This window comes from Idiotropiscis lumnitzeri, chromosome 2, assembly GCF_059441095.1.
Source record: "Idiotropiscis lumnitzeri isolate Australia: NSW breed Sydney's pygmy pipehorse chromosome 2, RoL_Ilum_1.0, whole genome shotgun sequence".
Classification (NCBI taxonomy): domain Eukaryota; kingdom Metazoa; phylum Chordata; class Actinopteri; order Syngnathiformes; family Syngnathidae; genus Idiotropiscis; species Idiotropiscis lumnitzeri.
The window spans coordinates 15,981,020-16,124,818 of NC_142392.1; the positions used below are offsets into that span (position 1 = coordinate 15,981,020).

The 143,799-nt window shown below is 42.4% G+C and overlaps 5 protein-coding genes across 9 annotated transcripts; 3 read left to right on the plus strand and 2 right to left on the minus strand.

Annotated features, from left to right (window-relative positions):
- Positions 1-1,050: 1,050 nt before the first annotated feature.
- ptprz1b (protein tyrosine phosphatase receptor type Z1b) lies at positions 1,051-40,069 on the plus strand. Of its 2 annotated transcripts, XM_088282588.1 has the most exons (32): positions 1,051-1,434; positions 13,497-13,565; positions 25,818-25,997; positions 27,350-27,501; positions 27,577-27,672; positions 27,770-27,836; positions 27,908-28,065; positions 28,450-28,597; positions 29,931-30,115; positions 30,184-30,310; positions 30,379-30,428; positions 30,499-30,957; positions 31,035-31,215; positions 31,538-31,723; positions 32,899-33,043; positions 33,707-33,798; positions 33,863-33,948; positions 34,946-34,966; positions 35,130-35,226; positions 35,310-35,392; positions 35,871-36,005; positions 36,108-36,239; positions 36,314-36,471; positions 36,542-36,677; positions 36,944-37,090; positions 37,167-37,260; positions 37,338-37,411; positions 37,532-37,660; positions 37,731-37,883; positions 38,745-38,887; positions 38,968-39,103; positions 39,173-40,069. In XM_088282588.1, the coding sequence occupies exons 1-32, from the start codon at positions 1,377-1,379 to the stop codon at positions 39,314-39,316; spliced, it is 4,221 nt and encodes a 1,406-aa protein (XP_088138714.1). In that variant the 5' UTR covers positions 1,051-1,376; the 3' UTR covers positions 39,317-40,069. The 2 variants fall into 2 exon arrangements, with proteins under 2 accessions (XP_088138714.1, XP_088138723.1); XM_088282597.1 differs by lacking the exon at positions 34,946-34,966.
- Positions 39,945-44,491, minus strand: LOC148341804 (HMG box-containing protein 1-like). 2 transcript variants are annotated; one of them, XM_088282620.1, is made up of 13 exons: positions 44,443-44,491; positions 43,595-43,690; positions 43,422-43,502; positions 43,161-43,335; positions 42,981-43,050; positions 42,770-42,881; positions 42,251-42,345; positions 42,006-42,162; positions 41,782-41,926; positions 41,594-41,712; positions 41,319-41,499; positions 41,099-41,240; positions 39,945-41,018 (listed from the first exon to the last, which is right to left on the minus strand). In XM_088282620.1, the coding sequence occupies exons 1-13, from the start codon at positions 44,489-44,491 to the stop codon at positions 40,998-41,000; spliced, it is 1,443 nt and encodes a 480-aa protein (XP_088138746.1). In that variant the 3' UTR covers positions 39,945-40,997. The 2 variants fall into 2 exon arrangements, with proteins under 2 accessions (XP_088138746.1, XP_088138736.1); XM_088282610.1 differs by having other exon boundaries at positions 39,946-41,018; positions 41,094-41,240.
- Positions 44,492-44,948: 457 nt separating this feature from the next.
- On the plus strand, positions 44,949-54,206 carry pik3cg (phosphatidylinositol-4,5-bisphosphate 3-kinase, catalytic subunit gamma). Its single transcript, XM_088288767.1, has 24 exons — positions 44,949-45,132; positions 45,801-46,023; positions 46,090-46,261; positions 46,475-46,737; positions 47,092-47,178; positions 47,252-47,352; positions 47,426-47,595; positions 47,672-47,859; positions 48,015-48,122; positions 48,264-48,348; positions 48,419-48,851; positions 48,939-49,037; positions 49,107-49,242; positions 50,198-50,263; positions 50,355-50,498; positions 50,568-50,649; positions 51,395-51,498; positions 51,582-51,728; positions 51,851-51,941; positions 52,001-52,131; positions 52,611-52,722; positions 52,792-52,949; positions 53,025-53,106; positions 53,413-54,206. Exons 2-24 carry the CDS (start codon positions 45,808-45,810, stop codon positions 53,610-53,612), a joined length of 3,375 nt encoding a protein of 1,124 aa, XP_088144893.1. The 5' UTR covers positions 44,949-45,132; positions 45,801-45,807; the 3' UTR covers positions 53,613-54,206.
- A 2,438-nt stretch (positions 54,207-56,644) lies between these two features.
- ano2b (anoctamin 2b) lies at positions 56,645-85,033 on the plus strand. Of its 3 annotated transcripts, none has more exons than XM_088283841.1 (27): positions 56,645-56,775; positions 59,344-59,534; positions 60,346-60,378; positions 62,391-62,780; positions 67,247-67,345; positions 67,454-67,596; positions 67,784-67,838; positions 67,920-67,971; positions 69,856-69,911; positions 70,002-70,049; positions 70,127-70,191; positions 70,839-70,973; positions 71,085-71,245; positions 71,384-71,466; positions 71,539-71,628; positions 72,103-72,186; positions 74,302-74,376; positions 74,465-74,666; positions 75,073-75,184; positions 75,250-75,307; positions 75,393-75,493; positions 75,577-75,719; positions 76,485-76,637; positions 77,238-77,290; positions 78,035-78,213; positions 80,131-80,236; positions 83,235-85,033. In XM_088283841.1, exons 1-27 carry the CDS (start codon positions 56,739-56,741, stop codon positions 83,613-83,615), a joined length of 3,285 nt encoding a protein of 1,094 aa, XP_088139967.1. In that variant the 5' UTR covers positions 56,645-56,738; the 3' UTR covers positions 83,616-85,033. The 3 variants fall into 3 exon arrangements, with proteins under 3 accessions (XP_088139967.1, XP_088139986.1, XP_088139975.1); XM_088283860.1 differs by having other exon boundaries at positions 78,035-78,209; positions 83,235-83,386; XM_088283849.1 differs by lacking the exon at positions 72,103-72,186.
- Positions 85,034-99,086: 14,053 nt separating this feature from the next.
- On the minus strand, positions 99,087-113,365 carry ntf3 (neurotrophin 3). The gene is made up of 2 exons (XM_088283873.1): positions 113,221-113,365; positions 99,087-100,415 (listed from the first exon to the last, which is right to left on the minus strand). The coding sequence occupies exons 1-2, from the start codon at positions 113,236-113,238 to the stop codon at positions 99,540-99,542; spliced, it is 894 nt and encodes a 297-aa protein (XP_088139999.1). The 5' UTR covers positions 113,239-113,365; the 3' UTR covers positions 99,087-99,539.
- Between the last annotated feature and the right edge of the window lie 30,434 nt (positions 113,366-143,799).

A 143,799-nucleotide genomic window follows, 5' to 3' on the forward strand; every position in this document is an offset into this window, starting at 1 on the left:
GAGCACTTTGCGGGGACTTTATGGTCATCTGTAGACATGGCAACTATTTTGACACATGAGCTGCTGCAAATATGCTACAATATCCCTCCGCTCTGATTTTTGCTCTATTCATTTTTAAAATATTTGGATTGTGATTGATAATTCAGCAATACTGCTCTTTATTGTGCCTGTGCTTTGTGTGAGTCTTTTTTTTTTTTTTTACTTTTTGGTAGCCGCAAATTGGGCATTATATTTATATATATATATATATATATGTATCTATATATATATATATATATATATATATATATATATATATATATATATATATATATATATATATATATATATATATATATATATATATATATATATACATATATATACATATATACATATATATATATACATATATATACATATATACATATATATATATACATATATATGTATATATATGTATATATGTATATATATATATGTATATATGTATACAGATTTTACTATTACTTAACTCATATTCTACCTACGCATTATTCAGAATGACATGTTTCGATTTGTGAAGGTGCATGAAACGTATTCCAAAGAATGTTTTGAGGTTGACTTCCCCTTTAAGTGTCGAACTCATCATTGTTTGAGTGTAGGAACCGAACAAACCGGTTGAATGTTAGCTACGTATTGACAATGCAGTATTAGAACAACTGTTAATTGCATTATTGGTTCCTGCGGGTACCATGACGTGTAAGCGTGGAGTTTGAATGGCAAGTTTGCGCCCCCTTGTGGAGAAAACATGCTAGACGTGATGGTGGGTGGGTTGCCAAACGGGGGTTTGCACAAGGCGACATTCAAGCTAGGACCGGCGCTGGATAATAATAAACAATAATAAACACCTGATGGAAAAAATGTCTTTTGATAGCATTTGTATCCAATTTAATGCCATAAATGTAATTTGAGTTGATGTCATGAAGTGGAGTTTATGCAACAGGAGCTCCGCGCATGCAGAGATGAAAGACACTGATTGGATGTCAAGTGCACGCACACACACACATGCAAATCCCCGGAGTCAGATCACCAAGACGCCCCTCATTCATTTTCATTAAGGCAGTGGGTGGCGCTCACTTCATTCCCGTTTGCGTGTTCGCAAGTGCGCGGTCCACATCCGCGCTCCTCGAAACCAGACCCGAGCCGAACCGGAGCTTCGACTGGCGGCGTCAACGCGAACGCACCGGCGCGATGACCTGCTAACGCATCTTGTATCCCCCCCACCCCCTTTCTTTTCTTTTCTTTTTTATTTATTTTTTTTAAAAAAAAGATTTTACGCACGCGACGCGCGTTTCGCTCACCCTCGAAGCGACATTCAGCCGCTTTGCGTGGCATTTTCTCGCGGGGGGGGGACCATGGAGATGGTATGGGTCCACAGAGTCATCTCCCGATTTCTTCTCCTCAGCCTCGTGGGTAAGAAAATGTAATTTAAATCGTGTTTCTTATGGACACTAATTATGATAACGCGCATTTGATGAAACTTTTTTTTTTTTGGTTGTATTTTGTATTTTTTATTATTATATTTTATTATTATTTTATTATTGTATTTTCGAAACTGTGCTGTGCGATTGTGCCCAGATGCAGACACATGTTGAAGAGTGACTGTCGTGATGCTTGTGCAGCGAGCATGCAGTCTGCAGTTTGCTGCGGTGCATGTTGAGCTATTTTGCGCCATGCAGTCACTTTGAGCAGACCCAACTATTTTTTTTTTTTTTTTTTTTTTTAATGAGCATGTTAAGCGCTGAACTGGTAGCTGCGAAATGATTCACATGCAGCATTTGAGCTCACTGTCTGTCTTCTGCTTGGAAGCATCTGCATTGGCCATGTTATTTTTTTTGTTAATTTGACACTCATCTGGAAATGGAGCGAGAGACACTGCGGGTCGTCTCTTAACATGTATGTAGAACAGAACTTATGTGCTCCAAAAGGCCTTTTGGTGTCATAACCAAGCCCATACTCGCTTTTGTATGTGTTAGGGGTCTTCGGAAAAACATTTTCAATCGGAAAATTGGTTTTAATTTGAAACATGTGAGTGCACGTCTAATTGAAAATATACATTGTCTAATTTGAATGCGCTAATTTCATTATCGTTATTATTGTTCCCAGACCGTGAGTGCATATGCAGTGTTATCTGGGGATTGCTTTTATAAACTATGATGTATTAATTAGTGCTGGAGTCTTCAATATATTGTCTTCCTTTTGTAATCTCGGCTCAAGGGCAACATTTTGTCCTTCACTCTCGCTTTTTCAGAGTTATATTTTCCATTTTTGAATATCTAGACTTTCTTGACTCCACTTAACTCACTTACTGCCATTGACGGCTCAAGACGTCAAAGATCCATTTTTTTTTTTTTTTTTTTTTTTTTTTTTTTTTTTTTTACTCGGCTGGTAGTGAATGAGTTAACAGTCATGCATACGTATGCTTTTTTTTTTTTTTTTTTTTTTTTACTTGAATGACTAAATTCAACATTTCTTATGTACATTGTTGATATACAGGCTCCTGCGCTTACAAAATCAGGTGCGGCTTTCTCGTTAATGTTCAATTCAAACTGTGCTACAATGTTTCATGGTTTTTTTTTGTTTTTTTTTGGGATGTAGCGTTACTGAAGCTAGGTAACACTCAGTGGATAGCACAGATTGTGCAACAAACCTTGATATTTAGTTTTTAGCAGACACAAATTCAAAATAGTGACCGCGTTTCCATCTTGAAAATGTCAATCTCTCACTGTTTATGTCGTTATCGTATGGACACGTGATGAATCAAGTGTCCTCCTGTATTTTATGATTCATTACGCGAAAATGCACACATTTCTGAGTTAGTCACATGTTCAAGACGTCATTCCAGATTTGGTTTGGAGTAGTTCTAAACTGAGAGGCATCGGTCCCTGCAGCGATATGACTGCACTGTTGTCCGACCATCTGTCTCGCAGGATGCCAAGTCGGCGCTCCAAAACAGTTTCTTCGTTTCGCTCGCGCGCTTTCACACGTGCGGCAAACACGCACGCATTTAAATCTGTGTGATCTTGCGGATGCGCTGATTGTGACCTTATTTGTCCAAACACAGTCTGCCTCGCCTTCGGGGAGATTTGTTGTTGTCCGGTCATCCAAAAGAGCATTTGGGAGGACGAGGAGGTCACTGATGTTGGATGACAAGGCCTAGCTCGTGAACTCCACTCGGGTGTATCGCTGAATCATGATTTAAACACTTGCGGGGTCAGAATGAATGCGAATGTAAGAGATTGAATTGGATTGACCTGTCCAGGTTGTAACCTGCCTCTTACCTAAAGTCAGCGGAGCTGTGAGCCTCAACAGAATAAGCTAGTGAAATGGGACACAGGCTCCCTCTCGTGCAGGGGTGTGCAAACTTTTTGATTGGCGGGCCACAATGGGTTCTAAAATTTGACCGAGGGGGCCGGACCAGGAGCAGATGAGATGGAGTGTTTTGGTCACCTCACTTCATCGGAGAAAAAAAAAAAATCATTTAGTTTTAAATGAAAGTGAACAAAAGCATGACAAGAAAATGTCTTTGAAAAAAAAAACACAATATTTAGAAAATAAAACATTAACTAGGTTTATTCATTTAATTTTTTTAGAGTTCGGCGGGCCGGATTAAAACGTTTAATGTGGCCCCCGGGCCGTAGTTTGCCCACGCCTGCTGTAGTGGAACAAAAAATACAGTTCAGTTATATTTCACTTTGAACGTCTCTTTGAAGTGAAAATAAATGCCTTTGAAATCTGACGCGGCTTCATATCAGCTGTAAAATATGGATGAGTTTTTTTTTTCCGTTGCTTCGGAAATCACAGTCTTTAAAACCTTAATGATCCTTTCTGATATCAGCCGCCGATTTACTCACTGCGCCATACGCTTTGCGACCACATGTTCTCTCAGTTGTGACCACACCTGCTTGCTCGTTATTCCATATGTGCGATTCCCCAGTCTATCGCCAAGTAATTCCAACGCAATCAGATATCAGATATTCGTGCTTAATTCTGCTCAAAGACAAATCAACTAATCACAGCCTCAGTTTTTGGTTGTTGGAATGTTTTAGGACCACAAAGCCTCCCCCTCTACACCCCCTCACCCCCCCCCCCTTTCCACACGTGACACTGAATTATCGCATCGCGCTATTGATGGCTCGCTAGAGCGTGACAATTGGCGTGATGGACTCTCACGAAAACAGCCAGCATGTTATTGATCTTTTCACAACTCACAAGGCTTTCTGCCAGCCAGCCCGTGTGCGTCTTGGCGACTGTTAGCTCCCGATTGCGTCCAAATGAGATGAAAACAAATATCTAACTATGTTTATGGGAACATGCCACCACACTAGGAGCACTGGCACACTCACCAAGTGAAAGCATGAATCATTGATAGAAAGCGCCGATGACACGGGCCGGGTCATGAATAATCGTATGGATGAAATCTGTCTAGTTTGTCTGTGTTATTTACATCCAGACTATCAAAGTCATGCCAGGCTCTGTATGGATGACATGAAACACCGCTAACAGATTATTGATTAAAATTTTGATTAACTCATTTAATACCATTGACGGATAAATACGTCAAAATCCTTTTTTTTTTTACTGGCTGGTTGTGAATGAGTTAACTACCAGACGTCAGGGTGTTGCTTTCAGATGATGTCATCATTTTGGCCGACTTTTTAGTCAGAGCACATGATGACATATTATTTGTAATTTGCTTTTAAAGGGGAAGTCAACCCCCATTTTTTTTTTGCAATAAAGTGCCGTGCTTGAACTAGTCCAAACATGGCATTGTCATTAACTCATTTAATCCCGGAAACCCCTCAATCACAGTGTTTTTCTGGATTTTGACTGATTTTGCAAGAGCTGCAGAATATTGCGTTCCAATGCTATAAAAACCCAGAGCTATGGCGCAAAGAAAAAAAAAAAAAGTCTAAGACGTATAAATACGTCTTTGGGAGGCGGGGACTACATTTTTGACAATGTGTATGGATTGAATGAGTTAATATTTCCCATTTGCGCAATATGAGTTAGGCAGCAAAATCCACCCATTTTTATCCATTTCGGTGCGGCGATTTGGTCACTTCTGTCGAGTGAAAATGACATCACGATTGCTCAGGCTCAGCGCTCAGTTAACAGCCCATCATGGCTACGCTTCAGAAAACAGAGGAGCCGTGATTTGTCGTTACCTGAGCCCTGAGCAACTGTGATGTCATTTTCAGTCAACAGGCCGTGACAAAATGGCCGCCTCCCATGATGGCTAAATTCGGGTTGATTTTGCTGCTTTACTCATATTCTGCAAACGTAATATTAATCAGAATGTCATGTTTAGACTGGTGAAGGCTCATGGAATATTTTTTTTGCATTTTTTGGGGGGGGGTTGACTTCCCCTTTAATCTTGTGCGAAAAAGGAGATTACAGCCGCACTAACTTTGCTGCCCCCACCCTCCTCCAACTCTGCAAACCAGCCAAATAAAAACCTTAAGTGAGGGCAATCTTGTTTGAAAGATTTACTAAAGCCTTCTTAGCTGTCTGTTTTTTTGCAATTTTGATCATTTCCTTATATAGTTGCAAGATTTTGATGATGTTTCCCCCCCAACAGAAGTGGGTTACGCTATTATAGTAACCAATGCTGGAACTGAGACAAACCACAGATGTTGTGTAAATAATTGATTTACTTTCTGCCGGGCTATTTTGCCTTCCCTCCTTTTTTTTTTTTTTTTTGTCCTTTCATTTCACCATCCCAAACATTTTTATTCAGAAGTTTGTCTCTAATCCACTTTGCAACAGCCTCCTCTTGCCCCTGCGCAGTATGCTTTGAGTTTATTTGGAAAAAGTCAGGCCGGGTCATGAGGACAGCTGCTCGTCTCCGGAAGTAGCTCGGGCAACACGCATCAAAGTTTTCGAACAAACTGCGGGTCATATGAATTTAATACAGATGTGTCCCTTTTCTCTCCTTGTGTTTTTAAAAATAATTCTTATTCATATTGAACACGGCAACTTTGGTATTCCAGCAGCACTGCACTGACAGGATGTTTTTTTGAAAAAAAAAAAAAACTTTGGAAAGGATCCGGCGCTCCCAATATGCTCATTTAAAGTGTATTTCTGCGCTTTTATTTTGACAGATGCCTCGCGAACAGCCAGCGACAAAGTTCTAACGACTGTCGCGTAACCTGGGACGGCACGCTGAACATGGCAACCCTGATAAAGTCCCGCTTTGCAATTTGTTCTCTAAAATCGCATGCGAATTTGGGCTACGATTTTTTTTATTTTTTTTAATCCGGCATCCGCCGAGCTCGTCATCGTTGTGATAATCTGTCGAGATCAACTCGCGCGTTTGACTTTCAGTGGTTCTGTGGGAAACAGACGGCGTCATTGTTTGCCTTGTCAAAAGTGACGCGGGAACCAAAACCAATTGATTGAATGAATTGCAGTGTTTGGTAACGTGTCCGCCAGGGAGGAAAAAGGTCATCTGGGAACTGTGACCAAGTGTTGCGTTGATTAACGCTCAACCCGTCCAACTTTCAAGTCAACCCCTCCCCCTTCCAAAAGCACCCTTAAAAACATGCTCACATTCCGATAGTAATCCACGAGTAGGAGCTCCGAGAATGACAGTCTGGCTCGTTTCCAGTTCCCTCCCCCTCGGGCCTTGCTCCGAGTTTTCAAGTGCCCTCAACCGGGTGGTAGCCCTTGAGAAGCGGAACAGCAAGGGGTACACATCCTTACCTCAAAGGGACGCTTGTTCCCCCTTTTTAAAGCATTCCAACACCACCTGACCTCACGGAAACGGAATGACTCATCATGATTCGGAATGCACTAGAAGGCCTCAATCCATTTTTATCAAGGCTAAGCTTGTGGAATTGAGGACAGTGTCCTTGCGCTCTATTTTGGTTTTTGGGGGCAGTGGCAAAAAAAAAAAAAAAAAAAGAGAGTGAGCGCGGCAAACAAGTGAGGAATTAGGGGGCGTGACCCTCGGCTGAAAGAAGGCGAGGAGGGGGGATTGTCGCGTCTCCGTGGTGATGGAGCGGGTCGGTTCGGGAAGCCGACAGGAAGTCGGGGTGTTCCACGCGCCATCGGGGGCTTTTTGGTTGTCATGATGCGTTGTCATGGAAACACCACTCACTTCCGACCGAATGCTGATGGGCATGATGTGATTTTTTTTTATTTTTTTTTTTATGAAGAATTGCCGCTGGTAGACCATCACAAATCGTACTAAACCATCGAGAAAATCTTTTATTTTTTTTTTTTATGAAGATTTGCCGCTGGTAGACCATCACAAATCGTACTAAACCATCGAGAAAATCTTTTATTTTTTTTTTTTATGAAGATTTGCCGCTGGTAGACCATCACAAATCGTACTAAACCATCGAGAAAATCTTTTTTTTTTGTGAAGATTTGCCGCTGGTAGACCATCACAAATCGTACTAAACCATCGAGAAAATCTTTTTTTTTTTTTTTTTTTTATGAAGATTTGCCGCTGGTAGACCATCACAAATCGTACTAAACCATCGAGAAAATCTTTTTTTTTTTTTTTTTTTTATGAAGATTTGCCGCTGGTAGACCATCACAAATCGTACTAAACCATCGAGAAAATCTTTTTTTTATTTTATTTATTATTTTTTTTATGAAGATTTGCCGCTGGTAGACCATCACAAATCGTACTAAACCATCAAGAAAATCTTTTTTTAAATTTTTTTTTTTATGAAGATTTGCCGCTGGTAGACCATCACAAATCGTACTAAACCATCGAGAAAATCTTTTTTAAATTTTTTTTTTTTATGAAGATTTGCCGCTGGTAGACCGTCACAAATCGTACTAAACCATCGAGAAAATCTTTTTTTTTTTTTTTTTATGAAGATTTGCCGCTGGTAGACCATCACAGATCGTACTAAACCATCAAGAAAATCTTTTTTTTTTTTTTTCATGGCCAACGCCGACCGTATTAGGATGTAGGACCGCTCCGCTTAACGGATGCAGGATTACTAATCGCACACACGCACGCGCCCGCAGTTTTTTTCTCAGTTTGCGCCAGGCAGATGGGATTGGTGCATCTCACTGCTCAGACTCGGCGGGCAGATTAGTGAGGTGAACTAGAACACGCCAACTGCATGCACAGGAAACACGTCGATTTCATTTGATGAGGATTTTTACCATCGGTAATTCTTGTCTCACGCGTGTCTTAGCCCGAGGCTCCGATTTGCCGCACACTCCAAAAATGTCTTATCTGCAGAAAGAAAGCTTAATCATCATTTTACACCTGTCGGAGGTTAAAGGTTGTAATTGCATTTCGATTGCGCTTTTGGGGCTAATGATTGAAATTTAACTGTGGATTTAACGTGTAAGCGGGTCAAGCTTACTGCTAATGTCGACCAAATAATGATATTCAATGTTTTGCTCATTAACGTGCTTTTTTTTTTTTTTTTTATGCAAATGAGAAACATTTCATCAGCCCAAAGATGTGAATATATGTTCCACGTATAACCAGTCAACAAACATGGAGGAAAATAGGGCAGAGTAGAAAACATACAGTGGAAAAAAAAAATAAAAATCTACACACCCCTGTTTAAATGCAAGGTGCTAAGTGATGAATCGTAGTGAGTAAAAAATCATTTGAAATATTTTTCCCACCTCTGTGCAACTCAATTGAATATTTAAAAATCATTTTGAGAGGGGAGCAGAAATAACTGAAATACTGAAATGCTATGTTTCTGATGTTCTAGTTGGCTTTTCGTGACATTTTTTGGGCCTTGGCAAGGATTTGTTTTACAGACTAACATTATTCTACTTATCCTCCTCCAAATATTATTTCTGCAGGTTATTTTACCACTTCGTAAAGACCATGTCTGGTAGTTTGGCTGCAAATCTGAAGGATTAACGTGTGTCAATGTTAGTGTTTGTCTGGAGCGACTTTTTTTTTTTTTTTTTTTTTTTCTTCTTTTCATCCCGAACATGAAGAAAGGGTTGAACTTTAAAAGCGGCACTCAAGACGCTTCAACTCGACGAAATTGTGGAGTAAAAACTCCGCTTTCATCATGTCAGGCTGTCAGAGTATTTATTCATGTGAACCCTGCGCTTTTATTAATCCGGCTGTACTTCGCTATGCAGTAAGAGAGCGAACATAGATTTTTTTTTTCTTTTTTTTTTTTTCTTTCCTCCTTCGAAGGCATAATGACGATAAACGCATGCCATGAGTCGGTGTTTACGACTGCATGGTACGTATTACCACCAGCAATGACACAAATTTAAGCCTAAAAAGCAGGTGTGGGCAAACTACGGCCCGGGGGGCCACATGCGGCCCGTTAAATGTTTTAATCCGGCCCGCCAAACTTGAAAAAAAAAATTCAATCAATAAATATTGTTAATGTTTATATATATATATATATATATATATATATATATATATATATATATATATTTTGTTGTAATAATTTGGTTCACTTTCATTTAAAATGTATTTTTTTTCTCCGATGAGTTGAGGTGACCAAAACACTCCATCCATCTACTCCTGGTCCGGCCCCTCTGTCAAATTTTACAACCCACCAATCAAAAAGCTTGCCCACCCCTGCTACATATGTGCGAAGGACGCCTCAGGCCAATAAAATGAATGTATTTTTTTGGGCTTCCATTCCCGTCGATGGCAGTGAATGAGTTAATATTTCACGAAAGTGCGTGAAAATGCAAAATTGAAATATAAAACGGGTGAGACTGCCCTGTCGTTAACCGACAGACGGACAATATGTTGCACCACGTATGTCTGCATATAACGGGGGGTGTTACATTTCACTCTGTCTTTGGATGTATATGTTGTGTGCGCACATGTACAGCTGTCCAACATGGCCTCAAACTCACACAGCCATCTCACATACGCACACACACACAGTGATAAGCTTGTCTTCATGGGTTTCAAATTGCAGCTTTTAATACTGCCCAGGCCCGGTGGAACAATGTACGGTTTGTTTAAACCTCCACTGTCCTCCACTTAACATAAAGCCTGATCCCATTAACTGGTTCCTTCTGCTGCTGGACTTGAGTGTGAGAGAGATGAAGAGATGAACAGTGAACGTCTGCGCCGCCGCCCTATCAGCAGCACTCCGTAAATGGCCCTCAAAGTGCTCATCTGGCGTGAGGTGGTTAGTTATCAAACCGCACGTCTGTATGACTTCATCTCATCCGGAGAATATCTAGTTTTGGTGGTGGTTCCGACTTCATTTTCAGTATGTCAGTCGAAACTTAACGACGAGTCTCAAGAGATAAGATTGTACGGCAGAGAATTGTCACGACTAATCAAACACGTCGGATTTAATTAAATTTTCTGCTATTCCTTTGAATTAACGCTTCCATGCCTGCTTCGAAAGTGACTGCATGGTTTGCCTCCTCGCATTGTCGAAATAATTCTTATTATATAAATAAAAACAAGTATTGCCACAGTTACCTTGAAAAAGTAGCTTAATTACTTTGCTAATTGCTTGAATTAATTCTTTTTAATGTAATGTAATGTTGAGCAGATACAGACAACCCCGCTTAGCATAATTTTTTTTTTTTTTCACAGCGACGTTTTAGAATAAAGTTTGTTTTAATTAAAAATAAATTAATAAAAATATTTTTATATTATATTTTTTTTATTATTTTTTATTATAATTAATAATTAATTAATAATACTATATATATATATATATATATAATTAAAAATTATAATGATTCTTTTCTCGACTACAATTAACATAAATACCTTTTCAAATCAAATGTGAAGTAAAAATGTGATTTTTACTTGACAGAAAATGGATGGATGGATATTGATGATAGCAAAACTCGACAGTTATCATGCTCAGTGTTACAGCGGAACAATTATATTCAGGAACCTCCTGCAGTCACACAATCTTGACATATGTTATGGAAGCTAGATAACACTCGGTTGACAGCGCATAGATATCGGCATAAACTCTAAATATTTCCAGCTTGAAAAGCAAATACGGTCTCCTTTCTCCATTGCTGTTTATCTTATTCATTACCTTTTTAGTTTTGCGCAACGCGTGTGTCTTGTCGTTTCCCTTGACTGCTTTTTGGTGAGGAAACAAAATGCCGGATGTCACCATCAAGTTGAAGTCTCTAACCTAATATTTGAAGAGTAACGGATTCACAGAAGACACAGCTGAACGCCTTAAAAGTTAGATCTGGGCCCCAGAGACATGTGGTCCATGGATTAGCGTGAGAGCCTTTGGTGCAAAGGGGTTATACGATACACGGAAATTCTCGCAATGCCACTCGGTATGTTTCCAGAGCGATAGACACGTTTTGGAATGCGATGAAGAAGTTAAATCATGGGACAAAAATACAGATGATGTGATTGATTTTGCGTTCTATTTTTGTTAATGATTGAGAGAATAAGTACGGTGAACGATAAGGCTCTTGGAAAACTAAATAGGATGACTTGGTATTTAGGGTTCTTTTAATGGGACAACCCTAAATCAGTTTGCGGCGCTATAAAGGAAGCTGACGGCCGATTCCCTCATTGGGCGGATTTGGGCTAAATCAGCCCCCAGGATTCCGCTAATCCAATGCTGTTTTTTTTTCGTTAGATTTCGGCCGAGACAGGCTCGATGATCCCAAAATGATCAACAATCCTACTTGCAGCATCTTCGCACAGCTTGCGCTAGTAGGATTTTGCACACACAAAAAAAAAAAAGAAAAAAGGACTTTGTTGTAATTAGTGGAAAGCTGGCTGATTGTGTTTATTTGCGGTCGTAGGAATTAGTTTGCGGCACGACTTGATTGTGGTCAAATTCACGTAGAGCATCACTCAATTCCCGTTTTCGCTTTGTCCAAAATAATATCACCCAGAAAACTCCATTCTGTCCGAAGCGTTTACATTACCGGATGTGAATTTTCAATTCCAAGCTTTGAGGTTCCAAAAAAAAACAAAAAAAAAACTGCAGGACGCCGGCTTAAACCGCAAATTCCAATTGATTGAAAAGAGCCGCCACGCTTCCATCTGTTGAGAAGAAACCTGATTTTACTGAGAGAAAAAGAACTCATGTAAACCTCAGTTCTTACTCGGTGGACGTTGAAACTGTCTAAACCAGGTGTGGGCAAACTACGGCCCGGGGGCCACATGCGGCCCGTTAAACGTTTTAATCCGGCACGCCAAATTTGAGAAAAATTAAATGAATAAACCTTGCTAATAGTTGATTTTCTAATAATGTGGCGTGTCAAAGACGGACATTTTGTTGTAATCCTTTTGTTCATTTTCTTCTAAAATTAAATGGGGTTTTTTTTTCTCCAATGAGGTGAGGTGACCAAAACTCTCCATCCATCTGCTCCTGGTCCGGCCCCTCTGGCAAATTTTCGAAACCATTGTGGCCCACCAATCAAAAAGTTTGCCCACCCTTGGTTAAACCAACGACGAATTCCAGAAGACAAAAAAATGACAGCAAACATGATCCAAAGCGCCACAAGGGGAATCCTTAAAAAAAAATAAAACGGGTACATTTCAAAGGGGAATCCCCCAAGTTAAACAGTGACTTGCCTTTCATTGGCGTGTCACATGAGATAAGGCAACAAGACGATAACCACGAAACTTTAACGGGGAGGAATAACGGTGAGATAAGTGAATGAGGGCACATGAAAAGAGAAGAAGAAACCATGTAGCTGCAGCCTTGCAGCATCGCTAATTGCCTCATTAACATCCCACAGCCGTGTTTCATGTCATGTATTCCGCACACCGTCGAGGCCAATTATTACCCGTTGTTTCCGCTTTAGCCTCTAATACGATGGTAATTTAAAGGCGGAACGGCATTGGAATGATTCTATATTCAACGCACTCACTAGCTATTGTTGTTAGATATTAAAAACACGCCACACGCACGAATTTTTAAAAACACTTAACTCGTTTACTGCCATTGACGGCTAAAGACGTCAAATATCCATTTTTGTTTTTTTTTTTACTCGGCAGGCATTAAATGAGTTTTAATAAGCAGCTCAGAAGTGATTTGGGTGTTATAAGTGCACGTTATCTTTTTTTCACCCTGTCGCGGTAAACAATAGGATTATGCTGACTCCATGTTGTGGATGCGGCGGGAAGTTGCCTCTGACCTAAATTTGACTCTGTTGAGTGCTTGGAAGTTGGAAAGGAAGGTTTGTACACATTAAAAGCGAGTCTGTTTTATTTACCTTATTTTTGTTTTATTCATGTTGATGTGGCCTCCCGTTGCATTATTCAGGCATCCGTCATCATGAGCTTGTTTTGCTATTCTCTTGATGTCGACTCTTCCCTCCCCGCCATCGTTTTCATGCCATGACTCGCCTAATTTGCCTACTTCCTCATGCGCATCCCAACCATGACATAATGAAATTGCCTCAAGTATCGCGGCGGATGCATCAGTGCGTGGCGACTGAATTCAAAATGTCGCAGTTGGTCAGATATTCACATGAATTATTTGAAAAGCTCAATGACTCGTACAAAAACATCATTAACCGTCTTTTTTTTCTTTCCCGCGCAGTCGGAACAGTGGAACCTTTGGCGCGGAACTTGAAGAAACTCCAGGAAGATATCGACTGGTCGTACACGGGTATGTACCGCGTCGGGGGGGGAATAAAATAGACAGCGAGGCCTTCAGCCATTAATTTTGCACAACACAAGCTGCTGCACGAACCGCCACATTTTCCACCAAACTGTTCACTCATTCACGACCAGCCTAGTAAAAAAAATTGATTTTGACGTATTTATCCGTCAATGGTATTGAATGAGTTAAGAGTTCCTGACAGGCAAATAAAAACACATGACATTTAAAGGTGATCCGCTCCGACAATTGAAAACGTCCAACAGTGACAAAAAAAAGCCTCAGTGACAAGCCGAGCGGATGCCAGTCTCAGATCGGTTGATCTGTAGGAATTACCGTATCTGTCAACATCTCCCATAGGAGAGCCCTGATCTGCCTCGGGCCATATGCTCGGATGACTGCAGCTAACTCCGCACGGAGCCCTGCTGCGCTAAGCTGGCCAGAAACAAGAGTGGTCAGAAGCAGACGAATCATAGTCGCCGTTGCCGGTTGGGGGAGATTATGGCCTCTTACTGGTAAAGGAGAATCGGGTCTGAAGGGGTCATCACCGGGCTAATGGAGGGCTGTTAAACGTATTAAGCTTTTGTGAATTTCTACAGCATTCAGTTACAAACAACTTTGTGGAACTTATTTTGTGTCGCTATTGGCAATTATACTCGTCAATTTTTCAACAGGGGTGGATAGGGGGAAGCGTCTGATGCTGCTCCACTGAACATTTGAGTGTGCAACCAAAGTTCTACTGCTGATCAATTAAAAAAAAAAAAAAAATTGGAAAAAAGGCAGACTTTACATTTTGTGGACTGGCAAATACATTCGAACGTACTCGTGAATACGTTCCAACTTACATGTAGGCTAAAACGAAGGGTGGGCAAACTACGGCCCGGGGGCCACATGCGGCCCGTTAAATGTTTTAATCGGGCCCGCCGAATTTGAAAGAAATTAAATGAATAAACCTTGTTCATGTTTTATTTTCTAAATACTGTGTTTTGTTTTTTTTCAAAGTCATATATATTGTTGTAATGCTTTTGTTCACTTTCATTTAAAATTAAATATATATATTTTTTTCTCCGATGAGATGAGGTGACCAGAACACTCCCATCCATCTGCTCCTGGTCCGGCCCCTCGGTCAAATTTTAGAACCCATTGTGGCCCGCCAATCCCAAAGTTTGCCCATCCCCTGTGCTAAATGATACAAATGTAGCATTTTTCTCCGCATAATGCCATGAGATACGGACCTCCGCATTATGCAATTGCTCAAGTTAAAAAAAAAAAAAAAAGCTGTATTTTTAGCATTTAGCCTACATTATACCAAAATGTTCATAAAATAAGTACAATATGATTTTATGCCTGCAGTGCATGATTTACATTCTGCATTTTTTTCCCCATAATACACGTATGCAAATCAAATGCTACATTTGTAGCATTTAGCCTATAAGTACATCTAAACGTACGCATAAGTATGATCACGAGTACGTTCATACGTCTTTAAATACCTCCAAACGTACTTGAAAATATATTCAAACGTACGCACACGTGTCTATGCACTTATTTGCAAGCGAAACATTTTTACTCAAAATTACACGAGAGTGCAGTCTTTTATTTGGTCAATTTGGTGCATGTCTAATCATTGAACTCAATATCATGCGGTCCTTAAAAATGTCAAATTGCTCGACAATGGCTGTCAGTGAATGAGTATAATTATGGGATGGCATGTTGGCTTGGATTTGCAATGCAAAGATTACTTTGAAGCACAATGTTATCCAAGCTCAAGCTATTTTTATCACCCCCCCCCCCCCCCCCACACACACACTAAATGCACATCACAGGGATTAGAGATCAACAAGGTCACACAGCACAATAACGTAGAGACTTTTGAAGGAAAAATCTATTCCAATTTTTTTCCATTTACTTATTTCAACAAGTTCAACCGATTAGTCGACTAGTCGAATTTACTACTCCACTACTCCACATTGACATTTGAACCCTTTAAGACTTTTTATATATATAGAATTAGAATTAGAATTAGAATTAGAAATCCCTTTGTCATTGTACTCAAGTGTGCAACGAGATTAGAGGGCTCCCCTCTCCAGTGCAAAACAACAATAATACAGACAAATATATAAATTAGATAAATACAGCTCCATGCTGCAACAAAATACTCATATGTCCATGGCATATTTTCAATTGTTTGATTTTAATGTTTCTCCGCCTAAATAATCTTTATATACCTCTATTAAAACGACAACAAAATGTTCTTAACTCATTCAATCCATGAGACATGCAGTCCCCGCCTCCCAAAGACGTATTTATACGACATTTTTTTTTTTTTTTTTGGGCGTCATAGCTCCGTGTTTTTATAGCATTAGAACACAATATTCTGTTGGCCTCGCAAAATTAGTCAAAATCCAGAAAAACGCTGGAATTGAGGGTTTTCCTCCAGTGAAAATTTCTGGGATTAAATGAGTTAAATGGCATTGATTAATTTGCGACGTAGTTGCCGAGATTCCCGCATGTAAATTCGGTTGATGCCTTGCGAGATCACCCACCAGACTCGTTTTCCTCATTTCACAGATTGGTTTCTTCCCTCTGTCCAAATCTTTCCAATCAGCTCTCAGGCACACGCAGTCCATTTGTCAAAGAGTGACAATGTTTTTGGACCGCGCTGCGCCTCCTCTTCCTCACTTAGTTCGATTTGGATTCTTATTTTGGGGTGGCCGCTCGCTTGTTTATCACGCTACACTCGCCCGTCAGTCTGCCGGGCCATCATCATCACACGGGGGAGGCGGGCTGGTGCCGATTAGTGTTGCTTCACTGTAACTGGAGACACTCCCGCCATATGCATGAGTGTGTGTGCGTGGGTATTCTGGTCACAATCGGGTCTTTTTCTGAGCAGCTCTGTTCCCTTGCCCTGTGCTGTTCACTGAGCCGTGAGTAAAAAAACATTAACATGTGAAAGAGGCGCACTTCATTGTGAGGCAGCATGCGCTTCTTTTTGGAATGGCTGGGAGAGAGCTTCATGATAAAAAAAAAAAAAAAAAGGAAATATGCGGAAAAAGAGTCCCGAGGGGGCGTCATTGATAGTGAGAAAATACCAGTTAACATTTAGGCAGCAAACAACTTAAAGTGGAGCAACTTCCAAGTCGAAGTAAAGCATAAAATGTTCGTCCCTGACACCCACGGGGCTTATTTCATGTCTCACACTTGATGCTTGCTTCGCCAGACCGCACACCTCCTCCGGTCACCTTGGTGTGTGTGTATATCCCACCAGGGGGAATACGTGAGGATTCGCAGTTATCCATCCATTTATTTTATTTTATTTATTTTTTTTGACACACCTCTGTCAAGTCTGCTCACTTGGCCGGGAAACCAGCGTCAATTCAAGAGATAACCGCTTAATGTATTTAATTATCTATTTATTTATTTATTTTATTTAAAAAAAATGAGCTTTTCGGATCACATATCTGACAAGCTTGTAGGGTTGGGTTAAAAAAAAAAAAAATTGAATGGATTTTCCTTTTCATAGCCCGATATCGATTCATAAAACCATATGTTGATACTTTTCGTAACGTCTTTTTTCCCCATGAATTTTCATGACTCGGCAAAAGTAGCGTATCAAAACAACATGGCGGAAGCAGTGAAGTCAAATTGGTACGGCGGCAAATCTTTGATTGAATTGAAAATCAATCAAAGTTTATCGTGAATTTAAAAAAAAAACGGGCCCTTTTTTATCGAATCCAATTGATTTGGGAAATTTAAATCGATACCCGGCCCTACTAGCTAGCATTAGTTGCGATAAACGATCATATATAGTAATATGAAGCTACAGTAGAGATTTTTTTTTTTTTTTTTTTAGTCTGAAGCCGATTTTTGGCGGGAAAAAAATTCAGATTAATTAATTGGCCGATTAATTTAACAAGATATATTATTCAAAAAATGAATATAACCTTTACCCCCAATGAGGTCAATTGGATGCAGGTTATTACTATTCCCCGCGAATAGCGGGGGTCAACTGTAAATATATTGTTTGACAAAAATAACTTCCTTTTTGGTCCCCAACATATGCAACACCCTAAATGTACTACAATAAAAAAAAGAAAAAAAAACCCCAGAGAATTCCCAGTAGAATATGATCTTGTCTACAACCATTTGCAGTGCATACCAAATCTTATGATTTCGTATAATAATTTTAATTGGATTTGCCGGTAAGCCACGAGTAAGACTTTTTGAGCAAACTTCCACCTTCTTCATGTTGTACTCATCATTGTCCCTCGTGGCCCTGGGATCCTTCTGCCTGCAGGGTCCCCTCCGGGATCCCATCTGTTCCGTTTGCACGCAAGTTTGCAGTCTGATTATTTTATATCTCACCTATTTCCGAAACGACACAACAGCATTTTCTGTCATTCCCTGTGTGACTTTATTCCATTTAGAGACAATTATAAAAGCCTTAAAAAAAATGTTTTGTATTGCTAATATTTTTTTGGGTTTTGCCTCGTATTGCCGTGCTGTTTCTCTGGTCTTACTCAAGTTTTCTAGCCACTGGCAATGTAAGCTTCAAAACTCTGCCGTGCGCTTGATCCCGTGATCACATGGGAATGCACACAGATTTTGGATTTGTGGATTTCAGCAAGTCCTGCATTTTCCGCACACGCGTTAGAAAGAGAATTGGACTGTGGCAGGATACAGCCACAGGGTTTTTTTTCGCATATGATCTCATTTTAAGTTAACTCGCATTCTCTGCTGAAGTGTGCAGAAGCTTCCAAAAAAAAAAACAAAAAAAAAACATCCTGAATTTCCTTGGTTGATGCACATTTCACTAGGGTGAAATTATCAGACTAAAATAAACACAACGACTTGCCAAATATGTATCCTATTTTGTTTGATCTTATGTCAGTGAACATTGAGTCAGACGTCAACCACAACATGGCCATGCTCAACTTTTGTGAATTCTTAGGTTGTCTTGCAGCAGGGGTGGGCGAACATTTCGATTGGCGGTCCAAAATGGGTTCTAAAATTTGACAGACGGGCCGGACCAGGAGTGTTTTGGCAACCTCACCTCATCGGAGAAAAAAACCCAAAAACATTTAATTTTAAAATGAAAGTGAACAAAAGCATTACAACAAAATGTCCGTCTTTGACGCACCACAGTATTTAGAAAATAAAACTTTAACAATGTCTATTTATTGAATTTTTTTTAAATTCGTCGGGCCGGATTAAAACGTTTAACGGACCGCATGTGGCCCCCGGGCCGTAGTTTGCCCACGCCTGTTTTAGAGGGAAAAGCCTCAATCCAAAATGGTTGCACTAATACATCTTTGTTATATATTCACATCTGTTAGTCCCTTTGTTTCCCTTTCAGTAGGCACAGTCCCACAAACTTGGATGAAACTCTGCGCCAGGGTGCAAAACGGGCCAAGGAAGCGGCGAGCCAATTTGGGTCAGATCTGTTTAACGTAGTGAAAACAGTTTTTCTCCTCCCCTACATTGGTCGGAGTGTAGGAGTACTGATGCGATGTGATGTACTGACCTCGGACCAGCGTTCACAGCTGCAGCCTGCGGCGCTCCACTTTGCTCTGTTAATTTATTTCCAAATACAAGCTGCCACAACTGTTTGAAAGCCATTCCCCTGCGCTGGCTTCAGCTGTGGTATTCTTTCCAGTAGAATGAAAGCGAGTTGACATGGTGCGAGGATCTCATTCTGCCAGCATAAATGGGATCAATACGTCCGTTTCGTTTGACCAGAAATTACTGGAAGGCATTCATAATTGTAAGTCTTTGAGCGCCATTGACGTAAAATGCCGTCAATGGGAATCATAATGAGGAGTGCCGTCGACAGTCAATTGCTGTGAACAATTTTTTTTAAATGTATTTTTCATTTTGGAGGGGGGGGAATGTGCGAACAAAAGTCTTAGTCAACTCTAGTTTAATCATAAAAAAACAAAATAAATCAATAACTATGAAAATGGCAACCCTCTAGAAATTTGCCCGTTACAAGCAGCTTGTGATTGATCAAAGTGGTTGTCAGCTTAAATGTACTAAAAAGTGTCACAAAAGAGAGGAAAGATGACAGCCATTAAGCAATTTCATATTTGACATGCACGCACACTATAAAATACGACTACGACTACTAAATAGCTACAAATATTCAATACCTGCAGCCCTAGGTCCAGTATGATTCCAAAAAGGATTACATCCATTAAATTACTCCGCTCCACTCAGTCAGACAACAACAAAAAAAAAAAAAACGGAAGCACAAGTCAATACCTTCTGCATAAACTGAACCCCTACTAGAGTCAAGTCACAATCTCTGAATAGGTTGGCTGTAATTTATTTATTTATTTTTTTTTTTTTTCCATCCCGTCTTTTTAACGTCACGAAAAAAAAAAAAAGAGCTATGATGCCTTGCTTTGTTCGTTGCTTTTGACGCGACATAATTGGCTGGTTTGGCGATCTTTTCATGTCAGCGTTGGTTCCTTCTGTTACAATTTTAAGGACGTTCCCCGTCTTGTATTGGTCATAGATCCCACTTTGAATATTTAAACCGAAGAAGCCCGCGAGCCGTTTCGAGCCTGTGCGCTCCTGTCTGTTTGCCTGCACGCACATGTTCACGGCTCTCGACCGCTCTCCTAGTCACCGAATACTTGAGGCCGGCCTTTCTTCTGCTCCAGTTGTTAAGTATTCTGGTGAGGCTGCTCCGAGAGTTTCAGACAGGGGGGGGGGGTTAATGATGGTGAGGTGTGCACATACATGCGCCACTTCCTTGTGTTCTTGCTCTGCTTTCTTGTCTTGTACCAACAGATACAATTTGACAGATTTCAGCCTTCATTTGTACAAAATGAAATAGCGAGAAGGAGTTCAGTCACCTATAAAATCGAGGAATGTCGAATTAATTCTTACACACTGACGAATGGACCAACCTCAGCTCCAAACCACAAGCAAATTAGCAAGTAGCATGTAAGCTAGCCGTTAGCTTGAATAAGTATTGAACCCAATCGCTCATCTAATACTTATAAAATCGAGGAATGTCGAATTAATTCTTACACACTGACGAATGGACCAACCTCAGCTCCAAACCACAAGCAAATTAGCAAGTAGCATGTAAGCTAGCCGTTAGCTTGAATAAGTATTGAACCCAATCGCTCATCTAATACTTATAAAATCGAGGAATGTCGAATTAATTCTTACACACTGACTAATGGACCAACCTCAGCTCCAAACCACAAGCAAATTAGCAAGTAGCATGTAAGCTAGCCGTTAGCTTGAATAAGTATTGAACCCAATCGCTCATCTAATACTTATAAAATCGAGGAATGTCGAATTAATTCTTACACACTGACGAATGGACCAACCTCAGCTCCAAACCACAAGCAAATTAGCAAGTAGCATGTAAGCTAGCCGTTAGCTTGAATAAGTATTGAACCCAATCGCTCATCTAATACTTATAAAATCGAGGAATGTCGAATTAATTCTTACACACTGACGAATGGACCAACCTCAGCTCCAAACCACAAGCAAATTAGCAAGTAGCATGTAAGCTAGCCGTTAGCTTGAATAAGTATTGAACCCAATCGCTCATCTAATACTTATAAAATCGAGGAATGTCGAATTAATTCTTACACACTGACTAATGGACCAACCTCAGCTCCAAACCACAAGCAAATTAGCAAGTAGCATGTAAGCTAGCCGTTAGCTTGAATAAGTATTGAACCCAATTGCTCGTCTAATATTTAAATATGCGATCCACTGCGTCGCCTTGTGGTTGTTATTATTATTTTGTATTTTGCTTTCTCGGGACTTTGACATTTTTTTCATGTCTAGACGAAGCAGAGAAGAAACACTTCCTATAGGTTCCCGCCTTGCGTCTGCGTGGGTGCGTCGCTTCCATCTTGACAGCTTGAGGCTCACTCTTTTATGTCAAGCGACGGGAGTGTCTCCCCAATGAAGAGGCACTCGCATTCATTTTCATAAGCAAAAATAATTGTTCGATAAAGAAATACTATGATAGGCAAGGTGAGGCTCACCGATTTAGTCAACGGAAATCAATCGTGAATGAATTATATTTTGGAACAGTGAAATAAATACGAGGACATCGTTTGAAGTGCTAAATTGTCAGTCTCCCTGGTTAAAATTCTCATCCGTCTGATTTAACATTTGATTTTAATCGGAAATATGAAGCGTGGTTAAACGTCTTCTGATGTTTTCTCCCGCGATTGGATAATTCATATTCAAAAGTTGGAGTTAAACAGCTCCAACGGCGACGTTCCGGCTTTTAATATTTGATAAGGGTTCGGCTATTTTTTTGCCAGTGCTGAGGCAAACAGAAGCAGACCGTCTCCCCCAAAAGTCGAGCCTTACATTATTTAACTCAATAATCTTGCATGTATTTCTGAATGGTTCCCTGGCTCAGCGGGGTAGAACCTATTCACTGAGGGTGAAATGCTCACTTTTGCACCGTGCACGCGCGTGCGTACGTGTGCGCCATCCAAACGAGCCTAATTGCTTAAAGCGTGGGCAGGAGGCGAGAAACTACATTTCAGTATGTGCAGCGCGTTGTCTCTTATTAAGCATGAAAACACTTCTGTCGGAATTGTTTGCAATTAATTTGTCTTAAGGAAACCAAATCAACTGAGGTTTTTTTTTTCCTATTATCCATCCATCCGTTTGAGTCTTGGTGTCCAGGTTAGCAGTCGCCATGGGCCATCCTCAAAATAAGAAGCAACTTCCCCTTGTCAGGGTAACTCGGATGATACGTTTGGCACAGTTTTCAGACCACATTTCCTTCCAGACGCTAATATTTTTATCCATGATTTGGACTGGCAGTGTCTGGGAATATGTATAATGTTTAAAGGCGTTGAGAGGCGCCACATGAGGTGGGCCTCCTGGACACCTTCCTGGTGAGGTGTTCCGGGCATGTCCCACCGGCAGGAGGCCCCGAGGACGACCCGGGACATCTGGAGAGGGTATGTCTCCCGCCCGGCTTAGGAACGATCCCTCCGGAAGAGCTAGAAGACGTGGCTGGGGAGCGAGGAGTCTGGGCTTTCCTGCTGAAGCTGCTGCCTTTGCGACCCGTCCCTGGGTAAAGGGTAGATGAATTTAAAGGCCCTTGCCTCTAACATTTTCGAAGAATTTACATCCATCTATTCTCGACTCCTCATCCGGGGTTGCAGTTTAAGCAAGAAAGAACACATTTGCTTCGACCCCCAGCCACTTCTTCCATAGTTCCCGAAGCGTTCCCAGGCCAGCTGGTGGACATAGTCCCTCCAACGTGTCCTGGGTCATCCCCGGGGCCTTCTACGAATCAGACGTGTCCGGTAAACCTCACCAGGGAGGCGTCCAGGACGCATCCTAATCAGATCCCCGAGCCACCTCACCTCCTTACTCTCAATGTGGAGGAGCAGCATATCAACTCTGAATCCCTCCCGGATTACGGAGCATCTCACCCATCTCTACGGGAGACACCCTGAGGATAGTTTCGGCCGCTTGCATTCAGGATCTCGTTTTTGCAGTCACGACTCACAGCTCGGCACCATAGGTGAGGGTCAAAATCCACATATGCCCATTGAATTGGTTAGAAAAACAACCCAGTATTTTTTGGTGTGTAAATAGGGAACAATTCTTCAAAAAAAAAAAAGCTTTGAGCTATTTAGTAGCACCCCTGTTGAAGTTTACTATTGAACTAAATAAACATAAATAAAACCCAGCCTTAGGAAATCCTCCTTATCTCGATCTAAAAACGATACCAAAACACGGCGACTTCACTACTGACTGTCTCATCCTCTTCACCGTCACTTCACTACTACAGAGTGAGCAGAAATGATTCGAAATGTTTCAATCTTGACCACTTTAACTGCATGGGAGGGATAATTTTTTTCTTTTTTTTCCAAAGTTTTGAGGATTCTTCTTGAGAAAGTAGACGTCACGGTTATCGGATGTAAATTGCTTATTCATTCACTTTAATTTCAGTGAGCCTCCCGGGGGGGGATATTTTTTCAGCCAGTTTTCACGCTACCTAAGCTAGCCATACTTAATGCTTTCTTTCTTTTTTTTTTTCTTAAACTAACATTTCTGCCATCATTAAATCCATTGTTTCGACTGCAAAAACACCCTCACATGAAGCAGTAGTTCATAAACCGTCACCAAAATAAGGAGATTTGAATAACGTATACCCCGTGACACGCGCCGCACTCGTTGATAACTGTGAGTTCATGTTAACACGGTGCACCCCTTCAATCCGTGCACACACTCTGAAGCTCTGTATCCCCCACTGCGGTTGTGATGCAAGCTTCCCGAGATGTTACTTTTACCTCCCATGTAGCCACTTCTATTAGTCTCTGACTGACAGTGGTTCTTTTTTAATTTTGAAACTGGTGTGAAGTTTTTTTTTTTTTGGGGGGGGATATGAAATGTGTTGCTCGGCTTGCTCCGATTTACATCACTGGTCATCTTAATAAATGCAATATTTTGCCGCACTGAATGGTTCCAGCTGCAACACTTCAATCAATTTGAAGGGACATTTGATTGACGTTGTCACTTATAGAATGGATTTGCATGTAAAAATGACAACAGTACTAAAATACACCCCTTTGACTCATACAATCCATGAGACATACATATAAGTTTTCAAAAATGTAGTCCCCGCCTCCCAAAGACGTATTTATACGTCTTATCCTTTTTTTTTTTTTTTTTTTGCGTCATAGCTCCCTGTTTTTATAGCATTAGAACACAATATTCTGTTGGCCTCACAAAATCTGTCAAAATCCCGAAAAACGCTGGAATTGAGGGGTTTCCTCGAGTGAACATTTCTGGGATTAAATGAGTTAAAAGACTGTAGCGATTTAAGGGCTTTTTTTGGGCTGGGGTTATAAGATTTACGACAAATTGGCACGCCCCCTTTTAGAGCTCGGCTGGTTATTTTTTCCATCTCAGCTGTCTACATCACGGCAGCGTTGTAATATTGCGTGCATTGTCAATTGTGTCGTCTAAAACGGCGAGCGATCACCACCCAAATGCAAATGCACATTACTAGTCTTGTCCACTTCAACCCGTAAAAGTAGAAAAGCGTTCCGCACAACAGTTTGGAATTATCAAACGTGAACTTGTATGATCACCTCCACAAAATCAGAAATACCATGCCGATCGATTCTCCACTTATAGGCTAAAGCAGACAAGAGCATGAATGCGCACACGAACCCCGACTGGTTATTTTCGGGACATTTAGCTACGCTAAAGTTTTGGCACGTCTCAGGAGGCAACCGGCATGTGGCGGCGGCAGGCAGCAACATCCTGCAGACGGGCACGGATATTTATATATATTTTGGGGTCGGTTGGTCCCGTTATGTTGATGTTATTAGCGATATATGACTTTGAATGGATAAATTGTGACTCCCACCAAGACATGGAGGGAGGTGAGGGAGGCATGGCCCTTTTTTAAACTCTTTATTTTCTTATTGTTTTCTGCAAAACAAATTGATGAAATCGAAAATACAAGCCAATATAATTTTCCTGAAAAAAATCGACATAAATTGGTCTTATTGAAAAATGGATCAACCTGGTTGCAAATGTTTTGATTGGCGGGCCACAATGGGTTCTAAAATTTGACAGAGGGGCCGGACCAGGAGCAGATGGGATGGAGTGTTTTGGTAACCTCACCTCATCGGAGAAAAAAAAATACTTTTAATTTGAAATGAAAGTGAACAAAAGCATTAAAACAATATATATGTCTTTGAAAAAACAGTATTTAGAAAATAAAACATTAACAATGTTTATTAATTTTATTTTTTTCAAGTTTGGCGGGCCGGATTAAAACGTTTAACGGGCCACATGTGGCCCCCAGGCCGTAGTTTGCCCACACCTGCATTAAGACATTTCCATATTGTATCTCAAATGACGTGTTGTCTTTATAGTCGATGTTACATCTGCACTTTGCCATGAAGAAATGACTTAGGCGTGTGTCATGAGTTGGGCTGCAAATTTGCTTGTGCTGTTGGCTCTGTTCTATTATTCATAAGAAAAGCGCGTGTAACATCTGTGTAATTCAATCACTTGTACCGCGCGCTTGAAAATAAAGATTGACTTCCCCACACTTGTCGAACATCGATGCATATCTCACGCATACAAAAGTCCTGCCATCATGAATAAACAATTCTGCCCACACACATTTTAAACACGGCTTATATGCACCCCGAGGCCAAATGAGTTGGCCTCAATCTTGCCATATTTCACCTTTTTTTTTTTTTTTTCTTAAACACTTCAATATGCGTGCAGGTGCCTTGAACCAGCGTAACTGGGGTAAGAAGTACCCGTCCTGTACCAGCGCCAGACAGTCCCCCGTGGACATTGACGAGACGTTCACGCAAGTCCGACTTCAGTACCAGAACCTGCGACTGGAGGGCTGGGACAGAGTCATGGCGGAGTCCACCACCATCCACAACAACGGGAAAACAGGTCTGATCATGTTCTTCAATTCCTTTTTTTTTTAAAGACAACAATTGTATTGTAACCATGCAGGTTAGGCTTTTTTTTTTTTTTTTTTTTAATGTCCCTTATACACGTACTTTTGTGAGATTTAAGTAAACTAAGTGCCAAACAAGTAGGCCAGAATTCTTTTTATTCTTCCCCTCAAGAAAAAAAGGAGCATGTTTGCTGTCCATTACATTCAATAGAAATGAATCTGATATGATTCTACCGCTGTAAAACACAACATCTTAATCTCTGGATAAGGAAAGAAGCTTAACTTTCCAGAGGCAGCAAAAAAAAACAAAAAAAAAAACAACAACAACGTAGGGGTTAACGAAGGAGAGGAGCCGTGCGGATTTAAAGGAACAGAGAGAGAAGGAGTCATTGAGGGAGAGGCAGCCAGAGGCACAACACTACAGAGTGAGCGTGTGGAGAAGAAAAAAAAAAAAAAAAAGATCAATGTCAAGAGGCAGAGATGAAGCTGAGCAAAAGAAAAGAGTCAATAAGGAGCTGCGGGCTAGAACGTATAGACGAGCTGTCGCGCTCGTGAAAAATCCCGACGAGGGCTGTAAAGTGTAACGACTGATGTCTCGCCTGATCAACGCACGAATCCTGTCGGAGCAATCTGACTGTGCAGGCCCGATCAATACATTCCAGATCCTTCGAATTAATCTCTTTCTCTCGCTCTCGTTAAAGTCAGAGAGGAAATGACATATCAGGGCAGGTAGCGACGATGAGCTGCCGTGATGCGATGAGGAATAATGTATGAGCTGTAGAGTTGCACTTAACTCGATTTCATATCCTGTTAGGATTTAATATCCTAGAGGAGCTACTTGGAATTTATTAGGCACGCATACACAATTTAATAGAAAAACACGTGCACATGCAACATTTTTGATCAAATTCTTAGATGTGATCTCATTCGATTGTGCATCAGGACCTAATTAAAAAAAAATGAATTTACCGCCCCCTTAACTCATTGAATCCCAGCCGTTCTCACAGCGTTTTTTTTTTCTTCTGGATTTTGACTGATTTAGGCCTACATAATATTGTGTTCTAAACATAAAAACATGAAGCTCTGACGCAAAAGGCAAAGACGTATAAATACGTCTTTGGGAGGCAGGGACTACAACTTTCAAAACGTATATATACGTCTTATGGATGGAATGAGTTAAAATAACACGGACACAAATGTCTAAATTGCAGGCAACAAAAGTGAAAATCAGGCCCAATGAACTATTTTTTTCTCCACAGTGATTTGTTAATGTCCAAGGTCTCAAATGTGAATTGGAATCGCTTGTGTTAAATTTCTCTTCCTCGTCCTCGTCCTCGTCTTTTAGTGGCTATCAACGTGGATGGCGACTTCCATCTAAGCGGAGGTGGGCTGAGCTCCCGCTTCCGCGTCGATACCGTCACCTTCCACTGGGGGCGCTGCAATTCTACTTCCGATGGCTCCGAGCACAGCCTCAATGGGATGAAATACCCTCTTGAGGTACTCAAAACAAACTCTCGGCAGATATATTTGCCCTTATGCTTTCTTTGGGCTAACTTGCAGAATTTATTTCAGATGCAAATCTACGCTTATGATCCGGATGCCTTCCGAAGTCTCCAAGAAGCCATCAGGGAGGGAGGCAGGATTGCGGCATTAGCTGTGCTGTTTGAGGTAAGTCAACATGTTGATGTCTGCCTTGGCATTTGCATGGAGGGGATAAATAAATCAAATCAATCTGACATCTTACTGAAGAAGTGCATGTCTGCAGATCAGCTTGGATGACAATGAGAACCTCAATCCTGTCATCGATGCTGTCAACACCGTCGGTCGATTTGGTAAGTGACCTTCGACCTGTCATTTAGGAAATGTTTTCGGTGATTCCTGAGTGTTTCTTGTTGTTGGGTAGGTAAAAGTGGATCAATGGAAGCCTTGGCCTTGCAGTCCTTGCTGCCAAATAACACCGCCAAATATTACATATACAACGGCTCACTTACTTCTCCTCCTTGCACCGAGACGGTCGAGTGGGTCGTCTTTAAACACACCGTGGCCATATCGGAAACGCAGGTGAGTAGGCGCAAAACGGGATACGGCTACTGCATTTCACGAGAGCTGCGTTCAAAATCCTGCGATTTGCCCGTGCACGAAATAACAGCCAAAAACTGAAAGCGGTTGTCATCTGCTAATCGTCTCAAAGTGATAAATATAAAAAGACGTGGCGGTCATTGCAGTGGTTGCTTGTTTGTAGTACAAGCCATACGCGTGTGTTAGTGTGCATTTGCATGACGGAAATGAGAGCGACAAGGCATGACACGGCCACATAGGCGCCAACTAAAAATAGAGCAGGCCTCTCTAGTCGCCTGGCACTAACGCAAGTACTGTTTACTTTGGCATCGGTATCAAAATACGAGAGACATATTTGTTTTGTGGCGTTCACTCTTCTCCCTGCAGCTGGAGGTTTTCTGTGAGGTGATGACCATGGAGCAGGCTGGATACGTGATGCTGACCGATTACCTGCAAAATAACTTCAGAGAACAGCAGCAGTTCATGGGACAGGTGTTTGCCTCATACACGGGAGTAGAGGACGTACCCACGCCAAGTAAGTTAGAAGTGACCCCAAATATATTCTCAGGGCTTTTAGATTTACCATATTTTTATGGCCAAAAGACGCGCTGTGTCAATTTCTGTATTTAATACTTACACTGGGCGTGCCGCGCTCCAATTGCTAGCTTGCGCATGCTAGCTCGCACATGCTAGCTCAAGGTATCGATGTCAGCAGCAGCACCTCAGACCAATGAGAGATGTCATGGCGACACAGTTAATCGACAACATCAGGGGAGGGATTTCACTGGTCACCACACTCCTTAGAAACCCGGTTTCAAATCAAAACCAAACATAACTCAGCATACAAGCAACAAACAATGAAACAAAGAAATAGAATTAACACAAAACATGTATCTCTCATGCCATTAATATCCCAAAAAGAAATAAAAACAACACAAAAACTGTACTGATGCATTCTGGGAGCCTCAGCCAATCAGATGGCTGGTTAGAGAGAGGTGAGTGGTGTGCTTTGGGCAGTGTGTTTTTATTTATTTTTTTGTCTAAACCTGTGATGTATCTTGCTTGCAATAACATGAATGATAAGACAGACTACGACATCGTGGACAGCTGTCCTTTTGTCCAGCTTTCTCCTGCACCATCACCCAAAAAACTCATTCACATATTGTATATGTCACAGTTAATTCGAAGCATAGATGTCTCAGACTTTGGCTAGCAAGGTGTGCTAACATGGACTCTGAAATACCCCCAAGGGGAACAGGCTCAATGGTCGAGAGAGTTGCTCTGTCCTTATAATAGGCGTGTCGCATTACAAGGCGCCTGGTTTTTTGGGGTGAAAATTTGGGACTTTAAGGAGAAAATACGGTACGTGTTTTTTTCCACCAAATTTTACTTGTGCTTTGAAGAAAATATATTGACTGAGGCCACACAGGCACTAGACGGCAAAGTGAACACGGAGCACGTTGAGCTCGCATCTGCTTTCCGTATAATGCTGTCCTCCAAGGTCAGCCCGCAATGGCAGTCATCAAAAGCTGTAATTTGCTATCCTCTCCATCTGCATGAATTCAAATTCAGAAATATAAAGTAGCTCTTTTCGGTTGCCAGGGAGCTCGACTTTGTAGATCAGGGTCCCCTTTTCCCCTCTCAATTTATTCCGCAGCTCCTTTTGAATTTTAAATAAAGTATTTCCGAAAAAGATCTTTCTGCCTGTAACAACTTAATGCCAAGCTCTTTGCTACTCTTCTGTTATTCTTTAAATATATTAAATCAATGTCTATTAAGACTGAAAGGTCAAGAACAGCTTCAGTATTTTGATGCATCCGGAAAAAAAAAAAAACGACGTACATAATTGACATGCTCTTCGACTCTAGCCTGCAGTTCGGCGCCAGAAAATGTCCAAGCTGACGCCCAGAATGAAACGACCATCGTCGTGACGTGGGAGCGGCCCCGCGTGGTTTATGACACGACCATCGACTGGTACACTGTCACCTATGAGAGGCTGCAAGGCCAAAACCAGAGAAAGCAGGAGTACAGGACTGACGGGGATCAGGACGTGGTACGTGTGTATGTGTGTATATGTCCATCCGCTACTATTATATTTCAATTTAATTTTGCATTTGACAGGGGGCCATCATCACCAGCCTGCTGGCCAACAGCAGCTATGTGGTCCAGGTGGTGGCTGTTTGCACCAACGGCCTCAGAGGACGATGGAGTGACCAAATTATAGTGGACATGCCGTTAGAGGATCCAGGTACGAACGTGCCAAGAGCAAGTATTTGAATTGACTGCAACGCATTTACGTCTTTGTTTTCTTTCTAGAGAGTGATACCGTTCCTGATGTGTCCAAAGACTTAAAAATCAGCAAGGAGGTTAGAAACTGTCTGATAGAATTTTAAATGTCAACTTTTTCATTGAATAAAATAAAACTTTCATCCTTAGATGTCACCTAACATCAGATGGCAGAAGCCAGAGAATCCCAATCCAGTCGATAACAGTCCAGTGGAGGAGATTCCGGCGGAGCAGACCAAAGTTTACCAAAACCAACCCACCCACCACCCTCGGCTGCAAATAACCCCGAATCCCCCGGTCCAGGTCACCACTCAGTCCACCCCTAAGCCTCCTCCCCCTGAGTCCCCCGTACAGAAAACACGGCTCAACCCCAGTGTGAATAAGAAACCCAACAAATCTAAAAGTGACGATGTAAGCAAAAACCAAATTGATGACGGGCGAAGAACTCGAACGCAACGGATATTTACCCATGGCGCCATGGATGGCAATGGTGCCATCTGGGTAACTGGTATAACCCAGCAGCCGGGCTTCCTATTTCCTGTTTCTGCACCCAACACCCAGCCTACCGTCCGCCGCCAAATCACAGAAGAGGCCTCTCTGCCTCATCAGGTAACAACGATTCACCAAACTACTCAATCTCTCCACGACCAGTCCATTGATGTCATTGACGTCTCCTTCTGTTCCAGACACAAGATCTCAGCCCAACAGATCCAGAGAGTGAAAGTGCCCTCCCTTCTCCTGAGTCGGACCTCTTCTCCTCCTCTGTGGACGACATTCAAGTCACTGATGTTTTCTATAAAGACTCAGTCAACAGCTCATCCCAAATGGCCACATCCTCTTCACCGGGATCGACCGTTACGCTGCCAGGTCAGCTCAAAGAGTTTAGGGTTTAACAATAACTCCGCTACTCTAAATATTACATTTGTGGTCTTCTTCATTAACTCATTCAATCCATAAGACATACATATACGTTTTCAAAAACGTAGTCCCCGCCTCCCAAAGACGTATTTATACGTCTTAGCCTCTTTCTTTTTTTTTACGTGCTAGCTCCATGTATTTATAGCATTAGAACACAATCTTCTGTTGGCCTCGCAAAATTTGTCAAAATCCCCCCGAAAAATGCTGAAATTAAGGGGTTTCCTCTTGTGAAAATTTCTGGGATTAAATGTTAATATTTAATTTCCTATAGGCATCACAGAGTCCTCTCTGGACAGCGAATCACCCGTGAACAAACCTCCAGAATCCAGCACGTCCTTTTGGATTTCTGAGAGGACGGCGACAGGCAGCAACACCCTCGCCGATACGGTCTACAAGTCATTCACTTCCTCCTCTCTCCTCAGGGTGCTCATGCATACCACCCAACCCATGTTTAATGGTAAGACCCGAGGACCACCTCTCTGAGCTCGACCAAGGTTCCAGTGGCAGAGGCCTAAAATGGCATTAAACAATAATAAAAAGAATATCACATCCAGAAGCGTGATTTGAATTATAACACCATTGGTAGGTTTTCGGTTAGCAGTTAGCACCGAGCTGTGTTGCAACACTCTCAAAGGGGTCAGCACGGGTGCTCCCAGGCCCCTTCGAGAGTCGTATGTATGCCCGTCCGTGCTTGTCACTTGGTGTAACTCTGAGTATTTAATTTCAGTAACTCCTGAAGATAGCTCATGTAACATCATTGGTGTTATTTCTGTCTTATTTGCAGGAAAGCTGCATCACTAACCTAGCTAAAAAAATTTTTTAAAAAAGAGTTAGTACATTTTTCTTTTCAAATTACGAGCAAATTAATTGGAACATCAAGCAAATTCTATATTACTGTCCCTGTAAACATATTGACCAGTTTTAAGATCATAGTATGAAAAAATGTTAAAGATATGTAAAATGTGAGATTAATCGAGTGTTAACTATGGAAATCGTGCGATGAATTTTGATTAAAGTTTCAAATCGACTGACAGCCATATATATATGCTTGTATGCACATGTGTGCGCATGTGCGGTCGGACATGGACATTACGTTTGTTTTCAGTTGCATTGAAAATGACATTAAAAAGCGTTACATTTGATTTGCTTGTACCTGCAAAAATCCTGTCACACCTTTAAATAAATTCCCAGTTGCTTTCAATAGCATCCCTAAATTGACAATATTATGGGTTTGATTTCTTTCTTTATTTTGGGGGGGTTGAGTGAATACAGTTAGGGCTCTTCAGTTGCTGCGTGTCTTGTTGTCGAAATGATGGCAGCTTTGTTGGCAATAATAGCTGCTCCCTTCTGCTTGTCGCAAATTACTATAAATGTGTCTAATTTTCATCAGATCTTTTTGTCCGCATCAGGCTCTATTATCTGCTTGGATCCACTTAAGCTTCCTAAGTGGGATATTTTCTTTCAAAATGAGGTTTAGTAACTCAAGTGGTCTCTCTAGTGGATGTCTTTGGCCGGTAACTCTAATCACTAGAAGAACCGCACTTAACAGTCTTGTAGATGAAGTTCCTCTTTTTTAGCTTTTACTTTTACATTTAAAGCTGTGCATGATTTTGCTTGTCGTTTTTACTTCAGAGGGAAGCAACAGCAGTCACGAATCTCACGTCGGGTTGGTCGGCAGCGTGGAGAGGGAGAAGAGGACCATCATTCCTCTGGCTGTTGTCTCCACGCTCACCATCCTGTGTTTGTTGGTGCTGGTGGGAATTCTGGTATATTGGAGGTGCGCATTGCAACAAAGTTGACACCCGCAATTCTGCCCTTGCCACGTCCCCGTTACAGCTAGGCGGACAGACAACGCCTTCAATGACCACACTTGTTGATGAATCTTGCTATTTATTCACCGTAGAAGGAAGTCAGGAAGGTGTAAAGCTGTAACAATAAACGCATGAAATATTCAAGTGTTGTTTCATAATAAAACACAACAAAACAACGTACCACACCTTGTTGCTACGTGACGAACAGTTAGCCAAGTTAGCATGCTAACGTTCGCGGGCTAATGCGCTAATCGCTAGCTTAAATTCGCGAGCTAATGCGCTAATCGCTAGCTTAACGGCTAATCATAAGCACATATCATCCTATGCCGGAATGTAAATACTGACATATATCGCAGAATACTTAGAACATATACATACAGACTGTGTTTGGCTCAGAATACTAAGTATGCAGTCGATCTTCATAACATCACTGTACGTCGCGACACTGGAAGTGCATTACGCAACAACATCCGGTTTGCTTTTCACAATAACAAATATACCTTTATAAAATAACGCACCTCTGTAACGATGCAAACAGATAAACAATACACCCGCAATGACCAACATCACATTTGTTCCCCCATTCCATCCTTTTTTATTTATTTTTTTTGGACTCGCTCATGTCACAGAAACTGTTTCCAGACTGCAAACTTCTACCCCGATGACAGCACGTCACCCAAAGTCATATCAGCGCCGTCCACTCCTCTGCTGCTCGCCACAGGTAACTCTCAAAACATAGCTGTTATTATTTGGTATGGGAGTCCCATTCCCTCCTTGTTTGCCAGACGGTCACGAGCCGCTGACGGTGAAGCAGTTTGTGAAGAACGTCATGGAGCTCCACAACACCAACACGTTCTCCAAGGAGTTTGAGGTGTGCGCTGTCTCTGGCTGTTTGTTTTTTTTCTCTGTGTGGAGCTACTAGAGGCAGACTTTGCACTAGCTTGACAGTACGTCATCTGTCATAGCTTTTTAATAACACGCTTCCATATCTGCTAACATCATGCTGTTTAGGAAAAACATTTAACAACATCTTAGACTGCTTAAGTAGTTATGTAACAATTTTAAAGAAAAATGTGCTTCATGATCCCCGGAAAGTTACTCGTCATCCCTAGTATATGTCAATTTGAATATTGAGTCCTCGGATTGGTGTCAAAACGGGTGCATCTGCATGGCATCAGTCCCCTCTGTTTCCTAGCATGAACCTCCAGTGTAACACACACAGACAGGAAATTCACCGAATACAACCCCCTTGCAACTGTCACTGTTCTTTTTGGCCCTTTTGTAACAGCAAAACATGAAAATACGCAACTTTAAAGGGATCATCCGGCGGTACAAATATATCACAACGATTGGCCTTTCAATGACTGGCTTGAGAATGAGCAAATGAGTTGTGTTCATTTTCAAACACCACTGCACAACTACTGTTAGCCCGGAATGGATGTTACAACCATTCCTGTCTGCCTCCTGAGACTTAAAACTTTGTGCCGTAGATAGCTGAAACAGAAAAAAAATAACAAGCCGAGCTCCAAAAGGGGGCGTTCCAATTCGTCATAAATCCGCCTCCCATAAAAAGCCCTTAAATCACTTCAGATTCTTTTAGGGGATGAATGTTAGTGCTGATGTAATTTTTACACCCAAACCTATTATATAAGTGGCAACGTTCATCATGTGACACTTTAAGAGAGAAAAGCACCGTTTGAATGATACGTAAAACAGATGGGACCTCTCTGTGTGTTTCTGAGCCCCTTGTACCTGGACCTGCACTGACTCCCTGTCTGCCTGTGTGTCACCACCCCTCTACCCCCCGACTCTCCTTTCACCACCGCCATCGTTGCGCTTTCTGCATCCTCACTTCCACCCTCCATTAGATTGTGAAAGAATCCTACGAGGTAAGATGCTCGGCACCCCTTTGAAGTTGACTTGAAACTGATACGTTTGATTGTTTTTGAGAAACGCACATGAAGAGTTGACAAAAATCTGATGGTTCTGAGCACCGTCATTTTTTTACTGCTGATTTAAAATGGCTGTGTGTGTTTTTGCGTTGTGTTGTAGGAAGTGCAAGCATGCACCGTGGACATGGGCATCACTGCGGACAGCTCCAGTCAACCCGAGAACAAATCCAAGAACCGATACATCAACATACTGGCTTGTACGTCTCAATACAGCGTTGCTTTCACAGTGCCGGTCAAATCAAATGTGGTGTAACTTCATCAAACCATTCCGACATCCCAGATGACCACAGCAGAGTGAAGCTGACCAATAGTTTGGACAGAGACGGGAAATGCGATGACTACATCAACGCAAACTTTGTTGACGTGAGTGTGCTTTTTGGTCGGAGGCGATTGCAATTGAGGTTATTTCAAGGCGTATTCCGAATAGTTAGTAGTGACGCATCGGAATTGAATCGAGCCTCCTAAGCCGCCAAATCGGAATTGAATCGAATCGAATTGTGAGGTACCCATAGTTTCCCACCCCTAATCGTGATGGGACAACACTCCAATTTCAAATTTTAGATCAATCGACGCAAGGGTTTGGGAGTTACGGCCTGCTGGATTTGGACATTTTCGGCAAAAAGGGGCGTGGCCACCTTCCTTTGCATTATTATATCTCAAGAACTACTGCGTCAATCTTCACAAAACAGCTATTCTTGCAAACGGAATTCGACAAATTAAATTCACCTAAAATCTGAGATTTTGTGCTGTGCCATCACTCGCAATATGAAGCCGTAGAAATTATGTACAAAACACGAGCTGTGTATTGAAAAAAAACTCACCCTCGCTATTTTATCCGCAGGGTTATGAGCGTACGAGGGCCTACATCGCAGCCCAAGGCCCTCTCCGAGCAGGCAGGGAAGACTTCTGGAGAATGATCTGGCAGCAGAACATCGGCATCATCGTCATGATCACCAACCTGAAGGAGAAAGGACGGGTGAGAGCGCTTGTCGCCATGTTAACAGCATTTTCTGATTACGTCACTTGCTCACATCGGCATGAGTCAACCATTTGTGTTTTATTATGTGTGACGTAACAGACCAAGTGTGATCAGTACTGGCCGGAATCTGGTCAGGAGGACTATGGTTCTTACCAGGTGACTCTGAAGAGCAGCAAGACCCTCGCTTACTACACACTGCGGACGTTCATTGTCAGAGAAAACTCAAATAAGGTAAACCCTCATATGCATTTTTGCTGCTTTTTCTGAAGCTGAACACACAATCAGAACCTCTCGAAATCCTCCAGGCATCTCAGAGGAAATCAGAACACACAGTCCAGCATTACCACTACACGCAGTGGCCAGACATGGGCGTGCCAGAATACACTCTGCCTGTCCTGTCCTTTATCAGAACATCCTCTCGGGCCAGAACGCAGGAGATGGGACCTGTCTTGGTGCACTGCAGGTTTGCCTGTTTCTATTTGCGCCGTTAAAAAAATGCCAAGGATCATGATGGTTTTGCGTCTGCGTCACAGTGCTGGTGTAGGTAGAACGGGGACCTATATCGTCATCGACGGCATGCTGCAGCAGATCGAGGATCAGGGGACGGTGAATGTTCTCGGTTTCCTGAAACATGTGCGGACTCAGAGGAACTTCCTGGTTCAAACGGAGGTAAGGAAACGCACAGATTCTAGAGTACTCTCCACTTAAACCTATAACAAGAACTACATGTTGTTTATTTAAAACAACCAAATGACTTTGTGTACTTGTTTATTACAATATTATTACAGCGTAATTACCAGTAATTACTCGTCAACTAGCTCAATGCTAATAAACAATAAAAAACGCCATTGAGGGGCTAACGAATAGCATCTATGTGCCAAGGGTTCTTTTCCTAAATAAACTTGACTTATATTATAAGTTGGTCTTGCCTCTAGGAGCAGTACGTGTTCATCCACGACGTCTTAGTGGAGGCCATTTTGAGCCGCCACACCTCTGCCACTTGCGACCACCTCCACTCGTACGTCTCCGGCCTGCTGACGCCTGGAGCGTCAGGCCGGACGCGCATGGACAAGCAATTCAAGGTACGTGTACAAACCACTCGCTATGTAGCACATAGCTTATTGGTTTGATAAGAAATGCTTCTGGCGGATGTTTCAGTTGATCAGTCAGCGGCAAGCAAAACACGCCGACTACAGCACGGCTCTGCGAGACGGCAACGCTATGAGGAACAGAGCCAGAGCGCTGATGCCCGGTGAGCCTCAATTTCCCATAAACTACCCCAAGATGCTCTCAAGTCATGTTTAAACTCGTGTGTCTTGTGTTTTGCAGTGGAGAGATCAAGAGTTTGTCTAACCGCCACAGAAGCCAACGCCTCAGGCTACATCAACGCCTCCTACGTGCTGGTAAAACAACTTCAAACGTGTGGCTTTTAAGTTAAGAAAAATTGTCACGGATTCCCGTTGTTTTTATTTTTGTTTTTTCGATGGGGTCATCCTGCTGCTGTTTTTGCTTTTTAATCTCAGGGCCACCGCCACAGTAAAGAATTCATTGTGAGTCAGACGCCGCTGAGAAGCACGGTGGAGGATTTCTGGCGAATGATCTGGGAGCACAACACGCACGCCGTTGTCCAGCTGCCTGACCCACATTGTCAGGTTAGTGCATTATTATTTAAGATGTTTACAACTTCAAATGAATGTGTATACACACTGCGTGTGTTTGCAGAGTGAGGATTGGGACCCTCGTGCGTATCGGCCTTCTGAAGAGCAAATAATGAACTTTGAAGGATTCACTGTCTCGCATTCAGCGGAGAGGCACGTGTGTCTGTCCAATGACGACAAAGTGCTTGTGCAGGACGTCACGTTAGAATCCACGCAGGTATTTAGCACGATTTCAAATATACATTCATTTGCACTTCTAAGTGGTCCTTGGGCCCGACAGGATTAAAAAAAAAAAATGGTGTAAATCACGTTTCTCTTAGTCTGGGAATTTTCAACATAGGTTTTATTTGTCTTTTAAAATTTTTCTCGTTTTAATTGGTTTTCAGGGCGGCTTTGTTAGTTTGAGTTTTTTCAAGTTTTAGTTTAGTTTTAGCATCAGTTTTTGTTTTGAAAGAAATTGCTGTTTTACTTGTGTGCGAGATTAGAAAAACAAGTATTGTACAGTAAAAATAGAAAAAATCAATCCAAATATTATTTCAAAACACTTTGACAATACAGGGTAGAGTTTGAATTACAATAGGTGCCATGCATAATACCGCTGATAAAAGTTGGAACCAAACAAAAAAAAAAAAAACCTCATCATTTTTTACCTTCCGTTGCACTTCGGCCCGAGTTAAATGACAAAAGCCGATGAGCCATTGGCTGCTTCTTGATGACGTCGCTTCTGTGCGACACACATCAAGAGGACTACAACTCCCAGGTGACCGTTCGGCCTGCTCCTCTTGCACATTTATCTTATACATTTAAATCAAGCATAAAGCCTCAGGTATTACACAAATTGCCAAAGACAAAAACTAAGGACATTTTCTCACCAATCATAGTTAGTTTTGTGAATGTAAAATGTAGTTTCCTTTGGTTTTAGGTTCTTTTTTTTTTCTTTAAATCCTTTTCATTTTTATTTTATTTCGTAAACTAAAACGTTTATTTTATTTTTCTTTTATTTTAGTTTTAATTATTTATAATCATTTTCATCTACTAAAATAACTTTGGTGTTAATTTAAAACATTTTCCTTTCTAGAACAATTATGCTCTGGAGGTGCGTCTGTACAGCGCCGCCTGCTGGCCCAACCCTGACAGCCCCATTAGGAATTGTTTTGAACTCATCAACACGGTCAACGAGCACAGCAAACGCACACCTGGGCCTACTGTTGTGCACGACCCGTGAGTATGCAACTCATTTGTTGTATGATTGCTGGAGATCTAATTTTATGCTCTGCTTTCACTTGTGTGTGTGCGTGTAGGTTGGGAGGCGTTACATCGGGTCTGTTCTGCGCCCTCACCACTTTGTCCAATCAGCTTCAGGAGGAGGGGCAAGTCGACGTCTATCAGGTGGCACGGATGACCAATCTCATGAGACCAGGAGTGTTTAATGATATAGTAAGCGCTCAAACACGCACCTGCGCCTTTCAATAATCAATACTGACGACACCCTTGGACCCCTTTTAGGAGCAGTACCAATTTCTATACCGGGCCGTGCTGAGTCTGGTGAGCAGCCAGGAGGACCAGCGATCGCTCCAGAGTCCAGAGACCAATGGATCAGTACTGCTGGGGAAGACCAACATCGCTGAAAGCCTTGAGTCACTCATGTAGATGCCACACACACACACACACGTACACACCAACAGTACACGTCAGCGTACAGATCAATGTTAAAGCTCCTCCGCAAGCGTCCAAAAGCTGCGAGTACTGTCAAAAATTTTTAAAAAGTATTTTTAAGAAGTGTTCATGGGGAACTGCTGCGGAGGCTGTTGCTTTCCCTGGCGTTGGCTTTGTGGCCTTTTGGAGTAAGCAACGCTCTTGGACTTTCAAAGCTGTTTTGCTAACGCGACCGTCGGACTAAACCCAAATAATGCTCTGTGATCTGCGTCTTGTTACTAAAGGTGGCGACTGTCTTGCTTGCACTTGTTAAGTCTAATCTGAAAAGTTAGCCATTCCTTCCAAATTGTGTCGTGAGTGTCTAACTTTTTTTTTTACTTTTTGCTCAGTATTTTGTCCACGTCCCCAATCAGACACGTTCAATCAATTATCTCTTTCTTCAACAGAAACTATATTACCCAATTTATTTTTGTGTAAATATCCCTTAAACGCCAAGGCCAAATTACTGTATGTTTTTACTGTATCTATATTTTCTATGACATTTTTCTAGCCATTTACACATACTCTTTAACTGTGTGGATTCTATTTGATAATTCCACGTATGAATCATAGATTTAACTCATTGGTAATGATTTTTTTTTTTTTTTTAATCGTTCCGGTAATTGTAGCGAGTTAACACATTTATCTGCAGCCACAGATGTGTGCAGTATGTAAATAGCAACAGATTGAATAAAGACTTGAATATGACTTTTTGGAAAATCAAAAGTCTCTTATTGGACACAAATTATTGACTCTGATTCTTCCCTTTCCCATCCCATTAAAGACAAAAAGCTTTAACGTGTTTTATTATTTTTCAAATCTTGATATTGCATCGACAACAAATGTAAATACTCCACAAACACAAAAAAAAAAAGTTCCGAAAAATATTTGTCATTATGGCATCCCAGTCACACACGATAAAGTGGATACAGTGCATCATAAATAAATGTCGTAAATAAGACGCAATATGTCTGTAACACCACACCTTCTCACTTATTACATTACACAAACGTGATCATTTATAACATAGTAATAGACATATTATTATGCCTACAACACATCTATAAGTGTAATTTATGTATGACGATCACAAAATGATTGATAAAAACACATTTCAATTATTTAACTATGGCACATACAGTACAGTAATCTGAAACTGAAATCTGAATGAAGCCCCTTTTTTTCTACGTTGGCATACCCATTTTAATAAAGAGTGTATACACTATTTACATAAAGTACCCAAATAAGCAAGTTGTAAAAGACCTGCTCGTTAATTTACAATTCATGTTATAGTACGCGCTAACTTTAAAACAATTATATTTCAAGCCACAAAAATATTAAAACATGCATTTATAACTACCTACTTTCTGGGGACGGGGAAAAAAAGCACCTGCTTCAAGCATATTGCAAGAAAACACACATTCTTCTTAGTGCTGAAAATGTGAACTCATTGTGTGTGTTTTTTTTTTTTTAAATGTCATATTTAACTCATTCACTGCCATTGACGGATTAATACGTCAAAGATCCATTTTTTTCACTCGGCTGATAGTGAATGAGTTAAGCATGTATGATATTGTAATAAGCTATAAAAGTGAATTGCTATTTGTGATTTGTGCATGTAGAGCATCCGTTGTCTTTACTTGTCCCCTTGAAAACTCTGTCGGCAAAAATAAGCATTTATTATAATCGCATAGATGTGACTCTTGAAGATGTGTGTGAGTGTGTGTGTTACCTCACATAGTCGGTGCGTTTGCGTTTCCAGCAGTCAGGGTCGAGCCTCTTCTGTTCATCGGCGAGCGCTTTGGCCTGTAAGGTAAACACACGACGCTCTTCGCTTCGCATTTTCTTCCAGCGCTCGCCCAGGAGCACGCTGATCGCTCTGAAACAAACACACGTTGCGTTTTACACGCGTGACGAGCACCCATTGCCGAACACCGCCGTGAAGGCGCGTACTAACCTGTTATCCTTGCCCGGGTGCATCTGAGTGTACTGCACCCTGAACTTCTTGGCAAAAAGCATGAATGCGTTCATTGGCCGCTTGCACTTGGGTGTGGTGTGGTTACTTCCTGGTTGGCGGATGATTTGGCTCTTGATTGGCTTGCGGCGAGGACAGCGGGAGTGGCTGGGTGTGGGAGTGTCTGTTGGTTTTAGACAGGTTCAGATGTCTGTTTTTTACTCATTTATTTGTTACATTTTCAACAGTTGGTCTTTGTCAATGAAAGGATGCCAAACCTTGCAATGTGTCTCTGTCTGGAGAAACGGCGCCCCCGCTGGACAGGGAGGCATATCGCCGTCGGGCCATGCTGCTCAGCAGGTAAACCGCAGAAGAGTCCAGTGGTGTGAAATCATAACTGCGAAAGCGCAAATGTAATCGCCTCGTTCATTCATGCACAATGCCATTGCCGCTTCGGAATAAATACCTTTTAAACGTGTCAAAGACAAGCGAGTCATCTGTATGTTCGGCATCTCTGTGACCCGGAGGAAGGCACACGTCGCCTAACTCCATTTCATAGCCCGCTATCCCATAATGCACCACGGTCAAGCTCGGGTAGAATGATGACCAACCTGACGGGAAAGGAGAAATACATGTGCTACAGGTGGAGTCCTCTCGGCGGAAAGTGCGACATACGTATAATTTACTTACCTTTGTTTTTAACGTAGAACGGGTGGTCGAGTTGACAGCGCGCGGTTAACAAGCTGTGTCCAAAAGCACCAGGGTCAAAGGTCAGCTGCAAGATGGCCTGACCAGACAGCACGTTTTCTGAATGTGCCACAAGCTGCAAACCCTCACAGCCATAAGTCTGCCAAATTGAAGTTTTTTTTTTTTTTTTTACATCCACAAAACTTGATCCAACTTGTGATGATATTAAATTTTTACTTTAATATTACCTTTAAAGACATGGACTGCGCCTCGTTGTCAGACTGAAGGTCTTCAACATTGTACCACTTGACACTGGAGCCACTGTGGAAACGCAGGTGAGTGCCTGCACACACAAAACGGCTTCATTGTAACGACCTTTGTACTGACAGAAAATGGGTGGGGGTTGGGGGAGGTTTTCCGGGGCACTGGTATAAATGGTATTTAATTTTAAGTAATTGTTTTTCATTTTTTTTGTTAAATTACAATTTTACAATTCTTTCTGCTGAAAGCAACTGAAATCATTTTTGCACAACACAAAAATATATTTATATAAGACAATAGACTATTGTGTATTCTTAATTTTGGGTTAATGCTGCCGTTGCAATTCCTCTTCAATTCCCATATTCAAGCAGAGCCCTGAAAGTTTAGTTTCCAAACGGTTCATAACTCCCTCCACCTTTACGAAAACCCCAGTTGCAGTCAATTTAAATTTTAAAAACGAAAATACATACGTTCACGTTCTCATTTGATTATATGTACGTGTGTACCTTTAAGAAAGCAATGCCAGGCAGTGGCAGGCCAGGAGACACTCCAGGGTGTGTCCTCGTCGTCCGACAGCGAGGATCTGGTGGACACCGCAGAGCTACATTCGCTGCTCGTCTGTGCAAACATAAAGCAAACATCAAGCAACGAAGCGATTCTGAAGTGGGTCACCCCGCTTCATTGATGGGAGTTTAAAGTGGAATTGAAGACCTGTACCCTGCCTCTGCTCGAGTTAGGGGGGGGTGGCCGGGCGTACGAATGTAGATCACGTCGGGCAGAAAAGGAACTGAAAATGAGCAACAGAAACGTACTTACTTTAATTGTGTTGTATGCTTCAGTACAAGTAAGAAAGTAATGCTCTTCACGATTGAAAGGTAACGAGTTGTGTGATTGTACCTGCTGTGGGGAGATTCTTGTAGTAGTGGGCTATGAGGCCCGGTGGCAATGTGAGCCAGCTGCGTCAGCCAGCGGGTGTCCCCTGACTGCACACGACACCCCGCGCCGGCCTCCATTTGATAAATCGCTGTCATCTCTTTCTCCTCTGGAGCCTCCTGCAGGTTTGGGAGATCATCTGAGGAAAGAGCAGAGGGATGTTTGTGTCTTTGTGATGCAATCGTTATTAAAAAAAAAAAAAAAGTCACACTTGGTGTTATTTACCATATTCCATTAATTCCATAACACTCCTTGGGCCAGGTGAGGAGTCATGTGATTGGTTTTGATCCATTTGCACAATCTCTTCTGTGAGTGTAAACACAAATCCAATGTGGATGTTGGGAGTGCTGCTTAATAGAAAAGAGATACCCGACTGTTGCCATGGGGACGGCGGATACCTGTGCATTCGCGAGGAGGCTCGGTCTCCTTGTGCTGTTTGAGGTTACCACCAGACAGGCTTTTGGGGATCACCACCTCCCACATCATGATTTCAACTGAAACATAGAATGTGATGAAAGATGTACATGTTACACAGACAGATACATTTCTCTGATTCCTTAAATAATCATTTTTTTAATGTCAGGTTTAAATGCCCTACATTTCTCTGATTCCTTAAATAATCTATTTTTTAACCCACCCAAAAAAAATGAACTCACACATTTTCCCCCTGTTGCGCAATATGGACATCATGTGACAGCCTCTTGTTTATAAACTTCGAGAGCCTCCGCGCATGCGCGTAGCGACCCATTCATTCTACGCTGTGAATGACGGCAACAAATAAGTAATAGTGTTGTTACAATCATTTATTCAGACATCGTGTATTCAAATAGTTGTGTTTGGGAGATATGGGCACAAGAAGAAACAGTTTGATCGGTCCCGCTACGAAATTGTTAATTTAAAAAAAATGGGGATTTCCGTCGACGAATACGCCAGAAATGTAGAATGGAGAATATCCATTCGTATGAAAAACGATGTCTGTGTTGCGACAAGGCGAATAAATATAATAAATGCGTCGAATGGGTTTCGGGAAAAGGGCCGTTTCAACAAAAACAACTAACGTCAACAATGAAGCTTTAAGAGCGATCGAGCAGCGGAGCTCGTATATGTGAAAAGGACAGGCCTCGTCATCCCAATATTGCCTCGTATTTTCCAAGTTTAGAGCATATTCAATACATTGATGCGGTCGCATGTCGAATTCGACGCTTTAAAACACTAAAAAGTTTTAATGAACTTTTTCTTTACTCACCTAAACAGTGGCCTTGTACGGGAAAAGTAGGTTGGTATAAACACATCATCCTCGCCAATCCTATTGGTGCAATTTGCTGTCAATCAGAGGTTATTAGCATTCTCATTGGTCGATTTATTTGCAGACGGCCCTGCATTTCTTGTTGAGTTGAACGATTAAAAAAATTAAACACTTTATGTATCATTACTCCATTTATCATTTATAAACTGTCTTTTTTGCAGGCCTTTTTATGATTATTGTAACACTTAATTAAATTGTTGTGAGAAAATTCAAAAATTGGTTCCATGTTTAAACAAAAAACTTTACTTCAGTTATATGAAAACGTTCAGACTGTGTTCATGTTAAATTTAATATCTACTTAGTAATGTTCCTAATAAAGAAAAACATAATTATTATAAAGTTACTTATTTTGGCCGCTAGATGGCAGCAAACATTAAAGCCGATTAAACTTAAATCACTTGAATTGTTGTACTTCCGGAAGAACTCTTATTGTGAAGGTATCACAGGATGCTGCAAACTCTTCAAGCAAAGTTGGCAATTCAACTCTTTGCCCCCGGCGGCGAGGCAACGTTTTTGAAACTTTTAGAACACTTTTTTTTTGTTTTGAACAGTAATGTGCTGTATTTACCTCACTTAAATGCCGAATCTTAGGTGGCTTCCAAGGGGTGTCATCACCCTTCATGTCTGTTGGTGAGTTTTCCTTCCTGGTGACTTTCTGGCAATTGTACCGTTATAGTTCGGCCGTCCCGTGTGCCGCTTCCGCTAAAGTTGTGCCGTTGGCTTGCATTGTGTTCTAAATTTGTTAATTCTTGAGATATTCCTTTGATATAATCGCCAAATATACGTATTTCGTACAGACCTGTCAACGCAGTATTTTTTTGTAGTGTTGCATTCCTACTACTGTCCATTTTAGCTAACTTCCTGTTTTCATAAAAACAAACTAGTCATTACATCCCGTTCATTTAAATACTAATTTAAAATGGCAAAAAGCTGTGTTCTACCTATCTATATTCTATATCTATCTATCTATCTATTTTATCTAATCTAAACTAATCTATATATTGTATATGTATATATATTATATATATATATATATATATATATATTCCCCCCCAATTGTTTTTAAAAACGTTCTGACTATTGTTGTTTCATGTTTGTGTTTCGCTTCATTACATCAATGCTCCAAATTTTTCAGACTGGGAGAGCATTTCCTGTCCACCCCACAGGTTTCCAAATAGATTTAGGTCTGGGTTATGTCCCTTCCTTTTATTTCCTTGGGGTCATTTCATGTCATACAGAAAACAATTTGAAACTGATTCCAGCCAAAATCAATGTGTCCCGTTCTATTGCTCGTCAAGCTAGGCGATGGACGAGCAGCCGATCCAGGCGAGTGACGAAGAGCGAGTGGTGTTTCGAGAAGAAAGCAGCCGGCGGCGGAGACAAAGGAAGGCCATCATGTCGTCCTCGTGCGCCTCCGTGGATCATGTCGTCGTGGAGTTTGTTCTGCCCACAACGGCGCGGGGTGCCGACTGCCCCGACTCGCTGCAACTGGAGGTTGCGGGAAACTGGACTGTGGAACAGGTTTCTCCTTGTTATTTAATTGCTCATTGTGTCAATTAAGGTGACTATGAATATCTCTTCTCCCAGGTGAAGGCTCAGGTGTGGCTCAATGCAGTGACATCCAACCTCTGTCCGGAATTCTACCAGCGGTTTTCTCCTGACCACTGCATACTGCTTTACCAGAAGAAAGGCAGCACGTGTGAGATCTATGACAAGCACCAAGTCTTCCAGACGCTGGACTGCATACGCTACTGGAGAGGTTAGTTTGCGAGCAACTTTTTGTCTGAAGCAGTGATTTCCAATCTTGAGCGTATACATAATTGTATCTGCCATCTAGTGCAAAAGCATTAAATTGTAGTGGTTGTCACTATATGTCGCTGATATAGATATAGATAAATAACTTTTGCACAGTTTGTGGATCACTGCAGAATGCATTATGGATCTTTTGAATTTTTTCTATTTATTTATAAAGCGTTGAAGAAGGACGTCGGCCGGATCAAGCTGGTGCCTCGTCCGCAGCCCTCAGACGAGACCCTCCGGTACCAGCGATACCTCAACTACCTGATCGGCTATGACGTCACCGACGTCAGTAACGTGCACGACGACGAGCTGGAGTTCACGCGCAGGAAGTTGCTGACGCCGCGACGCATCGAGCTATCGGACCGTGACGCAAAACTCTACTCCATGGACCCATGGGTGACGCACAAGTCGCTCCCGGAGCACCTCCTGGGAAAGGTATGTTTTAATTTTCAGGGTCATATTTTGTCCTCATTAGGATTGCGGAAGGAGGAGAAGAAGCAGAAAAACAGGCCAAAATCTAATCGAGCACAAATAAGTCAGCGTTCATATCCCGAAGCCTGCATTGTAAGAATTTGAACTAATGTTCCCTAGATTCAATTCAAGTGTTCGTCTTATCTCGAAGACGATCTTATAAGTGAATTGGTCTCATTTTATGAGGAAGTTTTAGAGTCTCTCGTTTCCCTCAAAGATGAGTCATATCTTAATCTTGGGTGTACAAACGCCGTGGTTCCATTTAAGCTGTGTTTTATGAACGCGCGAGTTATCGGGCTGCTCTGTTCATCCTCTCAGCTCAGCAACGGCCACGTCCTCGTGGTGATCCACATCCGCACAGCCAGTCAGACCATCAAGGTTTCCATTGACGACACACCGGCACAGGTACAATCAAGTGTTCCGCGTCAAGGTCTCAATTTGCTTTGTGACATTTCACATCCTTGTCTGTCCCATGCAGGTTTTGTCCAGCTTCTTCTCCAAAACGGCCAGCAAAAGAGGCTTGCTGGGCATCCCTGACACCACACGCGAGACGGACTTTGTGCTGCGCGTGTGCGGCAGGTTTGTTCAAATCGAGTCGGCTGTGAAGTTGGTGGGATCAGGTGAATTAGTTGGATTCGTTTTTTTTGAATAGGGAGGAGTTCCTGTATGGCGAGAAACCGCTGCACAACTTCAACTGGATCCGTCAGTGTCTGAAGAATGGAGAGGAGATCCACTTGGCTCTGGAGACGCTGCCAAATCCTGAACTGGATCTGGTCCGTGAAGAGGACTGGGCCCAAGTGGACGATTGCACTGGTGTTGCAGGTAATCGTTTTTTTTTTTACGGGACTCAACGTTTGAGCGACGGCAAGTCATTTGTCCGATTTTGGCATTATCACAGGCACGCACGAGCAGCTGACCATCGACGAGAAGGACCACGAGCGAGTGTTCACCGTCTCCATGTGGGATTGTAACAGGAAGTTCCGGGTGAAGGTGCTGGGAATCGACATCCCGACTCTTCCCAAAATTCCCGACTTTGTCGTGTTCATTGAAGCCAGCATCTTTCATAGTCAGCAGCTTCTTGCCCAGGTTGATAAATTATACAGATCCATAAATCACAGGTGCTATGTATTATTGCCCCGCCCCCCAAAAAAAAAAAAAATCATTATCATTTTTAAAAAAAATCTAAAACAGAAAAAAATGTTTTAAAAACACAAACAACAATCCTAATTTGTGTGCGTAAGGAGCGGACGACTCCCAAACCATTCAACGACGAAGTGTTGTGGAACAGCTGGTTAGAGTTTAACATCAAAATCAAGGACCTGCCTAAAGGATGCCGACTCAACCTCCAGGTAAAGATTTTTTATTCTTTTATTTTTTATTGTCATCTTCATCATCAGCCATTCAGCTTCAACCTACTTCTAAAAAAAAATGACCGGGCGATCACTGTAACAATGTTGTGAATATGTTACAGCGTGTCATTTCCTTCCCAGGTGGTATGCAGGAAACAACCCCAGACCCCAACCTCAAAAGGAACTTCCCACCTGGATAACACCTCAGGAGTCGGGAGCCACGACGGTAAGGTCATCTCAAATCATACCGAACCTCCAGAAAGCGAGCCTCACCGCTTCCACTGCCCTTCGTCAAGGCAAAACCAAGAGCCGCCTCTTGTACTACGTCAACCTGCTGCTGATCGACCACCGCTCGCTGCTGCGCCAGGGGGAGTTCGTCCTGCACATGTGGAAAATGCCCGAGAAGAGCGAGGAGAGCAGCAGCAGTAGCATCAACGCCGACAAGCTGACGTCGGCCACCAACCCGGAGAAGGATTCGTCCATGGCCGTCGCCATCTTACTGGATAAGTACTGCTACCCCGTGGTGCTTCCCAAGAGCCGCGATCTGAGCCGGGATGACGCTCTGCCGGCGGAGGGCGCCGATGGCCGCGAGCGAGGTCAAAGGGAGATGCCAAACCATCTGAAGAAACAATTTGGCGCCATCGTAGCTACTGACCCTCTACATCCGTTGAGTCCTGAGGACAAAGAGCTGCTGTGGCATTTCCGGCACGAGTGTATGCGCGACCCCAGGTACTTGGATAGTGAAACATGTGCTGTCGAAGTAGGAAGATAAATTTTTTTCCAAGGCAACCAAACTTTACAAGGTCTCCCTGTCAGGGCTTATCCAAAGCTGCTGTCGTCAGTCAGGTGGGGAAAACAGGAAGACGCCCTGGCAACCCACCGGCTGTTGGAGCGCTGCACTGCATGGGACAGCAGGTAAGAAGAACATTTGCGCCGTTAATGTTTGTAAAATTGTTTCTTACTCTTCCCGTTGCTGCGCGTCAGCGTTTTAGATGTCGGCTTGGCCATGCAGCTGCTCGACTGCCACTTCTCTGACTCTCAAGTCCGCTCCATGGCCGTGAGGAAGTTGGAGACGCTGGAGGACGACGACGTGCTGCGATATCTTCTGCAGCTAGTCCAGGTCTGTTTAACGCAACTCAACTCGGCCGTGTTTATAAAAGCCGCTGCGTGCACACATAGTGCTGTACGTTTAGCATGAGTAAGTCACACGACGACAAATGCACCCAAAAAAAAATCGTAATAGTAATAATGAAGAGAGTAATTAGCACAATAACAGTAAGAGCAAAAACCAAGTCTCATGCTGAGCCAAAAACCAAAGAATAAAAATGAAGTTTTAAAGATGGGAAGCGAGGGTGCTTGCCTAACGTTTAGCGGGAGGAAGAGAGGAACTTGAGCCTTCGCTTAGTCCTCGGTATCTCAAATAGCGTCTGGTGCGTAAGGGTGGAGGAGCTCAGAGAGGTATGGTGGCGCAAGACCATTTGCAGAGTTGAAAACAACGTATAGAATCTTCAAAATAACTCGAGAATGCACTGCGAGCCAGTGAACGGACGCCTCTGACAAGAATCAGTCAAGCGGCAAGAAGCAGCATTTTGGACCAACTGGAGACTTTGGCTGACTCCAAAATAAAGTGCATTGCATTAGTCCAGCCAATAATGTGACGAAGGCACGGATTACTGTTGAACTTAGCCAGCTGCCTAAAATGAAAAAAAAAAAAAAAAAAACTGGATTTGATACCAGCACTAATTTGCAGGTCCAATTTTAAAATCACTATCCAGTTTAAGACCCAAGTTTGAGACTGTTGGCTTTAGATAAGGAGACAGCAGGATGACAAGTACAAGGGACCAAAAACCATAACTTCTGTTTTCTTTTCATTCAAATGTTGGTCTTGATTTCCTCCAGACAAGACAAAAGTGGCTTTTCCTCCATTTTTGTGGTTATTACCCCGTCCAAGTATCAGAGTTTTATCGTTCCTTTTCTTGTGTGGTTCTTGTTTTTTTTTTTTTTTCCTGTGTTATGAAACCTGTCATTCTGCAGCCAAGGAGACTTTAAATAACTATTGCTGTGTATGTATGCAGGCAGTCAAGTTTGAGCCCTACCATGACAGCGCCCTTGTCAGGTTCCTGCTCAAGAGGGCTTTGCGGGTAAGAACGTCAGTCAGTACATGTCCAGGTTAAAAAAAAGAACAAAACAAAAAAAAAAAAACCTTGCACTCTCTCTATTTTTGCCTTTCAGAGTAAGCGTATCGGCCATTTCCTCTTTTGGTTCCTACGCAGTGAAATCGCCCAGTCCAAGCATTACCAGCAGAGGTTTGCGGTCCTGCTGGAGGCCTACCTGCGAGGGTGCGGCGAGGCCATGCTGCAGGATTTCGGGAAACAGGCGAGTGGGTATTTGCGATGTTCTTCGGAAGGGCGTCACTAATTCATACCATCAATCGGTACATTGCAGGTGGAGGTGACCGAGGCTCTGCAGAAAGTCACCCGAGAGATCAAGACCATGTCTCCAGACAAGTACGACGTCACGGCACAAGGTGAACATGGGCAGTTTCTGATCTTCAAAATGGATTAGATTTAGTGATTGACTGATTATCGGCCGGGCCGATTATCAGGGCCGATATTTGGCATTTTGCCGATTATCGGCTCTGCCTTTTTTTTTTTTTTTTAAATTTCAAGGCCAATATCTTTCTCGCTCGCTCTCGCGCTCACTCTCGCTCGCTCGCTCTCTCTCTCATGTGCTGGTGGCCCTGCCTGCAGAAGCCACAGCACCATCTGAACGGTCCTTGTAGCAACCAATCAGTCGTAAGCTGCCTGTTTGTTTTTTCCCTTCGAATCACATGCCAGAAATTTTCATAAATATCGCTCTACTACAAATCCCAAGAAAAAGAAAACTATTTGCCGCAGCAAACTTTAAAGAGATGTTTGTTTTGATTGAACTATAAGACACGCGACTGAGCCCGGGAGTGTCGTGCACTTTTGGTTAGACTTTTAAAACTAAGTTGTCTATTTTCCAAGATCTAAAAAAAGCTTTAACGTGTCGTAAATCACTAATCACTTTTTTTTTTATCAATGTGCTTAAAGGCATTTTAGTCTAAGTTTTGGAGTTTTTATTGAAAAAAAAAATAATTGACAGCATTTTAACCCGTTTTTTTCAACAAATGAATATCGGCCTCCATGACTTCTTAAAATCGATATCTGGAAAAAGCATATCGGTCTACCACTAATTAGATTGCATTCTTTCAAGTGCTGTTAACTAAAGTGAACGCGTATGCTTTTCAGTGGTGTGTCAGATGCGTCAGAAGTTGGAGACACTCCAGTTGTCTGGTCTTCCACAGGGTTTCCGGGTCCCTTATGATCCCGGACTAAGAGCCGGAAGCTTGCTGGTAACGTAAACTCACCCTTTAGAGACCCTTATGCGATTCCTTACTGAATGCTTCCTTTTATTATTTTTGGGTGGTGGGCTCAGATCGATCAGTGCAAAGTGATGGCATCCAAGAAGAAGCCGCTGTGGCTGCAATTTAAAAGGGCCGACCCCACAACCCTGTCCAAGGACCCGATTGGTATCATCTTCAAGCACGGTGACGATCTCAGACAGGACATGCTCATCCTGCAGGTGGCGGACTGTCTGATCTCCTCACGCTTCATTTCATTCAGACGTTGTTTTACTCTGAATTGTCATTTTGCATAAGACAGGTCTAGTCGTAGTAAAAGAACACTTATCTACATTCCTGTCAGATTCTGCTGATCATGCAATCCATCTGGGAGACTGAATCTCTGGACCTGTGCCTGTTACCGTACGGCTGCATCTCTACCGGAAACAGGATAGGTCCGTTACAAGAGAGGCCCCCGTTTTGTTCCATATGTCATCCCCAAATTGTATTTCAGGCATGATAGAGATCGTGAAGGACGCCACCACCATCGCTAACATCCAGCAGAGTGTTGTCGGAAGCACCGGTGCCTTCAAAGACGAAATCCTGCATCAGTGGCTGCGGGACAAGTGTGTGGGCGAAGAGAAGGTAGGAAAGGATGGGAAAATGCACTCCCACTATGTTGGGCCAAATCGTGTCTCTTGGTTTTTCTGCAGTATATGCAATGGGGGGAAAATGTTAGTAAAAATAAAAAAAATGTAGATATGTATGTTTATGTGTATTTTGATTCGGGGCATATCAACAAACCTCTTTTGTTTGTTTTCCCTCTCAGTGTTAAAAGGAAGTAGCAAAAAAAATGACAGACAGGAAAAGGACGTGAGCTTCAGTGGTTTCCTGTCACACAATGAGCTACTTTACGAGTCGTCTCCTGCTCCCAATGTGTCGATTACATTTCAACACGACTGCTTTTAAACAGCAATTTAAAACAACCACGTTTTGCCTACTAAGTGTCAAACAGCAAATACAGTTAAAACAATCAAAAATGGGTTTCAAGACGAGTTTTAAAGGCCAAATGGAGACGCTTGATGGAGGATTTGCTAAAGTTGTTGTTTTTTTTTTTTTTTCAGTTTCAGCAGGCAGTGGAGAGGTTTTTGCATTCCTGTGGCGGTTACTGCGTGGCCACCTACGTCCTGGGCATCGGCGATCGCCACAATGACAACATCATGATCACCGAATCTGGTAGCCACGCTCGTCTTTCGCTTGCACACTTCCGATTATGGACGTGACGATGAACGTTTTACTCCTCAGGGAATCTTTTCCACATCGACTTTGGTCACATCTTAGGGAACTACAAGAGTTTCATGGGAATCAGCAAGGAGTGGGTTCCCTTTGTGCTCACGCCAGACTTCCTGTATGTCATGGGAACGTCGGGAAAGAAAAGTAGCCCCCACTTCCAGAAATTCCAGGTGCTTGAACTACAATAAATTTCTCCTTATAACACATATGTGAATTATTACATTCTCCTTTAATTTCTGTTTCAGGATGTGTGTGTGAAAGCTTACCTCGCTCTTCGGCACCACACCAACCTGCTTATCATCCTCTTCTCCATGATGTTGATGACTGGTATGATGTCCTTCCATACAATGCATTAAACCTCACGCAGAATGTAAATGATTGCATAAACCTGATTTTTAATTCGATAGGCCGCCTTTTGGTGTGTGCGCCTTGGCCACTAGGGGTCAGTATCATACTGACATACATATACGCTTAGATTTGATGAAGGAACAGGAAGACCAACTAAGATGTGGTAGAATTAGTTGGTTTTTTTTGCAGAGGATAAAGAATACATGCCTGGCATTTTTTAATTTACGAGATGTATTAGCATGTCATATTGGCTTTATTTAAACAGTATTTCTTGGCTCTTGCCAGGCATGCCCCAGCTGACCAGCAAGGAGGACATCGAGTACATCCGAGAGGCGCTCACCGTCGGCCGCAGCGAGGACGAGGCACAGCGCCACCTCCTGGACCAAATCGAGATTTGCCGTGAGAAAGGCTGGATGGTGCAGATTAACTGGTTTGTTCACCTCGTGCTGGGGATCAAGCAAGGGGTGGAGAAACGCTCCACATGAGGACAAAAAATTGGCAGGTCTTGCGAAGGACAATTGAGCGATTTACAAAGTGTGATCTGGGCCTGCTTAAACAGTAATTAGAGCAGTAAGAACAATATCGATGACTTGCTAAATTACGGACTGTTATTATACAGTAGTTACCATTTATTAAGTTTTAACATCCCTTTCACAGTTTTTATGTGTTTTATGTGTTTTCCCAATTATTTTTTTTTAAGTCTTAATGTTTTATAAAATTAACATGAACAAAATATTATAGTTTCTTTTCCATTTTACTTGTTGTAGGAGCTTTGTGGACAAATGCTCTGGCACAGCTATATCGCTGATCATTTTTTTGAACGCATCTGCTCCAATCTCCCCTATAATTTTGTTGATTGTGATTTTAGAAGATCTTCGAGCTTTTTATTTCTCTCCATCAACCACCTATTGAAGTCCATAGTTTACGCATTACTGTCATCTAGTGGTGTTTACGGCACTTATCACAGGACAGTATTAAATTTTGTCAAGTTTTTATATGGTCTCTCTCAGGCACGTGGAGTCGGAGAGGTAGAGCCTTACCTGCATTCGATACAAAAAATAAATTTCTTTTCAATTTTAGTGATTTGACCTGTGTTTTATATTTCTTTTCTTTTTTTTTTTTTCATCCTTTAATGTCCACGCTTTCAAAATCAGTATCGCCAAATTTTGTAGTTCACCTGAGATAGCCCAATCTTTCACTAGAGGTCAGAAAACACCATTTTCTTTTTTTTTTTTTATGTCAGGCTGCTATCTTAATGACAAATGCGCTGCAATGTTTTGCATATATATTTGTGAATCTGAATCTGTCGGCGCCTCACCAGTCTTGAAGCTTTTTTCAAGGGGTCACCATTTTGTGTTGACTTTGAAGTTGATTTGATTTAATTGTATACATTTCCACCACAAGAGGGCGCACTCCTGTCCATCATCCTATTTGTGTTCCCCCTCGTCTCCTCCCCGTCATCCTTCCTCCCATGTCTTTCCATCTTAATCATTGACATTGTCTCAGGGGATGAGTGGGTGCAGGTGGACAAGACTGACGCCCTTTCTTGTTTTCTTCTCACTGTGGCTTTGAACTGCAAATGGATTTGTCAGAACAGGAAAAAAAAAAAAGCCCCCTCGTTCCTCAGCTCTTTATGGCTCCTTAAAGCTTTTTAGCACGCCTTCGTGAATCGTGTGGAGGCTGAAGCGATTCACTGAACACAGGAATATGAATGGGATTGCGAGGGGGGGGGGAAGCTTTGTTGTTTTTCGGTATTTGTGTTTGGAGAAACGTCTTTTATGCGCTCTTAAGCCTCATGGCAACAGCACAAGAAAAGAAAATCTTGTGTGTGTGTGTGTGTGTGTGTGTGCCTTTGTCTGTTTCCGATGACTTTGCACAAGTAGTTGCTTAAATCCATCGTCCATATTCATGCTTGTTGTAAAACATCCCGAATCCTGAATTAATATAAAAGAACCTCCACAAACGTGTCATGTGTGGCAATTAGCACGCATAGATGTAAATGAACATAAAATATTCCTGACTTCAATGCGTATGATAATGACCCGAGGGTGTGTGATGCATCTCTATTTCTGTTCCGTGCGCATTTCTTTGAAATCACGTAATGTTAGTGTGAAATTTACAGAGCAGATGTTAGCACGTCAATGTCTATAGTTGTCATAACATGTCCAGTAGGATCTGTTACCTCATTCACTGCTAGCCCAGGTAAAATGAAAGTACGTATATATCCGTCAATGGTAGCGAATGAGTTACACATTTGAGATGATTTTATTTGACACCAAACTCAAGCATGACTCTGTAGCTTTTATGATTTACTGCCATCTAGTGATGTCGCCGGATATCTTTCTTTGCCATTGCGTTCAGTTCATGATAAATATATATTTTTTAAAATGCGACAGGCCACCCAATCTTATTTTCTCAATCAGTTTCCTACATAAGCAACGGTCTTCTCTCATTCGCTGAAAGTGAGAGCTGTTATTTTTGTGGAATTTTGTGACAGAAGCGTGGGGGGGGGTGGGGGCTTTCCTGCTGTCCGTTGCCATGGTAACCGTCAGTCAAATCTAATTAAAACACACCCACACACTTCTCATCTAGGAGAGTTTGCCCAAAGATTTTTTTTTTTCTTTTGCCACCATGATTTGATAGCGCTATTAATAAAGCAATGCCAACATATCTTGGGCAATATGTCTCATACCTTTTTTTTTTTTTTTTTTTAATCGACAAAAATGTTTTCGACAATATTTGATGAAAAATGTCCATGCTTGACCTTTTCAAAGGTGTTCTCAATTACTACAGTATAGCCGTTAATACTTAAAATTTAATGCCATGGACATATCTGAACCAGCTGTAATTGGATATTGAACATGGAGGCGTGCAAGTGAGGTTTTGTGTATGCGTGTGCGCGTGTGTGTGCTGGTCACAGTGCTTCATCAGATACCCTTACTGACAGAATGTCTGGATGCATGCCAGTGTGCCCATGTGTACATTGGATGGTCAAATAACTAGTTTGTGGGAAGTAAATATCAATTAATATAAGATGGTGCCTTGAGTCTCAATTTAATAAATGGATGTCATGCAGTTGGTGTCCCCCAAGGTTCAATTCTCGATCCTCTACTTTTTTTTTCTATGTATGGCTCTGGGTCATGAGTACCAAACTATTATTATAAGCAATAGTTTTGACTGGCCATGTCGGCCTACAGTGGATGTAAAAAGTCAACACACCCCTGTTCAAATGCAAAGTTTTTCAGATATTAAAAAAAATAAATAAATCATTTCAAAACCTTCCCACCGTTAATTTGACCTCTAACCTGTACAACTTTGTTAGTGGAAGAATTGACTGCGTAATCAAGCCATTTAACCAACAGGCCAAGTAATTAATGCACATTAGAGGGCCCGATCATTTTTTTCTCGTCTCTGCATGGTTGTAATTCCAAACACCGCAGGGGCGTCTGTCCGTCTGTCCATCCACTAGGCCAGTTGGAGTCTAATCCCAGCCGAGCTAATCTTCCACTGATCTGAGGATTGCACTACTGAGTTGCTGGGTTTCCTCTCACCTGCTGGCCACAACATGCCCGTCTGACTGACTGAGTAGTCGAGCTGGGAGTGGACGGAAGATGGCTTTCTGCCGATCGCCTTCCTATACCTGGACAGGTGAGTGTCACAGTAACATGTTGGCAGCAGCCACTGTGGGGAGAATAAATGAAGTGAGAAAGCCACTGGGGGTGAAAATCAATGGATCTTATAGGTTGGCCAGCCTTGAACTCGGAACCAAACGCGAGTCTGGGGTCGGTTTTTATTGGGTCGCTGATTGTCTGAGCAGGACATAATTTTTTTTTTTTCCATTTATTATTGTGTTCTGATAATGAAAAGAACAGGCGGTAATAGAACTAGCGAGGTAATAGAACTGTTATTAATGTTGCCCAGTGTCCATGTTTGAAATGCTGATTTTGGTCAATTCAGGAACAATTTGGGTGAGTCGTGTCGTTAGGCTAAAGCTAAGATAAGAACTTTTAAAATGCCAGAGCAGTGAGATTTATTAAAGAATCATTCATGTTTGCAATCACGCCTTCTTAATATTCTGTCCAGGTATCAATCAATACAGTGGATATAAAAAGTGTACACACCCCTGTTCATGTGACCATTTTTTTTTTTTTTTTTTTGCAATGTAAAAAAAAATAAATCGATCAGATCCATAATTTTAAAACTATTTCCACCATTAATGTGGTCTATAAACTATACAACTCGATTGAATGGGGGAAAAAAAACAACTTTCCGACTGAAAAGTCAACATCCCCATGCCACCATTTCGAGTGCATCTGATTAAAACTAAATTAACGTCAGCTCTTCCAGTAGACCTTTCTTGACTTTTTTTCTGCATGATTTAGATGTTTCCCTCCTCCAGCGCACCTCATTCAAATGATCAGCTCACCAGCAAGCTCTACAGGGAGCCTGATACTGATCTTTGGAACGATACGTAACTATACGTTGTTTCACAGCTCCTGGAAAAAGAAAAACCCACAAAATCCCAAGCCAATCGAGGATGAATGCTTCTCCAACTATGTCATCGTCAAATCTGATTACATAAAAGCATAAGCATTGGATCACGTGCATCTTTGCGTAAATATCGCTCTTGACACATATCCCGATTTTCTCTCATCCTGTCCTCCGGTATTTCAAACTGGCGACCCTCCAGTTGCGAGACCTCCTTCTTCGGTATTACCCCAGGCAGGTTACCAATGCCAAATGAGCCAAACACAACTCCTGCCATGAAATGAACTTTAAAAAAAAAAAAAAAAAAAGTCATCTTGACCACCTCATTAGCATATAGTGGCGCATTAGCTGCAGAAAGAAAGACTCAAGCAAACGCTCGACGACGAGCTGTCCGCAGCACTGAAATGAGAGCACAGTAAGAAGCCTGGTTTGTTTCTATGGCTACAGATGTCCGTATCCCTAAATAACCACCCGTCGTAACCTTATTATTAAAAGAAAGGCTGTAGCAGTCTTGAATAAAAAAAAAAAAAAAAGGCAGTTTGGTATATATGAAAGTGAATAAGTCTTTCTTCTGGAGGCGCTTTTGGCTGCGCAACAAAGCGGTTTCATAAATAGAATTACTAGAGAGCGTTTTGTGGCCCTTCAAATGCATTTATACTGTATGTTGCTCGTTAATGCCGGAAAATTGTGTCGTGAAGTCGAAGTCGTAGAAATGAAATGGCCTTCTATGCTATTTCAATTTTGAAACCGGCAGGTTGCGTCAAAGCTTACGAGAACAGCTGCGCTTTATACGGTTGCACGTGTGTGTTTGCTCCCATTGAACACAGCCCAATACAGGAGGGTGTGAACACTTGTGCAACCACATTATTTAGGTTTTTTTTTTTTTTACCTGCCCTCGACAAATATTTTTCTGCTTTATCTTTATCTCATGTTTTTATGTTACTCAACCTGCTATTTTGAACTAGGGGTGTGTAGACTTTTTATATCCACCACAAATTAAACAAAAGCATTAAAAAACTAAGAATGTGTCAGTTTCAGAATTAATAAATTACATTTCAAACACGTGTTAAATGGGAGGCGATACACTTCGGCCACTATTTAAAGTACTGCTTATTAACCCGAAATAAAGTTCTGCTGTTCTCGTAGGCTTTTCCTGACTTTATTTATTTTTACATTTTTTTCTCCTATTTATGTGACCTACTGTATAAGCTGTAACTCAACTCGGTTGAAAAGAATATATATAATCCTTTTGTGAGGACAAGGAAAAATGTGGTTGCATAAGTGTGCACACCCTCTCATAACTGGCCATGAACCCCGAATAAAGTTGTTCTGATATGTTTTTTTTTTTCCCCCTAGTTGAGTTTTAGAGCTATTATAGGTCAGGGATGTATTTTTTTTTTTATCACATAAACCTGACATTTAGAAAGAGAGAGAGATTTTTAAAATCTATTTTTTATGTATTTGAAGGAATTGTTGGACAGAACAATTCGTGAGACTTTCGTGTACATTTCAATCAATATCGCTGAATCATCCAAGATGCTCCGTTTTCAGTTCAGTCTTTTGTCCCTAGTGGGAAATATTTTCAGAGTAAACATCGTGCACATATAACCTAAGAACAGTACAACAATAATGCAGTAGGTCTTTGTACGCTGTAGCATTACAAAAAAAAAAAAAAAAAATGAAATGCATAAAATCTTCTTCACTTCCTTGAAAACCAATGTGCCGCAGAGCCGCGGGGAAACGGACGAGGCTTCATCCCGGCGGCTCTCAGCGAGTCCTCGTCCATCCACAGTGACGCCGTGTACCACCTGACCCGGGATGTGTCCCGAGTGGGCCTGGAATCTCTGTCCTACTGCATACTGGAAGCAGAAAATGACAAACAGGATGCCTGGAATGAGGAGGCTCAAAGTCTACTTAAGGTGACGAACCAATGATTGAAGGTCTGTTTAGTAAGGAGTGGAAAGCGGGTAGGAGAGATTAGACGTGGCAGTAAATCAGACCAAAATCTAATAAGTTTAATAGTTGTCTCGAAACGCCACGATGCCATGTTCCTCCTTTTTACTTCCTCATCAATCCTTGGTATACCAAGATGGCGTCAAAGCACTTTCTTATATTAACACATCTTTGGCTTGATTAAATGAAGGGCCTCCTTTCACTTCCACATAGTTCCTCTGCACCAGGATGACAGAAATTTCTTGGAATTTTTTTTTTTTTATAATAGAAACTATTATTCTCTGCTTTTATAAGATTGCTTCATATTACAACCACACAAATTTATTGTTGCTACAGCTATTTCATTGGCTTGTGCAGGTGTACCTAATGAAGTGGCCGGTAAGTGCACACATTTTACAGATGGCCCCCCCTTTTTTTTTTTTTTTTTTTTTTCTTGTTTAAACACTGTGCCACGCGCTTTGTGCCAAACGCGCCGGCGGTGCGCACGCAGCCTGCTCACACACACACACACACACACACACCCCGACACTCATCACACACTCACAGCGTGGAAAGCTCGATGGATACCTCCTCTCGCGTGTGGATCATGCTGCCGCTCCGCGCTTCCCTTTAGATCTGAGCCGAACCTCGTTCACGATTCGCCGACATGAAACCTGTTGCATGCACGTGACCTGTAGTGTCGTTTTTTTTGGAGGGATGGAGGAGGTGGCGCCGGGGCTGCCCTTTTTGCCAACTTTTACTCATTGTCTCCCTCAACTTGTCTGATTGTGTTTGAAGCGTCCCAGCATGCAGACTGATGACAAAATCCCAGTGAGTACCGCAGCTTGTTTTTAATTCGTCTTTTTTATGATTAACTATTGTAGTGTGCGTACTAGTAACCTGCTTTTCACTAGCAAAACACACTTATAGGACCTGTTGTTGGTATTACCAGGCTGTAGACCTTGAGATATGGGTGATCCATTTACCCCCCCCCCCCGCCCGGTAAAAAAAAAAAAAAATCAGCAAAACAGTCCAATATTGTACCTCTAATACCTCTTTTTATTGTTGTAAACATTAAGGACAAACAAATAAGTTGTCATACTTTATTAATTGAATATTTTTAATTCATTGTTTAATTTTTTTAACAGATATCGGTATTGCCTCGGAAAAAAAAAAAAAAAAAAATCACAGTCATCGCACTGTCAATCTAAACATTAAACAAAGAAAATTCCCCATAACCGAGTATTCTAAAGAACCGCATCACTTTTCCTTTTAGCGGCTATGTTAATGCTAACACATAATGGGAAACTGCATAGACAAGCTAACGTGGCGTGCTATGGTGTGGTGTTGTTACACTTGAACTCATTAACTACCATTGACGGCTAAACACGTCAAAGATCTTTTTTTTTTTTTTTTTTTTTCCCCCACTCAGCTGGTCCTGAATGAGTCAAGAATGGATATTTGAACACCAAGAGTGCAGCCACACATGTAGACAGACAATATAACAATACTCGCTGGCATATATTCTTTATCCTCTGATATGAGTCACGGAAGGATTGGTAAACCCCGTTGTGAACACTTGTAGCTCCGCCCCACCCTTTAGGATTAGTAGTCCACAATTAGCCTTCTAATGAATATTTAATCTTATAGATATATTTTTTTACATTTAGTTTTTTATATCTATTTATTTTATTTTTTTAAATGTTGCAGTTAATCAAGCAGGGGACCCAACACAGCACGTGTCTCCGTTTGGATTGTATCCAAGGGAAACACCGGGGTCTGTGTTCTAAACAAACGCTAAAACGGCTACCCCATTCTTTGGACACCTAACTGACTTTAAAAAAAAAAAAAGCATGAGAGAGAATGTGCATACCTCACTCATACTTTCGAGCAGCTGCATTGTGCAGGCAGTCTTTGTGCTCTTGTGTCGCTCTCTTTTTATTGTCTTTCTGGTTCTCACTCTGCCTGTCAATGCGTCCCCCGTTGGCCACACTTGTTTGTTTTACTCTTCTGACCACCTGGCGACTAAATACGTTCAGAGCTTGCTTTCGCTGCCTCCCCCCCCTCCTCTCAAACCTTTGGAATCAGTGCAATCCAAATGAGGTTATTCGATAGAGGTTCCCAAGTTTGCGCTCGGCATACAAAAATACAACGGAAAAAAATCCATTTATGTTTTGCATGAAATTGTGCTAAATTCCTCATGACGACACGCGAAATGCACAAACGTGGGCCTCCATTGTGACAGCAGACCTGAAACCAGCACTAAAAATCTCCCATCATGCCCCGGGGGGCCTATAGAGCCTTCCCTCTTGTGTCCTCAATGTTCCGTCTCCTTCCAAACAATCTGTCTAAATAAAGAATCCGAGCGGCAAAGGTGATGCGACTGCCCACTCTGCTGCGAAAAGGTTCTCACTTCAGTGTTTTTGAGAACCTGCCAATAGCCACTCTGTGTGCTTGTGTGTGCCGACGTAGCCCGTCCGTGCTCAAGTTCATTCAAACGCTTACGTAAGCTTTGCTTTTCATCTCGGTGCTAAACCGGGCTGCTGTCATTTACTTTTGTTGATGCGAGCGCACCGCACTAGGATTTGTTTGAAGCCGTGATCAGAATCATGTGTAATTCAAATTAGGGTTGAAGAATAAAAAAAAAAAGAAAAGAAAAAAATCATTTTTTTTTTTTTTACCCTCAATGTGATTGAGATTTTTTTTTTTTATTAATTTTACAGCTCATAGTATTTTTCTAACAAATGTAAAAGCAAATAAACCATGAATTAATATGAGAAACAGTTTCTGCTGCGCCTAGTGTACAGATCTCAAGTTGGTGTCTTTTTAATTGTCTCCGACAGGTTGTCAGTTCTTCGTCGAGCCCCCAAGACAACGGCGAGGGCCTCCACTTCTCGGACGGCAGGCGGAAAGTCGACTACGTCCTGGTCTTCCACCAGCGAAGACACGCCTCCGTTCTGTCCCCCGCCAGCACGTCGGTTTCCCACGACCGACTGTCCATCGTTTCCAACGGCAACTTCCCACCGTCGCGGGGCTCGGACGGCAAAGGAGGGGGCAGCATCGGCGGCGTACCGGGAGGGGAGGCCGTGAGCATCGGCGAGGTGTTCATGGAGCTCGACAGCGGAGGAGGGAACGACGCGGCGGAGCCCGCCGACCACGAGATGCATTTGATCAGACAAGAGTTCGAGGCGAACCTGCTGGAGGCCGGCCTGGAGATTGAAAGAGACAGAGAGGTGAGTGCGATGTGTCAATGAAAACGAAGCGTTCATTTTGGAACTGGGCCTCTCTCTGCTCCAGATTTTCAAAGCACATTAAAATTAGCAACATGGCGCCCTCCATGTTACTACACGGCGCTCACAAAGATGACTCATTTGATTTGAAGTGGATTTTGATTTTTTTTTTTTTTTTTTTTTTTTTTGGAACGCTTCAGTTGTGTTGTCCAATTTCAAACAATAGTGAAGAGAGGAATTTGTTGCTGGGAAAAATATTTGGCCATCTGCCTCAAATGATTGGATTGCAAAAGAGAGCGAGGATGAGGGGGTGGGATGACAGAACAATGTGCGTAGTAATCGTAATAGTAAGGCATGCAAGAGTAACCACTGTAAATGATGACTGCATCTTAGGACAAAGAAGCATCTATTATCGGGGAGAGAATCGTAACATCGCAAATAGAAGGCGGAGCTTGGATCACGGGAAATACCCCATGTCAGTGGAACTAGGGCGCGAGTCAGGGAAAGCCAACCTTGCCGATCATCAAAACAATCAAATACGATACCATTTTCCGATTTCTTATTGAATTTTTTTTATTTATTTATTTATTTTTTTATTCCAAATTTGAATTTCACACTACTCACAAAGTTAATGCGATCTGGCATCCTTCCCTTCCACTTGCTGCGTGCGCGCCAGCTGCTGGCTGTGCCCTCTTCCGTGCCACTTGCCTAATTTACCCGGCGAAACGGCTCATTTAGACTTTGACATTCAGACATCCTTCCACCGCAGCTGCGTCGGGGTCCGCTGCATGCCTTGGTTTGGGCTCGTGTGTGTGTGTGCGTGTGTGAAGGCGTGCGCGGTAGGCGCTTGGCAGAACACCCACTCGCCGTTGTTGTCTTAGCGGGCCTGTGGGCTCCCGTGCTACAAATGTGGTTATTGTGAAAGTTCTGTCACGCTTTGCCGGCTGATGCCAAAGAGGAACCGTTTTGGCGACTACCACGATGATATTTGGAATCAAGTGGGCCAGCATTGCCCGAGCCGGAACCAATATTTCAGCATTGGCAATTTGAATGCAAGTCTTGCACAGTGTATATTCCGGTGTTTATTTGCACTTGCATTTATCGCATCTGACAAAAGTGAGCACACCCCCTCTTATATATAGGCCGTACATCAACAGGCAATTATCATCTGCCTAATGCAACTAGCACCCGCCAGCCCAACCAACAACCCGCAGGTATACTCGCTTTTGTCGCCAGTGGTTTAGCCCTTAATGGCTGTGTTGGGTTACTTTGAGGGGATAGCAATTTAACACTCTCATAGTGTTAACTGACTACTTGCAGGGAAGTGACATTTCATTCTGGATTCACTTTCCAACGATCGGCGTGTGTACTAATTTGTGATGTGAGGTCTGCAGGCAATCATTAATCCCAAATACAGCATATAGGACTTTAATCTAAGATTAGCATCACCATGGCGCCTTATCTTATCTCATAGATCGACTTATTGATGTACTCAAAAACCAAAAGCGGCCAGTATAGAGATTTTCATTCCTTTTGACTATATAGCACGGGATACTCTTAAAGCGTGACTGACAAACATAATTACACTCCTTCATTTGAATATAGTCGGGGGGGCGGGGGGGGTACTCTTACAAGAATGAGTGACAAACATAATTACACCCCCTCAGATGTAGATGTACCCTCGGAAGGTGGCGGCACTTTGAAGGAACAGTAGTCTAAATAGCAAGAGATCCCCTCACGAGTGAGTCTCCAATCACAAGCCGCGTTCATCACCTTCAACGTAAGGCCTTACTGTCATCAACTGATTGGCTATCGCAACTGTCTAACAACTCTGAAAGCCCATTAACACTCACAGATGAGACCCCTGCACGATTGTATGTGAAGGCCTCGGACAAATAGTGCGTGCGACTGCTATTATGAAATCTGCCCGGCAACACGAGCTAGCGGAATTCTGATTGGATAAAAACTCCAACCTAAAAATACAACATTAAGACATAATATGATATCACATTAAGTTACACGATATACTAAAATGTTCTGCCGGTGAGATGCTGTTGTTTGATTTTCCTGAATTTTTTTTTTTTTTTTTTGCAACTTTAATTATTACACATAGCGCTTTATGTGATATTTGCAGTGCCTCACACCTGCTGTGCATCAGTCAGTTTCACAGTCGACGTTTCCTTGCCTCCCGCCTCTCACTAAGCGACATGCTGTCGCCCAAATAAGCACCCGCACCCCCTCCTATATAAGCGCATATCCCCCATCCCCGCCGATGGAGCCTCTCCACCGGCTGCGTCCTAGTTCCCCCCCCCACTGAGATAAAGAGCTAATTGGAACTCCCTCTACTAATTAACCTTCTCCACACTCAAAAGTATTTATATCCGCTACTTTTTTGACACACGTAAGGGTGGGGGGGGGCTGGAGCAGGTGAATAAGATGAGATATTGTTAAATTAGTTCCCTATTGAAATACACATTTTTGTGTTAAGCGGATTCAGAATGCCCTTTATAGTCATTGTACTCCCTTCTTCAGTGCAATAAAATAAAGAAATAAATAAAGCACATTATATTGCAGTTCTGCAAGGTAAGGTAAGGTAGAATTCCTCCTTGGAAAAACAGGTGTGCCCTTTTACGGTCAAATTAATTACCTATGAAGTGCATTTTAGCTTCCTACTGTACTTTCCCCACGGAGCCCAAACATTTTTGTGACGAGTGTATCCAGTAGGCTTGCCAATGTAGCAGCAGGGAGGAAGTAGCCGATGTGATAAGAGAGGAGATAATGAAACACAAGAGCAGCGAGAGTGGCAGTTCAATGAGCCGGCCCGTCAATCAAGCCGCTGAAAGCGTTGCCTGCCAGGTACAGAAGGTACAGTCATAGAGACGAGGGTGGGCTGAGAGGGACAGAAAGATCTCAGGGGCGTCCAAGTCGAGAAAGCGGATCGAGTTTCCATCGTTGCGCCGACACCCCTCCCCTCGCCGTCCCCTTAAGAGTAGCCGATCGGGGTCCGAGGAGTGTAACGTTACCCCGCGCTTGCTATCCATCCCCTTTTGCACTCTCGCCACAAACAATGTCGCTCACTTTGATATTCACAAATCAGTCACACACTCCATCCGAACGCATTACTTATTTGCGAGGTTGAAAACGCGTCTGGAAAATGCGGCGTAATTGATTCATCATCGGCATGGCGGGATGTCATTAGGCAGACAATGCTTTCCAGGACACGATGATGTTGGACAAAGGAGCGAAACTGTGTGCCAGGAACACGCTGCACTATTCAAGGAGTGTTGAAAACAGCCGCAGGCGTCGTTTCAGGAACATGCAAATTCTATCTTGGTCGGGCCAAAGTTAATGTGTTACAGTGCGATGGGGACATGGATGGGATTTTTCACAGTGGGATGACATTTAAAATAGGTCCGATAATGGACTGCTGGGTCAAACTTGGGAGTCGAGACGCATCTCAAGTGTGTCGCGTACTTACAGTATGTCAGCAAGCTCTCAGTCAAAAATGCTTTCTTGGTGCTAACACATAATCCAAAACAACATAGACAGGCTAATAATTAGCATCCATGTTTCGGTGTTAGCATGAACTCATTTACTGCCATTGACGGCTGTAAAGGACTATGGGCCTATTAGCGAATTTGTTTAGCAATACCGGACTTTTCTTTTGACTTCCTGTTGGGCGGAAGTTTTACTTTGAAGGAACACGGAAGTGGACAACGGCTGAATGGATGGCGATTGACAGCGCGTATCAAGACGATTCGGAAGAAAGAAAAAGAAAGGATTCTCAGACGACAAGCTTGATAATTTAAAGATACTTAGCCCGGTTGAAAGTGGCAATAAGGTGAATATTTGTGTTTATCTGTCTACAAATTTATGTTTGTGATTCGAATATGCGTTTAATTAAGTGCACTTTCCATGTATAGAGATAATTGAAACTCATGGCGTCATGTTTGTTTATTTTATAGCTCTTACGGTGTAAGAGGTTTTGTGTACGAGACAAAAGGAATGAAAGGATAAACTTCGGACCACCTGTAAAGCTTCATTATTTCAACCGACGCTACAACGGCTAAAGACGTCAAAGATAATTTTTTTTTTTACTTGCTTGGTAGTAAATTAGTTAATAGATTTTTTTCACATAAACTGTGCAGCAACACATAAATGTAACAACTCTCTGGATTGTATTCTTTATCCTCTGTGAAAATCAACTAATTTTACTGCAGCTCACCATGGCACTTATTTGTGAAAGTCTTCTTCGTTTGTGTCAGTAGTTCTGTTTTATTCTGCCACCTGCTGGCCAATGTGCATACCAGACCAAGTAGAATGTGCCGCGGGAACAGATTGAGGACATTTTCATTCGTTTCAATGGGGATTGATGATTTGAGTGCGTCCGTGGTCACAGAATGAATTAAACTTTTGTAAGTCAAGACAGCACTGTGCATAAAAACGACTTAACTAATGTTTGTTTTTAGGTGAAGGCCCACGGTCTGAGCTTCACCCGCCTCCACGCTCCCTGGCCGGTACTGTGCAGGGAGGCCGAGTTTCTCAAAATTAAAGTCCCAACCAAAACAGTAAGAGCAATACATATGTTGTTTGTATACTTTCAGTTCTATACCGTTTGTGATGTGGAGTGTTAGTCGAGTCAATTTCTTGAACACGTGTTCTGACGTGTCCAACAGCGCTATGAAATTAAAGAGGAAAGTGCGTTCAGCAGCAGCGTGTGGAGGAAGCTGAAGCAACCTTTCCAGCCCAAAGTGCCTCCTCAGGACCACGGACCCACCAAGTTCCTCACACACTGCTTCTCCCGGGACAAACTCCACTTGTGAGATCAAAAATACACGCACACAAATGTACTACTTCAGTGTGGAATCGGAATTTGGGCCTGCATGTTGATACGCCGCCGATTAATCGCGCCATCTGCCATCTAGTGGCAGCACATGTAATTGTCCTGCATGTCACTATATGTTGCTGGTATCGATAATAATCCAAATATGTGCGGTGGTTGTCAGGTACAACATCACATCGAAAGACTCCTTCTTTGACAACGCCACGAGGGGCCGGATTGTAAGTGTTACATCACATCACGTCGGTGGGTGAGAATTCATTTGTCAATCCAGTGTAATGGTGTGTGTGTGTTGTGCCTAGGTGTATGAAATCTTGAGGAGGACTGTTTGCGTGCGGACCTGTCAAACCATTGGTAAGAAAACGCAGCTGTCAGCGCTCCATCGGCTCTCCCGTGCAGTGCGTTCATAACGGGCTACTTTTTGTGCATGTTGTTTGTACAATGCAACTATACAATACGACTTTATTGATATAACGCATTTGACAACCGCTGGAGTTAGATGACGTATAGGTGTTTAGTTATCTAAAAAAAATATAAATATATTATTTATATAAATATAAATATGTAGCTATAATTAATTAACAATTTATTGCATAAGAAGAAAAAAATTGTAACCCCAATTTTTTTTTTCTTTATTTGCAGTCAATTGTCAAATTACAGAATGAGGAATTAATTCTATACGAATACAATTGAATAAATACTTATATACTTAAATATAACAAATTTAAACTAATAAACAGACGCAAATGAATTTCATTTATTATTAATGCATCAGTTCATCAATTATTCATTTTAAATATATAATAATTCCGACTACAGGAACAACAGTAAAAATAATAATAATAATAGGCATAATTGTTTATTTAGATTAAAACAATCAGGTTATTTTATGAGGATCCAATTAAAAAGCTACAAATTAATAAATAGATTTTGATTGACACATTTTAGAAAAAAATTGCTAAATCACCCAAAAATTTTATTTGAAATAATTGCCAATGATAACTTGGAATTTTCATCCTAAATCAATTCAAATGTTATTTATAAATACAGAGCACCTGTCGATTCACCTATTTTCATAGTTTTTTTGTTTTTTTTTATTTGGGTGAAAATTTGGGGGTGCGCTGTAATCCAATTAGAATAGATACTGATAAGATGCAAATCAATTTGATTATTTGAAATAAATTAAATGACACAATTTGAGAAAGTCATTCAGAATGAATACTTCTTTTTAAGAAGCTAATTTTAGGGAACTAAACAGCAAAATGAATGCAACAAATACATCACGACTCCTGACAATACTCAGTGGTTGCGATTAAAGAACAAAGCTCGACCATGCTTTTCTCGCTCCTGCTCCACGCCAATGAAACCCAAATACGGTAGTAGTCCAAGCCATGTGTGTGCTTGGCTTGCCCATCACAGCAGAAGGTGTCACCCGGAGGCTTGTGCCTAAGCTGGAGGCAAAGAAAATAGAATTGCCTCTCTTTAACCTCATTTCCTCTTTCCATTTAGTTCTTGCTCGATGCGTTCTGTCCCTTAACAGACAGAGATCCCCTCCTCTGCCTGCCCCTCCCACACCCGCTTGTTGCTTCCCTCCTACCGCTACAAGTGGGTCACGCGTCCGCGGGGCAGGCCGAGCTTGAGGGACTCAAGAGTGTGTATGAGCCTGTGCGGTTCATTAATAGCCCGGCTCATCACAGCGCGGTCCTCTTTGAGCCGCTTCATCATTGACCTCTCACTTTGATGAAAGAGGTCTGTCTGTCTGTCCTCCGACGCGCCGCCCGTCCGGAGCTCGCATCCAAAGGTCAGGTCGATTCTTCCCCTGGAGGAGACTAAATGCGGTACTCCCGGTTTGCCTGACACTAAAAAGTCCAGCTAAAGTGGCGCAGGGTGGTCTCAAGTTTTCAAACAGCAGATGGAATGCTATAAGTGTTCTTAACTCATTCAATCCATATACGTTATCAAAAATGTAGTCCCTACCTCCCAAAGACGTATTTATACGTCTTTTTTTTAATAGCATTAGAACACTATATTCTGTTGGGCTCGCAAAATCAGTCAACATCCAGAAAAACGCTGAAATTGAGGGGTTTCCGCTCGTGAAAATCTCTGGGATTAAATGAGTTAAATTGTTTGCTCATGCTAATCTGTGCAGAGAACCAAACTCATTGCAGCTCTGCTTACCTTTCGACTTTGACAGTGCGTGGAAGTTCCTGTACATGCGTTTATATTACTCTTCCTCAGGTATCACTACATTGATAGCGAAGGAAGTCTACGATGCTGCCTTTCCTCTTCACGATGTAAGTTTTGGCTCTTCAGCATTACAAGAACAAAAACTGATCTGTATGCTGTACAGCTGCTGATTTTATTTTTTTTTTTTATCTCCTCAGGGAGATTACAATGCCACCGGGCATCCCGAGGAGAGGAATGACCGACAGGTACCAAGTCTGTCTTTCACAAATCGTATGATTTCGTCGTCCACTTTGTGTTTTCGTAACCTCCTCCTCCATGCTAGGTTCTCCATGAAGAATGGGCCAGATACTCGGCATTCTACAAATACCAGCCCATTGATTTGGTCAGGTAATCAGCTGTCCAATCACATCGTTTGCTCTGGTTAGGAGTCGATTTCGGGAACTGTTTGAAATGAGAATTGCATTTCAGGCCGATTGTCCGTCTCATTATAATTTATCGTTCCCCATTGAATGGAAGTGCTTTGTTCCATTCTCCCCTTGTGAAGCAAATGTGTATTTAAATTATTTTTTATTAAAAAAAAAAAATAGCACGCTATGATATTGCATTTCATGTATATAATATAATAATAAAAAAAGAAATCTTTTTTTTGTCCCATTTTTTGATTCAAGTGAATACACAAAGTAGGCCACAAATAATAGTAGTGGTTCTTTGCGGGGGATAAAGAATAGATGCCAGTGAATATTGTATTGCCTCTGGCTTTAAAGGGTTAATACTGCAACAGCAATGCTATTTGTTAGCCTGTCAGTAACATTTCGCATTTTTTTTTTTTTTGTTAGCATGAAGCTAAATGGGCTAGGCTGTGGTTCTTCCAAATACACAACATCTAACTTTGAACCGGTTGTATTAAATTGAGTTGGGCTGAGGTGCCACTGTATATAATTTAATCATTTAAAGGATAGGTCTATGATCATACCGTATAAAAGCAAGTGCAAGATTCACAGTAGTAGCCTTCATTTAAATTCCTCCCCTTTCAGAAAGTACTTTGGAGAAAAGATCGGCCTGTATTTCGCCTGGCTTGGCGTTTACACTCAGCTGCTAGTGCCAGCCTCCATCGTGGGTATCATTGTGTTTGGCTACGGGGTTGCAACAGTGGACACAAACATCCCCAGGTAAACACACGGCGGCTAATAAGATGAAACGGCCTGCTCCTTGTGCCCGAAACCTCGCCGAATCTAGTATTTGCTCCAAATATCACTCCTCTCCTTCCCCTCACACCGAAGCCTCGAGATGTGCGACGAGCGTCTCAATTTCACCATGTGTCCTCTATGCGACGGAGCCTGCGACTTCTGGCACCTGAGCACGGCCTGCGGCACGGCCAGAGCCTCGCACCTGTTCGACAACCCCGCCACCGTCTTCTTCGCCATCTTCATGTCTCTGTGGGGTGAGCGTCAAATCAAATTAGGGCACGGAGAGTATTTAAAAAAAAAAAAGGATTGTATTTAATGCAAAAAACATGACATGCAGATTACACAATGAATATTAATATTTCTGACACCCGTTTGTGTGTTTGTGGGCGCAGCCGTGTTGTTCCTGGAGCACTGGAAGCGTCGACAGATCAGTTTAAGCTTCAGTTGGGATTTGACAGGCATAGAAGATGACGAGGTTGGGAGACATGGCGCTCACACATTGAAATATCCCCACAGGGTGACACGATAAATGCTCCTTTCCCTACAGGAACACCCGAGACCAAAATACGAAACCATCCTCCTCCAGAAGAGGCAGCGGAAGCAGAAAAACACAAAGAAGAAGAAGAAAAAGAATCAGGTAGGAAAGTGTGATCGATAAATTGTTTGACAAATCCAGACTTGGATTTTAAAAATATTAGCCAGGATTCAATGTAAACTCACTGGACACTTCATTAGGTACACTTGAGATTCACCACAAAGATATAAATTTAACAGACTGCTCACAAAAAAAAAAAAAAAAAAGTTAGGTGTGTTTGTGCAGGATTAGCTTGGAATTCCCTTATTTCCCCCCACTTTGCGTATTTCCACGCAGCTTTGCTTAATAATATCAGCGAATGATCTAGATTGTCTCAGAATTGGGTCAGTCTCTCCCTTGCTGGCCCACATACACTCTACGTCCTCCTGTTAGGCACAGTGCAGACGTATGAATTCATTTATATGATAATGCGCCGCTCAACACGTTGTCCCCAAAGCCGGAATGGCACTAAACAAATAGTTCCCGTGCGTGTGTGTGTTTGTGTGTGTGTGTGTAACCTGTCCCTCTGTCCTGCAGCCAGTGAAGCAGGAGGATGGGACAGTGACAGGGAAGGACAGATGGAGGAGAAAACTACTTTCGGCCATGGCTGCAGGAACACCGGTAACCCTTGCCCCTCCTTCCTCTTCCTCTTCCTCTTCCTTTCATTTCCTCTCCTGCACGCTGTGGCCTATCTGTTCTTCTCTTGCTGTTCCATCTTCTGGCTGCTGCGCTCGCAGGTATTTACGTCAGCAGTTTGCATCTCCTACCTGCACTTAAAAACTCCAGAGTTGCCCTTATCTGTGCATGTGCAAGTTCCATCTAAAAAAAAAAAAAATAAATAAATAAAATTGATATAATGGTTTCAACAATAACACTGGGCTTTATAATAGGAAAATAATTTAAAAAATGATATAATACTTAATGATACTCTCAACTATGTTAAATAATTAGCTCCTTGACATTTTATTGTTTATTTTATTCAGTACTTTTAAGTAATTTAATATATATTGAAGTAATGTATATTGAAGTCATTTTATTTCTTGTTTGCACAGTGCTGGTGCGTTTTTTTTTTTTTTTTTTTTTAAACCCCCTAAATAATAAACCAGATGACACTTCATCTCTGTGTCATCCCCTCTTGTTGACTTGCTTGACATAGCTCAATGCTGAACTAAACAGTGTCTTCAAGGTCTGCTCACTAATAAAAGCAAATAGAGCGGCTGCTTTATAGAACGTTGACCCAGTTGTGTCACTTTTCATCCGAGATGTTTCGGATGTCGTTCCAACTGGCCGGTACTCTCCGGGGGAAATTATTTTTACCCTTTACGTTCCGTTTGTCAACATTCGGATGTGATGCCAAAACTTTGTCGTCTTAGTTTTAACGTGGAGCTCCTACGTCACCGTTCCGCTCAACCTACATGAAATGACGCTTTTCCGCCTGGAAAGCCGGTTAGGGTGATATGAATCAACAATTATGAACAGAGGAAGCGAGTCTGAAATACCAGCGCACACTTCGCATCCCCCATCCAAACAAGTCAATGTTGCACTACAGGCCCACAGAAGACGGCGTGTAACCAGTTTCTGAGGAACAGATACTGTAAAAAAAATAAATAAATAAATAAATAAAAAAAAAATTTAAAAAATTACTCTGAAATGTAATTGCAGTGGATATAAAAAGTCTACACACCCCTGTTTAAAAAATAATAACATTTGAGAACTTTGTCCTCCATGAATGTGAACTATATCCTGCAGAACCCAATTGGAAACAAAAAATGTAATCTTCTTGAGAGATTAAATATTTTACATATTTCTCCCTGACTAAAGCAAGAATTTTAATAGCAAAATTCTGACGAATTCAACCCATATGAATCTATTGGTGTATAATTTGGTCCAATCCAAATGAGAAATTTTTGATGCACTTTGACGAAGGTGAGTTTTATATGGCAATCAACATCCAGCTTACCCCGTGGAAGTTTTAATTAACTAGACTGGATAAAAGCAAAAAAAAAAAAAAGATTTTCAAGAGGAGAAGATGGAAAGATTCAAGTAAATAAAAAAAAAAAAAACGAGTCGAGGGATGGTGAGAAACAGGGAGGGCGGCTGAGTGGGAGTGATGCATGCTGGGCAGTGAGCCAGAGGTAAGATTAGTGACCGTCACTATGGCGACACACATCTCTCTCCTACCACATACGCACGTGTTTGATTTATCACACTTGGGGAATGAAAAATGCAGCTGGATCAGGGACGAAGTCATTGGGGTGCTTTATTTTCTTCTTTTTTTTTAAATTGACCTTGAAATTGCAGTATTTTGTGTTGCATTTAAAATTAATGACGAGTAGCGTAAATTGGCGCTTTTATAGCCGTTTTATCTCCTTATCTGTCATCTACTGTTGGCGGGGTGGACGCTTGTGCGAACTGCATTGAGCCATCTTGTCCACTAGATGGAGCCGATGAGTTTCTAACAGAAATGTTCCAACTCCTCTCTTGACTCGAGTGAATATGTGAAATTCCATTCTGCCTATGTCTGAGCTTGTCCATATTGAGAATGTGTTTTTTTTTTTTTTTATGCTCATAGTGATTTACCTTAATGTGAATACAAGACGAGTACGCAACAGTTTTGCGTCTGTAAATATGTAACACAAGCAGATGTTGTCTTTGGCTTTTTTAAAAAAAAAATGTTTTGGGGGGGAGGGGGTTAAAGTTCACGAGTAGCCTAACAACCATAATCATTCCTGCTAGGTTGCTGTTGAGAAGTTAACCTGGAAAGACCGCCTTCCTGGGTATTGCATCAATGTCTCCTCTATTCTTTTTATGGTGAGCACAATTACCTGAATTGAAACTTGTCATCTTCGTGTTCAACATGGAGGAGGAAGTACTAACACGTTTCTGCCTTTGCCTTTAGTTTGGTCTGACCTTCTCGGCCGTTTTCGGCGTCATCATCTACCGCATCACAGTGTCCGCGCTGATGGCCATGAGCCCCGACCCGGAGACAAAGTCCAACGTGCGCGTGACGGTGACGGCGACGGCGGTCATCATCAACTTGGTGGTAATTCTCATCCTGGATGAGATTTACGGCGCCGTGGCGGTGTGGCTGACAGAGCTAGGTATGTCTTAACTGGATTCCGGCATAAATTGATCCGAAAAAGAAATGTATTCTGATCTAATTCATCAGGGTAACACATTTCGTATTCGTTTCAAAAAGCATACCCTACAATTAAGCGTTTCAACGAAATCTATCGCACCTGCTAACACCTCTGATGAGAACTGTATGATCAGTAAAACATTAAATAAGAGTCAATGTCATGGGAGGACACCGCAAAGGGACCCATTTCGTCTGGTTTGCAAAGGGAAAAGAGCAAGTTGAATGGAAGCGAAGCATTTCGGTCTGCTTTGCTCATCAGGGCCTGGACGATCTCCTATTATCAAGAGCAAAATGAATTCCCAAGTTTAGCGAGCGGATGTGAGTCTTTTTACACAGTACTGGTAGGTTGTCTATTTGCTATTTTCCAGAAATTCCTAAAACGGAGACCAACTTTGAAGAGCGTCTCATCCTTAAAGCCTTTTTGCTCAAGTTCATGAATGCATACGCGCCCATTTTTTACGTGGCATTCTTCAAGGGACGGTATGTTGTGAGCTCTCAGAATATTGCATCAGCCCATCATTGAATTAACTCTCATCGTGCTTTAGGTTTGCAGGTCGACCGGGAAGTTACGTGTATGTTTTTAATGATTATCGAATGGAAGAGGTGAGCGTGAATCGTTTTCTCTCATTCTCAAAAACATCACCCGATCCAGAATACGAGGCCAAAAGTGTGCGTGTGTTTCCTTCAGTGTGCACCAGGAGGCTGCCTCATTGAGTTGTGCATTCAGCTGAGCATCATCATGCTCGGGAAGCAGCTGATCCAAAACAACATCTTTGAAATCGGCATCCCGTAAGTGATTTTGTGCAACGAATCTCTTCCTTTGATACATCACATCTTTATGGTGGTGGAATGTCGAGTGTCCATCCCGACAGGAAGTTGAAGAAGCTGGTGCGTACGCTGAAGGATAAAGGAGGCACTGAGAAGGAGGAGGAAGAGGAGAGGCCCCCACAGCAGTGGAACCTGGACTACGCCCTGGCCCCCTTCGAGGGCCTCACGCCCGAATACATGGAAATGAGTATTGATGTACTCCTGCATACAAATACATATACGGGAGTAATCAGGATCTCATCTCAAATCGGTCACTAATGAATGGCACACTTTAGTTGTAGTAAACAAATAACGATTTAAGTGATGATGAAAACGAGGTCGTAGGTGAAATTTGGCACGTGTGTTTTTTTTTCAGTGCACATACTCAAATCGTCAAACTTGGCAACCCCCCGGCTCAGGTGGACTAAGCCTGCCCTGTGGCGCTCGCCTCTCCTCTGTCACGTCTCTTTGTCTCGTCGCGCGGAGTCCCGAAAAGCCGCCGCTCTTCGGCTCGGTGGAAATCCCCGTTCTCACACTGCTTGAATTCCGTCGCACTCACCGGCTTGTCTTGCCTTCCTCAACGTCGTTGGGGAAAAAAAACTTGTATTTTTTTTAGGCTTGGTGGTTATTACATAGTTATTACATTTTTTTTTTTTTTTCTGAGCTGACATAAGTGTATTCTTCCTGAACGAATTGCGTTTCTATATAAATAATTTGCGTGGGTTCTAATTGTCGATTATATTAATGTTAGCAAATCATTTAATTCATCAAAATGGGGAAAAGTGAAATAAGATACCACTGTGTTGGAAATATCCCATTTTACTGCATACACATGCGGCGGTTAAACAAAAAGTCCCATATTAGCTGCAGTGGCATTTTGAATCGTAGAAGGCATCATGTTGCTGTCACAAAAAGAATTCTGGCAGGCCTAAAGCGAACAGATTTTAAGGTTCGCCATTTCTTTCTCCCACAGTTATCCAGTTTGGCTTTGTCTCGCTGTTCGTGGCCTCCTTCCCTCTTGCTCCCCTTTTTGCCTTGCTGAACAACGTGATCGAAATCCGGCTGGACGCCAAGAAATTTGTCACGGAGCTCCGCCGGCCTGTCGCTGCCCGCGCCAAAGACATCGGTAAACTCGATTTAGGGATTTGTTTCAAATTCATGTAGACGTACCTAATGAAATGACCAGTGAGTATATATTGGTTATGTGATCCTCTTAATTGGACTCCTAAGATAGCCCCCCCACCCTGCCCCCCTCCTGTATTTTTAGCATTGGATGATGTTGTCATGTGACACTATAAAAAATTGGAGCCATTAAAATTCTTTCAAGGTTCGCTGTGACTTGAGGGGGTGAATGATGGGGGCTGAGGGGAGGAAGGACAGGAGGGGGGGGGGGTTTGCAGAGTTCACGCATTTGCTGCAGCTTTTGGTTGAAATCCCTGCAGCTCCTTCTTGTAGTCACTGCAAATCCACTTTGATTCCTGCTTGACCGGAGTCCAAGCTGCACTTCATCCATCGGCTTTTGAAGGGCTCTTGCTCGTCTGAAAGTCAGCGGGAGGCGAGCATGTTCTTCTATGGCCCGATGCTCTTTTTCATTCAGCCAAACAGGCTTAATGAGTCGAGTCCCACCGCTAGTTGTACCGCACTCTAAGGATCAACTGTGCTAGATTAAATAATGCAAAATTGATTTTTTTTTTTTTCCTTAAACTGATTTTATTTTCATCCTCAGGTATATGGTACAACATACTGAGCGGCATGGGCAAATTCTCAGTCATAATAAATGTAAGTAAAGGCAACTCTTAAACTATGCATGTTGTGTATTTCATTGGCGGTTTGTAATAAAGAATGGCATCCCTGTTGTTACCATGGCAACAGCAGATTTCTGCTTTAAAATACATCAGTCAGACTATATTCACGTATTTTATAAATATCGTCCAGACTATATCGGCGCCATCTACTGGTCATGCCTTGACAAGTTATTTGCAATTTAAAGTCAGAAGCCCGGTTTAGCCTTGGGGAAGCTGCCACCTGATCGATTAAGATGTGAATTCCCCCATCACGAGTGCTTATGAGAATTGGTCTCACTGAAATCGGTTATCTCGATTTCAAACTTGTCTTCCAATATCACATGGAGCCTGATTTAAAAAAAAAAAAAAAAAAAAAAAAATCCCATCAAACTGGTCGTTAACAATGGAAACCAAAAGACAATATTCTCTTTGTTTCCCATCAATTATTGGACCAAATAAGAATATTCCGAAAAGTATAAACATGTTCTTCTACAGATTCTCAAATTTCTTGTCCGGTCGTCCATTTTTCCGGGTTTAAAAAAAAAAGGTGAAAGTCGTGTGGAATCGGAAAAAAAAAAATAGCTACAAATTCCATATTGTTGCCAAGGAACTATGTTGAAGTGTTTTTCGTGAGGTGTCAATTATTTGCTATTATAAATCACCGGGTTGAGGTCAGGGCTCTCAAATTGCTTGAATTGTGAATAACTCAAAGTGTCATTCCTCCATCTCTCGCCCGCAGGCCTTTGTGATATCCTTCACGTCGGACTTCATCCCTCGCCTCGTCTACCAGTACATGTACAGCCAGTCGGGGACCATGCACGGCTTCATCGACCACACCCTCTCCTACTTCAACGTGTCCAACTTTAAACCCGGCACGGCGCCGCAGCATTCCGACCACGGGGATGTCACCGTCTGTAGGTAAAAACGAAAACACCCACTTGCCAAGCCCCGCCCCTTCAATGACTCTGCGACCACAAACGATGACATCACTATTTAATCATATAAATCACTCCAGACTGAAAGGGCCCCGGATACCGGCGCCTCCTGACAGTCGAGTCTTGCATAAGATACTGAGTCGTGACTGTAGCATGCCCTCCGAACCAAGGATGAGACTTTACTGATGATTTTGTGGTTTATTTTTGAGCAAGATGTATCCATAACCGTGTAACCTTAAAACCGAATCACCGTAAGAGCTGAAACACAGTTCAAAACATATGCTTACAATTAGCTGACATATTTCACATTCAACACGTAATATTTACAAACACAAAATACTTATATCCATCGTTTACACACCTTTTGCCTCTTCGGAGGGGGTGCTAGAAAAATAAACGTCCGTTTTCTGAGGCTTCATATGAAACTTTTTGCCGTACTCTTCGTCAATTTACCTTAAGTGTGAACAGTACAAAACAGGAAGTTCGCATTCAAAATAAAAGCACATAGCTTAAACCGGAAGTAGAACCTTTCAATGCAAATTTCAAATGAAAATAAAATACAATAAACAAAATCACCACTGCTGTCCACAAAATATGAATATGGTTAGTTACAGTGACGGTAAAAGAATGCCAGTCGTTGTGCCGGTGCATGTCTCAAACGTCTCGACCACTCATCGCTGTGAAATTGGCTAAGGCCTCCAATAAGGGGCCGAGTGTGTGCGACCGTGTTGCGGGTGACGCCGCAAGGCTCAAGGCAAACTCTTCAACCCTTTGCCCCTGGATGTCAAACTCCCGAGACACTTCGTTTCTTTGTCTGGTCCGACTGGGTGCACAGTGGATGATGGATGAATGAATGCAGGAAGGAAGAAACTAGCGGTTCAAAAGTGATCTGGTAGATCAGAGTTAATTAATTGAAAGAAACAAAAAATACTGTGGAAAAAAAAAAAAAAGTGTGGTTGGACGCACCAACATCGCCGGTTAAATTCAAAATAGTCGCCTTAATTAGCCTGGTTTAAAAATAATACACCGACACTAATTAAAGTCATCCTTGCAGTTTAGGGAATGTACAAAAAGCTCAAAATGACCCATTTTATGCTCAAAACAACAAAACTCTAAATCATGCTCATATTGAGCTTGCAACGAGGCGCTCTAAAGTGTTCCCGAAGTTTTTTTTGTTTAGTTTTTTCCTTCCTGTGTTTCATTTGTGCACTCGTGGCCAACAACGAGGCGCTCTAAAGTGGCCGCATCAAAGGCATATCCAAAGTCGAAATGCATTTTCGCCGTTTAGAAACCAAACAAAACGGCACCACTTGTCTTAGAGGATACGTGGCAATATTCTGACCTTTGTTTTCACTGTCAATGTTACATCATGTCCCATAAGACACTGGCAAACAATCTCTCAGTCCTCTTATCCTCATCTCTGAGGCGTCTTCTGCGATAATAATATTGATGCTCCCGTTGCTGCAAACCTGCACGCTTCTCACCAAACATGGAAACATACGACGCTCCACTGTCCAGTTTGGCTCACTTGATAAGGTCAACAAAGAGATGTGTGGCAACATACGAAGACGCTGGCATGAGAGTGACAGACAAGATGAATAATTTAGAAAGGGGGGGGGGTGAGGTTGTGTGTGTGTGTGTGTGTGTGTGTGTGTGTGTGTGTGTCGGGGGGAGGGGGGGGTCAGCATTCCTTACACATGACTGTATAAGGAGAATGAAGAAGGACACACACGCATCGGACTCGTCTCGTCGCGTTGAAATTTTACATTGCACTTACTGTGAAATTATGTAGGAGTCGGAGAGTCATGTGTTTTTCAACAAAGCTAATGATTGAAGAATTGACCCTTGAAGCTGGAAAATGCTTTAAATAACTCATCCCCCCCCCCCCCCCCCCCCCCAGGTATAAAGACTACAGGGAACCCCCCTGGTCTCCAGATGCGTACCACTTCTCCAAACAGTACTGGTGCGTCCTGGCAGCGAGATTGGCCTTTGTCATACTCTTTCAGGTATGAGCACATTTTTTTTATTTTTATTTTTTCTAGGGCTGTCAAAATTAAAGCATTAAACTCAGGTGATTAATCCCCCAAAAATTAACTCAGTTAAATATTTTAACTCAGTTTGATTGACTTCAAAAATAATTTGCGTACTTTGCAAATATTGTGCCACATTAGCCGTCTTTACCACGTCTCAGAACAAAACACCGTGTTGAAGTTTCCACTGGGCCTTGCAAACCAACACTGCTGGAGTGTGGCGTTTGTGGGCAGTTTTGAGAAATGTTTTGAAAATAAATGTCTGCAAAGATGTCTCCATTTAGATCGTATTCAAGAATCCAAGAAAGCTATTAGAACAGTTTTTGAATTAAATATACAGTGAACCCCCGGTTATCGCGGTTAATGGGGACCGAGACCACCCGCGAAAACTGAAAATCCGCGAAGTAGCGTCGCACCTTTAAAAAAAAAAAAAAAAAAAAAAAAGACAAAAAAAACCACCGTGTATATATATATACTTCGCACCTATATATATATATATATATATATATATATATATATATAAATATATATAGGTGCGAAGTAGCGGCACACCTTCAAAAATGCTTTAAAAAAAAAAAAAAAAAAATATATATATATATATATATATATATACTGGTAGAGAGAGAGAGAGTGAAATTCATGTTATAACAAAAAAAAATTATTATTAAAACTTATTTTTTTATTCCCCAGCCATTATTTTTGTATTTATTCAATTACTTCTTTTTGTATTTATTTAATTACTTCGACTTTTACCTGCTGGTACGCCGTCCGGTGTGCCCTGTGAATGTTATGATCCTCCAGCAGAGCTGGAGGATTGAACAGGACTCTCCAAACGCAGACACGGGAAAAAAGGTGGTGATACAAAGATATTTATTATAATCACAATATAGTCAGTGTAATCAGCGCGTCTCGCAGCAGCTGACGAGACGATCGCTGGAGGAACGCCCACACAGCTGAAAAAACAAAAACACGCGGCATGACAGGCACGGATCATGACAGGCACGGATCATGACTCTGAAATGAAAGGTGGCATTCTTCATTTATTTATTTATTTATTTATTCATTCATAACTGACAGCCTCGCGCTCCGCCGGTGCCCGGGAAGGTGCTCCTCTTCGGCTTACTGTGACGCGAGCATGCCCTCCTCCTCGGGAGCTTCCATTCGGTTAAACTTAGGGCCCGCTTGGCACCGCCCGTGCCCGGGGAAGGTGCTCATCTACGGCTTAACTGCCACGCGCGCCGGCCGGAGCTCTGATACGGTCCGAACCGCGCGAAACGTCGCCATCAATCGTGTCCGGGGCAACCTGCTCTTCTTCGTCTACTCTCTTCTTCGTCCACTCTCCTCTTCGGCGCACGCCGGCCGTCTAACCGCTTCAGCGCCCCCTTGTGCCGCTCGGCGAAACTACAATGCCCCCGAATATTTTTTAGACCCGCGAAGCACTGAACCCGCGAAAGGTGAACCGCGAAGTAGCGGGGTTTCACTGTACTTCATATTGGGTGATTTTGCATCAATTCCAAGATATTATTCAAGTAAATATCGGTTATAAGCTTTGCAAAAAATAGTCGTTGAAAAATGTGATTAACTCATTTTCTGCCATTGACGGATAAAGACGTCAATTTATTTATTTTTTTTACTTGGTTGTTAGTGAATGAGTTAATCATGGAATTTTCTGTGATTAATTAGTTCAAAAAAATTAATCACTTGACAGCACTATTTTTTTTCACGAGCTGAAGATGATGTCGTCCTGTTGGTATTTCACATTTCAGACCATTAAAAAGTTCAGGAACAACAAAAAAAAATCAATAAATCAATAAAATGTGGTCATTAGTTAGTCAGACATAACAGCTGAGCAGCTGCAAGCACATGTTGACCAAAATATTTTCACACAAAATGGTCCCATTCTTCAAATGGGAGCGCATCTAAATATCTGGATTGCTTTCAATAACATTTTCCTCTCAGTAAACTAACAATCGAGAAGGAAAACAAGGCATGAGTCTGCCAAAATGAAAATGAAATCAAGCTGTTATGATTTATAGTTAGCAACTAATTCGCAGACAATTAGACAAAAGCCACTTTTGAGTCTTTTATTTTGTAATCCGGCAACTGAATCTCATTACAGTGTTCAGGTGTACGAATAAAATCCAGCACACGTGTGAGCGGGTGTGTTTGTGTGAGTCATTCGTGTGTCACACAGTACTCGTGATCGGAAATATGACAGATATGTCAGTGAGTTCGGGGTAAAGCGAGTTAATTCGTTAATGACATGCCTGAATAACTTTGGAACTCATGTGGACCAAATGCGACGCCCGCTGGAACCTTTTTTGACGTGATCAGCGATTCTCATTGTTATGGGGCTCCCTCTAGTGGTCCGTAAAAGAATCACTGAATGACATGAATTGATCATAATCTCACAGCGCTTTATTTTATGTATTTATTTTCAAATCCAGTACAGCGTTTTTGTTCATTGTAGTTCAGTTGCAGTTGAGTAATTAAGCATCAATTTTTTTTACCATCGATTTGACATTGTGTGATGGATTTTGAGTGACCACATTTTGTGGCTAATCCTCTATTTTACTCAGTTGCCTGGGTATGATTACTGTATTTTATTGAATTTTTTTGCTTTTAAAAAAAAAAAAAAATCAATTAAAAATCATCCAAAATCGAAGGTGAGCATTTTACATGAGTACCTGCAAATTATGAAAATTTGTTACGTTTACCGTCCTCTCCAAATGTATTGAAATAACAATTCTCTGAATTTGGGTTTCGGATCAAAAATGTAAATATTTATTTGTGGTATTTACATCTAGATGAGTTAACTCAGGAGAGAGAACCTTTTCTTTTTTTTTTTCTTTTTTTTAAATCTTTGACGACGCCCACTTTTCAAGTAAACTTAATGTGAAAACTTACGCCGAGTACGCTGAATAATTAAATCTGATTTAAATTGACTGTATGCATTTTATGTGACCTCCCGTAGAACCTGGTGATGTTCCTCAGCCTCGTGGTAGCCTGGGTGATCCCGGACATCCCCAAAACCATCGTGGAGCAGCTGAAGCGGGAGAAGAAGCTGCTGGTGGACCTCTTCCTACGAGAGGAGAAGGACAAATTTCAGCTCATCCAGAGCCTCTTTGCCAAGGACGCCCCCGTCCCTCCAAGCGGCCACGCGCTCCACCCGGCTCAGGGGTTCCCCCTCCCGGGCCGCTACAGCACGCTGCCCCAGTGTCCGACTCAGGCGCCGGCTGCAGACAACGGAGGCGGCGGGCCGAGGGCGAGGTGCAGGGCGGCCAGTTTCAGCCTGTACACGAGGAAGGTCCCCCCGTCACCCAGAAATGAAAATTCCACGCACACAGCTGTGTGACATGTGACACGACGCTTCCCTGAGGCTGCATCAGGTTCGGTTCGGGTGATCCCTTCCTGTCACTGCCTTTTTTTTTTTTTTTTAATGTCCCGGCGTGAATGAAGCGGCTTCTCTCCAAATGTGTTTTTTTTTTAACATTCCTGCTTGTGCTGACTGTTCACCTCATCGAGTGTTCCCATTTTATTATTATTTATTTTTTTTTTTACTTAAAATTGGAGCTTGTAGCTTCATTGCGTAGACAAGCAATAATATTCTGTTAGGTTGACAAACGTTCTAAAATAAAATGCACTTAGATTCAGAATTGGATAGTTAATCAATATCTATGAATTCATCGCATAAATCAAAACAGAATTGTACCTTTTATGGCTTCTCGAGTGGTTTGCTCAAAGGTACCCTTTGCTTGTGGAAATGTTCCAAATTGCCCAAAAAGTGTCGATTGGACCTTCAGGGACAACAAATGGATTTTTTTCATTTTTATTTTTTATTTCTTTTGTCGGTGATGGACTTCGTGTCTCAGTACAAATTTGGGGAATTTTTCTGCTTCATGTTGCTTGGTTATGCTCTTTGTATATATTTATTTTTGAACTAGTAGCAACAATAGATGACCAGATTCTATCGTTTTACCGTATTGTTAGTGAGAGCACTTATGAGCGTCCTGAAAGTGCAAATTGTTTCCATGTCATTATCTGTTTACATTGAACGTCTCAAGTGATTTTGTTTTTCCTCCTGATTCTTCGTTTTTTTTTTGTTTTTTTTCCCGTTGCCAGCAATTATTTCTTCAGCACACTTACAGCCCTCCATGTTTGACACGATGACATACATGCCAATTTGCAAAAGTAATATGCGTTTTTATAACTTCCTGTTTTCCAAGAGCAATCGTATTCAAATGTTTGTTGCGGCACTGAAACTGAGCACAGTAAGACCGTTGCGGATACGCGGTGCATTCAATTCAACTCTTTTCATACGTTGGAGTCATGAGAGTGTCGACTTTCGTTTATTGCCATGTGAAGTCCGAGCGGCTGTCGTAAACATTCTGCAAAAATGTCGTTTGTGTTTCAAGAGGCCTTGTACATGCTCGTGTTTTGCCATGACACTACGCCGCATCTGTGCTCGCTTATTATCCAGCAGCAGACTGTTAAATTCTTTCCGTATTTTAGAAATGACGTAGAACAAACAAATTGTGACCGTAGTACACGCTTAAGACTATGTAGAGTGACATACATGAATACAAAATTGTTGGATGTCTTACAAAAATAATTTTAGCACTATTGTGTGAACGGTTTGCTTTTTGTTTCATTTTTTATGTTGCTTTTTTTTTTTTTTTTTTCTATTTCTCTTCCGCCTTTCTTAAACGGGAAGTTGGAAAGATGTTTAAAAGGAGGCGGATACTAATGGAGACAATAAAAATGAAAGAAGGATGCAAATGTTTGTTCCTGTGGCAATTTCAAGCCTTTTCATACATTTTTCCATAGGCATTAATTGATTTAAAAAAAGTACTTTTTTTTCCCTCCATTGTTATTCTGCTGATTGTATTTCGTTTATAAGCAGTTCGGAAAATTGATGGTTGGGTAACGATTTCAAAACTATGCAACAGATAAACGATAAAAAGAGAAAGAAACACAGCTCGTATTATTTAGGTGGTTACTTAAGTTGGAAGAATATAAATTATTTATACTCATGGCAATAATTAATGTTAGAAAGTAAGAATGTCGTTTGCGCCGAAACAATTTGTTGAGTTGTTTTTACTTAAATCTTTAAGTAGGCGTTGTTTTAAACTGTAATTTATTTGTTGAATATGTGGGAAAGACAATTTTCATATGAGCAAAATGCATCATATTTTGCTGAATTTCCCATCTTGAAATTTGATTGAACCAATCAGACTGAATGTGTAGATTAATGTGATTAAAAAAAAAATACAAAGTTGCTTTTAATTGATTTGCTATTGTTTTCACTTATACAGCATTTTTTTCCTTTCTGGTTCAGTTTACATGCAGGAAGCATTTCACCTGTGTACATTTTTGACAAATCTATTTTTGAAAGCAAATTCTTGTCTTTACAAGTCTGGTCATCTACTTAATAATGCATTAAAGGTATGTAAATATAGAATAAAATATGGCATATAGTGAAATGAGAAATTTTCGTGAAAAGCTATCAAATTCTGTCTGCATCCGATAGTTGCGTGGTCACGTATTTTTCCTGAACGCACCACAAGGCATTCTTTCCTTTTACCGAGTGACTCCTTTGATTGGTCACACCTGTGTGCGCGATAGTCTTCCTGAGATGTTTAACTTTCATCCGCAGGTGTGTAGAAAACCTTTATTTTTTTTTTTTTAATATTTTTATTTACAATTTTACTCATATTACAGCATATGGGACAAGTGAACATGATTGAGTGTTACCTAATTCTATCGCTTGTTCCGCATAAGCAGTTAACAGTCTCCATTTGGGAAGCCCTATCGTATTAACACAAACGTGACCGCGGCGATTTCTTCTGTTGACTTCTTTTGTTCTTTTCCGTTCCAGTGGAAGACAAACGTCGCAAAGGCCAAACGGCGTGTCTTTTGAGTCCACTTGGTTATCCAAGCGCACAAAGCTAAAGTCAATATCACCACATTAAACGCATCGCGCGGTGGGAAATATGCACCTGCGTCTGCTCTGATAATGAAAACACCTCCAAACTATGAAAAGACTCAAAGTGCCAAAGTTAAATAAATTCACCATGAAATATTTATTTAAAATTGTCAGTCATTAATTAAATGTTTCATTTATTAATTAAACGTGCAATTAAATAAATGTGTCATTAATTTAATTATATTACCAATGATTATATGTCAAATAAAATCTATATAATTATTTCTTGTATTCAATTCTATATTAATGTATTTAATTAAATATTTCTGTATTTACTTATATATTTATTTAATTAATGGCTTGTGTATTTAATTATTTATTTACATATTTAATTAAACCCTGTAACAATCATTAACTGGCTAATTTACTATTCCAATACCTCATTATGGTGACCCGAGGGTCAGACTGAAATTGACCTCTGGCCTTGCATAATTGATCTCCCTTTTTTTTTTTTTTTTTTTAAATGATCCACCAAACACTTGTACAATACGAGATAATACAACTTTATTTATATAGCTCATTACACAACAGCTGTGTTTGTAATCCTAGCATCTACAGTATAAAACCATCCATTCTGTGTTGTCAGCATTTAATTTATAAAGAAAGCAGCGATATATTACATTTTTTAATGTTTTCTATCACAATTAACCATTTTGTTATTGTAGGTGGACTTGTGAAATTATACCCCCCAAATTTTTGTCCATTCAATTCTGGAGCAGTGATGATTTAAGCAGTTGTGTTTTGTGGATGTTGTGAGCAAAATTCAGCAACGGAAGAGAAAAGTACGAATGGACAGACATTCAAGAGGAAGGCGTGCGTGCTAAAAACAAGTGTGAGTGCGTTAAATAAAATATAATAAATTCTAGATGTAAAGGACAGCCTGCGTGACATTAGCTAGCATTTTTTTTTTTTACGCCATCTCTTTAGGCTGTGTGCATTATTCTCTATGGGTAACATTTTTTTCTTCTTGATTTGATGCTTTTAAAGGGCTTAATGAAGGCAACCTGGACACCTCCAAGAATAACCCACTGGAAACGGACAACTCAGGTTAGCATCACTCAAACTCTGTTTTTACTTATCACAAAAGGGGGAAAGATAACGTGTGAGTCTTCCATTCCATTCGGCAAAACCGCCGGCGCATTAATCAAACATGAATGCCGTGATGGCGTGCGGGATGCTTTTAAAGGATTTGCGAGAATACAATACGTCGTTTAAGCGTCGAAACAGCAACAAGCTAGGTCAGGATTAGACAATAACTGACTTTGGCAATCCATTTGTAGGAGGTCATGTTACAATTACCTCCTGCAAATGGAAAAGAATTGGCAGGAGAGGAGATACCAAGAGGAAGTGCGGCTTAAATGTAAGCAAAAGACCTCGTGCAAGTGGCGTTGAGGCCAAAATCTTTGCAAAGAGTTGAAAGAAGGAAAAAAAAAAAAAGTCCTATGAGGTTAATTTACATGCGGATGCTTGCCCTAAATGTCGCACCGTTGCGTAAGTTTGAGTTTAACTTTTTTTTAACTTTTTTTTTTTTTTTTATGTTGGTTGTTGCGCCGCTACTGAAACAGTTCTTGTTCCATTGTTCTTCTACGTGTACTTTTAAGTTTTATGTTTTAAGTAGGAACAGATTTATTTATTTTTTTGTTTGTTTGTCTAGGTCTTTCAGATCAAGTGAAAGCAATTTAACGTGTGTTTTTTTTTTTTTTTTTTTTTTTTTAAATATTTTTTTTAACCAATTTTTTGAACATTAATATCTCTCAGGACATTTTAACAAGCAGCTGTCTTGCTGCACATTTCGCTTTAGTGCTTTTCAGTTCCGTGTTGTCTCAGTCTGAACACTAGGGGCGCTATTTTAACGCAGTACATACTTCAGAAAACGGACAAAGAAGAACACAGAGAATTTTGGCGGGCCAGACGAGGCGAAAAGTCGAATGACGTGATTTCCATTGTTCTTTGCTGATTGCCTAGCACGACTCACGCGGTTTTTACCGTCTTTCTTGTGAGTTACGTTGATTATTATTTTCATGCTGGCCCGATAAAAGGCTTCCATCTTGGCAGCATCCAATTTTAGTCACGCTGACTTTGTATTGTGTGTGTGTCAGAGGCCATTTCAAAACTAATTTGTACAGAAGAGTGATACGGCCAATAAATACGTTATGAATAAAACTGCAGCAGGCTTTTGCAACTATTTCCTGGCTCCCCTTTTAAGTGGAAATGAGTAATTGTATGTGTGGCTGCAGTCTAACCCTGACCTGTATCCATTACTCTGTCAGCTCCACTTTCCTACTGTTTGTGTCTTTTCCTGAGATTTTACACACACCCACACACGCACACGTGTCTGAAAAATGAGGGATTTTTAGGCGGCCGACGCTCGAGGCCGACTGCCTGTCATCGATTAACGTTTCGTGCTGTTTTATGAACAAGTCGGCGGACTGCCGTGATTTGTTGAGGAGGTCTTATGTCAACAATGTTCCGTGTGAGTCGGTGTGAAGAGAAAGGCGTTTTGAAGCGTATATGGCGAAAGCAGTTAGACGGCCATCAGCCCCCAATTACCCGCGCACGCGCTCTCGCGTGAACAGTCAGGACACTGTTTTCTAAATGGCGCGCACTTGCATCGTGTTCACGCCGTGTAAATTGAAGGGATTATAAATGAAGACATTCAGACCAAATGCCGTTACTACTCAAGACTTTATGGACCATGCAAACAGGTGACAGAAACAAAATGATTCAAAATATTTGGAATAAAGATTTGCCTATATATATATATATATATATATATATTAGGGATGTCAAAATTAAAGCATTAACTCAGGTGATTAATCCAAAATGTTTTAACTCAATGAAATATTTTAACCGTTTGATTGACTTTAAAAATAATTTGCATATTTTGCAAATATTGTGCCACATTAGCCGTCTTTAGCACGTCTCAGAACAAAACACCGTGTTGAAGTCTCCACCGGGCCTTGCAAACCAACACTGCTGGAGTGTGGCGCTTGTGGGCAGTTTTGAGAAATGTTTGGAAGAAAAATGCCTGCAAAGATGTCTCCCTTTTGGATCATATTCAGCAATCCAAAAAAGCTTTTAGAACAGTCTTTGAATTAAATATAATAATAATATTGCCTTTATTAGTCCCACAATGGGGAAATTCGAGATTCGAACCCAGGCCTCCTGGGGAGACTGGGTCCTGAACGCGGCGCCTTAGACCACTCGGCCATCCTTCATATTGGGTGATTTTGCATCAATTCCTAGATATTATTCAAGTAAATCTCACAACACCACAGCAGTGGTAAAGAAGGTCCGCCAGCGTCTGCACTTTCTGAGAGTCCTCAGGAAATTCAACCTGGACAGGAAGCTGCTGCTGGCCTTCTACCACTCGTCCATCGAGAGCCTGCTGACGTACTGTGTCTCCACCTGGTACAGCGGCTGCACTGAGGCAGACAGAGTGAGGCTCCAGAGGACGGTCAAAACAGCGCAAAGGATTATTGGCTGCCCTCTCCCCTCACTGTCGGACATCTACACCGCCCTGTGCCTCAGAAGGGCTCTCAACATCGTCAAAGACAATACCCACCCAAACTCACACCTGTTCGACCTGTTGCCCTCTGGCAGGCGCGACAGATGCATCAAATCAAGGACCAATAGACTGAGAAACAGTTTCTTTCCGAGAGCCATCTCCATTCTGAACTCTCACACACACACGAGAACACCCTTACCTTGCAGAACAGCATTGTGATGTGTTTTTATAGACACTATTCAGTACTAAATTCCATTGCACTCTTATTTATTTATCTAATTTATATATTTGTCTGTATTATTGTTGTATTGCACTGGAGAGGGGAGCCCTCTAATCTCGTTGCACACTTGAGTACAATGACAATAAAGGGATTTCTAATTCTAATTCTAAATATCGGTTACAAGCTTCGCAAAAAAATAGTCGTTGAAAAATGTGAATAATCGCGATTAATCATGGAATTTTTTTGTGATTAATTAGTTTAATAAATTAATCATTTGACAGCACTAATATAAATATATATATATTATTTTTAGCCCTTCATACAATTTCAATCAAACCCCAAATTGAATACAAAAAAAAAAACCTTCGTATGGTTTGGCCCTCATGTGTCCTGTCGGACGAATATCATTTTACAGTCGAGATGACAAAGAGACAAAAATAATCACTGAAAGCAAATTTGACATCCAGTTTTGAGATTGGCTTGACTCAGAGCATCTCAGAAGCACTCCACTGGAACCCGAAGGTGTGTGTGTGTTTGTGTGTGTGTGTGTTTGGGGGCTGAGCCAAAAGTGCGTTCCACGCCGAGACTTTGTGAATGGTGTGTGTGCACTGACAACAACAGTCCACGTCTCTTGTTGACCTCACACACTCGTATGAGGAATGCGGCTGCGACCCAAGGCACCCACAGCTGTTTGGTGTGTGTGTGTGTGTGTGTGCATTCCTTGTGCATGAGGATGTCCATCTGTCGCGTTTGACTCCGTCTTTGCTCGCACACAACAAGACTTGGGAAAAATGCCAAACTAATTTCTAGCGTTTTGCACTGACATCACAAACGCTCCTACGTGTGTGTTTTCGAGTGAGTCGCTAAAATGGAGGAGATTTTTGATATTTCCGGAGGCAATAAACGGAACCTGCTTAAACTGGATTTGTTATTGCATTGCATTAAGTTGCTTATTCAACGGTCTCATCTCGTAGTTGCCAAAATTAGTTGCAGAACTAAATCCAGCTAATTGGCTGATTGGTTCCGCTGTCTGCATGGGACCATGTTGCAACGTGAGTAGGATTAATTTTACGACCAATTACACTTGCCAACGTGTTTTTTTTTTTTTTTTTCTCCACAATTTTCTTTTTAATCAGAGATGCCAGTAAACATTTCTAGATGTACTGGATGGAGCTGAATTTGACAAATGTCCGGTTGAACAACAGTCACATGATGCAATTTTTACACCTACCACTAGAGGGAGCCTGCAAACGCACGCCACACTTTGACAACCACTGTGTCACCTGCGACTACAAACATAAGCGTTATACAAAATGGATATATGGATTTGAATCATTTTGATCAAACGATGCCAATAGCCGACCGTCATTCTGAAGACAGTAAATGTGAAATCAAATGATTCCTCTTTTTTCCGGCACCGACTGGCTTTTGTCGCACTGCTGCTCGACCTCATGTTGCAACCTGTTTTATGTTTTTGCTGTGGGAATTAATAAAACCTGCATTAGCGCGAGGAAAAAACACTCTCCGAAATCTTTATATTTTTTTTTTTGCCCTCTCCATATTGTGTCATGCTCTTTTTCACCATTTGTCAGTTTTCCCCCTCATCAGGCTATTCTACCGCCATTTTAATAATAATAATAATAATTCACATTTCAGTGAAACGGCATTGTGCAAAAAAAACACAAACTCGCGACACTTCAACCGCAAATCGAAAGTCAACACCACTGGGTGACCTCCGGGTCCCGAAGCCTCGAAGCGATGAGAAACAACTGACCCCCAAGTGCGTCCCTCTACGAGGCGCATAAACTAACACGGATCGTGCAATATTTATGTCAACTTGTTTTTCCTGTCCATTTGCAACTAAATTACTTTCTTTTTTTTTAATGTGAACAACTTTATATTTTATTTTAGCTGCCAGTGGATATTAATTGAGCCACTTGGCATTACTTGACGGGATTAAATATACGTACCGTATTTATCAAGTTCGTTTGGCTCTTCGGGTTGCTTGTAAACACTCTTGAGAGCCGAGGTCACCCGAGGTCAGCAAATTGCTTTGCGTCATCGTGCCTGTTCGACTTTCTCATTTTCGCGACTAAAAGTGAAATTGAATGGATTTCTCCATAAAGTGATTTATTTTTTTTTTTTTCTTAAATGACAGTTAGCATTTGGTTCTTAGAAAATGTAAACATGACCAAAACTGGGTTTCCCTGAGTTGTGAGAAACTCACATGAGGTATTATTCCAAGTGAGTGGGTTTATGACTCCACTTCACCGAGGACTAAAATAATATTATGTCACAGAGTTATGGGAACAGTTGTGCTGTGATTACAAGGCCATCGTACACCCCTGTGCTGTTTGACTCATACAAATGACCAGAGGATGAAAAATCTCGTAAACTAAAAATATGTCGTGAAGATCCTTGTAAAAACATAAAGGGAACCTTATGGCATGCCCAAGGCCACCGCTTGTAGACATTGCAAAAACAAAAGTCGGAGCCAGCAGAAATTCCCTTTGCTTCGAAAGCAGCCATCGGAAATGTCCTTGTAATTTGACATCATTTGAGCAATCAAATTGACATTCCCGGGAAACACTGTATTTTCTGACTAAACTCCTCAAAATCGATATTAACCCTTTCAGGGTGACAGAAATTCATATTTAGAATGCTCCCGCCAAAATTATTTGCAATAAAATGTTCTATGCGCCTTCACTAGTTTATATTGCATTTGCATAATATGATTAAGTACCAAAATCCACCCATTTTCTTTTTTTTTTTTTAGCTATCTCAGGGAGCGGTTATTTTGTCATTTGCCGTCGCCCGAAAATGACATCACAATGCGCTGGGCTCAGGTAATGACGAATCACAGCTCATCTGTTTTCTGAAGATGAGCCATGGTTGGTCGTTAGCTGAGCCCTGAGCAATTGCGAGGTTATTTTCAAAATGGCCGCCCATGAGATGGCTTAAAGAAAATGAATACGTGAAAAAAAAAATAACGGGTGGATTTTGCTGCTTAACTCTTGACCAATCACAGCTCACCTGTCTTACTAAGTTGAGCCATGATTGGTTGTTACCTGAGCCATAGGAAATTGTGATGTCATTTTCAACTGACAAAAGTTACAAAATGGCCGCCCCTGAGATGGCTAAAAAAAAAAAAAAAGGGTGGATTTTTTTGCTAAACTCACGACCAATCACGGCTCACGTCTTCTGAAGCTGAGCTATGATTGGTCGTTACCTGAGCCATAGTAAATTGTGATGTCATTTTCAGCCGACAAAAGTTACAAAATGGCCGCCCCTGAGATGGCTATAAAAAAAAATAGGGTGAATTTTTCTGCTAAACTCACGACCAATCACGGCTCACGTCTTCTGAAGCTGAGCTATGATTGGTTGTTACCTGAGCCATAAGAAATTGTGATGTAATTTTCAGCCGACAAAAGTTACAAAATGGCCGCCCCTGAGATGGCTAAAAAAAAAAAAAAAAGGGTGGATTTTTTTGCTAAACTCACGACCAATCACGGCTCACGTCTTCTGAAGCTGAGCTATGATTGGTTGTTACCTGAGCCATAAGAAATTGTGATGTAATTTTCAGCCGACAAAAGTTACAAAATGGCCGCCCCTGAGATGGCTAAAAAAAAAAAAAAAGGGTGGATTTTTTTGCTAAACTCACGACCAATCACGGCTCACGTCTTCTGAAGCTGAGCTATGATTGGTTGTTACCTGAGCCATAAGAAATTGTGATGTCATTTTCAGCCGACAAAGGTTGCAAAATGGCCGCCCCTGAGATGGCTCCAAAAAAAAAAAGGGTGGATTTTTCTGCTAAACTCACGACCAATCACGGCTCACGTCTTCTGAAGCTGAGCTATGATTGGTTGTTACCTGAGCCATAAGAAATTGTGATGTAATTTTCAGCCGACAAAAGTTACAAAATGGCCGCCCCTGAGATGGCTATAAAAAAAAAAATAGGGTGAATTTTTCTGCTAAACTCACGACCAATCACGGCTCACGTCTTCTGAAGCTGAGCTATGATTGGTTGTTACCTGAGCCATAAGAAATTGTGATGTAATTTTCAGCCGACAAAAGTTACAAAATGGCCGCCCCTGAGATGGCTAAAAAAAAAAAAAAAGGGTGGATTTTTTTGCTAAACTCACGACCAATCACGGCTCACGTCTTCTGAAGCTGAGCTATGATTGGTTGTTACCTGAGCCATAGTAAATTGTGATGTCATTTTCAGCCGACAAAGGTTACAAAATGGCCGCCCCTGAGATGGCTCAAAAAAAAAAAGGGTGGATTTTTCTGCTAAACTCACGACCAATCACGGCTCACTTGTCTTCTGAAACTGCGCTATGATTGGTTGTTAGCTGAGCCCTGAGAAATTGTCATGTCAGCTTCCATTTTAGCTATGGCTAAAATAAAAAAAATAAAAAATGTAAAAAAATGGGTGAATTTTGATGCTTAACTCGCGACCAATCACGACTCGCCTGTCTTCTGAAGTTGAGCCATGATTGGTCGTTACTTGAGCCATAAGAAATGATGTAATGGTGTCTTTGTCAGTCGACAAAAGTTACAAAATGGCCGCTGCCTGAGATAGCTAACTCATATCCCGCAAACGCAATATTAATCCGAATGCTTTGTTTCGACTAGTGGGGCTGCATGGAACATAGGTTGACTTCCCCTTTAAGCGTTTTTCACTCTCATTCTACCAATAGGCCTCGTTTAATTACACTCCATTTGTTTGTTTGTTTTGGGGAGATGAAATAAAATCTATTCGGCAGTAGAGGAAAACCCAAACAGAGTGTTGACCATGTTTAGGACTGAACAATTAATCAAATTCAATCGCAATGTAGGAGATTTGAACTTTGGTTTTATTTATTTATTTTTTTCTTCTTTTTTTTTTTTTTTTTTCATAACACACATGTTTCCGGGTCACTACGTGCACACTTAGATTGAGCGACCCAGTGGGTGGTCAATGGCGCGTTGCACTCCAGATGTTCACAGCGCCCACACATCTGCAAGTCATCTCGGCGGGGGAGAAAAAAAAAGAAAAGCACCTTCTCCTTTCCATCGTTCCCTCCTCTTCTGGTGTCCCCCGACGTGTTTGGACGGTCTCGCCCTCCACCGGCTGCACAGGCTTTCCATTGTCACCTAATTAAACGTGGGCCGACTTCACTCAACTGCGGCCAATGTCGAGGATAAATGCAACCCGCGACCACCTTTGACCCACTCTCGAATAATCGAGTCTTTTGCAATGTTTGCCGTTGAAGACCTTTGAGACGTAAATCCCGCCACACGGATAGGTACTTATTAAAAACCGTATGTGTTATCCCAACTGTTGTCTCCAAATCCCGGCGTCAAATTTGACTTGCAGGCCAGCATACATCCCGACAGCGATGTGAAACTGCCTATTTTTGGCAAGACCCTGATGGTCGGCCTCCCCGAGGACCATATTAGGACTTTTATTCTCAAATAGCGAGGAGTTTAAAATGATGGTATTTTCGAGGCTCCTTCAAAGCTGATATGTGGAATGTCTGATGTGGAGCGAGGCCCCGGTTTCCCGGGCCTTCTAAAGCGCGGCGTAATCCACTGGAAGTCTCAAGTATGCAAAATGGAGCAGATGGATGTTTGAGCGTGTTCTCACGCAGAGGGAACGTCTTAGCAGAAGCAGAAAAAGTAGACCGTTCACACACATAACCTGAGCTGAAATTTTGGAACGGTTTATGACATTTACACAATAGGTTGTACGTGGGCCCGCAGGACTATTCGATATTCCCGTTGGGTATACTTCCGTGTATTTTCATTTAATTTGCTCTGATGACCTTATTTGGCAAAAATACTGCTGTCAAGAAATACCCAATACTCGCAAAAAGAAAACCACCTAATCTTAAAGGCATGTTTGGCAAATTCCAATCAAATAGTTTGTAGTTGGTATTTAAAAACAGCATGTCAGCCCTACTTTATCATTTAGAACACGGACCAATAATTAATTTATTTTTTGGAGGTTTCTCAGTAGGTTCTACACAGTAAATTTTGTAGAATGCGGTTCACTCGAAATGTACTGTATTTGGTCATATTTGAGGGTAAAATATTCAAGTGTAAAATTCTGCGTCAAATTGACTGAGGAAAATATTCTGCATACGATTCGCAGAATCCATTTCACGCTGAATATTTGACTCTATGTCGTTTTAGAGTGAGATGTACTCTATGAAATTTAAAGTGTCGCGAAAATACTGAGCGTTTATTCTCTTTCAAGGTGAAAATTTTTTTATTTTTTTTTTATGTGTGTGTATCACATGACTGTCTAATGTGCTTTTTCAGTTTCCCAAATCTACTTTGATTGTTACTGAAATTAGTATTTGTGCTTTTGGCATCTCTAGTTTTTTTATTTACTGTTAATAGTCACATGAATTTTCACATAAAACCGATTGGCCCGAGCTAGGATTAAAAAAAAAAAAAAAAAAAAAAAGAATCTTCAGAAAATGCTGATTAAGAAAAATCACATATTCCCTACAAGAAACGGGGGAAATGTGGGAACTAATTCTCAAAAAAAATCAGAAAATACCCAAGTCAATTATCTGTTCTGGCACATGGGGATCCAAGCTTATTTCGGGGGGGCAGTGCCCTTTTGCCCCCCCCCCCCCTCTAGCGCCACCTATGAAAATGAAAGCATCAAGAGAATCCAATTGTCAGAATTTGTTTCTTAAAAATAAATAAATAAATAAAATATGGAATTCCTCAAACTAGAACCAGTTCGAGAACAAAAAAATTCAGCTTCAACCATATAAAAAAATTGGCTTTGGTTTAATACCTTGGATTATAATATCATATAACTTGCGAGCCTGGCCGTCTTTTAACGCACAGTTTTCATCAAGCGACACGACTCTGGGAATCACACATGCTGCTCTTGTCCAAGATACACAAACGACTTCTCGCTCGCCCGCACTTAACTCATTCACTATCAGCCGAGCGAAAGAAATGGATCTTTGACGTATTTATCCGTCAATGGCAGTGAGTGAGTTAAAAGCAAAAATTCCCACTTTGACCTTTTTTTTTTTGCATTCACGTCTATCAGAGTGCAGCTCTCCATCGCTGAAAGACTTATGTCATCGTTTCCTGCTTGTCAAGCATGCAAGGGTGTAAGTTAATACCCCAACGCCACGGTTTGATAACATTGGGGGTGTAAAGGTTTATTTGGGCTACTTGCAGATTTATTTGAACATGTTTAGGAGAACACGAAACTTCTTTGCAAAAGCACGTGAGGTCGCACCTCCGGATGAAAATGAAAATCGGCGGCTGGCTGGCTCGTGTAATCGATGTGCACGGTTTAACACATGGATGCGGTGATTTATCACTTGAGACGTGCGAAATTGCACAACCACACGAACACATTTCTGAATGCGGGGCCAAAGGGAACAAGACAATGGCTTTTACAATTAGTAGCAGATTTAAAATTTATGACAAACGGAGCAGCGAATGATGACAAACATGACTGCAACTGACTGGACGCCATGTTCTTTTTGCCGAATGCCGAATTTCATACCGCTCTAATATTGGCTCTCATAATTAATTCAGGTGTGTAGCTATGGGTAGTCAAGCGCTACATTTACTTACATTAAATGAAGATTTTTTTTTTTTTTTTAATTAATCGGACATTCACGCTTGTAAAATCTTTGAAAAAATTCATGACGACCCCCCCCCTCCTAAAAAGAAAGCGAGGGGGTCAAAAAACGGCAGATTTGTTGTCAAGTAATGTCCTTACTGTTAATTCAAAATAATTCTGTCAGCGACGGAAAAAAATGTTTTATCGGCCATATTTTTTTTTTAATTTATTGTCCGGTTTATCGGTTATCGCAATTTTATTCTGACAAATATTGAATCGGCATCCGCCTCAGTATATCCATATCGGTTGAGCCCTTTCTTTACTTTAATTTCAGCTTCATTGTTGAGAAGAAATGCTAACTTTTGCTCCTTTTATTTTGCCTCTCCCCAATTTTCTCCCGCCAGCAATGACGCCACCGCGGTAAAGAACCGCTAAAAGCGTTCCCATTTCAGCCTACAAGAACTCTGCTTCCAACTCGTGCCATCCTGAGAGAGTCAAATGATAGCAAGGCACATTCCGCAGTCTTTTTAAGGCGACTTAAAACTTTATGTCCGCACATTGAAGGCGTTGCTGATCTCCTCTCTGAAACCCGACAAATGATAAGATCCTCTTAGAATGGGAGATTACGGCTTTAAATCGCGGCTCGGCGTGTATGCACATCTCCTTAACTCAGCTTTGCCCTTTTGTAAGACTCCCAGTTATTAGAGAGAGCAAGTTTCGCCGCCGCCTCGCATGACTTCCGAGAACTCTGTCAGAAAAATAATAATGTCCAAAAACACCTTTTGTAGGGATTTGGTTTCAATAGACGGAAAGCAGGATTCATTTTATTTAGCAGGCCCACTTTTTAGAATATACCACTGACTTTTGTTGCATCTGGCGAGATAATCGAAGCGTAAATCATCGAACGCGAGCAGAGAATAAATGACTTTTTGCGCGATAGGCTGCAGCGGTCTTTTTTTTTTTTTTTTTTCTCCGTGTGGGCCTCTACCATTCTCTGGATTTGCATTCATGCAAATGTGGGTATTTTTCGACGACACGGGGATGAATCTAAACTAAAACAATCCGAATGCCGTAATTGATTCCAGACGTATTTTCCACAAGCAAGCCAATTTTTTTTTTGTCAAACTTTATTTTTATTGTTATTTTGGGTTTTCAAACCAAAATAGGTTTTTAAAGGAGCTGGTGGTGAAGAAATGTAATACAGTACGTGCTCACACCAGTGGCAAACCAATAATACAGTATCACGTCTTTGATCATGGAAAATTTCCAAACATTTTTTTTTTTTTTTCCCCCACGTTTTATTATAAAGAAAATAACATATTGCTCGTGATATCGTTTTCGTGACGAGAGGCATCGGGTGTAGACAATAGAGCAACGTTTGTTTGTTTCAGACGTGGTTTGGCCTTTATTTTTATTTATTTTTTTTAATATATTATGTGCGCCCAATCAAATTGGAATGCTGTTGCTGCAACTTTTTTTTTTACATTTGTGGAAATTGCTGTGTGTGGGTGTGTGTGTGTGTGTGGGTGTGTGTGTGTGTGTGTGTGTGTGTCCCTCTTTGCTATGCAACCACTCTGGTCAAGGCACATAGTAAGTCTGAGTGTGAAGCACCGTCGCAACCCAGCTTGGCCTTGTGGTCTCAACACAAGTCCATTGTTGTTCGTTCTTTGTCATATATTTTTTTTTTGACTTCTTTCAATAAATAACACAAATATAGTCACACATATATATTTAGACGAGCATGTATAAACTACATGCATTTCATATAATTTAAATAATTTATATATACAGTTCCCCTTCACACCCTGACTCAGATGAGTTCCTCCCAAACCAGCTTGTGGATTGGCCGCGTGAAAATCCTGGACGCGGACCCGCGTTGTCTTCAGTAGATGTCGTTTTTCTTTCGCCACCAAAGCGCATAATCCCGCAGAGGCGAGCCCTAAAACCGGAAGCGGAACGTACCCGTCCGATTCCGCTTCACGTCCGGTGACGTTTCCTGGAGAGTGCGCAAACGCAGGAAGTGTCTATGCGTATCCACCGCCAGCCGACTGAATTGCGAACCTGCGTCAGCGCCCGCACGTACGTCTGCGTCGTCTTACATTGGGAGTTCCAGTTCTTGTCATCAATGCCCCGACAGCCGCCCTTAAAGGGCCTCGGGGTCCGACAGCGCGTCTCGTAAAAGTATTGTTTAATATCCTGCGCGGCGCTGGTTTTAATTTTATCCAAAACGGTGACCGGGGTCCCCCTCGTATCCACCGCCTGACTTTTATCAGTCACCCACTGGCTCTCACTGTCGCACACCGAGTATTCCCCGCGATAACTCTTGTGTTCGGTGTAGCGCTTCTTCCGGGTTTTGTTCGCCGACATTTCGCCCTCCAGTCCGCCGCTCACAAAGTCATCCGCCATGTAGAGCGGCGGCGGTTGCAGCGGCGCCCGGTCACTCAACAGCACCCGGGGCGAATTAAAGCGCTTGTGCTGCCTCAGTAGGTCCGAGTTCAGCATCATCACTTGCGCCTGATCCACGCCGGCGATGCTCTCGCCGCTCCGGCCCACTTCCCCCCACTGCTCGGCGTCGCCGTCGGCACCGAGGGGAGGCGGCGGCGCGTCCTGGTGATACGAGTGCCTGCTTTTTCCCTGCTGGCTCTGGTTCCCCCGGTTCTTCACCCTGGTCAGGTCGGCCTGGAGAAGCTGGATGATGAGGGAGTTTAACGAGTCCGGACCGGGCTGCTGTTGCTCCTGCTGCTGCTGTTGCCCCCGGCGACTGTTGTCCATGTCGGTTGCCTGGATACCATAGAGGTACACGAGGACCATCACATAAAGCAGGATGGACATCACTAGATTCACCTGTAAGATCTGCGAAGACAGGACAGAGGAAGTTTGAGACCGAACTCGTCAAGATCTCCTGTCGCCGCGAGACGATTCTCGACATGGGTAGCGGCGATGTTTATCTTGGCTCGGGGACACATGGGAACTCGCATGCAGCTGCATATCATCAAGCGCAAAGTACACCATCAGGATTTGTTAAAATTTTGGGGGCGTTTTCTTTTTTCCCTTTTGAAGATGAGGAAAATGAGTGCCACGCAATGAGCCACAAGCAATAATCTTTTTGTTTTTCTGTTTGAATCCCTCTTTGGGATGAAACGGCGCATCAAGCCAAACAACAATTTATGCGCTGTGACGTGATATCAGAGAGGCGATGCGTTTTTCAATAACGCACGTTTGTTCCCGTTGCCTATTCTTGAGAACAATGCGCATGGTACGGTGCGCTTGAAATGATCAGTCAACATTTCGATGGGCAAATCGAGTATGGTGAACTTTGCATGATATGTCAAAAAAAATAAATAAATAAACGTCTTTTGAATATGTTCTATGTAGGCCAGTAGTCAAAACACAGCATTGTGATTAATATTGCGGAGTGAAGCAGTAAAATGCACCTGTTTTTAGCCATCAGGGGGCGGCCATTTTTTTTTTTTTTTTTTTTCACTTTCTTGGCGACAGAAAAGCTACAGCTACAGATTTCTTAACTCATTCGCTGCCATCGACGGGTAGAGAAGTTAAAAAGCACATTCATTTGATCTGGGCTGGCACTGAATGCCTTTGAGTGTGATGTCATTTTGTTGACAGAAAGTGACAAAATGGCCGCCCCCACGTCCCCCATGAGATGGCTAAAAAGCATGTCGACTTAGCTGCTTAATTCATATTCCACAAACACAATATGAATCTCGTTTGTTTTTGTTTTTTTTTTCATTCTAATTCCAATCAGATGGAGCGTACAATCAAATACACTTAAATTGTCTGATGATGCAATATCGGATTGTTGCTCGTATTCATTCATGTACATGCGTTCATAAAAAAAAATCAACAAAAAAAAAATCAAATCACAGCGTAATTATTGTATTTAGGTTGGCTGTATTTATTTTGTTCCTATTTTTGTCGTTGCTGTTGATGTGTATTTGGTTTATGCATTGGTCTGTTGCATTTGATTGTAAAAATGCTATTTTTGATGTGCAAATGTTAAATAAATCAATTTAAAAAAAAAAAAAAAAAAAAATCATGTACATGCGTTTTGAACTTGATTTCTCTTGAACTAACATCGCAAGCATTGCCCATTTTGTGGATACTTGCCAGTAAACACTTAAGTCGGCCTCCCAGTGAAGGCGAAACTTGCGTTATTATCCACAACCTCGCCTCCCGATTATCACGTCGCTTTCCGTGAAGAGTAAATGCATTGTGTACATCCTGTAAATGACTCGGGCGGCAGGTTCGGGCACGAAGAAGCATCTGAGGCCTCGGGGAGTCCAAAGGGAATTCCTCACATTCGCAAGAGGGCAGAGTTTTGCTAAGTTGTGTTCAGTGTCAACTTGGGCTTTTACACAAAGTCGGGAAAATGTGTCAACTCCATTTGGTTTCCAAGCACAAATCGGGAAAAGCGCTGGTTCATTTGAGGGTGAAATCGTTAAACGTCCCGGCGCCGACCTCCGACGTGCTGCGCCCAAAGTGTCATGGCGGCGTGGGGGCATGTTCACAAGAAGGTCATCAAGTGCCTGCGAGACTTGCTCAAGGAGAGTTTGTTCTTCATGTGACATTCACATGGTTGTGTGGTCGAAATAGAACCGAGCCAATGCGGAATGCTTGCTTTTGGGGCGGGGGGGGGGGGGTGGTTATTGTTTCACACCGCCGCAGTGCTTCATGTGATTTTTATTACCCTCATAATTAGTACAAGCTCCGTGTTCTTCTCTCGCCAGGCCGTTTTATCGGTGGCGACAATTGTAAAGTCCATTTCGCAGATGTCTTCTTAAAGGCTAAATGAAGCGGATCCGACACGCAAATAAAAAATGGCTCAAGTCCGATGACACGCTGAAGTTGATAGAGATCAAAAAGGGGGGTGTACTTGATAATTATTTGGAGACCATTTAGGAAAGCGTGAATTTTTTTTTTTTTTGATAGTGGTCAGAATGCATAATTTTCATTTACCAATTTTCATGTTTATTATCCTGACGAGGCGTGTTTTTGTTTGTTTGTTTTCCCTACCACCTTCTTTTGTTGTCGCTACAATGCAAAGCAGATGTTGCAAGGCAAGCCACGGCTTGGTGAGACACTTTTTTAAAATTTTTTTTTTTTTTTTATAGATGTCAGCTTTCACCACACAAGCCACCCTTTTATTGTAATGTCAAGTTCTTATCATCTTTTATCATCAAGCTGCGGAGGGGGATGTTTTGGTTTGTTTTAGGACCAACGTGATGGAGGAAAAAGATTAGGCCAAGTGTTTTGTCAACATCACAATCAGCAACATTGAATCTTTGTTTTCTTCTTCGGTAAAACATTCCTGGGTATATTTCCTCATTGCATTTAGCGCTTGCGAGTCAGTGATGAATGAATTTGATGCTTGATTTCGCAGCAATATTGACTGCTGACAGCTCAGACGCATACATGCTGTTCTTGAAAAAGCGACTCATTCAAACAGGACAACGAATTTTCTTTTATTTTTGGAGTGTTTATCAAGTCATCGAAACGCATCGGTTGCATGATTGCACCGTGACGTTAAATTTAATCATCACAAAGATGCTTTTATGGCAGCAGTCGGGCGGATGCTTAACGGCTCTTTCCGAAAGGGGCCTTCGAGTTGTTTATTGCGCCTCCCAATTGAAGTTTACTGCCAAATTTAGCATCACGGCGCTACAGCAAGGCCCGGGGAGGCGCGGCTATGGAGCCGTCAGAAATCTGTCTGGCCTCTCCCTTCGCCCACTTTATTTATTTATTTATTTATTTATTTATTTATTAACCTTTTATCCAACTCCGGCTGGAGCACAAGGAGCACCAGCCGCGGCTCGTAAGTGCGGAGGCTTCAAAACCTTATATTGAATACGTCTCTCCCACATACCCACTCGCGTGTATCTTACTTTTATTTATTAAAAAAAAAAAAAAAGAATCTCTCAAGTCAGTGAAGTCATGAAAATGTTTTTGTTTTTTTTTATTTATTTGTTAATTTTTTTTTAACTTATTCCCCTCTCGTATCGGTCAGAAATAACAAGAATCATGGCATATATTCTTTCTTTATCCTCTGTGACAAATAATTCTTAGGCCCACTGAAGAATAACTATTTCCATGTATTTCTGCATTATACTGCCCCCAGGTGGACAAGGTGCACGGACCAGAAGGAGCAGCACAATGTCCACTGAAAGCGTGTGGCAAGTCAAAATGATCTACCTACTATAAAAATGCAAATTTATGTGTGTGTATATATATATATATATATATATATATATATATATATATATATTTCTATATATATATATATATATATTTCTATATATATATATTTCTATATATTTATTTCTATATATTATTTTATATTTATTTCTTTATATATTTTTTATATTTATTTCTATATATTTTTTTTATATTTATTTCTATATATTTTTTTTATATTTATTTCTATATATATTTTTTATATTTATTGAGAGAGAGAGAGAGAGAGAGAGAGAGAGAGAGAGAGAGAGATCTGTATGTAACACAAATATTGTTACGTTAGCACTTAACCTTTTGCAGCTTTGCTCGGGTGAACTCTTAAGCGTGCAAATAAGGTCAACGCTGCGCTGACCCGATGGTAAGGGCAAAGTGATTTAACTTGTCTTTTGGCTGCCAGGCTATAAAAGTAAGGAGCTGTACACTAATTAGTGATTAATTGTTGCATGAAGCATGCTCTCAGAGGCAGCCTCATGTTTATTTGAGCCTGATATGACGTTAAGCGGAGCTGTGAATTATGAATTGCTCATTTCAGTGCCGTAACGGCGCGATTGAAATAAATATCGAATTTAAGAGTCCAGATAAAAGACACACTGGAGCAGTAATTTAATAAGCACCGCGGGGGCCTTTTAACAGCAGTCTACAGGCTAATAGGCATGGACTGTAAATGATTAAAAAAAAACATTTGATAACGTTCTGATTAGCAGGCACTTCCGTTTGTTTCTGTGTTGGTTTTCCGATCATCTAATAACAAAGCTTCATGGTTGTTTGAGAGTGCTGCAGTTCCCCCCAATGATAGACACTAGTCAGAGCTTTGGAGAACAGGGTGCCAAGGCGGCAAGTCCACCTCAGGGCTTTTCGCCCGGCAACGTCTCGTCTGAGCGCTAATTCTGCCCGCTTGACTCCAGATGTTTGTGCACTGAAGGGACGTGGCTAGGAGAAAAATATCAAGCATAAAGGTCATGTCGGCGGCTCATCTTCCTGCCAAGTTGCGATCCTCCTGATAATCATAAGAATCAGCACAACAGTGGTGAACAGGGGTTTATCGCAATCACCACACCTGATCATTTTTTTGGGGTTAGGACAGAAATCGATACGGATCTGATGAGATGATACCGTTGGGTGCCTTGACATTTGCTGTTTATCGTCCTCCAACCCGCAACTCGCTGTCTTTTCAGCCCTCAGGTTGTCAAGCGCGGTTAAAAGGGAAGGGCGGAATTCCAATGAGAATAGGAAATTTCAATGAATGTTTTACAGCCGTGAGGCAGGTGAGTCACCTCGCCATTATGCCGTGACAAAACTAGTTTTCGAGGCGTTTGTCAATGCAAGCGTCACTGGTTATGAGCTGGTATGAGTGCCTTCACCGACGTGATGGGAAGGGGACGTCCGACTGGCTGTTTGTGGTAGCGACAGCTGATTTGGGATTATAAACAAGGACTTTTTAAGTAAATTGCCAAGTTGGTCTTTATTTCAGAAAAAAGTCGAAAGATAGTACACGTTATAACATGTGAGTCATCAGGATCCCCGCCCCCCCCCCGATCATAAAAAGTACTTGGTGACCAGTGTTGTTTTTGGCAGGCCCTTTGGATTTAGTCTTAGTTTTAGTCATTTGGACGGAAATGCTTATCAGTTTTCGTCAGATTTGGTCATTCCCACTCATGATAGTTTTAGTCTAGTTTTGGTCGACGAAAACTCAAAACGGTTTTAGTCGGTTTTAGTCGTGCGTGCCGTCCCGGTGGTGGGTGTGCCCCAACGAAAGACAGGTTGCGCTTCACTGCAATGTTTTGAAAGACGGAAGGGAAGGGATGTCATCATTTGGTCTCGTCTCGTCAACGAAAATTTCATGTACGTCACGTCATGTTTTCATCCTCAAATAACCTCGTTTAGCTCGTCATCGTCTCGTTGCCGTCATGAAAAAAAGGGGCGTTAACCAAATATTTTCATCATCGTCATCGTTGACGTAGAAGTCAGTATCATTTCGATTATTTCCGAATAAGCCGTCTTGGTGAGGCAGAGAATTCCGGACTATCTCCACACACAGCTTGGTCTCTGGTACCAGTCCTCTCGAGAGGGGTTGTACTTTTTTCCTCTCTGAAGTTGCCCACGGTGAGAGACGCAGAACAAATGTGGGCATACTTATTGCCCCCTAGTTGACACGCCTCTGCAACATCGCATGGATATTGGGAATAGTGCCACCAGATTCGTAGACCGGGTTGGTGGTTTTTCTTTCTAAGGAGGGGGACCAGAGTGTGTGTTTCAACGATCACAATCCTCAGCCTCCTTGGTAAGGTCCGCCGGAAGTTTGAATCTCAGATTCATGAGGAGCAGTGTCATTTTTGTCTTGACTGTGGAACAATAGACCAGCTCTACACCCTCAGCAGTCCAGTCCACATGTGCTTAATGGACTTGGAAAAGGCGTTCGACCTTGCACCCCAGGGGATCTAGGGTGGGCGGGGATTCCGGGAGTATAGGAGAGACGCTCTTGTACAGACAGTTCAATCCCTTTACCACCGATGTCAGAGTTCAGTCCGCATTGACGGCTGTAAGTTGGATTCGTTTCCAGTGAGGGTTGGACTGGGGCTGCCCACTGTCACCGATTCTGTTCATAACTTTTATGGACAGAATTTCTAGGCGCAGCCGAGGCAATGAGGGGATCCGGTTTGGTGTCCTCAGTATTGGATCTCTGCTTTTTGCAGATGATGCGGTACTGTTGGCGACTTCAAGTCGTGATTTCCAACTCTGACTGGAGCGCTTCGCAGCCGAGTGTGAAGCGGTTGGGCTGAAGATCAGCACTTTCAAATCTGAGACCATGGTTCTCTGTGGGAAAAGGGTGGAGTGCCCTCTCCGGGTTAGGGAAGAGATCCTGCCCCAAGTGGAGGAGTTCAAGTATCTCGGGGTCTTATTCTCGAGAGAGGGGAGGACGGAGCGAGAGATCGACATGCGGATCGGTGCAGCGTCTGCAGTGATGCGGCCTCAGTATCAGTCTATCGTGGTGAAGAGGTAAGGCTGGTGCATCTTGTCAGTCTTCCAGCTGGAAGTCTCCCAGATGCGGTGTTCTGGGCACGTCCCACTAGCAGGAGGCCCCAGAGGACGATTGTCTCCCAGTTGTTTTGAGAACGCCTCAAGATCCCCCAGAAGGAACTGGACCATGTGGCTGAGGAGAGGGAAGTTTGGGCCTTCCCGACTTGAGCTGCCGCCCCCGCAAGCCCACCTCGGATTAGCGGAAGAGAATGAGTGAATGAAAAAAGTTTGGTACGCCATGTTTACTTGCATTTCCATTGTCCAAACTTGGGTAACTGATCACTGCAATAGTACGATTAGCAATAGGATTTTGGTTCTGTGAAATATTTAAACACTGAATGCATTCAGATTTATATCACACTTTAAGGATATGTCCTCTGGGTTGTCATTATGCCCAACCGCAAACAACATTCACCAGAACAACCCCAAAAAAAACCCTCTGGCTACATTCCTTAAATTTTCTGTTTCAATAGACTGAAGTGTTAGACAGGAAAAAAAAAAAATACTATTCAATTGACACCTTCTCCAAACTCACTAATAGCCCTGTCTGCACTCACAGGAAGAGATGGTTAGACTCCAAACAAGCTGTGTGTATAAAACAGAGAGAGTGCAGTTGATTCAGTATTATAAGCAAATTGCCCTCGGAGATCAGGGGAAGTTAATCCAGCATCAAGCCTAATGCAATCACCAACACAAGAATAGACTTGTAAGGCTCTACAGTGGCTTTGACCTTCCTTCCTCTATTTTGTGTGAGTGCGCGAATAGGTAGTAGCCACTTCACTCTGCTCTTGTTAATCATCTTTACGCAGCTCCCAGTGACCGAGGACAAACCGGAGGAACACCAATTCATCTCCACCGTCATGACAAAGACCATTTATTAAAATGCGGGAACTTTATTCTATGCTTTTTTTTTTTTTTTTTTAATACTGCCACTATTCAGAGTGAGTTGGGAATGACCTAAAGCAGGGGTCCCCAATCCTGTTCCTCGAGGGCCGGTGTCCTGCAGGTTTTCCATCTCTCCCTGCTGCGACACAGCTGATTCAAATGATCAGATAATCAGCAAGGTCTGCAGAAGCTCGATAACGACCGCTCAGGTGTGTTGCACCAGGGAGAGGTGGAAAACGTCCAGGAGACCGGCCCTCGAGGAACAGGATTGAAGACCCCTGACCTAAAGTATTGTGTTGGGCGGTTGCTGAAGAATTCAATTTTCCCCTTTTTTTTTTTTTTTAAAGGCGAGCGCTCGGACATCTTTCGCAAACCTGTCTGGCCCCATGCGAAAAGTAGTTGCCCCCAAAGTAAAGTGAGCGACAAGATCTCACCAAATATGTAACGGCAAGAATGCAACGATGACACATTCAGGAGGTCACAAAAAGAACCCAAGACAACCAAAGAACTGCAGGCAATGAGAAGGACACTGGGCACCAATAGAATTCACGGGAGGCACACAATCTACTACTGACAGAAAATATAAATAAATAAAATCCCCAAAAATACGTGATATGCCTAACGATTGGACAACAATTTTGTAGACAAGAACCACTTTTTGATGAAAAGAACATCATGCCTACAGTCAAACACAGTGGTGGCAATGTGATGGTCTTGGGGCTGCTTTGCGACTACAGGACCTCGACAAAGTCTAGAGTTAAATCCTATTCAGATGCATTGGGCTGACTTTAAATGAAATTAATGCCGGAAAACCCTCCAATATTTGTCGGGTTTAAACAATTCTGTGAAGAAGAGTTAGTCAAAAGTCTTCCACAGTAATGTGAAAAACTCACTCATTTGCATTTACTTTTTTTGTGTCGTGTCGGATAGGCTTGGATTTTTTCCCCCCCATAATTAAATAAACATTTAGGAATGCCATTTTAAATTGATTTGGGCGGTCGTTGTGCAATATTAAAATTGGCATTATGATGGGGCAAATATTTTTGATGGTATGATGATATCTCAGCTCAAGAAAATCCCGAAGGCGCCTAACAACCCCAGGAACGACGAAAATGGAATTATTCTACATAATAAAAGCAAACAATCAAATTCAAAGATCAAATTTGTGGAAACAATCAGTCATTGTTCATTGTAGCCGTTTAGATCATCATCAACAAAATTATTTACAAAGCTTGCCTCACTGAGCGCACATGATTCACCTCAAAATACAGATAACAATAGACGATAATGGCCAAGTTTCCGCTTTGGAAGCGCCTCATGATTCAGCTGCAGTGCCATTGTTCTTCTTGGTACTCGCTGTCATTTACTTGTGATCCCTGAATGCCATATTAGGCTCATTTTTTTTTTTTATCAGTTAACATCAGCCATGCCTTATATTTTAATATCTATTTAAATGTGTCAGAATGAGGACTGAAAAGAACTTTCGAATGCATCGGTTTCACTAGATAACCCGGAATGTAGCGGCTTGATTTACTTCCATTAAGATGGTAACTAAAATTAACCTTCAAGGCTTGATCGCGGTTCGCATGGTAGGAGTCAGCTGCCGTTCCGTTAATTTCTGATGCAGGTTTAAAAGAAATACGACAGCAGCAATTCAACGCAGGGATACGTATTTTATAAATCGGTGTTACTCGACTCGTTCACTGCCAGCCTAGATAAGAATGTACTTTATGGCTTCTCTGACCAAAGATCCACTCGTCAAGGTATTTTCTTTCCCGCGCGCACGATTAGAGGTCAAACTTATTGTAAAACACTCGCTAACTTCATTTAATGGCATTAACTGTGTCTGTCGGCTCGCGGTAATGAACTTTTGGCGTGGCGCTACACTCCCTGTGATACGAAGCCAAAAGCATCTGTAGCTGCTTAGTGGGAAACCCGTGTCAGCTAAAACAAAACGGTACGGAAGTGTATATTATTTAATGTCTCCCTGACAGAATGTAAACGATAAGATTAAAAAAAAAAATAATAATAATCTGATGAGTTGCACATGTCCGTCCAGTTCTTCTCATCCCACTCTCCACCGGGACCGCACGAGTTTGATTTTCGCTTTGTTCTCCCACTGGCTAATAAAATGGAGAGGAGTGGGCAGATGCGCATTGGGGTGGATCTCCGTGTCTGCGCCGATGCATTCCTAGTCGTTTAAGCGCATCCGCGAACCAATTTCCAGAAATGATCATTGAGAGCCAATTGCGGTCGATAGCAAGATCCTTCTTCACCTTTGTTTGCCAATTTTGTCGCGAACATCATCAAGATCAGTCCGGACTTGTTATGCGACATGTTCCCATCTATCCATTCGTCTACCGCCGAATCAAAACTCGATTTCCCAATTTGCGTTTATGATGTATGTCTTGATGAAGGTCAACGCACGACGTCCGACTGCATGTTCAATATCTTTGAACATTTTTAAAGCGGCGAGTGAGGGAACTGGGGCCCGAGTTCTTACAAGAGTCGCAATTTGCTTTCGATATTTAGCTTCATTGCAAAGATTAAAGTTAGGATTAGATTTATTTTAAGGTTGGGGTTAAAACCAAATGGCAGGACAAGCAAGGATTAGGTGTGTGTGTGTGTGTGTGTGTGTGTGTGTGTGGTTGACACACTGGGCAGCGAGTTGAACATCTGTCAGCTCTGAAATCAAAGTGGCCACTAAACCGACTCGGACGTCCACCCGTTCGCACACTTTTCTACACTCGTCTCAATCGAGATCAACTGCGATGCAATCCGAAAGAATTCAGGGGTTAATTTGCGTGATCACATCTATCTGCATCAATTCCACAGCCGACGCTCTTATCAGCAGGTCGCAGACTCCATGATTTAAAGTAGCGGAAACGAAAAAAAAAAAGGATGAGTGAGGAAGCTTGAAAGATGGGGTCGTAAAAAGAAATAATTAGGAACGCTGCGAGTGAAAGTGAGGGAAATAAAATAAACTTGAATTGAAGGGAGACGGTGGATTTTTTTTTTTTTTTTTTTTCTCGTTCTTCACTTTTTTTTTACTTTTCTTCATTGTACTTGAATCGTATTCATGATTAAGCTCCAGGCCAGGAACACAAAGTGCTATGTGAGACGAAGCACAAGCTTGTCTGTAATCAAATGCCTTATTTTTATTTTTTTTTCTTCGCTTGTACAAGCCATAAGAATGTGCCGCATATAAACACTCTGCTAAAAGGATAAACGATCACGGGCCAGCGTCGCTCTGAAAATTGCAACCGCATACGACCAAAGATCCCAACTTGATCCGAGCGCGTCTTCCAACATGTGATTGGCATCAAACTACGGGAATGCTATACAACGTATGCACGTTGAAAAGGTGTGCTTGGTCAAATTTGGACTCCACCATTGATCGAGATTTGAACTCAAAATTATTTCGACTTAGTTCTCCTTGAATGTGCAAACTTTGTTTTTTTGTTTTTTTTAATTGATTAACTCATTCAATCCATAAGACGTATATATACGTTTACAAAATTGTAGTCCCCGCCTCCCAAAGACGTATTTATACGTCTTAGCCTTTTGCGTCATAGCTCCGTGTTTTTATAGCATAAGAACACAATATTCCGTTGCAAAATGAGTCAACATCCAGAAAAACACTAGAATTGAAGGGTTTCCTCAAGTGAAAATTTTTGGCATTAAATGAGTTAGTTTGAACCCAAAATGGACCACGGACAAACAAACTCAACAGAACTTATATTAATCGAGGTGAACCTCAGGGCTCCGTACCGGTCAATAAAACTCTTCCACATCAATCCCCTCCGATCGTACTTTTACTGCACATGCTTTGCGCGGCGACCAATCGACAAGGCTTCCCCAAACTCTCGACACAAAGGCGAAAGCGTAATATTGTCCGAAATGTCGAAGCAATTCGACTCAGGGAAAACGTCATCATTGACAAACACGGCGAGAGCGCTTTCAGTTTCCGGCGATACGTGTTTGCTCTTGCAACCAAGCTATTAAGACGCTTGTGAAGATGTGACGACTCCTTCCAAAGTAAACAGCGCCTCATTTAATGGAGATAAGAGGAAGCCTTTCAGTCTGGATGTGATTTTAACATGAACTGTTGGCAGTCGTCCTCCGTCCATGATTGTTACGCATTTCTTTTTAATGGCGTGGCAAAAATGTGAAAATATAGCTTGAGTAAACCTCCTTGCAGCTGTCTGTGGTGTTGGGTAAATGAAGCTTCAAATCTGCTTCATGAACCAGTTGTAGTATTTTTGGACTCCTGTAGATGGCACTCTCGGTTCAACATTGGGCCGAAATCACACTGACTCGCCATTTTTTTTTTTTAAACTCTTTATTTCAACCTACAGTGCCACCTAGAGGAGTCAAAAATATTACAACTGGTTCATGAAGCAAATTTGAAGCTTCATTTTCCCATCACTAGTGAGTCGGCCTCGTGGTGCATTCAAGGACCTTTTTCTTTTTAAGCACCATTGGCGCTTGCCTCGTCTCCTTGTCCACATCCTAATTCCTCACCCTTCTGTGGCACTGGCGGGCGTGCATCCAATCCGCCGCCGCAACAGCTGTTTTGTAGCCTCGGCGTGTGGACACACACTCCATAAACTCGGCGGGAAAGGGAAAACTGCAGCAAAACTATCACACCTGCGTAACTGAGACGTCAAGGCCAGTGCGGTCGTTGTCCGTCGTACTCTAACGTGATACTTTGGCGCGTAAGAAGCACAGAGCGTGTGAATTTGGAAATGATTTCACTTCCGGCCCACGTTAGGTTTCAGACGTTTATCCACGCGCTCGTGCACGCGGGAAATGTGAGATCTGCGGTGCAGTCGCGAGCACGGCCATCGCGCTGATGAGAGCGATGCTCTGATGGGAATCCGATCTGAGACAAAACTTGGGCTTTCGCGCACTCACTGTTCGGGATGGCAACCCAATGCACGAAATTCTCTGACTTAAACAAAAACTTCCTGCGCAAGTAAACCGGCCGTTAAGGCATTGAAAACGAGCACAATGCCCATGAGGCCAAATATGTAACTGAAAAAAAATAAATAAATAAAATTAAGAAATAAGCTTCCAGTGGTTATATTAACAACTCAAACAGGCTTCACATTTCCAAAACTACAAGCCCTACCACATCGGCTCGTTCCACTCCCTTGAACGCGTCCACACGCCTTTTCACACAGCTCCAGGGGACTCTCACAATATTTATGCGCAACTTAAAGAAACCCAACCCTCTACCTGCACAAAGACCTGGGGAGTCTCTCCTCCCTTGCATTTGTCTCATGTGGCATTGTAATGGAGGAAACAAGCTTTTATACACATAACGTGTGTTGCGCAAAATATTCACTCCGCAGCCCTTCAGAGCTTTCAAAGCCTCCTTCGGTGCCAAGTTGAGTTCATTGAAAAGTTTTGGAAAGGCGCTCCGTTGCCACTCGAAGTTCGAATTCGTGTGAGCTTTGAAGTCATCGTTTCAAAACGGGTTACAAGAGAAGAGTCTTCCTACCGTAATAAAGGTAACCATAGCATCGGCCGGTTAGTATCCAACAGAGTCGACATGAAGGTGATTTAATTCTCGGACAGAATCCTTTGGCGAAAACTTCTCTCTCTCCGAGGAGGGCTGCAGAGTGCCTGCACACCACCAACGCCACACTGGTTCTGGAAGGAAGGGAGAGGATCAGGGTGTGCGTAATTCTCGCTCTCTCGCTCTCTTTCTCCCTCTCCTGCCCCCCCCCCCTCCCCCTTTCTCACCCTTTCCGACATAATCTACACACACTCTCTGATGCAGGACAGATGGCTCCGCAACGGGCCGGTGCGCACACTGCTAAAAAAAAAAAAAAAGTTTTTGTTGAATTTACTCCATTTTAATTGGTCGCGCAAAATGATCTGGGTCTACGAGATTATACATCTAGTTTAAAAAAAAAAAAAAACGATCTGGATCCAGTTAATTTGATTTTGTGCTGTGATAAAATAGAGTGAATTCAACGCACCGTTTGAATGAGACAAAACAGATACAATACAAATTTAAACTGGACTCTTTATACAATTAATCCGCATGTGGCGGCACAGTGGAAGACTCGTCAGCACAGGGGTTCTAAAATTTGACAGAGGGGTGCCGGGGACCAGAAGCAGATGGATGGAGCGTTTTGGTAACCTCACCTCATCGGAGAAAAAAAAAAAAAAAATACATTTTAATTTTAAATGAAAGTGAACAATAGCATTACAAAAAAAAATTATCTCTTTGAAAAAACACAGTATTTAGAAAATAAAACACGAACAAGGTTTATTCATTGATTTTTTTTTTTCAAGTTTAGCGGGCCGGTTTAAAACATTTAACGGGCCGCATGTGGCCCCCGGGCCGTATGTTTGCCCACATGTCTGCCCCGCAGTGCGGACTTGCTGGGTTCGAATCTGGGCCCTGGTCTCTTTGTGCCTTGGTGGATTTCCTCCCACGTTACCCCCCCCCCCCCCCCAAAATGCTCGGTCGATTTAATTGAACGCTGAATTGTCCCTCATCTATGTATGTGTGCCCTGCGATTGGCTGTCGACTAGTTCAGGTTGCACCCCGCTTACTGCACGAAGACAGCATGGGATAGGCTCCAGCACGCCCGCGACCCTCGTGATAGGTTGGCAGTTCGGATAATAGGTGGATCATGTGGCGCTTTGAAGCCTTGTTTGTAACGTCAACATGCACTACGTACAAATGCGACATTCTTCTGTGCTCTATATTGTTGCGTTCAATCCATGACAAAGCATTCATCATATATTACAAAGGCCCGTGTCCCTTTTTTCGGCGTCATTGCATTTTTAATGACCACAACGGCAGCGCTTTCCTCCGCGCGGCGCCTCGAGCGTCCCCGCGTGACGCCAGGCTGAGTAATTATTTTCCTGAACCGATGTGAAATCATCAAATATGCAAGCGGCAAGGCGGGGCGGAGAGGAGGAAGTTTTACGTGGATGAAGGGGGAGAGCAGGAGAAAAGACAAGTCAGCTGACAGATGCAACGATGACTCCCAAAAGATGGAAGAGTGGAGTGACGCGCTGAGCGGATCGCTCTTATGGATCGGTCAGACCGATGCCGTCGATTTTGAAATCCTTACCCGATCGCATCCTGATGCATGCAAATAGCGGGCGTACGTACTTTTAAAAGACTTTCAGATGTCTTCGATAATGAGAAGGTAAACTCCCATCGGAAAATAAAATTCCCGAGGAACAGTCCTTCTGAGTAGGATAGCAAAATATCAAGCGACTCAAGCCTCTTAAAGGGGAAGTCGACCCCAAAATTTTCTTTGCAAGGATATGTTTAACACGGCATTCTGATTAATATGCCGTTTGTGGAATATGAGTTGGCCATTTTGTCACTTCTGTCCACTGAAAATGACATCACAGTTGCTCAAGGCTCAGATAACGACCAATCGTGGCACAGTTTAAATAAATTAAAAAAAACAAAACAGGTGAGCCGTGATTGGTTGTGACCTGAATTTCAAGCAATTGTGACGTGATGGCTAAAAACGGGTAGATTTTGTTTTAACTCAGATTCCACAAACGCAATATTAATCAGAATGCCATGTTTAGACCCGTGAAGGTTAATTGAAAATTTATTTTGCAAAGCATTTTTGGGGGGGGGGGGGGGGTTGACTTCCCCTTTAAAGGATCGTGTAGTTGTTTGCGTGTTGCTGTATATTATACGAAAGAAGACCACCAAATTTTTTTTTTTTTCACATGGATAGCTTTGATAACTTGTTCCTATATCCGACCGGATGAGAACACAAACAAGAACCACAATTGCATAATTACGCAAACCAGGTTAAAATTGTTTCTTGCTTTGAGAACAACGGCAACTACGAACAACAAACACACTTCCTATTGAAGTTGCAAACCGCAGTAATTGCTCGGGACATCGTTGACATCACTGCATTCAGTGTAACATGCCTCGGATTAATTAAACAGCCACGTGGATAACCGCGCGGCGAAATTGGATGACAAAGACAAACGCGAATTAATGGAGAACACGTTTGCATTTGCACCCAAGAAGCAAACTGGATTTTTTTTTTATTTATTTTTTTTTTGCTCCATTTTTCAGAGGAAAAGCGTTGATGATTATCAGAGCAGAACACTGCATTATTTATCCCACACTCTATGTGGGAGGCAGAAGCATGAGGAAGGAATCGTGAACGGAGAGAAAGTGTAAGAGGTGCTGCAGGTGATGAAAAGGGAAACGAGCGAGTCATGGACAGAAGGGATGTAATATGTGAGGAGGGCGTGGTTATTGCTGGTGTTTGTTTGCCGATTCCATGGACACGTTTTAAACTTCAATTTGAATAGAAAATGTCGAAATGTAACGATTTCGGGATGTTGAATTTAATTTTAATTTCACCTTAAAAATCACATGCACCTTAATGGTACCCCCTTTTTTTTTTTTTTTTTTTTTTGATAAAATAATTGGAAATGAGATTGAGTTATAATATAATAATATATTTATATTTGGGCTGTCAAAATTAAAGCATTAACTCAGGTGATTAATCCCAATTTTTTATTTTTTTTTTAACTCAGTTAAATATTTGAACTCAGTTTGATTGACTTCAAAAAATAATTTGCAGACCTTGCAAATATTGTGCCACATTCGCCGTCTTTAGCACGTCTCCGAACAAAACACTGTGTTTGTTTCCACTGCGCCTTGTGGCGCTTGTGGAGAGTTTTGAAAAATGTTTGGAAGAAAAATGCCTGCAAAGATGTCTCCGTTTAGATCGATTTCAAGAATCCAAGAAAGCTATTAGAACAGTTTTTTAATTAAATATACTTCAAATTTGGTGATTTTGCATCAATTCCACGATATTATTCAAGTAAGTCGGTTATAAGCTTCGCAAAAAATAGCAGTTGAAAAATGTGATTAATCATGGATTTTTTTTTTTATTAATTAGTTAAAAAATATTAATTACTTGACAGCACTAATTTATATATATATTAATATAATAATACATAAAGTGTCCCCTCATCACGTTGTCGCTTCACATTTTGCTTCTTTAGTGCTTTGCAGATTTTTCCCAAATATTCATCCTGGCCCGAGATGGACCAATGAGAGCACGGGTGGATTTATTCCGTGAGCTGATCGGCCGCGATGACCCTGCCTCGTCACTTGTTGTATCTCACCACGTTAATAATCGATGGACACTTTTGAACAAATTTCTGTTCATAAACTCATAACGTTATTCAAACGTGACGTCCAGTTAAGAGTGGATGGCGCAATTGAGGCGTAAATCCCCCAAAATAAAATAAAAAAAGTTGAAATAATAATAATAGTTAAAAAAAAAAATGTTTTAAAAAGTCAACCGCTACTTTTTGCGGGTGTGATGACCGCTTCCCAGCCGGGGCTGGAAAGCGGTGTTGGTGGATTCTTAAATAGCGGACAAGGGAAAATGAGTTGGTAACAAAGTTTATTGTGACCGACAGTAGGCAATGAACAGGCGACAGGCACAATGGGGGGCTGTCGGGGAAAATAGAGGATCTATATTTACTGGCGTCGGTAGACGCGAACGAAAAACGCCGGGGGAAAGCTCTTCCCCCAGGGGAACCAAAACGACTAACGAAAAGAGCTTGCAACGCAAGGAACCCGAAAACGAAAATGTCCTTCCTCAAAAGGGTAAGGTTAAGTCCAAACATCGAAAACAGAAAGCGAGCCGAAACGTAGCTGTAGAACAAACGAGCAAACAAGCAATCACGACAAACACACGGAACAAGGTTGGCAAAACTATAGCAATGGCACAATGGCGAGAGCAAGTTGGGTCAGCAATAATCCGACACGCGGAAGTGCGTGTCGGAGGTTTATATAGTCAGTAATCAATGGGGTGATGAGTTACAGCCGAGCGTCTCGTGAGCTCGCCCCGCTCGTGGCCGCGTCTCCGGGCAACGCGCCGTCGACCACGCCCACACCGCTGCAACAAGGAGCACGGATCGTGACAGTACCCCCCCCTTAACGGACGCCCCTTGGCGGACTACCTGGTTTAGACGGGTGAGCGTTGTGGTAGTCGTGTAGCAGAGATGGACACATGATCCAGGAGCGAGGGATCCATTGCCGTTCTTCCGGGCCGTAGCCCTCCCAGTCGACCAGGTACTGGATGCCCCTTCCCCTGCGTCTGGAGTCCAAGATGTCCTTCACCGTGTAGACCGGGTCGCCGTCGATGATGCGTGGAGGTGGTGGCGGGGCGGCAGGTGGCACCAGAGGGCAGGTAGGAGCCGGCTTAATGAGCGATACGTGGAAGACGGGGTGGATCTTCATGGTGGGAGGCAGCTTGAGACGAACTGAGACAGGGTTGATGATGGCGGTAATTTCGAACGGGCCCACGAAACGCGGGCCCAGCTTGCGGGACGCACCTGCCAGGTTGAGATCCCGGGTTGAGAGCCAGACCTTGTCGCCGATCTTGTAGGCAGGGGCGGGGCGCCGGCGGCGATCAGCGACGCGCTGGTTCCGCTGCGTTGTACGCGCCAGGGCGGCCCGGGCCTCCTTCCACGCCCGGTGAGCCCGTTTCATGTGCTGCTGAACTGAGGGGACCTCTTCGGTACCAGCTTGGGTCGGAAACAACGGGGGTTGGTACCCGTAGGCCGTCAGGAACGGCGATCGTCCGGTCGCCGAGGAGATCAGGGTGTTGTCGGCGTACTCAATCCAAGGTAGGTGGTCGGCCCAGGTCGAAGGCTGGTCCAGGCAGACGCATCGGAGTGCGGACTCGAGGTCCTGGTTGGCACGTTCCGATTGCCCATTAGTCTGTGGGTGGTACCCGGAGGAGAGGCTGGATGTCGCTCCCAGGCACTGGCAGAACTTTTTCCACACCCGGGAGATGAACTGCGGGCCTCGGTCTGACACCAGGTCGTCGGGGATGCCGTGCAGTCGAACCACGTGTTGGACCAGCAGCTTCGCCGTCTCCAAGGCTGTCGGGAGCTTGGGCAGGGCCACGAAGTGGGCGGCCTTGGAGAATCGGTCCACTATAGTCAGGATGACGGTGTGCCCCCGGGAAACGGGCAGGCCAGTGACAAAGTCCAGGGCGATGTTCGCCCAGGGGCGCGCCGGAACGGGGAGCGGTCGTAGCAGGCCCGCTGGAGGCTGGTGCGATGCCTTGCTGGCAGCGCACGGCGGGCAGGCTTGGATGTAGGCCGTCACGTCTTGCTTGAGGGAAGGCCACCAGAATCGCTGCCCGATCAGGCCCAGGGTGCGCCGAATGCCCGGGTGGCAGGCCAACTTGGAGGCGTGGCCCCACTGGATTACCTCCGCCCGGTAACGAGTGGGCACGAACAGGCGGCCCTGTGGACAGGCCGCTGGAGCTCCGCTCTTGTCCTGGAGCTCCCGGATTTGCCGCTCTATCTCCCACTGGAGGCCTCCCACCACTCGATGGCTAGGAACCACGCTCGCCGGCCCCTCCTCCTCTTCCCACGCGTCGTGGATGCGGGACAGAGCGTCGGGCTTGGTGTTGCGTGCCCCCGGCCGGAACGTCATAGTGTAATTGAACCGGCTCAGGATCAGGGCCCACCGTGCCAGCCAGGGGTTCAGTCTTTTCATGGCGCGAATGTAAGAGAGGTTCTTATGGTCCGTGAATATGGTGAAGGGTTCCTGGGTGCCCTCCAGCCAGTGCCGCCATTCCTGCAGGGCCAGGACCACAGCCAGAAGCTCACGGTTTCCCACGTCGTAGTTGGCCTCCGCTGGCGATAGGCGACGAGAGAAGAAGGCGCAGGGGTGAAGACGCTGGTCGACCGGGGACCGCTGCGACAGGACGGCCCCCACTCCGGAATCAGAGGCGTCCACCTCTACAACGAAAAGGAGATCAGCATTAGGATGGTGCAGGACAGGGGGGTTTGTAAAGGCGTTTTTTAAGTCCGCGAATGCCTCCTCCGCCCCACTATCCCAGGTGAACCGGACCTTGGTCGAGGTGAGCCGCGTGAGCGGCAGCGCCCGGCGGCTATAGTCTTTGACGAAGCGCCGATAAAAATTGGCGAATCCTAAGAACCTTTGTAATTGTTTACGCGTAACTGGCACCGGCCACTCGACGACGGCGCGCGTCTTGGCCGGGTCGGCCTTTAGTTGCCCGTTTTCGACGATGAAGCCCAGGAATGGGACCGAGGTTTGGTGGAACTCGCACTTCTCCGCTTTTACATACAGTTTGTTCTCCAACAGGCGTTGGAGGATTGCTCGCACATGCAGGTGGTGTTCCTTTAAGGACCGAGAAAAAATTAGTATATCGTCCAAGTACACGAAACAGCAGACGTTGAGCATGTCTCTAAGCACGTCGTTGATCAGGGCTTGAAAAACGGCGGGGGCGTTAGTTAAACCGAAAGGCATGACCAAGTATTCAAAGTGACCGAGTGGGGTTTTGAACGCGGTTTTCCACTCGTCCCCTTCCCTGATGCGGATCAAGTGGTAGGCACTGCGGAGGTCTAATTTAGAGAAGACGGTGGCGGATTGCAGGGGGGCGAACGCTGAGTCCAACAGAGGCAAAGGGTAGCGGTTCTTTATCGTAATCACGTTCAATTCTTTGTAGTCGACGCAGGGGCGCAGCGATTTATCTTTTTTCTCGACGAAGAACATGCCCGCTCCCAACGGGGAAGTAGACGGCCTTATTAATCCCGCCGCCAACGCCTCCGTGATGTAGTCTCGCATGGCCGCCTGTTCGGGTTGCGAGACCTTGTACAGCCGCACCGACGGCAGGACCGGATCGGGAACTAAATCTATCGCGCAGTCATACGGACGGTGGGGTGGCAAGGATTTAGCCCTCTCTTTGCTAAAAACGGCGCGGAGGTCGTGGTAAACGCTCGGGACCCCGTTAAGGTCAATGTCCGCCTCCGGGAGCGCCCTGACTCGCCCGCCCTCCCCGGCGGACCGCAGGCAATGCGCGTAACAAAACGGGCTCCAGTTTTGGATAGAAAGGCGCCCCCAGTCGATGACGGGATTGTGCGAATGTAGCCATGGGATCCCTAGCACGACGGGTGCCGACCTGGCCGGCATGACGAAGAAAGAGCGCTTCTCGATGTGGTTACCCGACAGCTTTAAGGTTAGGGGCTCGGTTAAGCGCCGGATATCGGCCAGCACGCGCCCGTCGAGGTCGTAGATCTTCTCGGATTGTTCGAGCTCGGTGACCAGGCAGCCGAGCCGGGAGACTAAACCCGCATCGATAAAACAGTCGTCGGCGCCAGAGTCAATGAGTGCGCGAATCTTGATCCCACCACCGAGTCCCATGATCTCCCCGTCCAGCTCCAGTCTCAAGACCGTCCCGGGGCGGACCGAACCGCCCGACCCGCTGGCGACCGGCTCTTGACGGGGCTCTTTAGCCGCGGAGGCGCGGGGCGCGGACTCACAGTTCGTTGGGGGGCGGGAAGACGACCCCCGGCGAGCGGCCATCTCCGGGCAAACCGCCGCTCGGTGTCCCAGCAGACCGCAGTAGAAGCACGCCCCCGTGCTGCGCCGACGCTCCCTCTCCCGAAGATCCGGGCGAGCTGGAACCGGCTGCTTGGGCTCGTCGGTGGTTGACCAGTCGGGTTCCGGGTGCGTGGACGATCAGCTTGGCGCTGCTCCCGGGACGCCCGGCGGGTCGCCCCCATCTGCATTGGCTCGTCCGCTGGTGCGGGCTCAGGAGCCCGGAAGCGTGGTGGCTCGGCGCGGCGCTGCTCCACCCCTCGCTCTCGGCGACGCTCCCGCAGGCGGTTGTCCAATCGAATGGCCAGGGTGATCAGCTCCTCCAGCGTCTCGACATCGTCGCGGGCTGCCAGCTCGTCCTTTAGAGCCGAGTTCAGGCCTCTCCGGAACACGGACCTCAGGGCGCAGTCGTCGAACCCACTCTCGGCTGCTCGGATGCAGAAGGTGATCGAATAATCCGCAACCGATCGTGAGCCCTGGATACAGTCCAACAGTTCGGCTCCGGCCTCCTTCCCGCGGACCGGGTGGTGGAACACCCTTTGAAACTCGGCGAGGAAGTTAGGAAATGAGGAGCGGATTGCTGGGTGCGCGTTGCTCACGGCCATGGCCCACGCGCTTGCTTGACCAGTCAGGAGGCTCATCATAAACGCTACCTTCGAACTATCGTAGGCATAGGATAGGGGCTGCTGATCGAAGATCAGCCTACAGTGGTGAATGAAGGAACCACAGCGGCCGGGTTCTCCGCCGTAGCGGTCGGGGTGAGCCAAGTTTGGCTCCTTAACCGGGTAGCTCGGAAACTGAGCCCCGGGAGGGGGAACGGCCGAGCTAGGAGCCGGCGGGACAGGGATGGCGGGGGAGCTCAGTCGGGCATCTAAGCTCGAGAGCTGCTGGGCCAGTTGGCCGATCGCGTCGCGAAGGGTCGCGAGCTCGGTCGCTTGCTGGCCGACTAGGCGTCCTTGGCTGGTCAAGGCGTGAACGATTTTCTCCCTGTCCGCAGAATCCATGGTCGGATTATTCTGTGATGACCGCTTCCCAGCCGGGGCTGGAAAGCGGTGTTGGTGGATTCTTAAATAGCGGACAAGGGAAAATGAGTTGGTAACAAAGTTTATTGTGACCGACAGTAGGCAATGAACAGGCGACAGGCACAATGGGGGGCTGTCGGGGAAAATAGAGGATCTATATTTACTGGCGTCGGTAGACGCGAACGAAAAACGCCGGGGGAAAGCTCTTCCCCCAGGGGAACCAAAACGACTAACGAAAAGAGCTTGCAACGCAAGGAACCCGAAAACGAAAATGTCCTTCCTCAAAAGGGTAAGGTTAAGTCCAAACATCGAAAACAGAAAGCGAGCCGAAACGTAGCTGTAGAACAAACGAGCAAACAAGCAATCACGACAAACACACGGAACAAGGTTGGCAAAACTATAGCAATGGCACAATGGCGAGAGCAAGTTGGGTCAGCAATAATCCGACACGCGGAAGTGCGTGTCGGAGGTTTATATAGTCAGTAATCAATGGGGTGATGAGTTACAGCTGAGCGTCTCGTGAGCTCGCCCCGCTCGTGACCGCGTCTCCGGGCAACGCGCCGTCGACCACGCCCACACCGCTGCAACAAGGAGCACGGATCGTGACAGCGGGGGTCCCCATTAATTGCAATAAAAAATAAATAAATAAATGCTGCAGTCCTGAGATAAATAAATGACGTGACACATTTTTATTTATTTTTTTGTGTGTATGCTCATCACTCGGCATTCTCGCTTTCATTTTTATAAATGCAAGTGATGCCTACAGTTTGAATGAATTTACAAGCGCCACCCGAATGCCGCCTCATGCATGCACCGCCTGTGAGCAAAAAGTGCTCCGACGCCTGATGAATTAGTCAGGGTTAATAAAGCCTTTTGAATTTTTCAAGCCGGAATAAAGTGCTTTGACTCCATGGAAGAATCCAAGCATCATGAATTTGCGTCGCCGGGTGTGTCCGCATAAACTCGCGACAATAAAACCGGCTTTCGCTGACACACGGCAACCTTTTTACGTTCTTTCCGCCACTTTTGAAATGGGGCTGTGTTTTAAAAAAAAATAAAAAATTTAGCTTCAGTCCAAACAATTGATGTCGCCCGGAAAAGAACGGAGCTCAGTTTGCTTTCTCTAAAGCGTCCTTTATGGATGATATGTCCGTCAGTGTGTACACACAACATGCATTCCGCATATTCCGCATGAATTATTTGGTGATAATTAAATGGATGCTTTTTGCATGAAAAATACATGGTTGTGCAAATTTAAACCAGTTATCCTGGCAAAGGTGTTTCCCTCCTTTTGACCCACTTTCTGCTGCTTACAGACTCCAATGAGGAAAGTGGGACAGCATCCTTTTCTCAGAAAGTTACCCAAGCTATTTTTTTTTCACTATTAGTGAACTAAGTAACACACTTTGAAAAGGTTGATTGAGGGAAACATAAAACCCAGACAGCGAGACTTAAACCCTATCGAGAATGCATTTTATCTCTTAAAGAAGGGAATGAGGAAAGTATCCTGGGCCAAAACAGATGACTGTGGTGAAAAAAAAAAAGGACTTTCCCTGTAATCCACCTCTTTTCGGTTTTTTTAGATGGTGACCGAATCAAAACACGCGATGAACGATGTTGTCATAACCCTGCCTCCAAGCTGTCTTTTTAATCAAACGACTTCCTGCTTTCGTTTGGAAAAAAATATTTACTGTGGTTCACCCTTCACTTACTTCCATAATTCACGCAAAGTGCTACGTCACTTGTCTTTCTGCTATTTGTAGAACAGCAAAATGAGATGGAGTTGGAAAGAGATGTTGCAGAGAAGAGCTTAAGAAAAGGAGGAGGGAGTTAGGAGTTAGTTTGGGGGTGTTGGTGGAGATCAGGACGAGGAGGACAGCTTTTATTGGTGTCTGGGTCGAATTCCGCAGTTTCTTGGATCGCTTGGCATCGACACATAAAACCATCACACACAAGTGCAATTTTTCAAACCCAAACAAGAGTCTGAAAACTTGTAAAAAAAAAAAAAAAAAAATGGCTCCGTGACCATCAGTGGACGGCATCGAGAGATTTTTTTTTTTTTTTTTTTTGGAGAGAGAAGGTGTGTGGAAGAGAGTTTCTGGGTTAGATTGCGCGATCCGATAAGTCCGTGCACAGCTCTCGGTTTGTCGAAGGAATGTAACACAAGAGTAAGTGCCCTAATAAATAAAAGCCTTTCAACGAAAAGGAAGAGGCAACAATAAAAGAAGGGGGCGGGGGGGGGGGGGGGCGGGGAGAAGGTGTGCGACAGTGAGTAGTGAGCAAGCTATACAGTAGAATAATAAAATAAAGCGGAACATTTTTTTTGAAGATGCCGATGAACCGATTTCATATGCGCATATGTAAAAACAAAAATGCTTTGAAAAATACAAATGAAATTTTACGTCTAGGAAACTATAATTATAGCGAAGATTTCCTTAGTTTTCGTCTTTTGCAATTTAATACACGAGCCTTTGATTTTTAAATGTATTTATTTCGATAATCCTGCACAGCCGTTGAACGGGAGGGTCGAACAGTCGTCTGGGAGTTGTAGTTGTCTTAATTTGTGTCGCACAGAATCCAATTTGGCAAACAAAGCATCCTAGATTTATTTAATCAGGGAGCATGCATGCATCTAAATTTAGAAAGCGTGTCACGCGCTTATTGTAATTCAGTCTCTGGACTGTTAATCTGCACCATGTATCATCAAAATGTTTAAAAAATATTTGTGGAATTTTTATTGTAGAACACTTTCCATAGTGATTTTCTACACCATTTTCATTAAAAGTGCTTTTGAAAACAAACAAACTAAAACTGATAAAAACTAACAAAGCTGCCCTGAAAACGAATTAAAAACGAACTAAATTAAAAAAAAAAAAAACTCCAAATGAAATAAAAACTAACCAAGCTGTCCTGAAAACGAATTGAAAACGAACTCAATTAACTCATTCCCTACCAGCCGAGTAAAAAAAAAAAAAAAAAAAAAAAAGGATCTTTGACGTCTTCAGCCGTCAATGGCAGTGAATGAGGTAAAAAAAAAAAAACTCCAAATGAAATAAAAACTAACAAAGCTGCCCTGAAAACGTTTTCAGGGCAGCTTTGTTAGTTTTCAGGGCAGCTTTGTTAGTTTTTATTTCATTTGGAGTGTTTTGTTTTTTTTACCTCATTCACTGCCATTGACGGCTGAAGACGTCAAAGATCCTTTTTTTTTTTTTTTTACTCGGCTGGTAGGGAATGAGTTAATTGAGTTCGTTTTCAATTCGTTTTCAGGGCAGCTTTGTTAGTTTTTATTTCATTTGGAGTTTTTTTTTTTTTTTTACCTCATTCACTGCCATTGACGGCTGAAGACGTCAAAGATCGTTTTTTTTTTTTTTTTTTACTCGGCTGGTAGGGAATGAGTTAAAAATTGGTATTCAGATCTAAATGACAGTAAATTTTTATTTTTGTCTTAACCGCCCCCCCCCCCCCAAAGTACTTTTGCCACCTCTGGCCAAAGCTAAAAACACAAAAACTGAAAGTGTTCTGCAGCAGCTCACGAGGCGAATGTTCCATGAGTGATATTAAAGGCTCGTTTAATGGCGTCCCCACCCAGCCGCAGAACGCAGATGGCCTCCATCGCTCACCCCGAGGTGACATTCGTGTTGTTCTTCTTCTTCAAAGGGACGACAAGGCTGACGCTTTGTGCGATGTCTTTGTGCCAGTGTCACGCAGTGAAGGTGTTTTTGCCGCCATCCATGAGGCTCATGTGACCTGTGGATCTTTGGATGGGCGTCGGACATTGCTCAAATCCGATTACATAACATGGTGGAGTATCAATGAATGCATCTGTTGAGGACGGGGTTATAATTATAGTATCGGAATTTTAATCAGAGTTAGTTTTTATTTCATCTTGAGGTTTTTTTGTTGTTTTTATTAAGTTCGTTTTTAATTCGTTTTCAGGGCAGCTTTGTTAGTTTTTATTTCATTTGGAGTTTTTTTTTTACCTCATTCACTGCCATTGACGGCTGAAGACGTCAAAGATCCTTTTTTTTTTACTCGGCTGGTAGGGAATGAGTTAATGATTTGAGAAATTTATGTAAACATGAAACACAATGCAAAAAAAAAAAAAAAAAAAGTGTGCTGTGGTCTGACGAGTCCACAATTCAGTTTCTGGGCGGGGATATTAGAATGAAAATCATTGCTTTGATTTGATTTAAATTCACACAATTAATTGCAAACTTAGTCGCAAGTGTGGTTTGTACAATTAAAAAAAAAAATCTGCATAGGAAATAGTTTTCGTTGACCTTTCTTCACATTAGGCAATCATAAAAGCACAACTCTAGACCGCCGCCCCGACTTGACACTTGCTTGTGAAACCCAAAATGTTATCGACGACATAGCACGTTTGTCGTAATTTGATCCCGACGAGAAAGGAATGTGACGGCTTTTTATTGTTTCCTCGACTTTCCGTCTCCTGTTCTCGCCCACAGTGCAGTCAAGGTTTCACTCGCTGGAGGCTCTTCTATAAAGTAGAGGATGGGGTCAAAGGGTCAGGCAACACCCGGATTAGGTTGTTGCTGGTCTATTCGATGTTGTGTCTGTCCTGGTAACAAATCAAACATTTGCCCACATTCCCTCCAATCCACAAGAAGGAAACTGAAATGATAGCGTGCGTGGCATGTGAGCTTGGATGTTGGGCAAGTTGAGGCGGCGCGCTGAAATTAGACATAATTGTCATCTTTGTATCAGTGTGTATCCTGCTCTTTTCGATCCGACCGGTGAACCTGAAGTGGATCTTACTTGTGTAGGCCAAACCACCCAGAGGTTCTTTTTTGATGACATTATTACAGTACGCGGTGTACCGACACCGATGCTCTACGGCAAGGCGTGGGCAAACTACGGCCCGGGGGCCACATGCGGCCCGGTAAACGTTCTAATCCGGCCCGCCGAACTTGGGGAAAAAAAGGAAGTGGATAAACCTTGTGAATGTTTTATTTTCTAAAAAATATGGTGTATCAAAAAAAAAAAAATTATTAAATTAGAAATGAATTAAATATTTTTTTTTCTCCGATGAGGTGAGGTGTGGCCCGCCAATCCAAAAGTTTTCTCAATGGGCAATTTGGTGATTCTTTGGCTGTGCTATTAATTACTGGCATACGATGAGTTAAAAAAAAAAAAAAAAAACATTTAAGCATATTTTCAGAAATGTTACGGCACGCCGGCGTTTTCTTGGTGGCTCATTCGCTGTCAATCTGCGCCATCCGCACTGTTTGCGTTAAGATGACCTCGAGTGCTTTTTAAAAACACTTTTACTGAGTTTATTTTCTTTCTTCATGGAATTCCCCTCACCCTCCACCCCCCCCCCCCTTGCTGAAAAGAGAAATACTGTGACATCAGACTATTTCTTTTCAAGCCTTATTTGCACAGGGAGCATTTTCCAGCACCCGACACCCCTTCGGTGGGAGTGCCGTAAGACGTAAAGCGAGTGTAAATGTGCATCCACAAATATTTTGAGTTGAATTGCGACTCTGGAGCCATGTCAAAAATGATATGATATCACATGCATTAAATTTAATTTTTATGCATGAAAGGTGAACATTATACTTATTCAATGTCCGCCACAAATTGGCCATGACTCACCCACAGTGTTACAAATAGCTTACAGAGCCCTTAAGATGCCTTTGAGTCATTACGAAGTAAAATGGTGCGTTTGTCGTGTAAATATAACACTTTTATGTCCACTCCAGCAGCGCATGATCCGAATTTTTTTTTTTTTTTTTTTCTCGCCAAACTTAGCTTGAGGCGAGCTACTGCTGTCACATCAGCCGCATTTTGTTGCAGGAAGCAAAACTGTCTGTTTTTGGAATAATACCAAATGTATTTGTAACTCGGGTGAACAGAAAACGGGAACAAGGAGTTATCGCGCGAATGCGTGCGCGGCGGTTGCTTGAACCTGATGCTTGCCTGTCAATTCGGTTTGAAACCCAGGTGATACTTTTCAACTTTGACCTTCCAGATTGCTTTGTCTGCCTGTTTCGATTTCTGTCTTGCTTTTGTCTCACTTTGCCTCACACACACACACACACACACACACAGACAAAAACCTCCCAGTAACTCCTCGACTCACCCTAACCACTGACCCAAAGCGCCTTTTTTCTTCCCTACGCGAATAGGTCAGGCTTTTCCCAAGCAACTGTCTTGAAAGTAAACAGTCATGAATAATACACGACCACGTTTAATACCTGACACTGTACCACTGAGGTCACTGTTGTGAAATTATAAACGACCACTGTCGTTGAATCTTTGCCAAGAGCTGGGAGTCATTACTTAAAATGAAGATTTTTTTTTTTTTTGCAAAGACGACGAGAGTTCAGATGTCAAAATTTCCCCGGGTGGTGATCACAAGCCTCCACCGATCTGACCCAAGACTGACCTTTGACCCTGCCTGACCACACCAACTCGGGCTCCTATTTCGTAATAATCTGCATGTGAGCTTTTTGTAACCTTGCACTTCGTACTACCACCAAATGTTTTTCAGTTGTCACTCAAAGATGAAGGCGATGTACTTTTTTATTTATTTATTTTTTATTTATTTTTTTTGTACAGCATGTATGCACGCGCACTACATGATGAATACTTACTCCATAGATATGTAAGGTAGAGATGTCATGCTACAGCGATGCTAAGCTATTGGATATGCTTTCCGTTATGGAACTGTTGCCCCTGCCAACATGGCCGCCATGTTGACACAACCTGGAAATACATCGACTAGTCTGCTGATTGCATTAAATTGAGAGATTCCGCGGTAGCCTACATTTACAATATGTGAAGATTCTTAGATCATCATCGCTTAAGAAGTGACATATTTTCACTTAAAGGGGAAGTCAATCCCATTTTTTTTCTTTACTATAAAATGTTTGATATGCCTTCACTAGTCGCATTCTGATTAGTATTTGCGGAATGTGAGTTTAGCAGTAAAATCAATCCTCTTTTAGCCATCTCATCAGGCGGCCATTTTGTCACTTCTGTCGACTGAAAGTGACATCACAGTTGCTCGGGACTCCAGTAACGACCAATTTCTGAAGCTGAGCCATGATCGGCCGACGACAGAAGTGACAAAATGGCAAACGGGCGAATTTTGCTGCTTAAAACTCGTATTCCACAAACGCTAAATTAATCAGAAAGCCATTTTGAGACGAGTGAAGTTGCATAGAAAATTTTTTTGCAAATATATTTTTGGCGTTGACTTCCCCTTTAAGAGCTTCTCGCTCAACTTTGAAGAACACTCAATACGCGGGACATGAACACGCGCACACGCACGCGCACACACACGCGCACACAAACTCAGTGAAAAAGCAGTCGACCCTCTAAGGATCAATTACCAAATTAGCATCTCAGACCGGACGGACCGCCAGGAGTAAAATGAGAAACGTTTTCTTTTACCCCTCTTCCCCATCAACCCCCCACGCCCCCCCCCCCCCCCCAGTTGCCCCTGATTTCCCTAATTTTCTTTCATCGCTTGTTATTTTAAGTTGTCAACACCTACATTTTAGGACAAGACCTTGTCGTGCCACAGCGCTAAATCAATTTGCGGCGGCAAGGCATGTTGTTATGCGTTGCGCAAAAACCGATAAATAGATTATTCCAAGGCCACAATGAATAGCGCACCATAAATAGACCAAAAAAAAAAAAAGCGATTGTGTTGTGATAGAAGTTGATTTATGTGCCACAAAAAAAAAAAACCTGACTACTGTGCGTAATCGTTTTCCAAAACGACGTCTGGGAACTCTCGGCGGAGCTCTTGGAAGCTGCTTGCAGATTTGATTTGGTACTGGCCTGCGTGTGTGGTTAAGCATTCGATTTATTTATTTATTTTTTGTAAATTTTTAAACAGTAAAGTTATGACATATACTGTTGCCTCAAGGGATTTGATTTCAATACGAGCATACGTACTGAATCGTTTCACAGCGCATTTTGCTGTAATGCGTTCTGCTTTGCTTCATCTGAATGGGTGTCAATCAAAAGCTGTCAGAATGTTCGGCAATGGGGACTTCCTCCATTTACCAGCGCGGCGCTGACGATGGGAGGAGGAGAGCGAGCACGCAAGCACACGCACCTGAGAGTGGTATGCTGAAAGGAAGTTGGTGAGGCAGCAAACAGGGCCAGGTTTTGACAAGTTTCTCACACGCTCCGCACTCTCGGCCTCACTCGTTTGCTCTCTCTGCCCGCTCCTCTATTTTCACATGGCTCTCTTCTTCTACCCAATCTTTGACTCCCAGACGTGAAAAGGTGCGGTCACAGGGAGCCCCAGTCACACGGACACAAAGATGTGAAACTTGTCGCTGTTATTCTGAGAATTTTGATGGAATCAAATCAAATGGCTTTTAGTGAGATAAAAGCTCAGCCAGGTCAGCATGGAGTATAACACAAACCGCAACCACCACATTATTACAAAGTTAAAAACAAAGAAGCTGACTGTAAGTGATTTCAAACAAAATTCTTTCCCAACCAAGGCATTCACATTTAACCACCATTTTTTACCAGTACTTAAACTTTGATTTCAAATTTTTATTTGCCTTGAATATTTTTGCAGTTGTTTTTTTTTTTTTTTTTTTAAATGCATTATAAATTGAAAAATAAATCAACCGGTCATGTTGTTCCTTGCAATTGCCCGCGGTCTTTTATATATCACCTTTAATCTGTCATAGGCTTGATGCCTTTTTTTTTTTTTTTTTTAATTAACACAATAGAGCAGGTGTGGGCAAACTACGGTTGGGGGGCCACATGCGGACCGTTAAATGTTTCAATCCGGCCCGCTGAACTTGAAAAAATTTTAAATGAATAAACCTTGTTAATGTTTTATTTTCTAAATACTGTGGTTTTTCAAAGACATATATGTTGTTGTAATGCTTTCGTTCACTTTCGTTTAAAATTAAATGTATTTTTTTTCTCCAACGAGGTGAGGTTACCAAAATACTCCATCCATCTGCTCCTGGTCCCTCTGTCAAATTTTAGAACTCAAAGGTTGCCCACCCCTGCAATAGAGCAATTACCGTACGACTGCCTGTTTGATTCCAGCTTATTATTATCGTGAATGTGTTTCTTGCTCGTTTCCCGTTCACATAAATGTAACTCTCTAGCCTGCCAAACATGAAAAATGTTTTAACTGCCCGGAGCGACATTTGTTCAGATTCACAAGCACGACATTGTTTCCAATTTTTCAACAATGATGTATTTATTGATATTCTTAAAATGCTTCCAGTCAAAGAGGTTTTTATATAGTAAACCTGAGAAATTGTACAAAGAATTTCTTTGAAAAATCCCCTCAGCAATGTACTGTGTCATTCACCAACCTGGCGTGAAAAGATTGTGACATTGCGAGGTCACGCTAGCTCACAATGCATCACAAATCATGTTTACCCATTGAGTCTGTGGTTGGAAAGAGTTCTATGATACTTTTGTGTGTTGTCAAAATACATTTCACGATCATTTGTTGATACCAAATGCATCCTTGTTCTCACTCTTGGGAGTCAAAGAGGCATTTGAGTTTTTCAAGTAACTTGGGGCCTCCGGTCTCATTTTATGTAATCCTGTTTTCAATAACAGGCGTTTTTTTTGTGTGTGTAAAACAAAAAAACAACAAAAAACTCCCCTTGTGCTACTGAAAATATGATTGGGCTTTTCTTCTGGCTGAGGGGAAGCAAAGGCTGTTTGATGGTTTCAAGGAATTGAAGCGAATGCAGGATGTGTGTGTGGATTTTACATGGCTCATTTTGCAGGGAATGCTTTACAATTCATTGTTTTCGTAAATAGTTTATTTCCAACACAAATACCAAAACAATCTTGCTGAAAACGAAACCATATACGCAGAGCCGGGCACTTGACCCTTTTTTTCCCCCCGCCCTGCGGCCACGATCTGGTTGCCTTCGAGCTTCGACCCTCCTAGCTGCATTTTTCATAAAGATTTTCGCCCGCCCCCTTATTATGTTCTTATTCGTCTCATTCTTCTTCCTTCTTCTCCACAAACGTGCCCAATGCGTCTCGTTTTATGTTGATAAAGTCAGACCACGTCACACACGTCGTACTGCTTTGTTCAAGTTCTCCATCACAAGTACTCCGCATCTCCCATAAAAACAACGAAACATTTCACTCACCTCGTAACATGAGCCAATCACCTTCGTGCGCACTTCAGGGACCACACGGAAAACATAAACTCACTGAATTAATGAATTAACTGAATGCAATTCAGTATGCGCTTTTGAGCGTCCGGGGCAATTTTTTTGTCTTTTCCCAATTTGCCCGCGAGCGCACCAACACGCCTGAGGGCCGATTCGTGGGCGGGACTAAAATCCACCTGCGCCCGTGATTAATTGAACCCTTTTTTAACATTTCTCATAGGCATGATATCGAGCATCATGTTGTCCTTTAATACTTTTATGTCTAGCATTGATTGTTTCTATAAATGTGTCCAGTGTTTCACATGACAAAAATAGCATCTTACCCAGCCTGAGCAAGTCACAAATTTTGTGTTTTGAAGAGTTCGTTGTTGCCGCGATAAATACTGCTATTATCCGCGGCAAAATGATCGTAACACAGTCCACCGTTAATCATCGCAGTGAATGAATGAATTTGTGAATGATTTGAATCCATTCGGTGCCGATAGTGAGCTCGGTTGGCATTTAATGGCGTGAATGTTACATAATCCAAGTGACAAAAAAAGACGCTTCTATCATGAGCATTTTGCTAGCCACAAACCTGCTCCCTCGCGGGCTGTTCCTCCGCCAAAGAGCACTATAGTGGCAAGCGGCGACTGTAGCTATTTTTTTCTTTTTTTAATGAAAGCGACAGAATGTAAAGATGGCTCAATGGATTAGGACTCAACAGCTTTGTCCATCAAACACTTCTCAGTATATCAAAAATCTTCGATCTGCTTTTGCTTTTGAGTCATGGAAAGTCTTGGTTTTACACGATTCCATAGATAGTAAGTGAAAAATCAATTGACCTCTAAAAGTCCCACATTTTCCGCAGTGGTATCTCGCATGATGTACTGTTGTGTGTGTTTATTTTATTTTTTTTTGCATTTCATAATCTTATCAAAATGATTCCATAACACATGCTGCAATCAAATCTCCCAATTAAGTGGAAAATGGTGATTTAGTCATCACACAACCCATCCGTCTTTTTTTCCACATCGCATCCGCTGTCTGTGTGAAGCACAAATCCAAAACCTGCAATCTGGCCAGACTCATGATTATTTAGCATCATGATGATTATTGGATAAAATGTCTCAGTCTGGCAGTCGGGCACAAAGTAGACAGAGAAGTGGGGGTGGTGGCAGGCGGGGCTGCGGTCACTCTTGCCCACAGTGGGTTGCATCCTCCCGACGCTGTCATCACGCTACGCTCAGTGCCGACATCGTAATCCATCAGGAAGTAGAGATGAGTGTTAATCACTGCTCATTTGACTGCACGCAAAGATTACACATTTGCATATATGCCCACAGGGTTCAATAGTGAATCTGTATATCGCATCAATTGGGACTTTTCCTTCATTTATCTGCGATTCTGTCCTATCATTGACAGAATATATCTACAATACAGTGGTGCCTTGAGACATTCGAACAAGCAGTGGAGGAACTCATGTAGAGAGAAAATCACACTCGCATGCATGCATTCTTTATCCTCTGCAAAGAACGACGACTCTTACTGCAGCTTACTGAGCATATCTGAATGTTCATATGTCAATGTCCACTGAATTAAATCAAAACTGTTTCATTCTTTATATTCTAATTACCACATGTGTCTTCAGTCAATATTATTGACTGCTGTTCTTTTTTTTCCCGTGATCTAATCCATCAGTGTGACGTGACCAGCTCAGGAAGCCCAGTGAAGGAAGCCGTGGCCACACCCCAGGCTTGCGAAGTGAACACATCCGTTCGGGATTGATGCAGTCCAGTCGTCACTGATTGAGGAGCATTGTCGAAAAAACATTTTGCCGTGGTTGTTCAATGGGAAGTACGTAGCCCCTTAGGGGACATGGAAGATAAAAAAAAATAATTAGCGTTCTCTCGCAAAATCTTTGCGTTCCCTTGCAAAGATTGCGTTCCCTTGCAAAGTTTGCGTTCCCTCGCAAAGTTTGCAAGGGAACGCAAAGTTGTTGTTTTTTCGAGTGAATGTTTATTTATTATTTTTTTTAATGCGCGTTTATGTACTTCCGGGTCAGTTTGACTACCCTTGCCTCGAATGCGCTGCTGTTCAAGAGACGACAGTACGTTGGAGGCGGCATGGAGGAGGGCTTGGAACTGTCTTTCACTTATTTGAAAACCGTGCTTAATATCCAGAACTGATTTTATTTCTTTGTATTTCAAGACAATTTCAAAGTAAAATTCAATTAAACTCGCCCACGGGTGAACACACTCCATCTTTGCTGCGTTTGTTTACACGGAAGATGACCCGGAAGTACATAAACGCGCATTAAAAAAAATAAACATTCACTCGAGAAAAAAAAAAAAAAACAACTTTGCATTCTTTGCGAGGGAACGCAAACTTTGCGAGGGAATGCAATCTTTGCAAGGGAACGCAAAGATTTTGCGAGGGAACGCAAAGTTTTTTTTTCTCTTCCGTGTCCCCTAAGGGGCTTCGTAGGGAAGCGTATAGAGGCTGCGAGTACACTGCAAGGAGTTGTATTGTGGCTCGCTACTGCCCCTAGAGGGTTTAGTTGGTATTGCAATCCATGTTTCAAACCACATAATACAATAGACTATGGTTGTTGTCTCAGGTGTTTATGCACGCAATACAGTAAGCAGCATCAATAGAACTTGCACAAAATGTGCCCCATATTGCCACAGTTTAGTGAGTAAAGAGGAGAAGAGAAGCGGTACAGAAGATGGATGGATGGACGTATAGTGAGCCACATCGCTTGTTGGTCAGACCGTACATTTACTTTCCCCGAGAAAGACTCCCTTTTTGCGTCATGTGAATAGAATTAGAACGGCAAAAAAAAAATATACAATCTGAGAGCGTTTTCCAAGTATAGTCTGATGAGGCTTTCGTCGGACTTCCCAGTGAGGTCGCTATTTCTGATGTGGTTTGTTTACTCCGTAATGATCGTATAGGCCCAATTATGGCGAAACGTCCTGCTGAGGGAAACATGAAAATAACCTATGGGTTCTTTCCCATTTGCGTGTGTGATCTTAACTCATGCGATAGGAAAGACAGTCCTTCAGATTTTTCTTTTGGAAAAGTTGCAAGTATTTCCAAGTGTATTAAAAAAAGAAACACATATGACCGTGCCTGTTGTTCCTCCTAATAAACGAAATTTATTCAATTACACCGTCTTACCAGGTGACTGCTACACTATATGCGGCGAAATTTACAATAATTCTCCTCAAGCGTTTTGGAAGGTCAGGCGTATATATTTTTTTGCTCCCTCTATTTTCTGGAATTTTTAAAGAGGTAAATCCCAGGAGCGCATATTGACTTTTAGTGTATGTTTTAAGGGAAATTCTCCACAGATGGGAATGTTTTACTGCTCGAATGAGAGTGACAAGTTTATGATCTGGAATGCTTCAAATCCACATCTTCACATGAAACCCACTCAAGATGTTTTTTTGTTTCCAATTGAGTTGTTCATGTTATAGATCACATTAATGATGGGAAATTTGAAATGATTTATCTTTCGCTCTTTATTATTATTTTTTTTTTTTAATAAATGTCTGTCATATGAATCGGGGGGGGTGTAGACTTTTTATATGTAGTATATCTATTGTTCATGCATCAATAAGACAATTTCCAAACTGCCGTAATTTCATCTCTGACTGACATTTTGTGCAAACCTTGCGCCACCTTGTGCATCATCACAGTACTGCACGCGTCCATCCAAAACAGTCCTGCAATTGCAAGAATTGTTCAAAATTGGAATTTAATCTACACCCACTGTGAACTACAACCCCATAAACATATTCAAACGAATACGGCTCACACTGTCAATCAAAATTAGGCAATATAATCTTTCTTTTATGTAAATATATGATTTAATCTCATTAGATTAGATGTGGTCACTGAGAGACTACACTAAAAAAAAGTACCTGAATATCATCTAATTCCCTCAAATGAGGCCTGGCCTTGATGTGTAGTTACGTAACTGCTATGAATTGACACGTTTGTATTTACTCCGATGTGAGGCTGTTGTCGTTTTCACCACATGTCCAGAAGAGGGCGCCATTTCCTTTCATATCAAGTGGGACCAAAGTGGAACCCAGGAGTTTTCTGCATCACATGAGCGTCTGACTCATTCATACTGTACGTGCTTGTAGTAAAAGTGAGTCACCTTTAAAATCTTCACAAGTGTGCATTCTTTCCGTGGAAAAATTGTATGGGATCACATGACAGGAGTCTTTCAGCGCAGATTATAGGGCACGCGATGATCTCAAGGCAGAGCGCGCGCGAGAGACTCAGACGAGGAGATTAAACAGGACAGTCCCTGCAGGGTCACACGCAGACAAGCACCGGGTCATCACGGCTAACGTGCACTTCCTGACCTCTGCGGTGCTCATAATCTGTAGGTTAGATGGACACAGTATGGATTTAAAAAAAAAAGAGAGATGGCAGATGTTGTCCCTGCTGTGCATTCGCTATAATCTCAACCGTATGTATTGATTCGTTCCCGAATTGTGTTTGCATTTGTGCAATACATTTGAAGTTATTATAAATGTCACAGTAAGTAATGGACAGGAAGTGTGTCATCTCTTTAGCCACGTGGGTACTCTGTAAACAAATACAGTGCAGCTCAGCTTCTGCCTACATATGTCCTGGCTAGCAATTATTGGTCGTGTTTATCTATGTCCTCCGTTTTGCCAAAAGAAGACAAATAATTTATGTTGGACGTCAATTTTTGTGACTGTATTTTGTGCAATTATGATGCCGTTTTCATGCTCTTGCGCCTTGAACAAAGAAGCATAAGTTCGGTAGTTATGTATAAAAATATGAATACGAAGATGACTGGGATAGGCTTTAGCACACCCGCGACTCTTGTGAAGATAAGCGCATCAGATCATGGATGGATGGTTTGATAGATTTTCTTTACAACTTCTACCCTGTGTGACCACGGTTGAGACGCACAAATCTTAATAGTGCTCCCGAGGCGTGAAAACCGGCATGACACGTTTAAAGATATTTGCAAATGTTCTCACATCCAAAGTAAATGTTTGGAGCCTCCTGCTTAGTACCTTAATATGGTCACTACTTTTCTTCAAACGCAACAGACACCACATAACACCTATACCCTTGCACGAACGCGCAACACAAAAATTTAGGTATTGCGTCGATATTGCAAAAAAAAACGATTAATCGCGATTAATCACATTTTTCAACGACTATTTTTTGCGACGCTTATAACAGATATTTACTTGAATAATATCTTGGAATTGATGCAAACTCACCAAATATGAAGTATATTTAATTCAAAGACTGTTCTAATAGCTTTCTTGGATTCTTGAATACGATCAAAATGGAGACATCTTTGCAGACTTTTATTTTCGAAACATTTCTCCAAACTGCACACAAGCGCCACACTCCAGCAGTGTGGGCCGAGTGGTAACTTGAACGCGGTGTTTTGTTCTGAGACGTGCTAAAGATGGACAGCTAATATTTGCAAAGTATGCAAATTATTTTTGAAGTAAATCAAACTGAGTTAAAAAAATTGCGATTAATCACCCGAGTTAATGCGTTAATTTTGACAGCCCCAGTATGAATATATATAACTGACCATAACGCTTCAATAAAGAGCAGATCGCCGCATATTCTACAAAGTAGGGGCGCCACAAATGATCATTTTGGTAGTCGACTAATCACCGACAGTAGTCACGATTAGTCGACTAATCGGATCATATGTAAAGCTTCAATTTTTTTTCATGGTAATTGTAATTGTTTAGTGTATTTCAAAATGACACCAAAACAATACACTATGTAGAGTTGCACTAATACTACAAAACTATCTATGACTCCAAAAAGAAATATTTGAAAAACATATTTCACTCTTCTTGGGCACCAAGCTTTTTTTTTTTTTTTCAAATGTAAGAGGTCATGATATCAGAGTACGGTATTAAATTAGGAAAATACACAGTGCTTAAAAAAAAATAAAATAAACGCATTAAATTTTAAATTTTCTTTTTATTTAATCTTTATCCAAAACATTTTGCTTTATCCACTTCATCCAACTCATTTTGCCATCAAAAATGGATGTAACGGAGAGAAGACAGTCACTTTTCAAAATGACATATTTTACCGCCTCAAAAAAAATAAATAAATCACAAGTAACGTTTTGTTTTTTTTTGTTTGTTTTTTTTCCATCTGCGCCGCGGCCAGTTTTAAAGTTGCGTGCGGACCAGTACCGGGCCGCGGGCCGGCGGTTGGGGAACGCTTGGAGTACGCCGCTCTCAGAAAGAAGTAACTGCGTTGGGCAGTATTTGCTCGCATATTGCACAGAGTGTCATCACAGAATAATTCCGAGAATATTCCAATATTTTGCAAGGCAATCCCGTTGATTTACTCCTCGGACGTGACCGATTTAGTTCAACAAATCACCGCCTGGCGCCTCAACAGGAAGCCATTTTAGATTGTCATCCTGACAGTCGTTTTCTGTTCACACCCATGAACCTCAAATGTAAACATCACGAAGGACGATTCTATTCATAGTTCAGATTTTTCCCGCACACGAACGTGACTGACTGCACGACGATTTGTCAAATATCTTAATTCATCCGTCTTGCTGATGCAAGAAGTACACTCGACTTCACACGACACCTGCAAGCGCCAATCGACCAAATTTCGCTGATCTCATTTTCACAAGCCGAATATCCCAATTGATCCTCGCGGTTAAGACGCTGGCAGCGGGACTGCGTGTTCTTGAGAGGTTGCGTAAGCTCATTAGTCAACAGCCGACAGAGTAAACAGCGAGCCGCTGTTTGTACACAGAGCAACCAGGTGACACAATTGGACCCGCGCTTGATTTGGACCGATGACATAAGCACCGCTCCCCTGCCAACCTGATTCGCCCCATCGCCGCACTGCAAGGGGGCTCCTAACACCGCTTTGTATTTTTAGGAAGGGTGTCGATTCGTAGGAGATGGTTCGCTTAAACTCAAGGTCAGTTAGTCCCAACTTTTATTGAACCCGGTGATATATTTTACATCATTTATGACACCACGGCTGGACAAATAATATCCAGAAACACACTTACGCACCACTGAGTGAGTGTCGGACGATATAGCTTCTCTTGAAAGGTCCGACTTGAAAAATGGCCTCGCAAGTGTATCTGCAATTAAATCCGCACTTTTCCCTCCTTCGGCCATTGTGGTTTAAAAAAAGCAAGAATATATTTTAGATTTTCGAACGGCCGCCAGTTACGACTTTCGGGTGTGTTGATTCGGCATAGCGCCGCCCCCCTTCACGGGTGAGTATCCAATCACAAGTTGCGTTCATCACTTTCAACGTACGGCCTTGCTGTCATCAACTCGTGATCTGATTGGCTATCACAAATTTCTATCAGCTGTAAAAAGCCCCCTTAAGACATAGAACAGATGTATCTGAAGGCCTCGGACGAATAATGCGTGCTTCTGGTCTTATGAAATCTGCCTGGCAACACGAGCTTGCTGAATTCTGATTGGATAAAAACTCTCACCTAAAAAATCCACACTAGGATATAATATGACAATGTGAAGAGTATGATCGTGATTTCTTGAGAAGGCCTTGACCGCTCACCACCGGTCGCATTGAACAGGAGCTATCAAAATGCACATGAAAATCGTGCGTACATTTCTCTCAGCTAATAATCGACCCTTTTGAAAAGGTCCGTGGAAATGACGTTTTCGTGCATACACACTTACAAAACAGTGAGTGGCACACAATAGCAGCACAATCGGTGAACTTTCAGTGCCCTGAGGAAACATCACCTTGTCCACAATGAAGTCAAATTCAATCCATTCCAGTGTTTTTCCCTCTCATTCAGATTGTCCTGTCCCAACTACAACACTCATTTGTTTTTGTGGCTTTTGTGACGCAAAGGTTTTATTGCTACTGACGATCGCTTGCCAGGAGGAGGTGATACTATTTTCCTTTGTCCCTCTTCCGATTTGTTTGCCAAGCCTTGTTAACCATTGTTGAAGGTGACCTCCAAGCAAACTAGTAATAAGGGTGTAATAAACGACACTTGAGAGATTTTTTTTTTCCCGAAATCATCTATATATTATTATTTTGTGCCACTTTAACATGACTCGCTGTTTTAATATTAACACTGAACTTAAATATTAACAATCCATAAGACGTATATATACGTTTACAAAATTGTAGTCCCCGCCTCCCAAAGACGGATTTATACGTCTTAGCCTTTTGCGTCATAGCTCCGTGTTTTTATAGCATAAGAACACAATATTATGTTGCAAAATGAGTCAACATCCAGAAAAACACTGGAATTGAAGGGTTTCCTCGAGTGAAAATTTCTGGGATTAAATGAATTAAAAAGGCAGGGGTGACCCGTACTTCGATTATTAGTCAAATCAAATTATTTGGCACACTTTTACCTCGTCCTCAACATCCTCCTCCCTGCCCCGATGTTAGCGTGTCCACAAACGCCGACCTATCCTATTAGTCCATTAACTTTGTGAGGCTTTAGGAAGAGTCAGGACAGCGATATAACAGGACGTAAGCTGATGTTGTCGAATGTGAAGAAAGCTCAAATGCACTTGGACACCTTTCTCATTGTTTTTTTTTTTTTTGTTTTTTTCCATTCCAATCATTGGATTGACTGCCAAGTGTCCCTCAGCAAGGTCATAGGACAATTGCATTCCATATGACTGCAGCATTTGCAATTTCCTTCACATATAGCGTATAAACACACAAAGTCCGGAGAATGCCAACTTGACACACTACAATAAAGATGGCTCATGTCGGGTTGACTCATCAAGACGAGCTTTTGTGCCTTTTGTGTCAGCGGCATAACTGTGCGGCAGAATGCCGTCAAAGGGTCTTTTATTTGCGAGCCGGTGTAATCGGGGATATTTAATCTGCTCCACTCCATTCATGAAAGCTTTGCAGGAAGAGTGGAGGGGATGGCTTTGCAAAACTGGGTGTATACACACGGACTATAGTATTTCCTAATCATGTAGTAAATTAAAACTGTATTTTTTTTTATGAATACAAATAACCATATTAGTTTTAAAATGTGGTTTTATATCAAAAGGTGAATACATGTTTTTGTTTCTTGTCGTTGGAATTTGTTACCAAGCAAATGGGAATAAACCCTTAATTGACAAAACTTAATCAATGCGTGTTTGTTTTTATACTCAAGAAGGAACATGTTCAAATAAAGACTCAACAACTGATCCAAACTGATTGCGATAGTCTCTTCAATTCTCTAGAGTTCAGGGAATAGTTCAAGTCCGAAATCTGGGCTATTTCTCTTATCCTCGCGAGGACCCGCATCCAAACAGAATGCGCCACTAAAATGTAGCGCTCACAATATATAGGGTCCCTGACCCGAGACAGGTTTTTTTTTCTATAATAGGTCATGTCGGTTGAAATTGTTCTTCCTCTCGTCCTCCGTCTCACAGGTTGAAGATCCCCGTCTGGTCTCACGGCTTATCCCGAGGATTGGCGTCTTCTGGCATCCTGCTATCTTGTTTTTGGTGTGGGTGTGTATGGGTGTCGTGATCTTAAATTGTTGGTGCCGCAACTGGGCCCTCGTGAGCCGCCATCAGGACCCCGTTGTGCAAGTCTTGTGTCAATTTGTTGTCTTTGGCTTTACTGCGTATGTGGCGGATTTGCTTTATCGGTGAAGCACAATGTGAAATGCTGTCATCTGCATATGCAGGCTAGTGTGCGTGCGTGTGGGGGTGCGCGTGTGTGTGTGTGTGTGTGGTGTAAACGTGGAGTGCAAATCATGAACAGTCTACGGAATTCGACCCATTTAATCTAAGTAATATATGAATATAACGTGTAAGAATAAAATAAAACAAGTAAATGATGAAATGCAGTCACGCTTGTGGTTTTCTGCTCACGTGACTTTATGTATTTGAAATAGGTCAAAAGAGTTGGTTCCGTTGTGTGAGGATTACTTCAGGCTCAAATGGGACTGCCGGTGGTCACATGCACGGCTAATAAGGAAGCGCTAACGAGATAAAAGAAGCCAAGCAGCTGAGTCATGAAAAAAGGACGGGGAAAATCTGACCAAGTCAATGTCATAGTCTGCGCAAGTTTGCAAAAATACCATCGTGCTTTTGGCAACAAAAAAAAAATGTAGGTGGAGGACGCTGGGCATTTTCATGATTTGAACCCTCAGAGAGATTGAGAAGACCAGCCCCTTCGTTAACGCGGTATTAAGACTGCTATTTGTGGAGTGGCTGGCTGACATGTTTTACCATTCAAACGCCTGACTCAGCAGTTCCTCTGGATTCGCCGAGCACAGGCAGCCACTGCCACAAAACATCCAGCGTACTGCATATTCGTGAGCATGCAGTCGATGGAGGAGAAAGAGATAGAAAAGTTGCAGAATAAATAATGGAGAAAAAAAATGTGAAAATAAATTATAGAAATAATGTAATAGATCCAATATATTATATAAAAAAAAGCATATATATATATATATAACATGTTTACCATCACAGTGTTTTTTGATTTAAAAATGATAGAAACTACAAATTTGGAGTGGTCTTCTAATTTCTTAGAAGACAGCAGCCAAACAATCCGAACTTGGTTTAACACCAAATGGAAGACCTTACCAGAATTGCCAAACTATGCGATGCAAGTAAAAGTGAAGAAAAAAAGAATCAATCTGAATCTGCTCCTTTATCCACATTTGCACCAAATTTCAAACGTGCTTTTGCTTTCCAAACAAATTTTTTTTTTTTTGGGGGGGGGGATTCCATAATTCTACTTGTTTTTTTTTTTTACATTCGCATACAGCGCATGTGCCTGATGAGAAAGGGAAGTTCACAGAGAAAAGACAAATGTTGGGTTGCGTCCTTTTATGTGTTCTGGGTAGTGGGACGCAGAAAGAAAAAGAAGTAGGGCACATTCTCAGCTCATCTTCGAGCCAACTTTTATTTATATCCAATTAAGCAACAGCATGGACCCAATTGTGTACTTAAAGTTGCATTTTAATAATTTGGCACACTGATGCTTTCACTCTAAAGAGTATTTGTATCGGGCTGATCAATTAATTAAAAGAAAGAAAAAATAATAATTGCATGTTAAATCATAGTCTAGTGAGGGGAGAAAATAAACAATCAAAATTAGTTCGCACTCCCTGTGAATTGCATTACCAGGTTGCATCAGCTCGCCAAGCCTTCTCGCAATAGATAACACTCTCAAATTCGAATGAACTGTATTGGTGAAAGCGTTTATTATCCACTCTGGTGTAAGTTGACTGCAACTTCCTGAATTGCGCCAGTCACTGCTTAGGTGGCTGACTCGCCAAATGCGTGAATGGGTGTGATTGTGAACGCCATGTGAGCACTTATAAGAAAGGCGCCATAAACTATTCGCAATAGAACGGATGTAACTAACCCTATTCATATTTTCGGAACAGCAGAAGTGATTTTATTTGTTGGATTTCATTTTCATTTGAAATTAGAATTGAAAGGTGCTACTTCCGGTTTAAGATATGTGCTTTTGTTTTGAATGCAAACTTCCTGTTC

Excerpts from the sequence above, each read along its gene's own strand:
- ptprz1b (XM_088282588.1), top strand. The coding sequence starts at position 1,377 with ATGGAGATGGTATGGGTCCACAGAGTCATCTCCCGATTTCTTCTCCTC. Across the intron at positions 31,724-32,898 it reads CACCCAACCCATGTTTAATG|AGGGAAGCAACAGCAGTCAC; the intron begins GTAAGACCCGAG and ends TTTTTACTTCAG. Across the intron at positions 38,888-38,967 it reads CCTACTGTTGTGCACGACCC|GTTGGGAGGCGTTACATCGG; the intron begins GTGAGTATGCAA and ends GTGTGCGTGTAG.
- pik3cg (XM_088288767.1), top strand. The coding sequence starts at position 45,808 with ATGGACGAGCAGCCGATCCAGGCGAGTGACGAAGAGCGAGTGGTGTTT. Across the intron at positions 48,852-48,938 it reads GAGTGTATGCGCGACCCCAG|GGCTTATCCAAAGCTGCTGT; the intron begins GTACTTGGATAG and ends TCTCCCTGTCAG. Across the intron at positions 50,264-50,354 it reads TGCTCAAGAGGGCTTTGCGG|AGTAAGCGTATCGGCCATTT; the intron begins GTAAGAACGTCA and ends TTTGCCTTTCAG.
- ano2b (XM_088283841.1), top strand. The coding sequence starts at position 56,739 with ATGGCTTTCTGCCGATCGCCTTCCTATACCTGGACAG. Across the intron at positions 62,781-67,246 it reads AGATTGAAAGAGACAGAGAG|GTGAAGGCCCACGGTCTGAG; the intron begins GTGAGTGCGATG and ends GTTTGTTTTTAG. Across the intron at positions 80,237-83,234 it reads CCTTTGTCATACTCTTTCAG|AACCTGGTGATGTTCCTCAG; the intron begins GTATGAGCACAT and ends GACCTCCCGTAG.
- LOC148341804 (XM_088282610.1), bottom strand. The coding sequence starts at position 44,491 with ATGATGTGTTTATACCAACCTACTTTTCCCGTACAAGGCCACTGTTTA. Across the intron at positions 43,503-43,594 it reads GCCTCCTCGCGAATGCACAG|AAGAGATTGTGCAAATGGAT; the intron begins GTATCCGCCGTC and ends TTACACTCACAG. Across the intron at positions 41,500-41,593 it reads AGACAGAGACACATTGCAAG|ACACTCCCACACCCAGCCAC; the intron begins GTTTGGCATCCT and ends TAAAACCAACAG.